This window comes from Cuculus canorus, chromosome 33 (genome assembly GCF_017976375.1).
Source record: "Cuculus canorus isolate bCucCan1 chromosome 33, bCucCan1.pri, whole genome shotgun sequence".
Taxonomy (NCBI): Eukaryota; Metazoa; Chordata; class Aves; order Cuculiformes; family Cuculidae; genus Cuculus; species Cuculus canorus.
The window spans coordinates 912,248-1,026,481 of NC_071433.1; the positions used below are offsets into that span (position 1 = coordinate 912,248).

At 58.0% G+C, this 114,234-nt stretch overlaps 8 protein-coding genes and 10 non-coding genes across 19 annotated transcripts in view; 6 read left to right on the forward strand and 12 right to left on the reverse strand.

Moving 5' to 3' along the window:
• Nucleotides 1–488: 488 nt before the first annotated feature.
• Nucleotides 489–11,668, forward strand: LOC104057647 (long-chain fatty acid transport protein 2-like). The gene is made up of 10 exons (XM_054052318.1): nucleotides 489–1,022; nucleotides 3,337–3,546; nucleotides 4,788–4,946; nucleotides 6,844–6,968; nucleotides 7,053–7,247; nucleotides 8,502–8,592; nucleotides 8,801–8,999; nucleotides 9,079–9,176; nucleotides 10,331–10,461; nucleotides 11,366–11,668. The coding sequence occupies exons 1-10, from the start codon at nucleotides 536–538 to the stop codon at nucleotides 11,540–11,542; spliced, it is 1,872 nt and encodes a 623-aa protein (XP_053908293.1). The 5' UTR covers nucleotides 489–535; the 3' UTR covers nucleotides 11,543–11,668.
• A 1,100-nt stretch (nucleotides 11,669–12,768) lies between these two features.
• Nucleotides 12,769–12,840, reverse strand: TRNAQ-CUG (transfer RNA glutamine (anticodon CUG)). Its single transcript has one exon. It is a non-coding gene; the product is annotated as a tRNA-Gln (tRNA).
• A 159-nt stretch (nucleotides 12,841–12,999) lies between these two features.
• TRNAK-UUU (transfer RNA lysine (anticodon UUU)) lies at nucleotides 13,000–13,072 on the reverse strand. The gene has a single exon. It is a non-coding gene; the product is annotated as a tRNA-Lys (tRNA).
• Nucleotides 13,073–14,390: 1,318 nt separating this feature from the next.
• TRNAM-CAU (transfer RNA methionine (anticodon CAU)) lies at nucleotides 14,391–14,462 on the reverse strand. Its single transcript has one exon. It is a non-coding gene; the product is annotated as a tRNA-Met (tRNA).
• A 709-nt stretch (nucleotides 14,463–15,171) lies between these two features.
• Nucleotides 15,172–15,243, reverse strand: TRNAA-CGC (transfer RNA alanine (anticodon CGC)). Its single transcript has one exon. It is a non-coding gene; the product is annotated as a tRNA-Ala (tRNA).
• Nucleotides 15,244–15,376: 133 nt separating this feature from the next.
• Nucleotides 15,377–15,458, forward strand: TRNAS-GCU (transfer RNA serine (anticodon GCU)). Its single transcript has one exon. It is a non-coding gene; the product is annotated as a tRNA-Ser (tRNA).
• An 877-nt stretch (nucleotides 15,459–16,335) lies between these two features.
• TRNAN-GUU (transfer RNA asparagine (anticodon GUU)) lies at nucleotides 16,336–16,409 on the forward strand. The gene has a single exon. It is a non-coding gene; the product is annotated as a tRNA-Asn (tRNA).
• Nucleotides 16,410–16,593: 184 nt separating this feature from the next.
• TRNAG-GCC (transfer RNA glycine (anticodon GCC)) lies at nucleotides 16,594–16,664 on the reverse strand. The gene has a single exon. It is a non-coding gene; the product is annotated as a tRNA-Gly (tRNA).
• Nucleotides 16,665–17,770: 1,106 nt separating this feature from the next.
• LOC104066913 (histone H2B 5) lies at nucleotides 17,771–18,297 on the forward strand. Its single transcript, XM_009569632.2, has one exon. The coding sequence runs from the start codon at nucleotides 17,825–17,827 to the stop codon at nucleotides 18,203–18,205; it is 381 nt and encodes a 126-aa protein (XP_009567927.1). The 5' UTR covers nucleotides 17,771–17,824; the 3' UTR covers nucleotides 18,206–18,297.
• Nucleotides 18,298–18,775: 478 nt separating this feature from the next.
• On the reverse strand, nucleotides 18,776–20,403 carry LOC104066813 (histone H2A type 2-C). Its single transcript, XM_054052349.1, has one exon. It carries the CDS (start codon nucleotides 20,333–20,335, stop codon nucleotides 19,946–19,948), a length of 390 nt encoding a protein of 129 aa, XP_053908324.1. The 5' UTR covers nucleotides 20,336–20,403; the 3' UTR covers nucleotides 18,776–19,945.
• Nucleotides 20,404–22,232: 1,829 nt separating this feature from the next.
• Nucleotides 22,233–22,304, reverse strand: TRNAD-GUC (transfer RNA aspartic acid (anticodon GUC)). Its single transcript has one exon. It is a non-coding gene; the product is annotated as a tRNA-Asp (tRNA).
• Nucleotides 22,305–22,492: 188 nt separating this feature from the next.
• TRNAT-AGU (transfer RNA threonine (anticodon AGU)) lies at nucleotides 22,493–22,566 on the forward strand. Its single transcript has one exon. It is a non-coding gene; the product is annotated as a tRNA-Thr (tRNA).
• A 197-nt stretch (nucleotides 22,567–22,763) lies between these two features.
• Nucleotides 22,764–22,835, reverse strand: TRNAE-CUC (transfer RNA glutamic acid (anticodon CUC)). Its single transcript has one exon. It is a non-coding gene; the product is annotated as a tRNA-Glu (tRNA).
• Nucleotides 22,836–24,934: 2,099 nt separating this feature from the next.
• On the reverse strand, nucleotides 24,935–30,166 carry JOSD2 (Josephin domain containing 2). Its single transcript, XM_054052347.1, has 5 exons — nucleotides 30,073–30,166; nucleotides 28,856–29,020; nucleotides 28,640–28,765; nucleotides 25,211–25,405; nucleotides 24,935–25,128 (listed from the first exon to the last, which is right to left on the reverse strand). The coding sequence occupies exons 2-5, from the start codon at nucleotides 29,014–29,016 to the stop codon at nucleotides 24,993–24,995; spliced, it is 618 nt and encodes a 205-aa protein (XP_053908322.1). The 5' UTR covers nucleotides 29,017–29,020; nucleotides 30,073–30,166; the 3' UTR covers nucleotides 24,935–24,992.
• Nucleotides 30,167–30,567: 401 nt separating this feature from the next.
• Nucleotides 30,568–44,114, reverse strand: ASPDH (aspartate dehydrogenase domain containing). Its single transcript, XM_054052344.1, is given in 9 exon segments — nucleotides 30,568–30,714; nucleotides 31,458–31,609; nucleotides 33,241–33,473; nucleotides 39,507–39,656; nucleotides 40,775–40,859; nucleotides 42,155–42,198; nucleotides 42,200–42,291; nucleotides 43,256–43,318; nucleotides 44,079–44,114. Coding segments are annotated over 8 exon segments (855 nt in total). The 5' UTR covers nucleotides 43,317–43,318; nucleotides 44,079–44,114; the 3' UTR covers nucleotides 30,568–30,676.
• A 6,073-nt stretch (nucleotides 44,115–50,187) lies between these two features.
• Nucleotides 50,188–61,915, reverse strand: LRRC4B (leucine rich repeat containing 4B). Of its 2 annotated transcripts, none has more exons than XM_054052315.1 (2): nucleotides 61,668–61,915; nucleotides 50,188–52,238 (listed from the first exon to the last, which is right to left on the reverse strand). In XM_054052315.1, exon 2 carries the CDS (start codon nucleotides 52,196–52,198, stop codon nucleotides 50,210–50,212), a length of 1,989 nt encoding a protein of 662 aa, XP_053908290.1. In that variant the 5' UTR covers nucleotides 52,199–52,238; nucleotides 61,668–61,915; the 3' UTR covers nucleotides 50,188–50,209. The 2 variants fall into 2 exon arrangements, with proteins under 2 accessions (XP_053908290.1, XP_053908291.1); XM_054052316.1 differs by lacking the exon at nucleotides 61,668–61,915 and adding an exon at nucleotides 54,643–54,711.
• A 2,600-nt stretch (nucleotides 61,916–64,515) lies between these two features.
• Nucleotides 64,516–91,846, reverse strand: SYT3 (synaptotagmin 3). The gene is made up of 9 exons (XM_054052332.1): nucleotides 91,749–91,846; nucleotides 89,811–89,891; nucleotides 85,177–85,296; nucleotides 83,692–84,199; nucleotides 74,801–74,921; nucleotides 73,379–73,550; nucleotides 67,821–67,950; nucleotides 65,678–65,756; nucleotides 64,516–64,698 (listed from the first exon to the last, which is right to left on the reverse strand). Exons 3-8 carry the CDS (start codon nucleotides 85,197–85,199, stop codon nucleotides 65,679–65,681), a joined length of 1,032 nt encoding a protein of 343 aa, XP_053908307.1. The 5' UTR covers nucleotides 85,200–85,296; nucleotides 89,811–89,891; nucleotides 91,749–91,846; the 3' UTR covers nucleotides 64,516–64,698; nucleotide 65,678.
• Nucleotides 91,847–93,447: 1,601 nt separating this feature from the next.
• Nucleotides 93,448–114,234, forward strand: part of SHANK1 (SH3 and multiple ankyrin repeat domains 1) — a 59,067-nt gene continuing 38,280 nt past the window's right edge. Inside the window, 10 exon segments of the mRNA XM_054052300.1 lie at nucleotides 93,448–93,508; nucleotides 97,055–97,279; nucleotides 100,209–100,412; nucleotides 103,356–103,427; nucleotides 105,294–105,402; nucleotides 106,985–107,142; nucleotides 108,720–108,797; nucleotides 108,799–108,888; nucleotides 110,395–110,511; nucleotides 113,241–113,318. Of these exon segments, the coding sequence (XP_053908275.1) occupies nucleotides 97,073–97,279; nucleotides 100,209–100,412; nucleotides 103,356–103,427; nucleotides 105,294–105,402; nucleotides 106,985–107,142; nucleotides 108,720–108,797; nucleotides 108,799–108,888; nucleotides 110,395–110,511; nucleotides 113,241–113,318 (1,113 nt within the window). The 5' untranslated portion in view covers nucleotides 93,448–93,508; nucleotides 97,055–97,072.

Genomic DNA, 114,234 nt, shown 5'->3' on the forward strand with positions numbered 1-114,234 from the left:
AAGAAGAAGGGGAGAAGAAGAAGAAGGGGAGAAGAAGAAGAAGGGGAGAAGAAGAAGAAGGGGAGAAGAAGAAGAAGGGGAGAAGAAGAAGAAGGGGAGAAGAAGAAGAAGGGGAGAAGAAGAAGAAGGGGAGAAGAAGAAGAAGGGGAGAAGAAGAAGGGGAGAAGAAGAAGGGGAGAAGAAGAAGGGGAGAAGAAGAAGGGGAGATGAAGAAGGGGAGAAGAAGAAGAAAAGGATGGGGATGTTGGAGCGGATGGAGATGTTGGAGTGGACGGAGAGGTGATCGTTGGATGGCGCTCTCGGGTTGGATGGAGACGTTGGGCCACGGGCAGATCCCCGCTGGCGCTCCCGCTTGGCCTCCACCCCCATCCCTTCCCCCGCCCCGAGTGACCGGAAGCTCCAAAGAGCACGAGGACGACGGAGGAGGACCAACCACCATGGACGGCAGCCAAGTAAACAACCCCACCCCTCATCCCCGGGGACGCCGGGGCAAGGTCCGCTTTGGGGTGGACCTTGTCTTGTGGCGGCGGCGGCGATGCCGGGCTGGGGAGCCGTGACGGCGGCCGTGGTGGCCGCTTTGGTCCTCCTGGTGGTCCCGGCCACTCGTTTGGTCCCTTACCTCTGGCCTGACCTCATGGCCTTCGTGGCGTTGACGAGATCTTCGTTGCGGTGTCGTCGTCGGCTCAACCGCCGCCCGCCCGTTACCCTCCTTGAGGTCTTCCGAGGCCACGCGCGGCGCCACCCGCGGCGCCGTTGCCTCCTCTTCCAAGACGAAGTGTGGACCTACGGCGACGTGGAACGGAGGAGCAACCAAGCGGCCAAGGTCTTCCGGGAGCACCTGGGGCTTCGGCCGGGTCAAAGCGTGGCCGTCTTCTTGACCAACGAGCCCGCCTACGTCTGGACCTGGTTGGCCTTGGCCAAGTTGGGCTGCGCCATGGCCTGCGTCAACTGCCACCTGCGGGGACGCGCCCTGCGCCGCGCCGTGGCCACGGCCGGCGCCCGCCTGCTGCTCAGCACGCGCGGTGAGGGGCCTTGCGGGGGGTCCTTGGGGGACTTTTAGGGTCATTATGTCCCTTTTGGGGTTCGTTGGGTCACTTTTGGGGTTCATTATGTCCCTTTTGGGGGTCCTTGGGTGACTTTTAGGGGGTGTTGGGTGACCTTTGGGGTTCGTTGGGTCCCTTTAGGGGGTCCTTGGGTGCCTTTTGGGTTCATAATGTCCCTTTTGGGGTTCATTGGGTCCCTTTTGGGGTGCAATGGGGGCCTTTTGGGGTTCATTGGGGGCCTTTTAGGGGGTGTTGGGTGACCTTTTGGGGTTCGTTGGGTCCCTTTAGGGGGTCCTTGGGTGCCTTTTGGGTTCATAATGTCCCTTTTGGGGTTCATTGGGTCCCTTTTGGGGTGGAATGGGTCCCTTTTAGGGTGCAATGGGTCCCTTTAGGGGTCCTTGGGTGCCTTTTAGGGTCATTATGTCCCTTTTGGGGTGCAATGGGTCCCTTTAGGGGGTCCTTGGGTGCCTTTTGGGGTTCATTATGTCCCTTTTGGGTTCATTATGTCCCTTTTGAGGTGGAATGGGTCCCTTTTGGGGTGCAATGGGTCCCTTTTGGGGTTCATTGGGTCCCTTTAGGGATTCATTATGTCCCTTTTGGGTTCATTATGTCCCTTTTCGGGTGCAATGGGCGCCTTTTGGGGTTCATTGGGGGCCTTTTGGGGTTCATTGGGTGCCTTTTAGGGTGTGTTGGGTGCCCTTTGGGGTTCATTATGTCCCTTTTGGGGTGCAATGGGTCCCTTTAGGGGGTCCTTGGGTGCCTTTTGGGGTTCATCGGGTCCCTTTTGGGGTTCATTATGTCCCTTTTGGGGTGGAATGGGTCCCTTTTGGGGTTCATTGGGGGCCTTTTGGGGTTCCTTGGGGGCCTTTTAGGGTGTGTTGAGTGCCCTTTGGGGTTCATAATGTCCCTTTTGGGGTTCATTATGTCCCTTTTGGGGTTCATTATGTCCCTTTTGGGTTCATTATGTCCCTTTTCGGGTGCAATGGGCGCCTTTTGGGGTTCATTGGGGGCCTTTTGGGGTTCATTGGGTGCCTTTTAGGGTGTGTTGGGTGCCCTTTGGGGTTCATTATGTCCCTTTTGGGGTGCAATGGGTCCCTTTAGGGGTTCATCGGGTCCCTTTTGGGGTTCATTATGTCCCTTTTGGGGTGGAATGGGTCCCTTTTGGGGTTCATTGGGGGCCTTTTGGGGTTCCTTGGGGGCCTTTTAGGGTGTGTTGAGTGCCCTTTGGGGTTCATTATGTCCCTTTTGGGGTTCATTATGTCCCTTTTGGGGTTCATTGGGGCACTTTTGGGGTGCAATGGGTCCCTTTTGGGATCATTATGTCCCTTTCGGGGTGCAATGGGTCCCTTTTGGGGTTCATTGGGGCACTTTTGGGGTGCGTTTGGGTCTCTTTTGGGGTTCTTGGTGCCTCCACCCATGACTTTTGGGGTTCCCATTGGGTTGAGGAGCCCTTTTGGGTCTCTTTTGGGTCTCTTTTGGGGTTCCCATTGGGTTGAGGAGCCCTTTTGGGTCTCTTTTGGGTCTCTTTTGGGGTTCTCATTGGGTTGAGGAGCACTTTTGGGGCTCTTTTGGGTCTCTTTTGGGGTTCCCGTTGGGTTGAGGAGCCCTTTTGGGTCTCTTTTGGGTCTCTTTTGGGGTTCCCGTTGGGTTGAGGAGCACTTTTGGGTCTCTTTGGGTCTCTTTTGGGTCTCTTTTGTGGTTCCCATTGGGTTGAGGAGCACTTTTGGGTCTCTTTTGGGTCTCTTTTGGGGTTCTTGGTGCCTCCACCCATGACTTTTGGGGTTCCCGTTGGGTTGAGGAGCACTTTTGGGTCTCTTTTGGGTCTCTTTTGGGGTTCCCATTGGGTTGAGGAGCACTTTTGGGTCTCTTTTGGGTCTCTTTTGGGGTTCTCATTGGGTTGAGGAGCACTTTTGGGTCTCTTTTGGGTCTCTTTTGGGGTTCTCATTGGCTTGAGGAGCACTTTTGGGTCTCTTTTGGGTCTCTTTTGGGGTTCTCATTGGGTTGAGGAGCACTTTTGGGTCTCTTTTGGGTCTCTTTTGGGGTTCTCATTGGGTTGAGGAGCACTTTTGGGTCTCTTTTGGGTCTCTTTTGGGGTTCCCGTTGGGTTGAGGAGCACTTTTGGGTCTCTTTTGGGTCTCTTTTGGGGTTCCCGTTGTGTTGAGGAGCACTTTTGGGTCTCTTTTGGGTCTCTTTTGGGGTTCCCATTGGGTTGAGGAACCCATTGAGGACCTTTTTGACCCCATTGGGTTCTCCCGGTGGAGAACGATCCATCGGAACGATGCTCTTCTCTCAGAGCTCCACGCGGTGGTGGAGGAGGTTCTCCCGTCCCTCCGGAGCGACGGTGTCCGTGTCTTCTACCTGAGCTCGGAGTCGCCCACTCCGGGCGTGGCGGCGCTTCTTCCCACCATCCAGGTGGCATCTGATGAACCTCCACCTTCCCACCACCGCGACGGCGTCACCGCCGACTCCAAAGCCGTCTACATCTTCACCTCCGGCACTACCGGTGAGAAGGAAGGGGTTGGAGAACGTTCTCTCCGTGGAGAACGGAGACTTTGGAAGAGGGTTTGGGTGGTGACGGAGAAGGAGACAAAGGAGGTTGGAGGTCTTTGTGGAGGTCTTTCTCCAACGGTGATGACTACGGGTCCACCCGGACCACCGTTCTTCCTGGTTGTGTCCATGTTGGGTGTCTCCAAGGATGGAGATCCACCACGGCTTTGGATCTGTCCTTGTTGGAACATCCCTCATCCAACCCTGAAGCCCAAGGAGGTCCCACATGAGTGCATCTGGATGAGGTTCTTCAGGTTCCTCAGACCTGGAGGACTCCAGGGATGGAGACTCATTGAGTCTCTGTGTCCATCCTTGTTGGGATGGGGTGGGACGTCCCTTCTCCAACTCAATGGGGTGGAACCTCCTTCTTCCATCTCAATGGAATGGGACCTCCTTCTTCCAACCCAATGGAGTGGGACCTCCTTCCTCCAACCCTGAACCCAACGGAGGTCCCACACAGCTCCATCTGGATGAGGTTCCTCAGACCTGGAGGACCCCAGGGATGGAGACTCATTGAGCCTCTGGATCCATCCTTGTTGGGATGGGGTGGGACGTCCCTTCTCCAACTCAATGGGGTGGAAACTCCTTCTTCCAACCCAACGGAGTGGGACCTCCTTCGTCCATCTCAATGGAATGGGACCTCCTTCCTCCATCCCAGAACCCAACGGAGGTCCCACACAGCTCCATCTGGATGAGGTTCCTCAGACCTGGAGGACCCCAGGGATGGATCCATTCTTGTTGGGATGGGGTGGGACATCCCTTCTCCAACCCAACGGAGTTGGACCTCCTTCTTCCAACCCTGAACCCAACGGAGGTCCCACACAGCTCCATCTGGATGAGGTTCCTCAGACCTGGAGGACACCAGGGATGGAGACTCATTGAGCCTCTGGGTCCATCCTTGTTGGGATGGGGTGGGACGTCCCTTCTCCAACTCAATGGTGTAGAACCTCCTTCTTCCAACTCAATGGAAACTCCTTCTTCCTCCAACCCAATGGAGTTGGACCTCCTTCTTCCAACCCAGTGGAGTTGGACCTCCTTCTTCCAACCCTGAACCCAACGGAGGTCCCACACAGCTCCATCTGGATGAGGTTCCTCAGACCCGGAGGACCCCAGGGATGGATCCATCCTTGTTGGGATGGGGTTGGAACCTCCTCTTCCGAGGAGGACCTCCAAGGAGAGGACCTTTGGCTCCCGTAGGGCTCCCGAAGGCGGCGCTGATCACGGAGCTGAAGCTGCTCTTGGTGGCCAACATGGGGCGTCTCTGCGGTTTGAGGTCGGACGATGTGGTCTACACGACGCTTCCGCTCTACCACTCGGCCGCTCTCCTCGTTGGCCTCGGAGGGTGTCTGGAGGTCGGTACGTAACCACCGGGAACAGCCCCGGAGGGGACACGGAGGGAGGGGGGGAGGGAGGGAGGGAGATTTTGGGGTTCCCGTTGGGTTGAGGAGACCTTTTGGGGCTCATTTGGTCTCTTTTGGGGTGCATTTGGGTCTCTTTTGGGGTTCTTGGTGCCTCCACCCATGACTTTTGGGGTTCCCGTTGGGTTGAGGAGCACTTTTGGGGCTCGTTGGGTCTCTTTTGGGGTTCCCGTTGGGTTGAGGAGCACTTTTGGGTCTCTTTTGGGTCTCTTTTGGGGTTCCCGTTGGGTTGAGGAGCCCTTTTGGGGCTCATTTGGTCTCTTTTGGGGTGCATTTGGGTCTCTTTTGGGGTTCTTGGTGCCTCCACCCATGGCTTTTGGGGTTCCCGTTGGGTTGAGGAGCCCTTTTGGGGCTCATTTGGTCTCTTTTGGGTCTCTTTGGGGTCTCTTTTGGGGTTCTTGGTGCCTCCACCTATGACTTTTGGGGTTCCCATTGGGTTGAGGAGCACTTTTGGGGTGCATTTGGGTCTCTTTTGGGGTTCCTGGTGCCTCCACCCATGACTTTTGGGGTTCCCGTTGGGTTGAGGAGCACTTTTGGGGCTCATTTGGTCTCTTTTGGTCTCTCCATTTGGGTCTCTTTTGGGGTTCTTGGTGCCTCCACCCATGACTTTTGGGGTTCCCGTTGGGTTGAGGAGACCTTTTGGGGCTCATTTGGTCTCTTTTGGGTCTCTTTTGGGCCTCTTTTGGGGTTCTTGGTGCCTCCACCCATGACTTTTGGGGTTCCCGTTGGGTTGAGGAGCACTTTTGGGTCTCTTTTGGGTCTCTTTTGGGGTTCCCATTGGGTTGAGGAGCACTTTTGGGTCTCTTTTGGGTCTCTTTTGGGGTTCCCATTGGGTTGAGGAGCCCTTTTGGGTCTCTTTTGGGTCTCTTTTGGGTCTCTTTTGGGGTTCTTGGTGCCTCCACCCATGACTTTTGGGGTTCCCGTTGGGTTGAGGAGCACTTTTGGGGCTCGTTGGGTCTCTTTTGGGTCTCTTTTGGGGTTCTTGGTGCCTCCATCCATGACTTTTGGGGTTCCCGTTGGGTTGAGGAGCACTTTTGGGTCTCTTTTGGGTCTCTTTTGGGGTTCCCGTTGGGTTGAGGAGCACTTTTGGGTCTCTTTTGGGTCTCTTTTGGGGTTCCCTTTGGGTTGAGGAGCCCTTTTGGGGCTCGTTGGGTCTCTTTTGGGTCTCTTTTGGGGTTCTTGGTGCCTCCACCCATGACTTTTGGGGTTCCCATTGGGTTGAGGAGCACTTTTAGGGCTCATTTGGTCTCTTTTGGGGTGCATTGGGTCTCTTTTGGGGTGCGTTGGGTTCTCTTTTGGGTCTCTTTTGGGGTTCTTGGTGCCTCCACCCATGACTTTTGGGGTTCCCATTGGGTTGAGGAGCCCTTTTGGGTCTCTTTTGGGTCTCTTTTGGGGTTCTTGGTGCCTCCACCCATGACTTTTGGGGTTCCCGTTGGGTTGAGGAGCACTTTTGGGTCTCTTTTGGGTCTCTTTTGGGGTTCTTGGTGCCTCCACCCATGACTTTTGGTGTTCTCCTTGGGTTGAGGAGCCCTTTTGGGGCTCGTTTGGGTCTTTTTTGGGGTTCTTGGTGGAGATCGATGGAGGAATGGATGGAGGGATGAAGATTGGTGATGGATGGATGGATGGAGAATGGATGGAGATCGATGGAGGGATGGAGGGGTGAAGATTGGTGATGGATGGAGGGATGGAGATCAATGAACAATGGATGGATGGAGGGATGGATGGAGGTTGATGATGGATGGAGGGACGGACGGACGGACAGACAGAGGGCAGGAGAAACAGGAGAAACAGGAGATAGAGGAGAGGTCCCCACCCCCATCTCTTTCCCCCCCCAGGAGCCACCATGGCCCTACGGACCAAGTTCTCGGCTTCTCAATTCTGGGACGACTGTCGCCGCTATGAGGTCACCGTCATCCAATACGTGGGAGAACTGATGAGGTACCTCTGCCACACCCCGAAGGTACGACCCCACCACCCCGAGGACCACCGGAGGGGGCTCAGGTGGGGCCGCGGTGACCCTCCGGACAACCCCAACCCCCAACAGCGCCCCAACGATCGCCACCACGGAGTGAGGATGGCGGTGGGCAATGGGTTACGGGCGGAGGTGTGGAAGGAGTTCCTCCAACGCTTCGGGGCCATCTCCATCTGGGAGTTCTACGGAGCCACCGAGGGCAACGCCGGCTTCATCAACTACACCGGGAAGATCGGAGCGGTGGGGAGGGCCAACGCCTTCCTCAAGGTGGTGGTGGAACCATCAATGGGTTCCTCAAGGGGGTGATGAGGGTGGTGGAACAGCCAATGGGTTCCTCAAGGTGGTGGTGGAACCATCAATGGGTTCCTCAGGGGGTGGTGGAACACTCAATGGGTTCCTCAGGGGGTGGTGGAACCGTCAATGGGTTCCTCAAAGGGTGGTGGAACCATCAATGGGTTCCTCAGGGGGTGGTGGAACACTCAATGGGTTCCTCAGGGGGTGGTGGAACCATCAATGGGTTCCTCAAAGGGTGGTGGAACCGTCAATGGGTTCCTCAGAGGGTGGTGGAACACTCAATGGGTTCCTCAAAGGGTGGTGGAACACTCAATGGGTTCCTCAGAGGGTGGTGGAACGGTCAATGGGTTCCTCAGGGGGTGGTGGAACGGTCAATGGGTTCCTCAGGGGGTGGTGGAACGGTCAATGGGTTCCTCAGGGGGTGGTGGAACCATCAATGGGTTCCTCAGGGGGTGGTGGAACGGTCAATGGGTTCCTCAGGGGGTGGTGGAACAGTCAATGGGTTCCTCAGAGGGTGGTGGAACCATCAATGGGTTCCTCAGGGGGTGGTGGAACGGTCAATGGGTTCCTCAAAGGGGTGATGAGGGTGGTGGAACGGTCAATGGGTTCCTCAGAGGGTGGTGGAATGGTCAATGGGTTCCTCAGAGGGTGGTGGAACGGCCAATGGGTTCCTCAGGGGGTGGTGGAACGGTCAATGGGTTCCTCAAAGGGTGGTGGAACGGTCAATGGGTTCCTCAGGGGGTGGTGGAACGGTCAATGGGTTCCTCAAAGGGTGGTGGAACGGTCAATGGGTTCCTCAAAGGGTGGTGGAACGGTCAATGGGTTCCTCAGGGGGTGGTGGAACGGTCAATGGGTTCCTCAAAGGGTGGTGGAACGGTCAATGGGTTCCTCAGGGGGTGGTGGAACGGTCAATGGGTTCCTCAGAGGGTGGTGGAACGGTCAATGGGTTCCTCAGGGGGTGGTGGAATGGTCAATGGGTTCCTCAGGGGGTGGTGGAACGGTCAATGGGTTCCTCAGAGGGTGGTGGAACGGTCAATGGGTTCCTCAAAGGGTGGTGGAACACTCAATGGGTTCCTCAGAGGGTGGTGGAACGGTCAATGGGTTCCTCAAAGGGTGGTGGAACCATCAACGGATCTCCAGGATCCCCCAAAACAGTCCCTTCTGCTTTGTTGGCCAACGTTGACTCAAGGATGGGTTTGGTTCTTCTGTGGTTCTCCTCTCCTCCAGTTCTTCGTTCCCTTTGAACTGATCAAATACAACGTGGAGGAGGACCGACCCCAACGCGACGAGCGAGGGCTCTGCATCCGCGTCCATCCCGGTACGAAGATCCTTCCCATGACCCTTTTAGGAGGAAAGGGAGGTTGGAGGTCCATCCAAACCACCTCCCGGACCTTCTCCCCAAACTCTCGGTGGAAAGCAAACCCCAGAAATGCCTCAAAGGAACGGGAAAGTCCTCCCTGGTGGGACGTGGAGGTGACGTTCTCCACTCGTTGATGGGCTTCCATCCTTCCTTTCCCACCCGGAAGGGGAGACGGGGCTGTTGGTGGTTAAAATCACCAGGAACGCCCCTTTCCACGGCTACGCCGGCGACGCCCAGAAGACGGAGAAGAAGATCTTGAGGGACGTCTTGGTCAAAGGCGACTCTTATTTCAATAGCGGTGACCTCCTCCGGATGGACCACGAAAGGTTCCTCTACTTCCAAGATCGTGTAGGAGACACTTTCCGGTCAGTGGGTTGTCCACATCCGTAGGGGCGATACCACCTCGGACCTTCTCAAAGCTTCATCCTTTCTTCTTTATCCCAGTTGGAAAGGGGAGAACGTGGCCACGACGGAGGTGGAAGCCACTCTCGCCATGGTCAACTTCATCCAGGAGGTCAACGTCTACGGAGTGGCTGTTCCAGGTGAGTGATGGGGGTGGATCCCACCAAGGAGAAGAAGAACCCGCTCACCTTTCGCCCCAACGTGGTCTGAGGAGCCACCAGGAAGCCCAAAGATACGTCCCTGCGGTGGTCCCGGTGGCCACCGAGAAGCCAAGAATGGAAGACCACCTCCAAACCAACCGTCGATTCCCATCGCTTCTTCTCACCTTGACCCAAAATAAGAGCTCAGGACCATTCTGGGCTCGTGGTTTCCACCACAATGGTCCAAACGGCCACCGGGAAGAGTAAACCAGGACTGGGTTGGCCCAAAGAAGCTTCTAGAGTCACTCCAGGTGAGTATTGTAGTCCACCCAGTGGGACCGTGACCACCCAGAGAAGACTTATTGACCCAAAATGAGCTTCTGGAGTGGCTTTGACCCATGAGGACCTCCTGTGGTGGTCACCAAGAAGGTTAAAAGGGGACTCAGTGGCCCAAATGGAGCGGTTGACGTCGTTTTGGGGGCACCACCGTAGCCCTGCGATGGTCCAAGAGGTCACCAAGAAAAGGCCAACGCGGGAAAGAGGCGTTTGGTGGCCTTTTGGGGCAACCGATAGGTCTTCACGATGGGCCACGTGGCCACCAGGAAGGGCAAAAGGGGACTCGGGTGGCCAAGAGAAGCACTTGGTGGTGTTTCAGGTACACCAAGAGGTCCCATCGTGGTCCAAGTGGCCACAAATGAGGTCAAAATGGACCATATGGGCATCTAACGTTGCTTTGGGTAAAGGATGTGTCTTCATGGTGGTCCCATCATGGTCCAAGTGGCCACAAATGAGGTCAAAATGGACCATATGGGCATCTAACGTTGCTTTGGGTAAAGGATGTGTCTTCATGGTGGTCCCATCATGGTCCACGTGGCCACAAATGAGGTCAAAATGGACCATTTGGGCATCCAACGTTGCTTTGGGCACAGGATGTGTCTTCATGGTGGTCCCATCATGGTCCAAGTGGCCACAAATGAGGCCAAAATGGACCATTGGGGCTTCTAACATTGCTTTGGGTAAAGGATGTGTCTTCATGGTGGTCCCATCGTGGTCCAAGTGGCCACGGAGAGGTCTTCCTGATGGTCCACGTGGCCACCAGGAAGGGCCCGAGAGGATTTGGTTGCCCCAACGGTTCCTTCCGGCGTTGTTGGCAGGGTGTGAGGGCAGGTGTGGGATGGCGGCCATCTGCCTGAAGGATGGGACCTCCTTCGAGGGTGACAACCTCTACGCCTTCACCAGGGACACGTTGCCCACCTACGCCGCCCCCGTCTTCATCCGGATCCAGGTTGGTGGCCCATGGATCCATGTCCTGATCCTTCTGGAGACCCTCAGCCCATGGATCCATGTGCAGATCCTTCTGGAGACCCTCAGCCCATGGATCCATCTCCAGATCCTTCTGGAGACCCTCAGCCCATGGATCCATGTGCAGATCCTTCTGGAGACCCTCAGCCCATGGATCCATGTGCAGATCCTTCTGGAGACCCCCAACCCATGGATCCATCTCCAGATCCTTCCGTAGACCCTCAGCCCATGGATCCATCTCCAGATCCTTCTGTAGACCCTCAGCCCATGGATCCATGTGCAGATCCTTCCGTAGACCCTCAACCCATGGATCCATCTCCAGATCCTTCCGTAGACCCTCAACCCATGGATCCATGTGCAGATCCTTCTGGAGACCCTCAGCCCATGGATCCATGTGCAGATCCTTCTGGAGACCCTCAGCCCATGGATCCATGTGCAGATCCTTCTGGAGACCCTCAACCCATGGATCCATGTGCAGATCCTTCTGGAGACCCTCAGCCCATGGATCCATGTGCAGATCCTTCTGGAGACCCTCAACCCATGGATCCATGTGCAGATCCTTCTGGAGACCCTCAGCCCATGGATCCATCTCCAGATCCTCCTGTAGACCCTCAGCCCATGGATCCATGTGCAGATCCTTCTGGAGACCCTCAACCCATGGATCCATGTGCAGATCCTCCTGTAGACCCTCAACCCATGGATCCATCTCCAGATCCTTCTGGAGACCCTCAGCCCATGGATCCATCTCCAGATCCTTCTGGAGACCCTCAGCCCATGGATCCATGTGCAGATCCTTCCATAGACCCTCAACCTATGGATCCATGTGCAGATCCTTCTGGAGACCCTCAGTTGATGTCCTCCCGATTCCAACCCCTCCATCTCCACAGGACGCTCTGGAGGTCACGGGGACCTTCAAGCAGTGCAAAGGCCAATTGGTCAAGGAAGGCTTTGACCCCACCGTCATCTCCGATCCCTTATTCTTCCGCGATGACCGCCGGAAGTCCTACGTTCCCCTCCACCGCCACCTCTACGAGGCCATCCGGGATATGAAGGTCCACCTGTAGAAGACAAAGCCACCGCCGCGTCCCCTCCTGGAGTGCCCGGAGAGGACCTCTTTGGGGCCAAAGGAGGCGCTTTGGGGGTCGGAGCCGCGCGTGGCTCCGAACCGCCACGGCCGCGGGAATTAAAGGCTTCGTTGGGATGCGTTGAAGTCCGTTTGGTTTCTAAGAAGCGCTTTTTCCGGCGTCGGATCCCAACGGGAAAGAGGGAAAAATGTTCCCGAGAGTCTTCCGGGAAGGGGAAATCTGCTCCGCGTTGGCCTCGCGCTTCCCAGCGTGGAGATGGATGAGGGACTGGGAGGGACTGGGAGGCAACTGGGAGGGATTGAGAGGGACTGGGTGGCAACTGGGAGGGACTGGGTGGCAATTAGGTTGGACTGGGAGGGACTGGGATGGACTGGGACACAACTGGGATGGATTGGGAGGGAACTGGGATGGACCTAGGATGGACTGGGAGGGAACTAGGATGGACTGGGAGGGATTGGAAGGGACTGGGAGGGACTGGGTGGCAACTGGGATGGACTAGGAGGCAACTGGGAGGCAACTAGGACGGACTGGGAGGGAACTGGAAGGTACTGGGAGGCAGCTGGGATGGATAGGGAGGGACTGGGATGGACTGGGATGGACTGGGAGGGACTGGGTGGCAACTGGGAGGGAACTGGGATGGATTGGAAGGGACTGGGACAGAGGGGGAGGGAACTGGGATGGACTGGGAGGCAACTGGGATGGACTGGGAGGCAACTGGGAGGGATTGGAAGGGACTGGGAGGCAACTGGGATGGACAGGGAGGGACTGGGACGCAACTGGAATGGACAGGGAGGGAACTGGGAGGTACTGGGTGGCAATTAGGTTGGACTGGGAGGGAACTGGGAGGGACTGAGAGGCAACTGGGATGGACAGGGAGGGACTTGGAATGGACTGGGACACAACTGGGATGGATTGGGAGGGAACTGGGATGGACTGGAAGGGATTGAGAGGCAACTGGGATGGAGAGGGAGGGACTGGGACGCAACTGAGAGGGATTGGAAGGGAACTGGGATGGACTGGGAGGCAACTGGGATAGACAGGGAGGGACTGGGTGGCAACTGGGAGGGACTGGAACAGATAGGGAGGCAACTGGGATGGACTGGGAGGCAACTGGGAGGGACTGGGACACAACTGGGAGGACACGGGGGGTGACAGAAGGGTGAGAGGATAAAAGGGGTGACGAACACACCACTCCCCCCGTTTTCAGGTCCCACCGAGATTTGAACTCGGATCGCTGGATTCAGAGTCCAGAGTGCTGACCATTACACCATGGGACCGCCGGGGCCCCCCGGGCCTCCACCGCGCCCCAAACCCCCCCCCAACCCCCCTTCAGAACCCCCCCAAAAAAAAAAGAGGGGGTGTGAGGAGGGCAAAAAAAAAAGGCCCTTTTAAATCAGTTTTTGGAAGAGGGGGAAAAGTGGGAATGAAAAGAGTTTCGCCCGAACAGGGACTTGAACCCTGGACCCTCAGATTAAAAGTCTGATGCTCTACCGACTGAGCTATCCGGGCTCTGAGGGGACCCCACTATCCCTTCTCCACATACTTCCAACCTGGAGACACGTAGAGACCACAGAGAAAGAGTTCAACAGAGAGGAGGTTCAACCCAGGCCGAGAGGGACCTGGATGGGATGGAGAAGTGGGGCTGGAGAACATCAGGAGGTTCAACCAGGCCAAGAGGGACCTGGATGGGATGGAGAAATGGGCAGATTTAGACTGGACATTAGGAAGAATTTCTTCCCTATGAGAGCGGGGAGGCACTGGGATAGGTGGTCCAGGGAAATTGTGGCTGTCCCATCCCTGGAGGGGTTCCAGGCCAGGTTGGATGGAGCCTTGAGGAACCCCTGATCCAGCGGGAGGTGTCTCTGCCCACGGCTGAGGGTTGGAAAGAGGTCATCTTTAAGGCCCCTTCCAACACAAACCGTTCTATGAGTCTATGGCGGGAAATGGAGAGCGGAGACTGCGGCGCTGGCGGCCCCCCCCCCCGCGGCGGACCTGAGTGAGAACTGCGCTCACCGCGTCCGCTTCTCCCTCAGGGCCAATGGGAAAGCGCTGCTTCGCGGCCAATCAGAGCTCAGTATCGCTCGGATTCAGCCAATCAGAGCTCAGTGTCGCTCGGATTCAGCCAATCAGAGCTCAGTGTCGCTCGGATTCAGCCAATCAGTGGTCAATGTCGCTCGAATTCAGTTAATAAGTGCTCAACATCGCTCGAATTCAGTTAATTAGAGCTCAATATCGCCTGAATTCAGTTAATCAGCGCTCAATATCGCTTGAATTCAGTTAATCAGAGCTCAATGTCTCTCAAATTCGGTAAATAAGTGCTCAATATCACCTGAATTCAGTTAATCAGAGCTCAATGTCACTCGAATTCAGTTAATAAGGGCTCAATATTGCTCGAATTCAGTTAATCAGAGCTCAGCATCGCTCAAATTCGGTTAATCAGAGCTCAATTTCACTCAAATTCAGTTAATCAGAGCTCAAAGTCGCTCGAATTCAGTTAATAAGCGCTCAACATCCCTCGAATTCAGTTAATAAGTGCTCAAGAAGAGGATATTGTGTGGGACCGCATGAAAGGCTTTTGAGAAGCGTTGGAAGAAATAAAGCCGTATTTCCTGTGGGAAGAGCCGCGCGAGCGGTTCAGACTCTTCCCGACTTCTTAATAATCCCAATTATATTTTGAGGATGTGCTGAGCTGCAAAAGAGATTGGACTGGGGGGGGGGAAGAGAGAGAGAATTTGAGGCTTCTGCGCGTCGGAGGTGTTGAGGATAGAGGAGAAATAGGAAAGAGGTGAAGAAATAAGGGGAAAAATAGTGGGGAGAAAAGTGGAATTAGCAGAGGATGGTTTCGATCCATCGACCTCTGGGTTATGGGCCCAGCACGCTTCCGCTGCGCCACTCTGCTGGTGAGGAAGCCGCCTGTTTCTTTGCTTTTGGCAAGTTATAATCAGACAAAATAGGGTTAAAAGGGTTCCAATTCCCTTCTGGGTGGGAAAAGGAGAGGAGAGGGGTCATGAAATAGGGTTAAAAGGGTTCTTTTTCTCTGCTGGGTGGGAAAAAGAGAGGAGAAGGGTCACGAAATGGGGTTAAAAGGGTTCCAATTCCCTCCTGGGTGGGAAAAAGAAAGGAGAAGGGTCAGGAAATGGGGTTAAAGGGGTTCTTCTTCCCTCCTGGGTGGGAGAAAGAGAGGAGAAGGGTCAGGAAATGGGGTTAAAGGGGTTCTTCTTCCCTCCTGGGTGGGAGAAAGAGAGGAGAAGGGTCAGGAAATGGCGTTAAAGGGGTTCTTCTTCCACACTGGGTGGAAAAAGTAGGGATGGGGAGTCATAAAATAGGGTTAAAGGGGTTCCAATTCCCTCCTGGGTGGGAAAAGGAGAGGAGAAGGGTCATAAAATAGGGTTAAAGGGGTTCTTCTTCCACACTGGGTGGAAAAAGTAGGGATGGGGAGTCATAAAATAGGGTTAAAAGGGTTCCTCTTCCACACTGGGTGGGAAAAAGAGAGGAGAAGGGTCATGAAATGGGGTTAAAAGGGTTCCTTTTCTCTGCTGGGTGGGAAAAAGAGAGGAGAAGGGTCAGGAACTGACCTTAAAAATAGAGTCGAGTCCCGCCCACTCTGGTGGAGATGCCGGGGATTGAACCCGGGACCTCATACATGCGAAGCATGCGCTCTACCGCTGAGCTACATCCCCGTGCGCGCTCTGCGCCGCCGCCAATGCCCTTGGCACCGCCTCCCCGGTAAGCCACGCCCCCTTCCCGTAGCCACGCCCCTTCCCTCGTATTCCCCCTATCCCATAGGTGCCCGGAGAGACTCCGTGGCCGGAAGACGAGGTGGCCGAGTGGTTAAGGCGATGGACTGCTAATCCATTGTGCTCTGCACGCGTGGGTTCGAATCCCATCCTCGTCGGGAAGTTGTAGCTTTTTGCCTCTTTCACTGCTATTCTCCCTTTCAGATTTTTAGGATTTCCCCTCCAACCAACGTTTTAAATTCACATTTTTAGCCTCAGGCCCCTCATTTGGCCTCTTTTAGAGGGTGTTTTAGGGGGTCCCCCCCGAGGGGCGATACCCCCTCCTCTATTTCCACCCCCTCGTGTTTCCGCCCTCCTCCATTTCCACCCCCACTGTCTTTCCCCTTCCTCTATTTCCCCCCTCCTCCATTTCCTTTCTCCCCCCTCGTGTTTCCCCCTTCTCTATTTCCACCCCACCGTCATTCCCCCTCCTCCATTTTCACCCTCCCCGTCTTTCTCCCTCCTCTATTTCCTCTATTTTCCCCCTCTTCTATTTCCTCCCCCTCGTGTTCCCCCTCCTCCATTTCCACCCCCACCGTCTTTCCCCCTCCTCTATTTCCTTCCTCCCCCATCGTGTTTCTCCTCCTCCATTTCCACCCCCACAGTCTTTCCCCCTCCTCTATTTCCCCCTCCTCTATTTCCACCCCCACTGTCTTTCCCCCTCCTCTATTTCCTCTATTTCCCCCTCCTCTATTTACACCCCCCCGTCTTTCCCTCTCCTCTATTTGCCCGTCTATTTCCTCTATTCCCCCTCCTCTATTTCCTTTCTCCCCCCTCGTGTTTCCCCCTCCTCTATTTCCACCCCCCCGTATTTCCCCTCCTCTATTTCCTCTATTTCCCCCTCCTCTATTTCCTCTATCTCCCCCTCCTCTATTTCCTTCCCCCGTCTTTCCCCCTCCTCTATTTCCTCTATTTCCCCCTCCTCTATTTCCACCCCTCCCCTTATTGGGGCCCTGGAGGGGTGGGAGGTGTTGCGGGGGCGGAGCCACCGCCGCGGTCTCTGTGGCGCAATCGGTTAGCGCGTTCGGCTGTTAACCGAAAGGTTGGTGGTTCGAGCCCACCCAGGGACGCTTCAGGCGTGGCTCTTTCTATTTAAGACTTTGACATAAATTTCTTTCTATTTTAAAATTTTTTTTTTTCATATTTTAGAATTTTATATTGAAACGCCTTTCGTCCTTCGCGTTTCTGGGGGGGAAAAAAAAGGTCTGAATATTCATTCAAAATGAAATGGGGGGGGGGAAGTGAGTAAAGAGTTGCATTGGCCGGGAATCGAACCCGGGCCTCCCGCGTGGCAGGCGAGAATTCTACCACTGAACCACCAATGCTCCATATGAAACTAGTACAGACCCAAAACCTGCGAGATTGACCCCAAAATCAGCCCCACTGTGCACAGAGTTTTGTTGTCTGTTCGTGTTAATGAAGATGAGGGTTTAATTAGGGGTAATGGTAATTTAAGACCGAAGAGGCGTTTCCCGCTGGAGGGAGATTTGAATTTGGCGCGCTCGGAGCTGATTGGTCGCTGCTTGGAAGAGGGAGGGGTTGGGAGGTTCTCTTATCTGGGTCCCCCAGTCCCGGTTTCGCTCCCCTTTCCCTCCACACCGGGGCAAAACAGCTCCGATTCCGAGTCTCGGGGAGCCCTTCTGTCTCATTTGGGTCCCCCAGTCCCGGTTTCACTCCCCTTTCCTTCCACACTGGGACAAAACAGCTCCGATTCCGCCTCTCCGGGAACCCCTCCGCCTGATCTGGATCTCCCAGTCCCGGTTTCGCTCCCCTTTCCCTCCACACTGGGACAAAACAGCTCCGATTCCGCCTTTACGGGAACCCCTCTGCCTCATTTGGGTCCCCCAGTCCTGGTTTCACTCCCCTTTCCCTCCACACAGGGGCAAAACAGCTCCGATTCCGAGTCTCGGGCAGCACCTCTGCCTCATCTGGGTCCCCCAGTCCCGGTTTCACTCCCCTTTCCCTCCACACTGGGGCAAAACAGCTCCGATTCCACCTCTCCTGGATCGCCTCTGCCTCCTCTGGGTCCCCCAGTCCCGGTTTCACTCCCCTTTCCCTCCACACTGGGACAAAACAGCTCCGATTCCGCCTCTCCGGGACCTCCTCTGGGTCCCCCAGTCCCGGTTTCACTCCCCTTTCCCTCCACACTGGGACAAAACAGCTCCGATTCCGCCTCTCCGGGACCTCCTCTGGGTCCCCCAGTCCCGGTTTCACTCCCTTTTCCCTCCACACAGGGGCAAAACAGCTCCGATTCCGCCTCTCCGGGACCTCCTCTGGGTCCCCCAACCCATATTTCACCCCCCTACACCGCTGCGCTCAATGGGATCCAAACGGCGCTCTCTGATTGGCTGAACCCGCGGCGCCCCCTCAGCCAATAGAAACGCGCGTCGCTTCAATCCCTCATTTGCATAACGCCGCTATAAAAGCGGCGCCGCCCGCGTTCTCCCTCTCACTCCGCAGCAGCCGTTGCACTCAGCGCATCGCAATGCCCGAACCGGCGAAATCCGCTCCCGCTCCTAAAAAAGGCTCAAAGAAAGCGGTGACCAAAACCCAAAAAAAGGGGGATAAGAAGCGGCGGCGCAGCCGCAAAGAGAGTTATTCCATTTACGTCTACAAAGTGCTGAAACAGGTTCACCCCGACACCGGCATTTCCTCCAAGGCTATGGGCATCATGAATTCCTTTGTCAACGACATCTTCGAGCGCATCGCAGGGGAAGCTTCGCGCTTGGCTCACTACAACAAACGCTCCACCATCACCTCGCGGGAGATCCAAACAGCGGTTCGGCTCCTTTTACCCGGCGAATTAGCCAAGCACGCCGTCTCCGAGGGCACTAAAGCCGTCACTAAATACACCAGCTCCAAATAAACCCGCTCGGCTTCGCTTCAACCCAACGGCTCTTTTCAGAGCCACCTACTTTTTCATTAAAAGAGTTGAGGTTACTGCCGAAATCCCCTTTATTTGGGGCCGCTTTGACGCTCGTTGGTCGCGTGTGGGGTTGGAGGGCTCTAAAATAGACTTTGAAGTTCTTTTGCTGCTTTTATTTTCAGTGGCAAAGCGCGGGGTTTAGACTATTCAGGGTTTTCTTCCTCCTCCTCCTCCTCTTCCAACCGTTTACCGATCCCCAAGGCCGCTCTCGCCTTCAAACCGCCGCTGCGCTCCCATTGGTCGCAGCGGGCGCGGAGCGGCCCCGCGGCGCGGTTTTCCCTCTGGTCCGCTTCGGCGCTAGGGAGAAAGCGCGCCGCGCTGACGTCACCGCCGCGCGGTTTTCCCTCTGGTCCGCTCCGGCGCTATATAAACCCGCGCGAAAGAGCCGCTCCCGCTCAGTGTGAGGCTGAGACTGCGGGGGTGGAGGTTCTTCCGTTCGTTGCCGCTTCCAGAATGAGCGCTTTGTCTTTTAAACGCTGTGTGAGTGGATTTTAGCGTTTAAGACCCTCTTTTAAGGATTAACGTTATTTTCTATTATATTTTTCCTACGTAAATAAGTGATTTTAGATGGTTAAAACGCAGTAACGTTGTGAAACACCTAATATTTAATCTAAGTGGTTCTGTTCGTAAACGCTTGGGCTGCGTTTGGGTGGGGAATGGCACTTCCACTCAACGCAAGAAGGATACAGAGCTGTTTTCCTTCTCTAGAATCTCGCCGTGAAGATGACACGAAGGTTGGAGCGACCAAAATAAAGCCAAAACTGAGGGAGTTGAGGTTGTTCAGCCTGGAAAAGGCTCTGAGGAGATCTTAGAGCACCTTCCAGGGTTGAAAGGGGCTCCCAAGAAAGCTGCAGAGGGGGTTTTTGATCAGGGAGTGCGGGGATAGGATGAGAGGGAAGGGTTTTGAGTTGAAAGAGGAGACATTGAGGTGAGATCTTAGGGAAGGAATGTCCTTATGGGAGGGTGAGGAGGCCCTGGAAGAGGTTTTCCAGAGCAGTGGTGGCTGCTCCATCCCTGGAAAGGTTTAAGGCCAGGTTGGATGGAGCTTAAAGAACAACCTGATCCCAGTGGGAGGTGTCCCTGCTCATGGCAGCCAAAGGTTTGGAACCGGCTGAGCTTTTGAGGTCTCCCTTCCATCCCAAACCATTCCATGATTGCCTTTTTCCACCTTTCCCCCCCCACCCTTCAACGTTTCCCTAACGAACCGCGGGGATTCAAAGGGCCGTTTGGCCATTGGTTGAGGCCATTTCCCCCTATGGACCAATCAGAGGTGATACTTTGGAGCCTCCTGGAGCTCTCAACCCCCCCCTTTCTTCGGAGATGCCTTTAATTACCACTCATTAACGTTGTGCTGTTTAATTAGCGAGGCTCAGGGGGACTCCTGGCAGAGCGCTGCTCAGAGGTCCCTCCTTTTGTTATAACCCATCTTAATTTCAGCCTTTTAATTAGGACTTCGCCTTTTTGGGGGTCTATTTGAGGGCGTCGGTGCTTTTTTTTCCCTGAACTCAATATTCTGGGGGGGGGGATTTAAGACTTAAAAGGCTTCTTAAGCCTCGCTTTGCTCCTCCAGCCCTTTTCTTGAAGCTGTGGGTGGCTCTGAAAAGAGCCTTTTTTTTGTTGGTGTTGCGTTGTTTCGTTTCAGCTTCCAAACAAGGGGGGAAAAAAGGACTTTTGAGGTTTTTACTTCCCTTTCGCTTTATGGCTTTCGCTCTTCTTGGGCAGCAGCACGGCCTGGATGTTCGGAAGGACCCCTCCTTGCGCGATGGTGACTCCCCCGAGGAGTTTATTGAGCTCTTCGTCGTTTCGAACGGCGAGTTGAAGGTGACGGGGGATAATCCGCGTTTTCTTATTGTCCCGAGCGGCGTTCCCGGCTAATTCCAAGATCTCAGCCGTTAAATACTCCATAACGGCTGCCAGGTAAACCGGAGCTCCGGCTCCAACGCGCTCCGCGTAATTCCCTTTACGAAGTAAACGATGAACGCGACCAACGGGGAATTGAAGACCGGCGCGGGAGGAACGGGATTTGGCTTTAGCTCGAGCTTTGCCTCCCTGTTTCCCCCTCCCAGACATGGCTGAAAGGGAAATGGGGGGTTCGCACGGGAGTCGCCGCTCGTTATATACCCACCGGAGGCTCCAAACGGCGCTTTGTCATTGGTCCGAGAGGGAGAACCAATAGAAAAGCGCTGTCCGAGCGCCAATGGCAGCGCGGGGAGGGGGGAGGAGGGGGGGCGTGGCCAAGGGCAGCGCGCGCAGGGGTTAAAGGCGGGGGCGTGGCCAAGGGAAGCGCGCGCGGGGGATTAAAAGCGGGGGCGTGAACGCGGGTCGGAGGGGGGTGTGGCCAAGGCCAGGGCGCGGGGTGGAGAGGGGGCGTGGCTAAGGGTAGAGCGTGGGCGTAGCCAATGGCAGCAAAGAGACTTGAGAACGTTGCCAGTGGTGAGGGGGCGTGGCCGGGGGCGTGGTCAAGGAGAGCCTTGAGCTTTGTCAAAGATGAGTGGGAGTGGCTAAGGGGAGCCTAAAGGGTGGTCAGTAGAGGGGGCGTGGCCAAAGGGACTTGAGGACGTTGTCGGTGGGGAGTGGGCGTGGTCAAGGCGAGCCTTGAGCGTGCTCAATGACGAGTGGGCGTGGCTAAAGGGGAGCCTAAAGGGTGGTCAGTAGAGGGGGCGTGGCCAATGGGACTTGAGAAGGTTGCCAGTGAGGGAGTGGGCGTGGCCAAGAGGGCAGGGGGCGTGGTCAAGGGGTGCCTTGAGGGTGGTCAATGGCGAGCGGGGGAGCCTGAAGGGTGGTCAGCGGAGGGGGGCGTGGCCAATTGAGAAGGGGCGTGGCCATTCAATAAAGGCGTGGTCAAATGGAGGGGGGCGTGGCTTGGTTGAAGGCCCCCGGCCTGTTAACTCCATGCCCCATCTTTTTTTTGCTGCAGAAATGAGTCCTCCTCAGCTTTCCAGGAACCCCTTTCCAGGTTGGAACCTCCTCTAAGGTCTCCTCGGGAGCCTTTTCTCCATGCTGAGCAACTCCAACTCTCCCAGTCTGGTGGTGGGTAACCTTTCGTCCAGGCTAAAACAAGCCCAGGTCCCTCCTAAGCCTTATTTTCCACCTGACGAGGCTGAATGAAGACATTCCCACAACTTACGACTGCCTGGAAGGAGGTTACGGAGAGGTGGGTGGTGGTTTCTTCTCCCAAACAGCCATAGGATGAGAGGAAAAGGTGTCCACAGAAGGACCCGATTGTGGTGGACCTCCTTGAATGGTGAACACCCTTTGAGATGGTGTCATGGGGAATGAGGGCTCATTCTGGGAGTCCACAGAAGGTCCTGATCGTGGTGGACCTCCTTGAATGGTGAACACCCTTTGAGATGGTGGCAATGGGGAACGAGGGCTCATTCTGGGAGTCCACAGAAGGTCCTGATCGTGGTGGACCTCCTTGAATGGTGAACACCCTTTGAGATGGTGTCATGGGGAATGAGGGCTCATTCTGGGAGTCCACAGAAGGACCCAATGGTGGTGGGAATGAGGGCTCATCCTGGGAGTCCACAGAAGGACCCGATGGTGGTGGGAAGGAGGGCTCTTCCTCGGAGTCCACAGAAGGTCCTGATCGTGGTGGACCTCCTTGAATGGTGAACACCCTTTGAGATGGTGCCATGAGGAATGAGGGCTCATTCTGGGAGTCCACAGAAGGACCCAATGGTGGTGGGAATGAGGGCTCATTCTGGGAGTCCACAGAAGGATCCGATCGTGGTGATGGAACTTCTCGGTACTTTCCCACTTGGTCTTTATCAGTTGAGTCCTGTGTTTTCTTAACTCGAGATGGTCCGTTTGCGAGAGGTCTACGTGACCCTTCTCAGCGAATCAGTTCTCTCTCATTCCCCTTTTTTCCTTCTGCTGCCCTGGAAGGGTTTGTAAAGCAAAAAATGAGGGGAAAAAAGGACAAAAAATGAGTGAAAAAAGGAACGGAAAACGTTCTCTTCCCAATCTCCCCGTCGGGGAATCGAACCCCGGTCTCCCGCGTGACAGGCGGGGATACTCACCACTATACTAACGAGGAGGTGGTTAAGAAACAGCCTCTCCAGACGCCTTTTGAACCCTCCAAAAGGCAATTTCATGGCTCGAGTCAGTCCCCTATCGCGATAGACGCGTAGAAAGGCGGAGGGACACGAGGACAAAGCACAAACCACGCGTGGCTGCGGGTTTGAAACCGCAGATGAGAGGAAATAGGGGTCCTTTAAGCCACGAGGCGCCGTGGCTTAGTTGGTTAAAGCGCCTGTCTAGTAAACAGGAGATCCTGGGTTCGAATCCCAGCGGTGCCTTTGTTGTGTTGCGATTTTATCGCGATAGGAAAGCACAGGGGTTATATTTAATTCTTCTTTTTTTTTTTTAACCCACGGCGCTTCTCGTGGAGTCCCCGCGAGTGCTGGAAAGGTGGGGATGGGATTGGGAGATGAGGTTTCCATCAGGGGTGGGGAAAAAAAAAGAGGGAATAAAAGAAGGGAAAATGAGAGGCTTCTTCCCTGACCGGGAATCGAACCCGGGCCGCGGCGGTGAGAGCGCCGAATCCTAACCACTAGACCACCAGGGAGCTCCGAGGGCCTATTTATACATCGTGTCCATCGATCCCCTTTCCCTGGATCTTGGGTTCATTCCCAGGATCCCTCTGTCCTCATCCCAGGATCCCTCAACCACCAATAGATCCCTCTGTCCTCATCCCGGGATGAAGGGATTCTGGAATCCTCAACACAGGAAAGACATGGAATTGTCGGAGCGAGTCCAGACGAGGCCACAGAGATGATCTGAGGGGTCCACCAGGACCCCTCCAGAGCCCAATGGGACCCCTTTAAGGTCTTCCACGACCCCTTGAAGACCCTCCAGAGCCCAATGGGACCTCTTGAAGGTCTTCCATGACCCTTCAAGACCCTCCAGAGCTCAATGGGACCTCTTGAAGGTCTTCCACGACCCCTCCAGAGCCCAATGGGACCTCTTTAAGGTCTTCCATGACCCTTCGAAGACCTCCAGAACCCAATGGAACCCCTTTAAGGTCTTCCATGACCCTCCGAAGACCCTCCAGAGCCCAATGGGACCCCTTTAAGGCCTTCCACGACCCTTCTAAGACCCTCCAGAGCCCAATGGGACCCCTTTAAGGCCTTCCACGACCCTTCCAAGACCCTCCAGAGCCCAATGGGACCCCTTTAAGGTCTTCCACGACCCCTCAAAGACCCTCCAGAGCCCAATGGGACCTCTTTAAGGTCTTCCACGACCCTTCAAAGACCCTCCAGAGCCCAATGGGACCCCTTTAAGGTCTTCCACGACCCCTCGAAGACCCTCCAGAGCCCAATGGGACCTCTTTAAGGTCTTCCACGACCCCTCAAAGACCCTCCAGAGCCCAATGGGACCTCTTTAAGGTCTTCCACGACCCTTCAAAGACCTTCCAGAGCCCAATGGGACCTCTTTAAGGTCTTCCACGACCCCTCAAAGACCTTCCAGAACCCAATGGGACCTCTTTAAGGTCTTCCACGACCCCTCAAAGACCTTCCAGGGCCCAATGGGACCTCTTTAAGGTCTTCCACGACCCTTCAAAGACCCTCCAGAGCCCAATGGGACCCCTTTAAGGTCTTCCATGACCCCTCGAAGACCCCCCAGAGCCCAATGGGACCCCTTTAAGGTCTTCCACGACCCTTCAAAGACCCTCCAGAGCCCAATGGGACCCCTTTAAGGCCTTCCACGACCCTTCAAAGACCCTCCAGAGCCCAATGGGACCACTTTAAGGTCTTCCACGACCCTTCAAAGACCCTCCAGAGCCCAATGGGACCACTTTAAGGTCTTCCACGACCCTTCAAAGACCCTCCAGAGCCCAATGGGACCCCTTTAAGGCCTTCCACGACCCTTCGAAGACCCTCCAGAGCCCAATGGGACCCCTTTAAGGCCTTCCACGACCCTTCTAAGACCCTCCAGAGCCCAATGGGACCCCTTTAAGGTCTTCCACGACCCTTCAAAGACCCCCCAGAGCCCAATGGGACCCCTTTAAGGTCTTCCACGACCCCTTGAAGACCCTCCAGAACCCAATGGGACCCCTTTAAGGTCTTCCACGACCCCTCGAAGACCCTCCAGAGCCCAATGGGACCTCTTTAAGGCCTTCCACGACCCTTCGAAGACCCTCCAGAGCCCAATGGGACCTCTTTAAGGTCTTCCACGACCCCTCAAAGACCCTCCAGAACCCAATGGGACCTCTTTAAGGTCTTCCATGACCCTTCGAAGCCCCTCCAGAACCCAATGGGACCCCTTTAAGGTCTTCCACGACCCCTCAAAGACCCTCCAAAGCCCAATGGGACCTCTTTAAGGTCTTCCACGACCCCTCAAAGACCCTCCAGAGCCCAATGGGACCTCTTTAAGGTCTTCCACAACCCCTCAAAGACCCTCCAGAGCCCAATGGGACCTCTTTAAGGTCTTCCACGACCCCTCGAAGACCCTCCAGAGCCCAATGGGACCCCTTTAAGGTCTTCCACGACCCTTTGAAGCCCCTCCAGAGCCCAATGGGACCTCTTTAAGGCCTTCCACGACCCTTCGAAGCCCCTCCAGAGCCCAATCCAAGAATTTTGGGGATTCTGGGAATCACTCAATCCCCGATTCCCGCCTTGACCCCAACCATTCCGACCGGATGAGCACGAAATGCCGCCAAAGGCGTAAACGGGGTGGGTTTTAATCCGGGAGCGTAACGGATTCATCCGGAAAGGACGCGGCGTCATCCGTTGGCGTCATCGCATCCGTGCGGGATGGGCGATTCCGGGTTCAGCCACGTTCCGGCTTCGCCTACGGCACGCGGCACAACAAGGAAAACCTCACAGAGGCCTTGGGAAAGGAAATCGCGGAGGAATTCCCTACCGGAAGGAAAAAAAAGGAAGCGGAAATGGTATCCCTGTTTTGGCGTCGTCATCCGGTGTTATCCGACGTCACCGTTACCTGAGTTCGGCTTCGCCTCCGATGGCGACGGGCGCTCGGAGTTTGGAATCCAGGTTGTAGTAAATGCCGTGGAATTGCCGGATAGCCACCCAGTGCTTCCGACGGAACGGGAATGTCAGGAATCCCAGCGAGACCTGGGAAGGGACGTTGAGGATGAAGCCCAAGATGTGACCCAACGCCAACCGCTCCAGCGACCTACGGAAAAATAGGGAAAAGGAGGGGGGAAAAGTGGGAAGAGGAGGTGAGGGATTGGTAAGAGGAGGCAGGTTCTGGGATTTTAATGGGAAAAGGGAGGATTGGCTGAATTTGGGGATGCGCCGCGTGGGAATGCTCAGCTGGGAGAAGTATAGGATGGGATAAGCGGAGTCTGGGATGGGATAAATGGAGTATGGGATGGGATAAGTGGAGTCTGGGATGGGATAAGCGGAGTATGGGATGGGATAAGCGGAGTCTGGGATGGGATAAGTGGAGTCTGGGATGGAAAATGTGGAGTCTGGGATGGAACTGGGGGGTCTGGGATGGGATAAACGGAGTCTGGGATGGAAAAAGTGGAGTCTGGGATGGAAAATGCGGAGTCTGGGATGGAACTGGGGGGTCTGGGATGGGATAAACGGAGTCTGGGATGAAAAAGTGGAGTCTGGGATGGGAAAAATGGAGTCTGGGATGGAAAGAGTGGAGTCTGGGACCAAACCAAAGGTCTGGGATGGGATAAACGGAGTCTGGGATCGGATAAATGGAGTCTGGGATGGGACAAACGGAGTCTGGGATGGAAAGAGTGGAGTCTGGGATGGAATAAATGGAGTCTGGGACCAAACCAATGGTGTGGGATGGGATAAACGGAGTCTGGGATGGAAAAAGTGGAGTCTGGGATGGAAAACACGGAGTCTGGGATGGGATAAACGGAGTCTGGGATGGGACAAACGGAGTCTGGGATGGGACAAACGGAGTCTGGGATGGAAAGAGTGGAGTCTGGGATGGGATAAACAGAGTCTGGGACCAAACCAAAGGTCTGGGATGGGATTAACGGAGTCTGGGATGGAAGAAATGGAGTCTGGGACCAAACCAAAGGTCTGGGATGGGATAAACGGAGTCTGGGATCGGATAAATGGAGTCTGGGATGGGACAAACGGAGTCTGGGATGGAAAGAGTGGAGTCTGGGATGGGATAAACAGAGTCTGGGACCAAACCAAAGGTCTGGGATGGGATTAACGGAGTCTGGGATGGGATAAACGGAGTCTGGGATGGGATAAACGGAGTCTGGGATGGAAAAAGCGGAGTCTGGGACCAAACCAAGGGTCTGGGATGAAATAAACGGAGTCTGGGATGGAAAAAGTGGAGTCTGGGATGGGATAAACGGAGTCTGGGATGGAAAAAGTGGAGTCTGGGACCAAATCAAGGGTCTGGGATGGGATAAACGGAGTCTGGGATGGAAAAAGCGGAGTCTGGGACCAAATCAAGGGTCTGGGATGGGATAAACGGAGTCTGGGATGGGATAAATGGAGTCTGGGATGGGAAAAGTGGAGTCTGGGAACAAACCAAAGGTCTGGGATGGGATAAAGGGAGTCTGGGATGGGATAAATGGAGTCTGGGATGGGATAAACGGAGTCTGGGATGGGATAAATGGAATTTGGGATGGAAAGAGTGGAGTCTGGGATGGAAAACATGGAGTCTGGGATGGGATAAACGGAGTCTGGGATGGGATAAATGGAATCTGGGATGGGATAAATGGAGTCTGGGATGGGATAAATGGAATCTGGGATGGGATAAATGGAATCTGGGATGGGATAAATGGAGTCTGGGATGGAAAGAGTGGAGTCTGGGATGGGATAAACCGAGTCTGAGATGGAAAAAGCGGAGTCTGGAACCAAATCAAGGGTCTGGGATGGGATAATCGGAGTCTGGGATGGAAAAAGTGGAGTCTGGGATGGGATAAACGGAGTCTGGGATGGAAAAATCGGAGTCTGGGATGGGAACCAAGGGTCTGGGATGGGATAAATGGAGTCTGGGATGGAAAAAGTGGAGTCTGGATTGGAAAAAGCCGAATCTGGGATGGGATAAACAGAGTCTGGGATGGAAAAAGTGGACTCTGGGATGGAAAAAGCGGAATCTCAGATCAAACCAAGGGTCTGGGATGGAATAAACGGAGTCTGGGATGGAATAAACGGAGTCTGGGATGGAAAAATGGAGTCTGGGATGGAAAGAGTGGAGTCTGGGATGGAAAAAGTGGAGTCTGGGATGGGATAAACAGAGTCTGGGATGAAAAAGTGGAGTCTGGGATGGAAAATGCGGAGTCTGGGATGGAACTGAGGGGTCTGGGATGGGATAAACGGAGTCTGGGATGGAAAGAGTGGAGTCTGGGATGGGATAAACAGAGTCTGGGATGAAAAAGTGGAGTCTGGGATGGAAAAAGCGGAGTCTGGGACCAAATCAAGGGTCTGGGATGGGATAAATGGAGTCTGGGATGGGAAAAGTGGAGTTTGGGATGGGATAAACGGAGTCTGGGATGGAAAAAGTGGAGTCTGGGATGGAAAAAGTGGAGTCTGGGATGGAATAAACAGAGTCTGGGACCAAACCAAAGGTCTGGGATGGGATAAATGGAGTCTGGGATGGAAAAAGTGGAGTCTGGGATGGAAAATGCGGAGTCTGGGATGGGATAAACAGAGTCTGGGACCAAACCAAGGGTCTGGGATGGGATAAAGGGAGTCTGAGATGGAAAAATCAGAGTCTGGGATGGAAAAAGCGGAGTCTGGGATGGAAAAAGCGGAGTCTGGGATGGAAAAAGTGGAGTCTGGGATGGAAAAAGCGGAGTCTGGGACCAAACCAAGGGTCTGGGATGGGATAAACGGAGTCTGGGATGGAAAAAGTGGAGTCTGGGATGGGATAAAAGGAGTCTGGGATGAAAAAGCGGAAACTGGGATGAAAATGTGGAGTCTGGGACGAAAAAAAGCGGAGTCTGGGATGGAAATAGCGGAATCTCGGACCAAACCAAGGGTCTGGGATGGGATAAACGGAGTCTGAGATGGAAAAATCAGAGTCTGGGATGGAAAAAGCGAAGTCTGGGATGGAAAAAGTGGAGTCTGGGACCAAATCAAGGGTCTGGGATGGGATAAATGGAGTCTGGGATGGAAAAGTGGAGTCTGGGATGGAAAACACGGAGTCTGGGATGGGATAAACGGAGTCTGGGATGGAAAAAGTGGAGTCTGGGACCAAACCAAAGGTCTGGGATGGGATAAAGGGAGTCTGGGATGGGATAAAGGGAGTCTGGGATGGGATAAAGGGAGTCTGGGATGGAAAAAGTGGAGTCTGGGACCAAACCAAGGGTCTGGGATGGGATAATCGGAGTCTGGGATGGGAAAAGCGAAGTCTGGGATGGAAAAAGCCGAGCGTGGGATGGGATAACCGGAGCTTGGGATGCTTCCGACCACGCACCGCCGCTTATCCCACCAAAGAGCTTCCAACTCCAAACTCTGCAACGCCGCCAGGATCACGTTAACGTCGTAATTCCCGGTCCCTAAAAAGCTCCGGTGGGGATTAATCCGGACGTTAGGAGCCAACCTGGAAAAGGGAAAAGGGTGGAGTTTCAAAGAAGTTAAAAATCCCTTTAAATTCCAAAGGAAAAAGAGGAAAGAGGAGGAGAAGAAGAACCTTTTGCAGATGTCGTCGGCGGTTTCGGGGGTGAAATACGGCCGCTGGAGGAGGTTGTTGAGGGCGTGGAGGGCGCAGAGCTCGAGGCGCTGTCGTTCGTGGTAAAGAGGGGGTGAAGGGGACCCCAAAATAGGTTTGGGGGGGAAAGGGGACCCCGACATGGCCCTAAAGGGGGGGGGGAAAAGGGAAAGGGAGGGGGTCAGCGCGGGGCACCCCGAGATTCACAGCCACACACACACAAAAATCCATCGGTGTCTTCGAAGAGCCTCGTGAAGCCCCAAAAATCCCCCCAAAAAAAACCCTCCTGGACCCCCAAACTTCTCAGCCCCTCCAAAAAAAACCCTCCTGGACCCCCTCCTGAACCCCCAAACCTCCCAAAAACCCTCCTGAACCCCCAAAGATCCCCCCAAAAAAAACCCTCCTGGACCCCCCTGAACCCCCAAACCTCCCCCAAAAAACCCTCCTGGACCTCCCTGAACCCCCAAACCTCTCAAACCCCCCAAAAAAAACCCCTCCTGGACCTCCCTGAACCCCCAAACTTCCACAAAAAATCCTACTGGACCCCCTCCTGAACCCCCAAACCTCTCAGCCCCCCTCAAAAAAACCCTCCTGGACCCCCTCTTGCACCCCAGGATCTCCAAGACCCCCCAAAAAAAACCCTCCTTGACCCCCCCGAACCCTCAAACCACTCCTAAACCCCTCTGGCCCTCCCCCAAACAGGCCTTGACACCCCAAAACACCTCCTGAACGCCCCCAATATCCCTCTCTGCCCCCACCCCGCACCCCAAAACACCTCCTGCCCCCCCCAAGACCCCTCCCTGCACCCCCAAACCCCTCCTAAACCCCTCTGGGCCCCCACCCAAACAGGCCTTGACACCCCAAAACACCCCCTGACCCCCCCCAACATCCCTCTCTGCCCCCCATTCCGCACCCCAAACCCCCCCTGACACCCCTACTCTCTCTTTAGGCCCCCCCCAGCACCCCAAAACACCTCCTGCCCCCCCCAGACCCCTCCCTGCACTCCCAAACCCCTCCTAAACCCCTCTGCCCCCCCCAAACAGGCCTTGACACCCCAAAACACCCCCTGACCCCCCCCAATATCCCTCTCTGCCCCCCCACCCCGCATCCCAAGCCCCCCCTCAGCCCCCCCCCCCCCAGACCCCCCCCAAAACCCCTCCTCAAACCCCCCCAGGACGCCACCGGTCCCCTCTGCGCACCCCGCGGTTCTTCCGGGTCCCGTCACGAGCTGAACTACAACTCCCGACGTGCACCGCGCGGCCACACACGCTTCCGCTATCCCGGCATGCCTTGCGCCGCAGCGCTATAATCACGCGGCGCGCCGACCTCACTCCCGGCATGCCTTGCGCCGTAGGGCTATAGCCACACAGGGAGCCGACCTCATTCCCGGCATGCCTTGCGCCGCACCGCTATAGACAGATAATGCGCTGACCTCACTCCCGGCATGCCTTGCGCCGCAGCGCTATAGATGCACAGCGCGCTGACCTCACTCCCGGCATGCCTTGCGCCGCAGCGCTATAGATGCACAGCGCGCTGACCTCACTCCCGGCATGCCTTGCGCCGCAGCGCTATAGACTCACAGCGCGCTGCCCTCACTCCCGACATGCCTTGCGGCTCTCCTCATAGACAGCCATAGGCGCGGCCCTTCCTCCCAGCGTGCTTTGCGCCCGCGCGGCTTTTCCCTTCCTCCCATGATGCCCCGCGCCCTCCCGCCGCCATTCCGGCTCTGAGTGACGGTGGTGAAGGCCTTTAATGTCACCCGTTGGGTCCCTTTTGTCCCTTCTTGTCGCCTCTCCGGCGGCTTCAGCAGAGCTGAACGCATCCGCCGTGTCCGTGGCACGCTGGGGGGGGGGAGGGGACAGTGGGTGAGGGGGGACAGAGGGGACAATGGGGGGCAATGGGGGTAATGGGGGACAATGGGGGCAATGGGGGCAATGGGGGACAATGGGGACAATGGGGGTAATGGGGCGATGGGGACAATGGGGGTAATGGGGACAATGGGGGTAATGGGGACAATGGGGGAAATGGGGACAATGGGGACAGAGGGGACAATGGGGGTAATGGGGACAGAGGGGACAATGGGGACAGAGGGGACAATGGGGGTAATGGGGACAGAGGGGACAATGGGGACAGAGGGGACAATGGGGGTAATGGGGGCAATGGGGGACAATGGGGGTAATGGGGACAGAGGGGACAATGGGGGTAATGGGGGACAATGGGGACAGAGGGGACAATGGGGGTAATGGGGACAAAGGGGACAATGGGGGTAATGGGGACAATGGGGACAATGGGGGACAATGGGGGACAATGGGGGTAATGGGGGACAATGGGGGTAATGGGGACAATGGGGGAAATGGGGACAGAGGGGACAATGGGGGTAATGGGGACAGAGGGGACAATGGGGGTAATGGGGGCAATGGGGGCAATGGGGACAATGGGGGACAATGGGGACAATGGGGGACAATGGGGGTAAAGGGGACAATGAGGGCGATGGGGACAATGGGGGCAATGGGGGGCAATGGGGACAATAGGGGCGATGGGGACAGAGGGGACAATGGGGACAGAGGGGACAATGGGGACGCACCCCTGAGGCTGTCCCAGAAGGTGTCGCGTGTGGCAGTGCCGGTGACGGCTCCCGGTGACGCCGGATTGCGTCGAACGGTGGTGACACTCAGCGCCCGTCCCTCGTCCCCAACGGCCGTCACCTCCACCTCCACCACGTGACAGTCGGGGACACTGCGGGGACACAGCGGGGAGGTGGCGTTGAGGGAGTGGTGACATTGGGAGGTGACCCCAGGAGGTCCCAATGGGGCGGTGACACCCAAAGGTGACCCCAGGAGGTCCCAACGGAGTGGTGACACCAAGAGGTGACCCCCAAGAGGTGACCCCAGGAGGTCCCAATGAGGTGGTGACACCCAAAGGTGACCCCAAGAGGTCCCAACAGGGAGGTGACCCCAAGAGGTGACCCCAAGAGGTGACCCCAAGAGGTCCCAATGGGGCGGTGGCACCAAGAGGTGACCCCAGGAGGTCCCAACGGAATGGTGGCACCAAGAGGTGACCCCCAAAGGTGACCCCAGGAGGTCCCAACGAGGCAGTGACCCCTAAAGGTGACCCCAGGAGGTCCCAATGGGGTGGTGGCACCAAGAGGTGACATTGGGAGGTGACCCCAGGAGGTCCCAATGGGGAGGTGACACCAAGAGGTGACACCAAGAGGTCCCAATGAGGCGGTGACACCAAGAGGTGACACCAAGAGGTGACCCCAGGAGGTCCCAACGGAGTGGTGACGCCAAGAGGTGACCCCAAGAGGTCCCAATGGGGCGATGACACCCAAAGGTGACACCAGGAGGTCCCAACAGAGTGGTGACACCAAGAGGTGACCCCCAAGAGGTGACCCCAGGAGGTCCCAATGAGGCGGTGACACCCAAAGGTGACCCCAAGAGGTCCCAACAGGGAGGTGACACCAAGAGGTGACCCCAAGAGGTGACCCCAAGAGGTCCCAACGGAGTGGTGGCGCCAAGAGGTGACCCCAAGAGGTCCCAATGGGGCGATGACACCCAAAGGTGACACCAGGAGGTCCCAACGGAGTGGTGGCACCAAGAGGTGACCCCAAGAGGTGACCCCAGGAGGTCCCAACGAGGTGGTGACCCCTAGAGGTGACCCCAGGAGGTCCCAACGGAGTGGTGGCACCAAGAGGTGACCCCAAGAGGTGACACCAGGAGGTCCCAATGAGGTGGTGACACCAAGAGGTGACACCAGGAGGTCCCAATGAGGCAGTGACACCCAAAGATGACCCCAAGAGGTGACCCCAAGAGGTCCCAATGGGGCAGTGACACCCAAAGGTGACACCAGGAGGTCCCAACGAGGTGGTGGCACCAAGAGGTGACCCCAAGAGGTGACCCCAGGAGGTCCCAACGGAGTGGTGACACCAAGAGGTGACCCCAAGAGGTCCCAACGAGGTGGTGACACCCAGAGGTGACCCCAGAAGGTCCCAACGGAGTGGTGACACCCAAAGGTGACACCAAGAGGTGACCCCAGGAGGTCCCAATGGAGCGGTGGCACCAAGAGGTGACCCCGGGAGGTGACCCCAGGAGGTCCCAATGGGGCGGTGGCACTCAGAGGTGACACCAGAGGTGGTGACAATGAGGGAAGTGACATTGGGAGGTGACTCCAGGAGGTCCCAACGGAGTGGTGACACCAAGAGGTGACCCCAAAGATGACCCCAGGAGTGGTGGCATTGGAGGAGGTGCCACCGGGAGGTCCCAACGAGGCGGTGACCCCCAAAGGTGCCACCAGGAGGTCCCAACAAGGTGGTGACCCCCCCGAGGTGACCCCCAGGAGGTCCCAACGAGGCGGTGGCCACCACCCACCCGGGATCGGCCACCAGGCGAGCGCGGACGCCATCGAAGCCGAGTCGCGGCGCCGCCACCGCCGCCACCGCCATAGTGTTGACGTTGTTGGGCGCGAGGGGACAGAGGGGACGGAGGGGACCATCGTAGAGGACCACGGGTCCCCCCGCGGCCATCGCCGCCTCCAGGAGCTCCCGGAGGTGACCCTCCAGGCGGAAGCTCTGAGGGGACTTTGTCATCGTCACCTTCAGACTCTGCCGAGGGGACACAAAAAAGAGAACCTCCAGAGCTGTGGTGGCCCCAAAAATGGACGTTGTCCCCAACTTTGGATGTTGTCCTCAACCTCAGACGTTGTCCCCAACCTCAGATGTGGTCCCCAACGCCAAAACGATGTCCCCAACCCCATAAAGTCCCATTCTTGATGTCCCCAACCCCACAAAGTCCCATCTTTAGGTGTCCCCAACCTCAGATGTTGTCCCCAACCTCAGATGTGGTCCCCAACCCCATTGTCCCCAACTTTGGACGTTGTCCCCAACCTCAAACATTGTCCCCAACACTCAACGTGGTCCCCGACCCCAAGTTTTGTCCCCAATGTTGGACATTGTCCCCAACTTTAGATGTTGTCCTCAACCTCAGAAGTTGTCCCCAACCTCAGATGTGGTCCCCAACCCCAAAACGATGTCCCCAACCCCATAAAGTCCCATTCTTGATGTCCCCAACCCCACAAAGCCCCATCTCTTGGTGTCCCCAACCCCAAGGTGATGTCCCCAACCCCACAAAGTCCCATCTTTAGGTGTCCCCAACCTCAGATGTTGTCCCCAACCTCAGATGTGGACCCCAACCCCATTGTCCCCAACTTTGGATGTGGTCCTCAACCTCAAACATTGTCCCCAACCCTCAACGTGGTCCCCAACCCCAAGTTTTGTCCCCAACGTTGGACGTTGTCCCCAACTTTAGATGTTGTCCTCAACCTCAGACGTTGTCCCCAACCCCAGATGTGGTCCCCAACCCCAAAACGATGTCCCCAATCCCATAAAGTCCCATTCTTGATGTCCCCAACCCCACAAAGCCCCATCTCTTGGTGTCCCCAACCCCAAGGTGATGTCCCCAACCCCATAAAGTCCCATTCTTGATGTCCCCAACCCCACAAAGTCCCATCCTTTGGTGTCCCCAACCCCAACGTGATGTCCCCAACCCCACAAAGTCCCATTCTTGGTGTCCCCAACCCCAATGTGATGTCCCCAACCCCACAATGTCCCATCTTTAGGTGTCCCCAACCCCACAAAGTCCCATTCTCGGTGTCCCCAACCCCACAATGTCCCATCTTTAGATGTCCCCAACCCCACAAGGTCCCATTCTTGATGTCCCCAACCCCAACGTGATGTCCCCAACCCCACAAGGTCCCATCTTTAGGTGTCCCCAACCCCACAATGTCCCATTCTTGGTGTCCCCAACCCCAACGTGATGTCCCCAACCCCATAAAGTCCCATCCTTTGGTGTCCCCAACCCCAATGTGATGTCCCCAACCCCACAAAGTCCCCTCTCTCGGTGTCCCCAACCCCACAAGGTCCCATTCTTGGTGTCCCCAATCCCAACACGATGTCCCCAACCCCACAAAGTCCCATCTTTAGGTGTCCCCAACCTCAGATGTTGTCCCCAACCTCAGATGTGGACCCCAACCCCATTGTCCCCAACTTTGGATGTTGTCCCCAACCTCAGATGTTGTCCCCAACGCTCAACATGGTCCCCAACCCCAAGTTTTGTCCCCAACTTTGGACGTTGTCCCCAACTTTGGACGTTGTCCCCAACCTCAGACATTGTCCCCAACCTCAGATGTTGTCCCCAACCTCAGATGTGGTCCCCAACCCCAAAACGATGTCCCCAATCCCACAAAGTCCCATTCTTGATGTCCCCAACCCCACAAAGTCCCATCTTTAGGTGTCCCCAACCTCAGATGTGGTCCCCAACCCCATTGTCCCCAACTTTGGATGTGGTCCTCAACCTCAGACATTGTCCCCAACCCTCAACGTGGTCCCCAACCCCAAGTTTTGTCCCCAACGTTGGACGTTGTCCCCAACTTTGGATGTTGTCCTCAACCTCAGACGTTGTCCCCAACCTCAGATGTGGTCCCCAACCCCAAAACGATGTCCCCAACCCCACAAAGTCCCATCTCTCGGTGTCCCCAACCCCAACATGATGTCCCCAACCCCATAAAGTCCCATTCTTGATGTCCCCAACCCCACAAAGTCCCATCTCTCGGTGTCCCCAACCCCAACATGATGTCCCCAACCCCATAAAGTCCCATTCTTGATGTCCCCAACCCCACAAAGTCCCATCTCTCAGTGTCCCCAACCCCAATGTGATGTCCCCACCCCCACAAAGTCCCATCTTTAGATGTCCCCAACCCCACCACGATGTCCCCAACCCCATAAAGTCCCATCCTTTGGTGTCCCCAACCTCAAGGTGATGTCCCCAACCCCACAAAGTCCCATCTTTAGGTGTCCCCAACCCCACAATGTCCCATTCTTGGTGTCCCCAACCCCAATGTGATGTCCCCAACCCCACAAGGTCCCATCTCTTGGTGTCCCCAACCCCAACGTGATGTCCCCAACCCCACAAAGTCCCATCTTTAGGTGTCCCCAACCCCAAGGTGATGTCCCCAACCCCACAAAGTCCCATCCTTTGGTGTCCCCAACCCCAACGTGATGTCCCCAACCCCACAAAGTCCCATCTTTAGGTGTCCCCAACCCCAACGTGATGTCCCCAACCCCACAAAGTCCCATCTTTAGGTGTCCCCAACCTCAGATGTGGTCTCCAACCCCATTGTCCCCAACTTTGGACGTTGTCCCCAACCTCAAACATTGTCCCCAACACTCAACGTGGTCCCCGACCCCAAGTTTTGTCCCCAATGTTGGATGTTGTCCCCAACTTTAGATGTGGTCCTCAACCTCAGACGTTGTCCCCAACCTCAGATGTGGTCCCCAACCCCATTGTCCCCAACTTTGGACGTTGTCCTCAACCTCAGACGTTGTCCCCAACCTCAGATGTGGTCCCCAACGCCAAAACGATGTCCCCAATCCCATAAAGTCCCATTCTTGATGTCCCCAACCCCACAAAGTCCCATCTTTAGGTGTCCCCAACCTCAGATGTGGTCCCCAACCCCATTGTCCCCAACTTTGGATGTGGTCCTCAACCTCAAACATTGTCCCCAACCCTCAACGTGGTCCCCGACCCCAAGTTTTGTCCCCAACGTTGGACGTTGTCCCCAACTTTAGATGTTGTCCTCAACCTCAGATGTGGTCCCCAACCCCAAAACGATGTCCCCAACCCCACAAAGTCCCATCTTTAGGTGTCCCCAACCCCATAAAGTCCCATTCTTGATGTCCCCAACCCCACAAAGTCCCATCTTTAGGTGTCCCCAACCTCAGATGTTGTCCCCAACCTCAGATGTGGACCCCAACCCCATTGTCCCCAACTTTGGACGTTGTCCTCAACCTCAGATGTTGTCCACAACCCTCAACGTGGTCCCCAACCCCACGTTTTGTCCCCAACGTTGGACGTTGTCCCCAATTTTGGGTGTTGTCCCCAACTTTGGACGTTGTCCCCAACCTCAAACATTGTCCCCAACCCTCAACGTGGTCCCCAACCCCAAGTTTTGTCCCCAACTTTGGATGTTGTCCTCAACCTCAGATGTGGTCCCCAACCCCAAAACGATGTCCCCAATCCCATAAAGTCCCATTCTTGATGTCCCCAACCCCACAAAGTCCCATCTCTCGGTGTCCCCAACCCCAACGTGATGTCCCCAACCCCATAAAGTCCCATCTTTAGGTGTCCCCAACCTCAGATGTTGTCCCCAACCCTCAACGTGGTCCCCAACCCCAAGTTTTGTCCCCAACTTTGGACGTTGTCCCCAACTTTGGGTGTTGTCCTCAACCTCAGACGTTGTCCCCAACCTCAGATGTGGTCCCCAACCCCAAAACGATGTCCCCAACCCCACAAAGTCCCATCCTTTGGTGTCCCCAACCCCAAGGTGATGTCCCCAACCTCACAAAGTCCCATCCTTTGGTGTCCCCAACCTCAGATGTTGTCCCCAACCTCAGATATGGACCCCAACCCCATTGTCCCCAACTTTGGACGTTGTCCCCAACCTCAGATGTTGTCCCCAACCCTCAACGTGGTCCCCAACCCCAAGTTTTGTCCCCAACGTTGGACGTTGTCCCCAATTTTGGACGTGGTCCTCAACCTCAGACGTTGTCCCCAACCTCAGATGTGGTCCCCAACCCCAAAACGATGTCCCCAACCCCATAAAGTCCCATTCTTGATGTCCCCAACCCCACAAAGTCCCATCTTTAGGTGTCCTCAACCTCAGATGTTTGTCCCCAACCCCATTGTCCCCAACTTTGGATGTGGTCCTCAACCTCAAACATTGTCCCCAACCCCACGTTTTGTCCCCAATGTTGGACGTTGTCCCCAACTTTGGGTGTTGTCCTCAACCTCAGACGTTGTCCCCAACCTCAGATGTGGTCCCCAACTCCAAAACGATGTCCCCAATCCCACAAAGTCCCATCTTTAGGTGTCCCCAACCCCATAAAGTCCCATTCTTGATGTCCCCAACCCCACAAAGTCCCATCTTTAGGTGTCCCCAACTTTGGACGTTGTCCCCAACCTCAGATGTGGTCCTCAACCCCATTGTCCCCAACTTTGGACGTTGTCCCCAACCTCAGATGTGGTCCTCAACCCCATTGTCCCCAACTTTGGATGTGGTCCTCAACCTCAAACATTGTCCCCAACCCTCAACGTGGTCCCCAACCCCACGTTTTGTCCCCAATGTTGGACGTTGTCCCCAACTTTGGGTGTTGTCCCCAACCTCAGACGTTGTCCCCAACCTCAGATGTGGTCCCCAACTCCAAAATGATGTCCCAAATCCCATAAAGTCCCATTCTTGGTGTCCCCAACCCCACAAAGTCCCATCTTTAGGTGTCCCCAACCCCAAGGTGATGTCCCCAACCCCACAAGGTCCCATCTTTAGGTGTCCCCAACCCCAACATGATGTCCCCAACCCCATAAAGTCCCATCCTTTGGTGTCCCCAACCCCACAAAGTCCCATTCTTGATGTCCCCAACCCCACAAGGTCCCATCCTTTGGTGTCCCCAACCCCAAGGTGATGTCCCCAACCCCACAAGGTCCCATCTCTCGATGTCCCCAACCCCAAGGTGATGTCCCCAACCCCACAAAGTCCCATTCTTGGTGTCCCCAACCCCAACACGATGTCCCCAACCCCACAAAGTCCCATCTTTAGGTGTCCCCAACCCCACAAAGTCCCATTCTTGGTGTCCCCAACCCCAACACGATGTCCCCAACCCCACAAAGTCCCATCTTTAGGTGTCCCCAACCCCACAAAGTCCCATCTTTAGGTGTCCCCAACCCCACAAAGTCCCATTCTTGGTGTCCCCAACCCCAATGTGATGTCCCCAACCCCACAAAGTCCCATCTTTAGGTGTCCCCAACCCCACAAAGTCCCATTCTTGGTGTCCCCAACCCCACAATGTCTCATTCTTGATGTCCCCAACCCCAATGTGATGTCCCCAACCCCACAAAGTCCCATCTTTAGGTGTCCCCAACCCCAACACGATGTCCCCAACCCCACAAAGTCCCATCTTTAGGTGTCCCCAACCCCATAAAGTCCCATTCTTGATGTCCCCAACCCCACAAAGTCCCATCTTTAGGTGTCCCCAACCCCACAAAGTCCCATCTCTTGGTGTCCCCAACCCCAAGGTGATGTCCCCAACCCCACAAAGTCCCATCTTTAGGTGTCCCCAACCCCAACACGATGTCCCCAACCCCACAATATCCCATCTTTAGGTGTCCCCAACCCCACAAGGTCCCATTCTTGGTGTCCCCAACCCCAATGTGATGTCCCCAACCCCATAAAGTCCCATTCTTGATGTCCCCAACCCCAACACAATGTCCCCAACCCCACAAAGTCCCATCTTTAGGTGTCCCCAACCCCACAATGTCCCATTCTTGGTGTCCCCAACCCCAACGTGATGTCCCCAACCCCATAAAGTCCCATTCTTGATGTCCCCAACCCCACCACGGTGTCCCCAACCTCACAAGGTCCCATCTTTAGGTGTCCCCAACCCCACAAAGCCCCATCTCTTGGTGTCCCCAACCCCAAGGTGATGTCCCCAACCCCACAAAGCCCCATCTCTTGGTGTCCCCAACCCCAACGTGATGTCCCCACTCCCAGAAGGTCCCCCCCTTTGGTGTCCCCTTTGGTGGCTCACGGCGAGCGTTCCGGCCTCGTCCATCCTCCGGATGTCCTCACAACCCCAAAGGGCACCGCGGGGGACGTAGAGGGTGTGACCACCACCTTTGGCCGCTTCCCGTAGGCGCCGTTCCACCTCGGGGTCAGCGAGAACCGTCGGAGATCCCACCTGGGGACAACGGACCAGGAGAAACGCGGCCTCAACTTCTCATCGTCCTCCTGTCCACCATCTCCGTTGTCCTCCTGTCCACCACCTCCAATGTCCTCCTGTCCACCATCTCCATTGTCCTCCTGTCCACCACCACCTCATTGTCCTCCTGTCCACCACCTCATTGTCCACCATCCTCATTGTCCTCCTGTCCACCATCTCCATTGTCCTCCTGTCCACCACCTCATTGTCCACCACCTCATTGTCCTCCTGTCCACCACCACCTCATTGTCCTCCTGTCCCACCACCTCCATTGTCCTCCTGTCCACCACCACCTCATTGTCCTCCTGTCCACCACCTCATTGTCCTCCTGTCCACCATCTCCATTGTCCTCCTGTCCACCACCTCATTGTCCTCCTGTCCACCATCTCCATTGTCCTCCTGTCCATCACCACCTCATTGTCCTCCTGACCACCATCTCCATTGTCCTCCTGTCCATCACCACCTCATTGTCCTCCTGTCCACCATCTCCAATGTCCTCCTCTCCACCACCTCATTGTCCACCACCTCATTGTCCTCCTGTCCACCACCTCATTGTCCTCCTGTCCATCACCACCTCATTGTCCACCATCTCCGTCGTCCTCCTGTCCCACCATCTCCATTGTCCTCCTGTCCACCACCTCCATTGTCCTCCTGTCCACCACCTCATTGTCCTCCTGTCCACCACCTCATTGTCCTCCTGTCCACCATCTCCATTGTCCTCCTGTCCACCACCTCATTGTCCTCCTGTCCACCATCTCCATTGTCCTCCTGTCCACCACCTCATTGTCCTCCTGTCCACTACCTCCATTGTCCACCACCTCCGTTGTCCTCCTGTCCACCACCTCCGTTGTCCTCCTGTCCACCACCTCATTGTCCTCCTGTCCCACCATCTCCATCGTCCTCCTGTCCACCACCTCCATTGTCCTCCTGTCCACCATCTCCATTGTCCTCCTGTCCCACCACCTCATTGTCCACCACCTCCATTGTCCTCCTGTCCACCACCTCCATTGTCCTCCTGTCCACCATCTCCATTGTCCTCCTGTCCCCCATTGTCCGTCTGTCCCCCCGTTGTCCCCCCGTTGTCCGTCTGTCCCCACCAGGAGGTCCGCGTGGGCCAAGATCTTCTCGCCGTGTTCTCGGATCACCTCCGGATGCGCCACTTCCACCACCAAATCCACACCGCTGCGGGCAAAGAGGGGACTGGGAGGGACTGGGAGGGTACTGGGAGGGACTGGGAGGCACTGGGCGGGACTGAGGGGACACTGGGGGGGTACTGGGAGGCACTGCGGGGCTACTGGAGGGTACTGGGAGGTACTGGGGGGCACTGGGAGGGACTGAGGGGACACTGGGGGGGACTGGGAGGGAACTGGGAGGCACTGGGGGGCACTGGGGGGGTACTGGGAGGGACTGAGGGGACACTGTGGGGGTACTGGGAGGTACTGGGAGGACACTGGGGGGGTACTGGGAGGTACTGGGGGGCACTGGGGGGCACTGGGGGGGATTGGGGGGCACTGGGAGGCACTGGGGGGGTACTGGGAGGGACTGGGAGGTACTGGGAGGGCACTGGGAGGCGCTGGGGGGGCACTGGGAGGGACTGGGAGGTACTGGGAGGGCACTGGGAAGTACTGGAAGGTCACTGGGGGGGAACTGGGAGGCACTGGGGGGGCACTGGGGGGCACTGGGGAGCACTGGGACGTCACTGGGAGGCACTGGGGGGCACTGGGGGGGGAACTGGGAGGCACTGGGGGATACTGGGAGGCACTGAAGGGACACTGGGAGATACTGGGGGGTACTGGGGGGGCACTGGGAGGCACTGGGAGGTACTGGGAGGGCACTGGGGGGACTGGGAAGTACTGGGAGGCACTGGGAGGGCACTGGGGGGGACTGGGGGGGACTGAGGGGACACTGGGAGGCACTGGGGGGCACTGGGGGGTACTGGGGGGTACTGGGGGGGCACTGGGAGGCACTGGGGGGGACTGGGACATCACTGGGAGGCACTGGGAGGCACTGGGGGGGAACTGGGAGGCACTGGGGGGCACTGGGAGGCACTGGGGGGGTACTGAGGGGCACTGGGGGGCACTGGGGGTTACTGGGAGGGAACTGGGGGTTACTGGGAGGCACTGGGAGGCACTGGGGGAACTGAGGGGACACTGGGGGGCACTGGGAGGCACTGGGGGGGAACTGGGAGGCACTGGGGGATACTGGGAGGCACTGAAGGGACACTGGGAGATACTGGGGAGTACTGGGGGGGCACTGGGAGGGCACTGGGGGGACTGGGAAGTACTGGGAGGAACTGGGAGGGTACTGGGAGGTACTGGGAGGCACTGGGGAGGCACTGGGGAGGCACTGGGGGGGACTGAGGGGACACTGGGAGGCACTGGGGGGCACTGGGGGGGACTGGGAAGGACTGGGGGGGCACTGGGGGGGGAACTGGGAGGTACTGGGGGTTACTGGGGGGGCTCTGGGGGGTCCCTGACGTTTGGGGGAGCAGTCGGAGGTCCCCGAGGCGGAGGGGGGGGGGGCAGTCCCTCCACCCCCCCCCGAGACCACACGAAGGCCAAAGTGAACCCCAAAGGGGGACCCCGAGATTGGAGCTGCAGCGCCAGAAACCGCCCTGAGAGGAGGGGGGGAGGGGGGAGAGAGGGTCACCCCAAAACCCACCGACACCCCAAAAACACCCCCTGACACCCCCAAAACACCCCCTGACAACCCCAAAACCCACCGACACCCCCAAACCCCTCTGACACCCCAAAACCCCCCCTCTGACACCCCAATAACCACCGACACCCCCTCCCAGTTCCTCCCAGTGCCCCCAGTTCCCCCCCAGTTCCCTCCCAGTCCCTCCCAGTGCCTCCCAGTTCCCTCCCAGTCCCCCCAGTCCCCTCCCAGTGCCTCCCAGTCCCCCCAGTTCCCCCTCCCAGTCCCCCCAGTCCCCTCCCAGTGCCTCCCAGTTCCCTCCCAGTCCCCCCAGTTCCTCCCCAATCCCCTCAGTTCCCCCTCGGTGCCTCCCAGTTCCTCCCAGTGCCCCCAGTTCCCCCTCCCAGTTCCCTCCCAGTGCCTCCCAGTTCCCCCCCAGTCCCTCCCAGTCCCCCCAGTTCCCCTCCCAGTTACCTCCCAGTCCCCCCAGTTCCCTCCCAGTCCCACCAGTTCCCTCCCAGTCCCTCCCAGTCCCCCCAGTTCCCCTCCCAGTTACCTCCCAGTCCCCCCAGTTCCCTCCCAGTCCCACCAGTCCCCTCCCAGTGCCTCCCAGTCCCCCCAGTTCCCCCTCCCAGTCCCCCCAGTTCCCTCCCAGTGCCTCCCAGTTCCTCCCCAATCCCCTCAGTTCCCTCCCAGTGCCTCCCAGTCCCCCCCCCAAGTGCCTCCCAGTCCATCCCAGTTCCCCCCCAGTTCCCTCCCGGTCCCCACAGTTCCCTCCCAGTCCCCACAGTTCCCCTCCCAGTGCCCTCAGTTCCCTCCCAGTCCCTCCCAGTTCCCCCCCAAGTGCCTCCCAGTTCCCTCCCAGTTCCTTCCCAGTCCCCCCAGTTCCCCTCCCAGTCCCCTCCCAGTGCCCCCCAGTCCCTCCCAGTCCCTCCCAGTACCCAATTGGCCGTAGCCGAGGATCCCCACACGCCGACACCGCGGGGACTGCGTCTGCGCCATAGCTGGGGGGGGGCACTTGTGGGGCTGCCCCATAACTACCCCAGAACTGCCCCATAACTGCCCCTATGCCCCATAAGTGACCCCTTTGCCCCATAACTGCCCCTTCAGCCCCATAACTGCCCCCCAGAGCCCCCCCCCAGCCCCATAACTGCCCCATAAGTGACCCCTCTGCCCCATAACTGCCCCATAACTGCCCCATAACTGCCCCATAACTGCCCCTCAGCCCCATAACTGCCCCATAACTGCCCCATAACTGCCCCTTCAGCCCCATAACTGCCCCATAACTGCCCCTCAGCCCCATAACTGCCCCATAAGTGACCCCTCTGCCCCATAACTGCCCCATAACTGCCCCATAATTGCCCCATAACTGCCCCATAACTGCCCCTCAGCCCCATAACTGCCCCATAACTGCCCCTTCAGCCCCATAACTGCCCCATAACTGCCCCTTCAGCCCCATAACGGCCCCATAACTGCCCCTTCAGCCCCATAACTGCCCCTTCAGCCCCATAACTGCCCCATAACTGCCCCCCCAGCCCCATAACTGCCCCCCCAGTTCCTCCCCAGCCCCATAACTGCCCCCCCAGCCCCATAACTGCCCCCTCAGCCCCATAGGTGCCCCCCCAGATCCCCCCCAGCCCCATAACTGCCCCCTCAGCCCCATAGGTGCCCCCCCAGCCCCATAACTGCCCCCTCAGCCCCATAGCTGCCCCCCCAGCCCCATAGGTGTCCCCCTCAGCCCCATAAGTACCCCCTCAGCCCCACCTGCCCCCCCCCGGTCCCACAGCCGCGGCCTTTGCCCCCCCCTCCCCTCCCCCCCCGTTAATGCTTAACCCGAAGAGGGGCGGGGCCAAAACGGGGGGCGGGGCCAAACGGGGGGCGGGGCCAAAACCGGGGGAAGGGCACTGAGTCCCTTTTGGGGTTCCCTTTTTGGGGGGGGCCCTTTGGGGGGTCCTTTTTGGGGGGGTCTGAGTCCCTTTTAGGGGTCCCTTTTGGGGGGGTCCTTTTTGGGGGGATCTGAGTCCCTTTTAGGGGTCCCTTTTGGGGGAGGTCCTTTTTTGGGGGGTCCCTTTTTTTGGGGGGGTCCTTTTTGGGGGGGTCCTAAAAGGGGGGGTCTGAATCCCTTTTAGGGGTCCCTTTTTTGGGGGGGTCCCTTTTTGGGGGGTCCTTTGGGGGGGTTCTGTGTCCCTTTTTGGGGTCCCTTTGGGGGGGTTTCTGTGTCCCTTTTTGGGGTCCCTTTGGAGGGGGTTCAGTGTCCCTTTTTGGGGTCCCCTTTGGAGGGGGGGGAATGTCCCCACTCCCTGCTTCCCCTCCCCCTGCTCCGTTGCCATGGCAACAGCGCCCCCCCCGGTTACCATGGCGACCGCTCAGCAGCCCCGTTGCTATGGTAACTCTCTGTGCAGTGTTACCATGGAAACCGCCCCCCCCCCCCCAATAGCCCCAGTGTTGCCATGGCAACCGCACCCCAAGACCCTTTTGGCCACTTTAGGCCCCTTTTTGACCACTTTAGGCCCCTCTTTGGCCACTTTAGGCCCCTTTTGGCCACTTTAGGCTCTTTTTGGCCAATTCAGGCCCCTCTTTGGCCACTTTGGGCTCCTTTTGGCCACTTTAGGCCCCTCTTTGGCCACTTTAGGCGCCTTTTGGCCACTTTAGGCCCCTCTTTGGCCACTTTAGACTCCTTTTGGCCACTTTAGACTCCTTTTGGCCACTTTAGGCCCCTCTTTTGGCCACTTTAGGCCCCTCTTTGGCCACTTTAGGCTCTTTTTGGCCAATTCAGGCCCCTCTTTGGCCACTTTAGGCTCCTTTTGGCCACTTTAGGTCCCTTTTTGACCACTTTAGGCCCCTCTTTGGCCACTTTATGCCCCTCTTTGGCCACTTTATGCCCCTCTTTGGCCACTTTAGGCCCCTCTTTGGCAACTTTAGGCTCCTTTTGACCACTTTAGACTCCTTTTGGCCACTTTAGACTCCTTTTGACCACTTTAGGCCCCTCTTTGGCCACTTTAGGCCCCTCTTTTGGCCACTTTAGACTCTTTTTGGCCCTTCTTTGGCCACTTTAGACTCCTTTTGGCCACTTTAGATCCCTCTTTGGCCACTTTAGGCTCTTTTTAGCCAATTCAGGCCCCTCTTTGGCCACTTTAGACTCCTTTTGGCCACTTTAGGCCTCTCTTTGGCCACTTTAGGTCCCTCTTTGACCACTTTAGGCCCCTCTTTGGCCACTTTAGACTCCTTTTGACCACTTTAGGCCCCTCTTTGGCCACTTTAGGTCCCTCTTTGGCCACTTTAGGCCCCTCTTTGGCCACTTTAGACTCCTTTTGGCCACTTTAGGCCCCTCTTTTGGCCACTTTAGGCCCCTCTTTGGCCACTTTAGGCTCCTTTTGGCCACTTTAGGCCTCTTTTTGGCCAATTCAGGCCCCTCTTTGGCCACTTTAGGTCCCTTTTTGACCACTTTAGCCCCCTCTTTGGCCACTTTAGGCCCCTCTTTGGCCACTTTAGGCCTCTCTTTGGCCACTTTAGACTCCTTTTGTCCACTTTAGGCTCCTTTTGGCCACTTTAGGCCCCTCTTTGGCCACTTTTGATTCCTTTGGCCACTTTAGGCCCCTCTTTGGCCACTTTAGGCCTCTCTTTGGCCACTTTAGACTCCTTTTGTCCACTTTAGGCTCCTTTTGGCCACTTTAGGCCCCTCTTTGGCCACTTTTGATTCCTTTGGCCACTTTAGGCCCCTCTTTGGCCACTTTAGGCCTCTCTTTGGCCACTTTAGACTCCTTTTGTCCACTTTAGGCCCCTCTTTGGCCACTTTAGACTCCTTTTGGCCAATTCAGGCCCCTCTTTGGCCACTTTAGGCTCCTTTTGGCCACTTTAGGTCCCTTTTTGACCACTTTAGGCCCCTCTTTGGCCACTTTAGGCCTCTTTTGGCCACTTTAGGCCCCTCTTTGACCACTTTATGCCCCTCTTTGGCCACTTTATGCCCCTCTTTGGCCACTTTAGGCCCCTCTTTGGCAACTTTAGGCTCCTTTTGACCACTTTAGACTCCTTTTGGCCACTTTAGACTCCTTTTGACCACTTTAGGCCCCTCTTTGGCCACTTTAGGCCCCTCTTTTGGCCACTTTAGGCTCTTTTTGGCCAATTCAGGCCCTCTTTGACCACTTTAGGCCCCTCTTTGGCCACTTTAGGCCCCTTTTGGCCCTTCTTTGGCCACTTTAGACTCCTTTTGGCCACTTTAGATCCCTCTTTGGCCACTTTAGGCTCTTTTTAGCCAATTCAGGCCCCTCTTTGGCCACTTTAGACTCCTTTTGGCCACTTTAGGCCTCTCTTTGGCCACTTTAGGTCCCTCTTTGACCACTTTAGGCCCCTCTTTGGCCACTTTAGACTCCTTTTGACCACTTTAGGCCCCTCTTTGGCCACTTTAGGCCCCTCTTTGGCCACTTTAGGCCCCTCTTTGGCCACTTTAGGCCCCTCTTTGTCCACTTTAGACTCCTTTTGGCCACTTTAGGCCCCTCTTTGACCACTTTAGGCCCCTCTTTGGCCACTTTAGGCCCCTTTTGGCCACTTTAGGCCCCACTTTGGCCACTTTAGGCCCCTCTTTGGCCACTTTAGGCTCCACTTTGGCCACTTTAGGCCCCTTTTGTCCACTTTAGGCTCTTTTTGGCCCCTTTTGGCCCCTCTTTGGCCAACTTTACTCCCTTTTTGGCCACCGTCTGCCCCCTCGCACACGCGTCGCCCCCTCCCCCTCCCCCTTTCGGCGCCGTTGGAAACCGTGAGGGATTTTATTAAAATAGGAAACGCGGCGCCGCCGGCGACTAAAAAACCCCAAACCCCCTCCCCCCCGCGGGGACGAGCACGAGCGGCTGCCTCGCACGAGGACCTCGCACGAGGCCTTTGCACGAGGCCCTATGTCACACGAGGCCTTTGCACGAGGAACTGTGTCGCACGAGGCCCTCGCACGAGGCCCTGTGCCACTCCAGTCTGTTGCACGAGGCCCTGTGGCGCACGAGGCCATTGCACGAGGCCGTTGCACGAGGCCCTGTGTCATAGAAAGCCTTTGCACGAGGCCCTGTGTCACACCAGTCTGTTGCACGAGGCCTTTGCACGAGGCCCTGTGTCACACGAGGCCTTTGCACGAGGCCCTGTGTCACTCCAGTCCGTTGCACGAGGCCGTCGCACGAGTCCGTCACGCCACGCCCCGTGTCCTCCGTGTCCTTTGCACGAGTCCCTCGCACGAGGCTCCGCACGTGTCCCGGTCCCTCGCACGAGGCCTCACCAGTCCGTCCCACGTGGTCCCACGTCACACGAGTCCCTCGCACGAGGCCATCGGGGCTCTGTCTTGCACGAGGGCGGGGGGGGGCTGCGCGGCTGTTGCACGAGGGCGTGCGTTGCACGACTGCTGGGCCTCACACGAGGCTCTCCCCCCCTCCCCCCCATTGCACGAGGCGGCGTGTCGCACGACGAGCTGCTCCTTGCACGAGGGAGGCTGAGGGCGGGCCTTGCACGAGCCCCGTGTGTCGCACAAGTGCTTGGCTGCAACCCCTCTGTCGCACGAGGGGTTTGCACAAGAGGGTTTGTTGCACGAGGGGTTTGTTGCACGACGGGGTTTGTTGCATGAGGCTGTGCGTGCAAACCCCCCCGTGCAATGCACGCCCTCGTGTGAGCCCCAAATCCCTCTTTTCCCCCCTTAATTCGACCCTCAAATCCCCCTTTTCCCCCCTTAATTCGCGCCTCAATTCCCCCTTTTCCCCCCTTAATTCGTGCCCCAAATCCCCCTTTTCACCCCTTAATTCGACCCTCAATTCCCCCTTTTCCCCCCTTAATTCGAGCCCCAAATCCCCCTTTTCACCCCTTAATTCGACCCTCAATTCCCCCTTTTCACCCCTTAATTCGCGCCCCAAATCCCTCTTTTCACCCCTTAATTCGACCCTCAAATCCCTCTTTTCACCCCTTAATTCGCGCCTCAATTCCCCCTTTTCACCCCTTAATTCGACCCTCAAATCCCCCTTTTCACCCCTTAATTCGCGCCCCAAATCCCTCTTTTCACCCCTTAATTCGCGCCTCAATTCCCCCTTTTCACCCCTTAATTCGCGCCTCAATTCCCCCTTTTCCCACCTTAATTCGAGCCCCAAATCCCTCTTTTCACCCCTTAATTCGACCCTCAAATCCCCCTTTTCACCCCTTAATTCGCGCCTCAAATCCCTCTTTTCACCCCTTAATTCGAGCCTCAATTCCCCCTTTTCACCCCTTAATTCGACCCTCAATTCCCCCTTTTCACCCCTTAATTCGAGCCCCAAATCCCCCTTTTCCCCCCTTAATTCGCGCCTCAAATCCCTCTTTTCCCCCCTTAATTCGAGCCTCAAATCCCTCTTTTCCCCCCTTAATTCGAGCCTCAAATCCCTCTTTTCACCCCTTAATTCGCGCCTCAATTTCCCCTTTTCCCCCCTTCCTTCGCGCCTCAATTCCCCCTTTTCCCCCCTTAATTCGTGCCTCAGTTTCCCCTTTTCCCCCCATCCTTCGCCCCTCAATTCCCCCTTTTCACCCCTTCCTTCGCGCCTCAATTCCCCCTTTTCCCCCCTTAATTCGTGCCTCAGTTTCCCCTTTCCCCACCATCCTTCGCCCTTCGAATCCCCCTTTTCCCCCCTTCCTTCGCGCCTCAATTCCCCCTTTTCCCCCCTTAATTCGTGCCTCAATTCCCCCTTTTCCCCCCTTAATTCGTGCCTCAGTTTCCCCTTTCCCCCCCTTCCTTCGCCCTTCGAATCCCCCTTTTCCCCCCTTCCTTCGCGCCTCAATTCCCCCTTTTCCCCCCTTAATTCGTGCCTCAATTCCCCCTTTTCCCCCCTTAATTCGTGCCTCAGTTTCCCCTTTCCCCACCATCCTTCGCCCTTCGAATCCCCCTTTTCCCCCCATCCTTCGTGCCTCAGTTTCCCCTTTTCCCCCCTCAATTCGCGCCTCAATTCCCCCTTTTCACCCCTTAATTCGTGCCTCAGTTTCCCCTTTCCCCACCATCCTTCGCCCTTCGAATCCCCCTTTTCCCCCCATCCTTCGTGCCTCAGTTTCCCCTTTTCCCCCCTCAATTCGCGCCTCAATTCCCCCTTTTCACCCCTTAATTCGACCCTCAAATCCCCCTTTTCCCACCTTCCTTCGCGCCTCAATTCCCCCTTTTCCCCCCTTCCTTCGCCCCTCAATTCCCCCTTTTCCCCCCTTAATTCGTGCCTCAGTTTCCCCTTTCCCCCCCTTCCTTCGCCCTTCGAATCCCCCTTTTCCCCCCTTCCTTCGCGCCTCAATTCCCCCTTTTCACCCCTTAATTCGAGCCCCAAATCCCCCTTTTCCCACCTTAATTCGACCCTCAAATCCCCCTTTTCACCCCTTAATTCGACCCTCAATTCCCCCTTTTCCCCCCTTAATTTGCGCCTCGATTCCCTCTTTTCCCACCATCCTTCGCGCTTCGAATCCCTCTTTTCCCCCCTTAATTCGAGCCTCAATTTCCCCTTTTCCCACCTTCCTTCGCGCCTCAATTCCCCCTTTTCCCCCCTTCCTTCGCGCCTCAATTCCCCCTTTTCCCCCCTTAATTCGTGCCTCAGTTTCCCCTTTCCCCACCATCCTTCGCCCTTCGAATCCCCCTTTTCCCCCCTTCCTTCGCGCCTCAATTCCCCCTTTTCCCCCCTTAATTCGCGCCTCAATTCCCCCTTTTCACCCCTTAATTCGTGCCTCAGTTTCCCCTTTCCCCACCATCCTTCGCCCTTCGAATCCCCCTTTTCCCCCCATCCTTCGTGCCTCAGTTTCCCCTTTTCCCCCCTTCCTTCGCGCCTCAATCCCCCCTTTTTCCCCCCCTTCCTTCCCGCCCCGAACCCCTCTTCCTCTCCCGCCCTCGCGCACCCCCAAACCCCCCTTTTTTTCCGCCGCCGCCGCGCTCAGATCTGCGTCTCCTGAACGTTCTCCTTGGAAGGGCTCTTGAAGAGCAGCGGTTCGTGCACGGAGTTGAGCAGCGGCGTTTTCCCCAACGCCGCCGCCGTCGCGGTGTTACCGTAATGCGCCGCCAACGCCGCGTAACGCTCCAGGTGATCCCTCTCCAACGCCGGTAACGCCAAACGGTTATCACCACCACAACCACCACCACCGGCGGCGGTGGCGGCGGACAACTCATCCTCCACGTTCACGATCTCCACGGCGCGCGCGGCACCGCCGCCGCCGCCGCGGTGATGCTTATGGCGTTGGTGTTGCTTCCGTAACTTATAGAACGCCACCAACATAACGGCGGCCATGAAGGTGATGGCCACGAAGCACCCGATGATGATTTTGGTGGTCTTCAAGACGTCATCCAAATCTTGGAGACCACCGCCGGCGCCGCCGGATGACGCCACCGCCGTTATGGCCACCGTAAAGGGTTTCCCCGTCGCTCGCGTGGACGGAGACGCCGTCGAAACGCCGGATGTATCCCACCCGGCGGTGGGCGCCGATGATGTTTGCGGGGATGGTTCTTCGCCGCCGGCGTCGGTGGTTTCCACGGTGACGGTGGTGAAATAGGTGTATCCCGTAGCGGCGGCGGCGGCGGCAGCGGCGGCGTCGGCGGCCGAAACGTTCAGCGTTGCCGACGCCGTGGTGTTACCGGCGGCGTTGGTCACCATACAGGTATATTGCCCCGTGTCTTGCACGGTGACGTTGGTGAAATTGAGCGTTCCGTCGTGTAAGACGGAAATACGGACGCGGTACGAACCGTGAGTCATTAACGTCCCGTTGGGCGTCAACCAATTCACCGACGTCATAGCGGTTCCGGTACGGCATTTGAGCTCGGCCGCCATTCCTTCGGTGACGTTAAGGTCGGCGGGCGGTTCGACGATAACCGGAGCGTAACAGGTGAAGTGCCCCGGTTCCAACTCGCCTAAATAGCGCCCGCGTAACGGCGGCGGCGCGTGACACCGGGCGCAACAACTGGTGTTACTGGGAACGGTCTCCCTCAACCACCAACTCAACCAAAGGACGTCGCAATCGCACCGCCAAGGGTTATGGTGGAGGTGAACGCGTTCCAAACGGTGCAACGGTGCGAAAAGGTCGTGCGGTAACGACGCCAATTCGTTATGGGCCAAATTGAGCTCTTCCAAAGCTTTGAGGTCATCGAATGCGTTGCGTTCCACCGCCGCCACGCGTGCGTGCATCAACCATAGCTTCCTCAAACTCCCGAGGCCTTGGAAAGATCCCGGTCGGACGCGACCTAAACGGTTACCGGAAAGTTCCAATTCTTCCAATCGGACCAAAGCGGTTAAATTTGGGATCTCCTTGAGGTTACACATCCCTAAATTTAAGTAGCGGAGGTTGACCAACCCTTCGAAAGCGGCTTCGGAGATGTATTCCAAGCGTTTGAGTTCGCCGAGGTCGAGGCGGCGTAAAGAAGGGACGCGGTTGAAGGCGTACGAAGGGATACTCTCGATGGGGTTATTCCGTAACCAAAGCTCGCGGAGTTTGGAGAGGTACTCGAACGCTTGGGTGGGAACGGTGGTCAAACGGTTGTCGAAGAGCTCCAACGTGTTGAGGTTGGGGAGACCGTTAAACGCTCCGACTTCGACTTTGCGGACTAAATTCCGGCTGAGTTGAAGGATTTCCAAGTGGCGAAGGTGTTTGAAGGTATCCGTACGGATGATTTGGATGTGGTTCTCTTGGAGGTTGAGGTATCGGGTGTTGACGGAAATGCTTCCGGGGACTTCCAGGAGGTCGCGGCGGGTGCAGATGACGCGGCTGGCTTGGTTGCTGCAGGAACAGGCGGCCGGGCAGGAGGTGGGAGCGGAAGCCGGGAAAGATGGGGATACCAAGAGGAGGAGGAGAAGGAGGAGAAGGAGAAGGAGAAGGAATGGCGGAGGAGGAGGAGGCGACGGCGGCCGCATCCTAAGGGGCGTGGATGAGGCCATGGTGAAAGGGCATCGTTGGCCCTCAGGGCCCGGCGTGGAGCTGGAAAAGAGGGGAGAGGGTCAGGGGGGAGAGGGGGAGAGGAGGAGGTGGAGATGGAGGACATGGAAGAAGGGATGAGGTGGAGAAGGATGAAGTGGAGAAGGATGAGATGGAGAAGGATGAGATGGAGAGGGATGAGATGGAGAGGGATGAGGGGAGAGGGATGAGGTGGAGAGGGAGAAGGTGGAAGAAGGAATGAGGTGGAGAAGGATGAGATGGAGAGGGAGGAGGTGGAGAACAATGAGGTGGAGAAGGATGGGGGGAGAGGGATGAGGTGGAAAAAGGGATGAGGTGGAGAAGGATGAGGGGAGAGGGATGAGATGGAGAGGGATGAGATGGAAGAAGGATGAGGTGGAGAATGATGAGGTGGAAGAAGGGATGAGGGGAGAGGGATGAGATGGAGAGGGAGGAGATGGAGAAGGAGGAGGTGGAGAGGGATGAGGGGGAGAGGGATGAGATGGAAGAAGGGATGAGATGGAGAGGGAGGAGGTGGAGAGGGAGGAGATGGAGAGGGATGAGATGGAGAGGGAGAAGGTGGAAGAAGGGATGAGGTGGAGAACAATGAGGTGGAGAGGGATGAGGTGGAGAAGGATGAAGTGGAGAAGGATGAGATGGAGAACAATGAGATGGAGAAGGATGAAGTGGAGAAGGATGAAGTGGAGAAGGATGAGATGGAGAGGGAGAAGGTGGAGAGGAATGAGGTGGAGAGGGATGAGGGGGAGAGGGATGAGGGGAGAGGGATGAGATGGAGAAGGATGAGGTGGAAGAAAGGATGAGATGGAGAGGGAGGAGATGGAGAACAATGAGGTGGAGAGGGATGAGGTGAAAGAAGGAATGAGGTGGAGAAGGATGAGATTGAGAGGGATGAGGTGGAGAAGGAGGAGATGGAGAGGGAGGAGATGGAGAGGAATGAGGTGGAAGGAGGGATGAGGTGGAGAACAATGAGGTGGAGAGGGATGAGGTGGAGAGGGATGAGGTGGAGAGGGATGAGATGGAAGAAGGATGAAGTGGAGAAGGATGAAGTGGAGAAGGTTGAGATGGAGAGGAATGAGGTGGAAGAAGGAATGAGGTGGAGAACAATGAGGTGGAGAGGGAGGAGATGGAGAGGAATGAGATGGAAGAAGGATGAAGTGGAGAGGGATGAGGTGGAGAGGGATGAGGGGGAGAGGGATGGGGGGGAGAGGGATGGGGGGGAAGAAGGAATGAGATGGAGAACAATGAGGTGGAGAACAATGAGGTGGAGAACAATGAGGTGGAGAAGGATGAGATGGAGAGGGAGGAGATGGAGAGGGATGAGGTGGAAGAAGGGATGAGGTGGAGAACAATGAGGTGGAGAGGGATGAGATGGAGAGGGATGAGATGGAAGAAGGATGAAGTGGAGAAGGATGAGGTGGAAGAAGGCATAAGGTGGAGAACAATGAGGTGGAGAGGGATGAGATGGAGAGGGATGAGGGGGAGAGGGAGAAGGTGGAGATGGAGATGGAGGACATGGAAGAAGGGATGAGGTGGAGAACGATGAGATGGAGAAGGATGAAGTGGAGAAGGATGAAGTGGAGAAGGATGAGATGGAGAGGGAGGAGGTGGAAGAAGGGATGAGGTGGAGAGGGATGAGGGGAGAGGGATGAGATGAAGACGGATGAGATGGAGAAGGATGAGATGGAGAGGGATGAGATGGAGAACGATGAGATGGAGAACAATGAGGTGGAGAAGGATGAGGTGGAGAAGGATGAAGTGGAGAAGGATGAGGTGGAGAGGGAGAAGGTGGAGAAGGATGAGGGGGAGAAGGATGAGATGGAGAGGGATGAGGGTGAGAGGGATGAGGGGGGGATGGATGCCCCCGTGCAAGCACCCACCCCCCCCCCCGCGGCCTTGCACAAGCGCGTGCAAACCCCGCCCTCCCGCGCGTGCAAACGCCTCCCTCCTCCGTCCCCCTCCCCTCTGTGCGCTCCTGGCGCGCTCCCGCCTTGCACGCGCGCGTGCAACGCCCTCCGTGCACCCTCCCCGCACCCTCCCATGCCATCCCCGCAGCTCCTCCTTTGCACGCTCAGCTCCCCCTTTGCACGCCGAGCTCCCCCTTTGCACGCTCAGCTCCCCTATTTGCACGCTCAGCTCCCCCATTTGCACGCCGAGCCCCCCCTTTTTGCACGCTCAGCTCCCCTTTTTGCACGCTCAGCTCCCCCTTTTGCACCCTCAGCTCCCCCTTTTGCACGCCGAGCTCCCCCTTTTGCACGCTCAGCTCCCCTTTTTGCACGCCGAGCTCCCCCTTTTTGCACGCCGAGCTCCCCCTTTTGCACGCTCAGCTCCCCCTTTTGCACGCTCAGCTCCCCTTTTTGCACGCTCAGCTCCTCCCCCCCCCCCTTTGCACCCCCTTTGCACGCTCGTGTGCCCCCCCCCCAGGCCTTACCCCGCACCCCCGGCCTCGCTCGGCCGCGCCGCCTTCCTCCTCCTCCTCCTCCTCCTCCTCCTTCCTGCCTTCCCCCCCCCACCCCCCCGGCTCCTTCCTGCCCCCCCCCCTTCCTGCGACCCCCCCTTTCCCCTTCCTGCCCCCCCCTCAGCTGCAGCGCAGCCCCCCCCAATCCATCCCCCCCCTCCCCCCCCCCGCTGCAGCCCCCGAAGGCTCCGCCCGCGCCGCTGCTGCTGCTGCTGCTGCTGCAGCCCCTCCCGCCGCCGACCCCCCCATTGCAGCCCATTGCACCCCGATTGCACCCCCATTGCATCCCCATTGCACCCCTATTGCACCCCCATTGCAGCCCTATTGCACCCCGATTGCATCCCCATTGCATCCCTATTGCACCCCTATTGCACCCCCATTGCATCCCTATTGCACCCCTATTGCACCCCCATTCCACCCCCATTGCAGCCCCATTGCACCCCCATTGCACCCCCATTGCACCCCTATTGCAGCCCTATTGCACCCCTATTGCACCCCGATTGCACCCCCATTGCACCCCCATCGCACCCCCATTGCATCCCCATTGCATCCCTATTGCAACCCCCTTACATCCCCATTGCACCCCCATTGCATCCCATTTCATTCCCCATTGCATCCCCATTGCACCCCGATTGCACCCCCATCGCACCCCCATTGCATCCCTATTGCACCCCCATTGCAGCCCATTGCACCCCAATTGCACCCCCATTGCATCCCTATTGCACCCCCATTGCTTCCCATTTCATTCCCCATTGCACCCCCATTGCACCCCCATTCCACCCCCATTGCACCCCCATTGCATCCCCATTGCACCCCCATTGCATCCCGATTGCACCCCCATTGCACCCCCATTGCATCCCCATTGCACCCCCATTGCACCCCCATTTCAATCCCCATTGCACCCCTATTGCATCCCTATTGCACCCCCATTGCATCCCATTTCATTCCCCATTGCACCCCCATTGCACCCCTATTGCACCCCCATTCCACCCCCATTGCAGCCCCATTGCACCCCCATTGCATCCCTATTGCATCCCTATTGCACCCCCATTGCACCCCTATTGCAGCCCCATTGCACCCCCATTGCATCCCTATTGCAACCCCCTTACACCCCCATTGCACCCCCATTCCACCCCCATTCCACCCCCATTGCATCCGTATTGCACCCCCATTGCAGCCCCGTTGCACCCCGATTGCACCCTCATTGCACCCCCATTGCACCCCCATTGCACCTCCATTCCACCCCCTATTGCACCCCCATTGCACCCCCATTGCACCCCATGCACCCCCATTGCATTCCCCATTGCACCCCCCTTACACCCCCATCGCATCCCCATTGCATCCCATGCACCCCCCATTGCACCCCCATTGCACCCCTATTTCAAGCCCCATTCCACCCTCTGCACCCCCACTGCACCCCCTATTGCACCCCCATTCCACCCCCATTGCATCCCGATTCCACCCCCATTGCACCCCCATCGCATCCCCATTGCATCCCATGCACCCCCACTGCACCCCCTATTGCACCCCCATTTCAAGCCCCATTGCACTCCCATTGCACTCGTATTGCACCCCCATTCCACCCCCTATTGCACCCCTATTGCACCCCCTGCATCCCCCATTGCACGCCCATTGCATCCCTATTGCACCCCCATTGCACCCCCATTGCATCCCATGCACCCCCATTGCATTCCCCATTGCACCCCCCCTTACACCCCCCATCGCATCCCCATTGCATCCCATGCACCCCCCATTGCACCCCCATTGCACCCCTATTTCAAGCCCCATTCCACCCTCTGCACCCCAATTGCACCCCTATTGCACCCCCATTCCACCCCATTGCATCCCTATTGCACCCCCATTGCACCCCCATTGCACCTCCTTTGCAGCCCCCATTGCACCCCCCTTACACCCCCATTGCACCCCCATTGCACCCCTATTACACCCATTCCACCCCATTGCACCCCCTGCACCCCTATTTCAAGCCCCATTCCACCCTCTGCACCCCCATCGCACCCATTGCACCCCCCATTGCACCCCTGTAGCACTCCCATTGCACCCCATGCACCCCCATTGCACCCCCATTGCACCCCCTGCACCCCTATTTCAAGCCCCATTGCACCCCCATTGCACCCCTATTGCACCCCTATTTCAAGCCCCATTCCACCCTCTGCACCCCCATCGCACCCATTGCACCCCCATTGCACCCCTGTAGCACTCCCATTGCACCCCATGCACCCCCATTGCACCCATTGCACCCCTATTGTACCACTATTGTACCCCCATTGCATCCCTATTGCACCCCTATTTCAAGCCCCATTCCACCCTCTGCACCCCCATTGCACCCCCGTTTACACCCTGTGCACCCCCATTTCGAGCCCCATTGCACCCCCATTGCACCCCATTGCACTCCCTGCACCCCCATTTCCTCCCTTGCACACTCCTTGCACCCCATTTCACCCCCTTACACACTCATTACACCCCCTTTGCCCCTCATTTCCCCCCTTTGCACCTCCTTTTGCTCACGTGGGCGTGCAAGGGCCAGCCTGGGGGGCGGAGCTTGCACGAGGAGCGTGCGAGGCAGCGGGGGGGGGGAGTGTGCAAAGGGCACGGGGGGGCAGTTTGCACACGTGTGCACACTTGTGCGCACCCCCTATGTACACACACACCCCCCTATAGGGACAGGGGGGGTCTATGGGGGTCCTATAGGTTAAAGGGGGGGTCTATGGGGGCCCTATAGCCCCTATAGGGACAGGAGGGGGTCTATGGGGGCCCTATAGCCCCTATAGGGACAGGGGGGTCTATGGGGGCCCTATAGGTACAGGGGGGGTCTATGGGGGCCCTATAGGTTAAAGGGGGGGTCTATGGGGGTCCTATAGCCCCTATAGGGACAGGGGGGTCTATGGGGGCCCTATAGGTACAGGGGGGTCTATGGGGGCCCTATAGCCCCTATAGGGACAGGGGGGGTCTATGGGGGCCCTATAGGTACAGGGGGGGTCTATGGGGGCCCTATAGCCCCTATAGGTACAGGGGGGTCTATGGGGGCCCTATAGGTACAGGGAGGGTCTATGGGGGCCCTATAGCCCCTATAGGGACAGGGGGGGTCTGTGGGGGCCCTATAGGTACAGGGGGGGTCTATGGGGGCCCTATAGCCCCTATAGGGACAGGGGGGGTCTCTGGGGGCCCTATAGGCACTATAGGGACAGGGGGGGGTCTATGGGGGTCCTATAGTCCCTATAGGGACAGGGGGGGGTCTATGGGGGCCCTATAGCCCCTATAGGGACGGGGGGGGGTCTATGGGGGCCCTATAGGCACTATAGGGACAGAGGGGGTCTATGGGGATCCTATAGGCACTATAGGGACAGGGGGGTCTATGGGGGCCCTATAGCCACTATGGGGACCGAGGGGTCTATGGGGGGTCCTATAGGCACTATAGGGACAGGGGGGTCTATGGGGGCCCTATAGCCCCTATAGGTACAGGGGGGTCTATGGGGGCCCTATAGCCCCTATAGGGACAGAGGGGGTCTATGGGGGTTCCTACAGCCCTATAGGTACAGGGGGGTCTATGGGGGCCCTATAGCCCCTATAGGGACAGGGAGGGGTCTATGGGGGCCCTATAGCCCCTATAGGGACAGGGGGGTCTCTGGGGGCCCTATAGCCCCTATAGGGACAGGGGGGTCTATGGGGGTCCTATAGTCCCTATAGGGACAGGAGGGGTCTATGGGGGCCCTATAGCCCCTATAGGGACAGGGGGGGTCTATAGGGGCCCTATAGCCCCTATAGGTACAGGGGGGTCTATGGGGGCCCTATAGCCGCTATGGGGACCGAGGGGTCTATGGGGGGCCCTACAGCCCCTATAGGTACAGGGGGGTCTATAGGGGCCCTATAGCCACTATGGGGACCGAGGGGTCTATGGGGGGTCCTATAGGCACTATAGGTACAAGGGGGTCTATGGGGGCCCTATAGCCACCATAGGTACAGGGGGGTCTATAGGGGTCCTATAGCCCCTATAGGGACAGGGGGGTCTATAGGGGTCCTATAGCCACTATAGGGACAGGGGGGGTCTATGGGGGCCCTACAGCCCCTATAGGTACAGGGGGGTCTCTGGGGGCCCTATAGCCACTATGGGGACTGAGGGGTCTATGGGGGTCCTATAGCCCCTATAGGTACAGGGGGGGTCTATGGGGGCCCTATAGGCACGATAGGTACAGGGGTATCTATGGAGGCCCTATAGGTACAGGGGGGTCTCTGGGGGCCCTATAGCCACTATGGGGACCGAGGGGTCTATGGGGGGTCCTACAGCCCCTATAGGTACAGGGGGGTCTATAGGGGCCCTATAGCCACTATGGGGACCGAGGGGTCTATGGGGGCCCTATAGCCCCTATAGGTACAGGGGGGTCTATAGGGGCCCTATAGCCACTATGGGGACCGAGGGGTCTATGGGGGGTCCTATAGCCCCTATAGGTACAGGGGGGTCTATAGGGGCCCTATAGCCACTATGGGGACCGAGGGGTCTATGGGGGGTCCTATAGCCCCTATAGGGACAGGGGGGGTCTATGGGGGCCCTATAGGCACGATAGGTACAGGGGTATCTATGGAGGCCCTATAGGTTAAAGGGGGGCCTATGGGGGCCCTATAGCCACTATGGGGACCGAGGGGTCTATCGGGGGTCCTATAGTCCCTATAGGTACAGGGGGGGTCTATGGGGGCCCTATAGGGACAGAGGGGGTCTATGGGGGCCCTGTAGCCCCTATAGGGACAGGGGGGGTCTATAGGGGCCCTATAGCCCCTATAGGGACAGAGGGGGTCTATAGGGGTCCTATAGCCCCTTTGGGGGTCCCTATGGGGCGGGGGGGGGTCCCTATGGCCCATATAGGGGAGCCCCGGCCTTGCCGCAGCCACTCCCCCCCCCATCTCCACAGCTCCCATCACCGCGGCAACCGTCACCATGGCAACGCGCATCCCCCCCCCCCCCCGGCACTGGGGACCCCCCAACCCCCCCAGTGGGGATCCCTGCGGGGACTGGGATGAACTGGGCTGAACTGGGATGAAACTGGGATGAAACTGGGCTGAACTGGGCTGAACTGGGATGAAACTGGGATGAACTGGGATGAAACTGGGATGAACCTGGGATGAACTGGGCTGGAACTGGGCTGAAACTGGGATGAACTGGGATGAAACTGGGCTGGACTGGGCTAAAATGGGCTGAAACTGGGCTGAACTGGGCTGGAATTGGGCTGAACTGGGCTGAACTGGGCTGAACTGGCCTTAAACTGGGCTGAAACTGGGATGAACTGGGCTGGAACTGGACTGAAACTGGGCTGAACTGGGCTGAACGGGGCTGAACTGGGATGAACTGGGATTAACTGGCCTTAAACTGGGATGAAACTGGGATGAAACTGGGATGAACTGGGCTGGAACTGGGATGAACTGGGCTTGAACTGGACTGAACTGGGCTGAAATGGCCTTAAACTGGGCTTAAACTGGGCTGAAACTGGGCTGAACTGGGCTGGAACTGAGCTGAACTGGGCTGAACTGGGCTGAACTGGGCTAAACTGGGCTTAAACTGGGCTGAACTGGGGAGAATTGGAGAGAGACTGGGCCTATGCTGGGAAATAGAGGGGGAACTGGGAGGGACTGGTCTGTACTGGGAGAGATTGGTATGCACTGGGAGGGACTGGTCTCTGCCACGAGGGATGCAAGGGTGTACTGGTCCTTACTGGGAGGCTGCAGGGATGCACTGGTCCTTACTGGGAGGGTGCAGGGATGCTCTGGCCCTTACTGGGAGGCTGCAGGGATGCACTGGTCCTTACTGGGAGGCTGCAGGGATGCTCTGGTCCTAACTGGGAGGCTGCAGGGATGCACTGGTCCTTACTGGGAGGGTGCAGGGATGCTCTGGTCCTTACTGGGAGGCTGCAGGGATGCTCTGGTCCTTACTGGGAGGCTGCAGGGATGCTCTGGTCCTTACTGGGAGGCTGCAGGGATTGTCTGGTCCTTACTGGGAGGCTGCAGGGATGCTCTGGTCCTTACTGGGAGGGTGCAGGGATGCACTGGTCCTTACTGGGAGGCTGCAGGGATGCTCTGGTCCTTACTGGGAGGCTGCAGGGGGGCACTGCTCCATACTGGGAGGCTGCAGGGATGCACTGGTCCTTACTGGGATGCTGCAGGGATGCTCTGGTCCTTACTGGGAGGCTGCAGGGATGCTCTGGTCCTTACTGGGAGGCTGCAGGGGTGCTCTGGTCCCTACTGGGAGGCTGCAGGGATGCTCTGGTCCTTACTGGGAGGCTGCAGGGGTGCACTGGTCCTTACTGGGATGGTGCAGGGATGCTCTGGTCCTTACTGGGAGGCTGCAGGGATGCTCTGGTCCTTACTGGGAGGGTGCAGGGATGCACTGGTCCTTACTGGGAGGGTGCAGGGATGCTCTGGTCCTTACTGGGAGGCTGCAGGGATGCTCTGGTCCTTACTGGGAGGCTGCAGGGGGGCACTGGTCCATACTGGGATGCTGCAGGGGTGCACTGGTCCTTACTGGGAGGCTGCAGGGATGCACTGGTCCTTACTGGGAGGGTGCAGGGATGCTCTGGTCCTTACTGGGAGGGTGCAGGGATGCACTGGTCCTTACTGGGAGGGTGCAGGGATGCTCTGGTCCTTACTGGGAGGGTGCAGGGATGCACTGGTCCTTACTGGGAGGCTGCAGGGATGCTCTGGTCCTTACTGGGAGGCTGCAGGGATGCTCTGGTCCTTACTGGGAGGCTGCAGGGGGGCACTGGTCCTTACTGGGAGGTTGCAGGGATGCTCTGGTCCTTACTGGGAGGCTGCAGGGATGCACTGGTCCTTACTGGGAGGATGCAGGGATGCTCTGGTCCTTACTGGGAGGCTGCAGGGATGCTCTGGTCCATACTGGGAGGGTGCAGGGGGGCACTGGTCCTTACTGGGAGGCATGCAGGGGTCCCTACTGGTCCCTACTGGTCCCTACTGGTCCATACTGGTCCCGCACTCACCGGGCCGGGCCGCAGCATCGCTCCCGCGGCCTCCGGGGGGCCCCGCGCCCCCCCCTCCCCGCTCCGCTTCGGCTCCGCTTCGGTCCCGGTTGGGCTCCGGATGGGTTCGGCTCCGCTTTAGGGTTCGGCTCCGTTCGGGTTCGGCTCCGCTTCGGCTCTTTTCGGCTCCGTTCGGGTTCGGCTCCGTTCGGGTTCGGCTCCGTTCGGGCTCGGTTTCCCCCTTCGGCTTTTTTCGGCTCCGCTCGGGTTCGGGTTCGGCTCCGTTCGGGTTTAGTTCGGCTCTTTCCGGATCCCTTCGGCTCCGACTCCGCTCGGGTTCGGCTTTTTTCGGCTCCTCTCGGTGGAGACGATGGGAGGAGGGGGTGGAGCGGGGGGGGGGGGGAGGGCGCGTAACGGGGACAGGAGGGGACACGGGGGGATATGGGGCGATATGGGGCGATATGGGGCGATATAGGGTGATATGGGGGGATATGGGGGTGTATGGGGGATATGGGGGGATATGGGGGGAGATGGGGGAGATGGGGGGAGATGGGGGGAGATGGGGGGATATGGGGCGATATGGGGGGAGATGGGGGGATATGGGGGGATATGGGGGGATATGGGGATATGGGGGGATATGGGGGGATATGGGGATATGGGGGGATATGGGGGATATGGGGGAGATGGGGATATGGGGGGATATGGGGGGGATATGGGGGATATGGGGGATATGGGGGGATATGGGGATATGGGGGGATATGGGGGAGATGGGGATATGGGGGGATATGGGGATATGGGGATATGGGGGAGATGGGGATATGGGGGGATATGGGGGGATATGGGGATATGGGGGGATATGGGGGAGATATGGGGGATATGGGGGATATGGGGGGATATGGGGGGATATGGGGGATATGGGGGATATGGGGGGATATGGGGGGATATGGGGGATATGGGGGATATGGGGAGATATGGGGGGATATGGGGGGATATGGGGGGATATGGGGAGATATGGGGGATATGGGGGGATATGGGGGATATAGGGGATATGGGGGATATGGGGGATATGGGGGGATATGGGGGGATATGGGGGATATGGGGGGATATGGGGGTGTATGGGGATATGGGGGGATATGGGGGGATATGGGGGTGTATGGGGATATGGGGGGATATGGGGGGATATGGGGGATATGGGGGGATATGGGGGTGTATGGGGATATGGGGCGATATGGGGGAGATGGGGACCCCATGTCCCCTTGTCCCATCCCATTGTCCCCCCATGTCCCATCTGGGTGTCCCCCCATATCCTCATGTCCCCCCCATATCGCCCCATATCCCCCCCCATTCCCCCCATTTCCCCCCCATATTCCCCCATTTACCCTCCATGTCCCCCCATACACCCCCATATCCCCCATATCCCCCCATATCCCCCATATCCCCCATATCCCCCCATATCCCCCCATATCGCCCCATATCCCCCCATATCCCCCCCATATCCCCCCATATCCCCCCATATCCCCCCCATATCCCCCCATACCCCCCCATATCCCCCCATATCGCCCCATATCGCCCCATATCGCCCCCCCCATATCCCGATATCCCCCCAAACAAAGGCTCAATGACTCGAGTCGTGGGGGGGGGGGGGGAGGCGCTTTATTGGGGGGTTTATGGCTTTGGGGGGACCCCAAAGGTGACACACACAGTGTGGGGAGGAGGGGGTTAAATTGGGGGGGGGGGGGGGTTGGGTTTTGGGGGGACACACAGAGACACTGCCCCCCCCCCCATACATATATACACAGACATTGGGGGGGGGTCCCCCCTTTTACGAACACATTGGGGGGGGGAGAAGAGGTTTGGGGGGACCCATACACAGACACGGGGAGGGGGGGTCCCTTTTTGGGGGGGGCCCTTTAGGAGGGGGGGTCTCTTTTGGGGGGGCCCTATTGGGGGGTCCCTTTTGGGGGGGCCCTTTTGGGGAAGGTCCCTTTTTGGAGGGGTCCCTGTTTTTGGGGGGTCTCTTTTGGGGGGGCCCTTTTTGGGGGGGGCCCTTTTTGGGGGGGTCCTTTTGGGGGGGGTCCCTTTTGGGAGTTCCCTTTTGGGGGTCCCTTTTTGTTGGGTCCCTTTTGGGGGATCCCTTTTTTAGGGGTGTTCCCTTTTTTGGGGGTCCCCTTTTGGAGGGGTCTCTTTTGGGGGTCCCTATTTTGGAGGGGTCCCTTTTTTGTGGGGATCCCTTTTTTGTGGGGGTCCCCTTTTGTGGGGGTCCCTTTTGGGGGTTCCCTTTTGGGGGGTCCCTTTTCTTGGGTCCCTTTTTGGGGGGTCCCTTTTTTTGGGGATCCCTTTTTTGTGGGGTCCCCTTTAGTGGGGGTCCCTTTTGGGGGTCTCTTTTTTTGGGGATCCCTTTTGGGGGGTCCCTTTTGGAGGGGTCTCTTTTGGGGGTCCCTATTTTGGGGGGGTCCCTTTTTTGGGGGGGTCCCTTTTTGTTGGGTCCCTTTTTGGGGGTCCCTTTTTTTGGGGATCCCTTTTTTGTGGGGGTCCCTTTTGGGGGGTTCCCTTTTTTGGAGGGGTCCCTTTTGGGGGGTCCCTTTTTTAGGGGTGTTCCCTTTTTTGCGGGTCCCGTTTTGGGGGGGTCCCTTTTGGGGGTTCCCTTTTGGGGGGGTCTCTTTTGGGGGGGCCCTTTTTTGAGGGATCCCTTTTTTGTGGGGGTCCCCTTTAGTGGGGGTCCCTTTTGGGGGTTCCCTTTTGAGGGGTCCCTTTTGGAGGGGTTTCTTTTGGGGGGTCCCTTTTTTGGGGGGGTCCTTTTGGGGGAGGTCCCTTTTGGGGGTCCCCTTTTGGGGGGTCCCTTTTGGGGGGGGTCCCTTTTTGTGGGTTCCCTTTTTTGGGGGGGTCCCTTTTTTGGGGGGTCCCTACTTTTGGGGGTCCCTATTTCTGGGGGGGCCCTATTTTTTGGGGGGGTCTCTTTTTGGGGGGGCCCCCCCAACCTCATTGGGGGTTCACAGTGGGGGGGGGGCCCCTATGGCTTCGATGTTGGGGTCCCCCCCGGCCTGGGCAGAGCCTGTGGGAGAGAGGGGTGAGCGTCCCAGTATGGCCCAGTGCCTCCCAGTATAGACCAGTAACCCCCCCCATAGAGCCCAGTGCCTCCCAGTATGGCCCAGTGCCTCCCAGTATAGACCAGTAACCCCCCCCCATAGAGCCCAGTGCCTCCCAGTATGGCCCAGTGCCTCCCAGTATAGACCAGTAACCCCCCCATAGAGCCCAGTGCCCCCCCAATAGACCCCAGTGCCCTCCCAGTATGGACCAGTGACTCCCAGTATAGACCAGTAACCCCCCCATAGAGCCCAGTCCCCTCCCAGTATGGCCCAGTGACTCCCAGTATGGCGCAGTGCCCTCCCAGTATGGCCCAGTGGAGTCCCGGTGAAGCCTGAGTCCCTTCCCAGTTCCTCCCAGTTCCTCCCAGTCCCTCCCAGTCCCCTCCCAGTCCCCCCTAATCCCCTCCCAGTCCCTCCCAGTCCATCCCAGTGCCCTCCCAATCCCTCCCAGTCCCTTCCCAGTCCCTCCCAATCCCCTCCCAGTCCCTCCCAGTCCCTTCCCAGTCCCTCCCAGTGCCATCCCAGTCCCTTCCCAGTTCCTCCCAGTCCCTCCCAATCCCCTCCCAATCCCCTCCCAGTCCCTTCCAGTCCCTCCCAGTGCCATCCCAGTCCCTCCCAGTTCCTTCCCAGTCCCTCCCCAGTGCCTCCCAGTCCCTCCCAGTGCCATCCCAGTCCCTCCCAGTCCATCCCAGTGCCCTCCCAATCCCTCCCAGTCCCTTCCCAGTCCCTCCCAATCCCCTTCCAGCTCCCTCCCAGTCCCTCTCAGCCCCCTCCCAGTCCCTCCCAGTCCCTCCCAGTGCCATCCCAGTCCCTCCCAGTCCCTCTCAGCCCCCTCCCAGTCCCTCCCAGTCCCCTCCCAGTCCCTCCCAGTGGCTCCCAGTCCCTCCCAGTCCCTCCCAGTGGCTCCCAGTGGCTCCCAGTGCCTCCCAGTGCTCCCAGTCCCACCTCACTGGTCGGTCGCTCCCAGTGGTTCCAGTACAGCCGTGGGTTTCTCTCGCGCCCCTTTGGGCACCAACGCCTTCTCCTGCGCACCAGGGTTCGCACCGATAGGGGACTGGGAGGGACTGGGAGGGCACTGGGAGGGACTGGGATGGCACTGGGAGGGACTGGGAGGGGACTGGGAGGGACTGGGAGGGACTGGGATGGCACTGGGAGGGACTGGGAGGGGACTGGGAGGGACTGGGAGCACTGGGAGGGACTGGGGGGAACTGGGAGGGACTGGGAGGGACTGGGAGGGGACTGGGAGGGACTGGGGGGGAACTGGGAGGGACTGGGAGGGGATTGTGGGGAACTGGGAGGGACTGGAATGGCACTGGGAGCACTGGGAAAGGCTCCAGTAGGGCCTGAGGGGGCACTGGGAGGGACTGGGAGGGAATGGGGGGAACTGGGAGGGACTGGAATGGCACTGGGAGGGACTGGGAGCACTGGGAGAGGCTCCAGTAGGGCCTGGGGGGGCACTGGGAGGGACTGGGGGGCACTGGGAGGCAATGGGGGGCACTGGGAGGGACTGGAATGGAACTGGGAGGGAATGGGGGGGCACTGGGAGGGACTGGGAGGGACTGGGAGGGACTGGGGGGAACTGGGAGGGACTGGAATGGAACTGGGAGGGACTGGGGGGCACTGGGAGGGACTGGAATGGAACTGGGAGGGACTGGGGGGGCACTGGGAGGGACTGGGATGCACTGGGAGGGACTGGGGGGGCACTGGGAGGGACTGGGATGGCACTGGGAGGGACTGGGAGCACTGGGAGAGGCTCCAGTAGGGCCTAGGGGGGCACTGGGAGGGACTGGGGGGCACTGGGAGGCAATGGGGGGCACTGGGAGGGACTGGGGAGGAACTGGGAGGGAATGGGGGGGCACTGGGAGGGACTGGGAGGGACTGGGAGGGACTGGGGAGGAACTGGGAGGGAATGGGGGGCACTGGGAGGGACTGGGGGGAACTGGGAGGGAATGGGGGGCACTGGGAGGGACTGGAATGGAACTGGGAGGGACTGGGGGGAACTGAGAGGGACTGGGGGGAACTGGGAGGGAATGGGGGGCACTGGGAGGGACTGGAATGGAACTGGGAGGGACTGGGGGGAACTGGTAGGGAATGGGGGGCACTGGGAGGGACTGGAATGGAACTGGGAGGGACTGGGAGGGCACTGGGAGGGACTGGGATGCACTGGGAGGGACTGGGGGGGCACTGGGAGGGACTGGGATGGCACTGGAAGGGACTGGGAGCACTGGGAGAGGCTCCAGTAGGGCCTGGGGGGGCACTGGGAGGGACTGGGGGGCACTGGGAGGCAATGGGGGGCACTGGGAGGGACTGGGGGGGCACTGGGAGGGAATGGGGGGGCACTGGGAGGGACTGGGGGGCACCTATGGATTCTGGGGGGCACCTATGGGTGGGGAGGCCTTTAGGGGGCACCTATGGATATTGGGGTGCACCCATGGGTGGGAGGGGTTCTGGGGGTCCCCCCTGGGTGTTGGGGGGCACCTATGGGTGGGGAGGGCTTTAGGGGGCACCTATGGATTCTGGGGGGCACCTATGGGCGGGAGGGGGTTCTGGGGGGTCCCCCCGGGTTTTGGGGTGCACCCCTGGATGTTGGGGTGCACCTACAGGTGGAGGGTGTCCCATAGATTCCAGTGGGCACCTATGGGTGGGGAGGGCTTTAGGGGACACCTATGGATTCTGGGGGGCACCTATGGGTGGGAGGGGGTTCTGGGGTCCCCCCTGGGTTTTGGGGTGCCCCCCTGGATGTTGGGGTGCACCTACAGATGTTGGGTGTCCCATAGATTCCAGTGGACACCCATGGGTGGGGAGGGCTTTAGGGGGCACCTATGGATTCTGGGGGTCACCTATGGGCGGGAGGGGGTTCTGGGGGTCCCCCTGGGTTTTGGGGTGCCCCCTCGGTTTTGGGGTGCCCCCCTGGATGTTGGGGGGCACCCATGAGTGTTGGGTGTCCCATAGATTCCAGTGCACCCCTATGGGTGGGGAGGGCTTTAGGGGGCACCTATGGATTCTGGGGGGCTCCTATGGGCGGGAGGGGGTTCTGGGGGTCCCCCCCGGGTTTTGGGGTCCCCCCTGGGTTTTGGGGTGCTCTGACCTCGACGAGGGTGTGCCAGTGCTCGATGGGTTTGCGCGGGTTGGCCAACATCTGCGCCCAATGCTCGCGGCCGCGGCCGTCGGCGTCGCTGCCCACGCGGCAAAGGCCGATGACCTCGTTGTGCCCAATGCTGCCGGGAACGGCACCCATGGCACCCACGGGGCACCCACGGCACCCATGGGACCCATAGGGCACCCATGGGACCCATAGAGCACCCATAGAACCCATGGGAACCATAGAACCCATAGGGGACCCTATAGCACCCATGCGAACCATAGAACCCATTGGGACTCATAGGGGACCCATAGCACCCATGGGACCCATAGAGCACCCATGGGACCCATAGGGCACCCATGGGAACCATAGAACCCATAGGGGACCCAGAGCACCCATGGGACTCATAGAGCACCCATAGAACCCATAGGAACCATAGAGCACCCATGGGAACCATAGAACCCATGGGACTCATAGGGGACCCATAGCACCCATGGGATCTATAGAGCACCCATGGGAACCATAGAACCCATAGGGGTCCCATAGCACCCATGGGATCTATAGAGCACCCATGGGAACCACAGAGCACCCATGCAACCCATGGGACCCATAGAGCACCCATAGCACCCATGGGACTCATAGGGGACCCATAGCACCCATGGGAACCATAGAACCCATTGGGGACCCAGAGCACCCATGGGAACCATAGAGCACCCATGGGATCCATAGAGCACCCATGGGAACCATAGAACCCATAGGGGACCCTATAGCACCCATGGGATCCACAGGGCACCCACAGCACCCATGGGAACCATAGAACCCATAGGGGACCCATAGCACCCATGGGACTCATAGAGCACCCACAGAACCCATGGGAACCATAGAGCACCCATGGGACTCATAGGGGACCCATAGCACCCATGGGAACCATAGAGCACCCATGGGATCCACAGGGCACCCATAGAACCCATGGGAACCATAGAACCCATAGCACCCATGGGAACCAGAGGGCACCCATGGGAACCATAGAACCCATAGGGGACCCAGAGCACCCATGGGATCCAGAGGGCACCCATGGGAACCATAGAGCCCATAGGGGACCCACAGCACCCATGGGAACCATAGAACCCATTGGGACTCATAGGGGACCCAGAGCACCCATGGGACCCATAGAGCACCCATGGGAACCATAGAACCCATTGGGACTCATAGGGGACCCATAGCACCCATGGGAACCAGAGGGCATCCATTGCACCCATAGGGGACCCAGAGCATCCATGGGACCCATAGGGCACCCATGGGACCCACAGGGCACCCACGGCACCCATGGGACCCATAGAGCACCCATGGGAACCATAGAACCCATTGGGACTCATAGGGGACCCATAGCACCCATGGGAACCATAGAACCCATAGGGCACCCACAGCACCCATGGGACTCATAGAGCACCCATAGAACCCATGGGAACCATAGCAGACCCATAGCACCCATAGCACCCATGGGACCCATAGAGCACCCACGGCACCCACAGGGCATCCATGGGACCCACAGGGCACCCACAGCACCAATGGGACCCATAGAGCACCCATAGAACCCATGGGAATCATAGAACCCATAGGGGACCCACAGCACCCATGGGACCCATGGGATCCATAGAGCACCCATGGGAACCATAGAACCCATAGGGGACCCTATAGCACCCATGGGAACCATAGAACCCATTGGGACTCATAGGGGACCCATAGCACCCATGGGAACCATAGAGCACCCATGGGAACCATAGAACCCATTGAGACTCATAAGGGACCCATAGCACCCATGGGATCCATAGAGCACCCACAGCACCCATGGGATCCATAGAGCACCCATAGAACCCATGGGAACCATAGAGCACCCATGGGAACCATAGAACCCATGGGACTCATAGGGGACCCATAGCACCCATGGGAACCATAGAGCACCCATGGGATCCACAGGGCATCCACAGCACCCATGGGATCCACAGAGCACCCATAGCACCCATGGGATCCATAGAGCACCCATGGGAACCATAGAACCCATAGGGGACCCTATAGCACCCATGCGAACCATAGAACCCATTGGGACTCATAGGGGACCCATAGCACCCATGGGACCCATAGAGCACCCATGGGAACCATAGAACCCATTGGGACTCATAGGGGACCCATAGCACCCATGGGATCCATAGAGCACCCACAGCACCCATGGGATCCATAGAGCACCCATAGAACCCATGGGAACCATAGAGCACCCATGGGAACCATAGAACCCATGGGACTCATAGGGGACCCATAGCACCCATGGGAACCATAGAGCACCCATGGGATCCACAGGGCATCCACAACACCCATGGGATCCACAGAGCACCCATAGCACCCATGGGATCCATAGAGCACCCATGGGAACCATAGAACCCATAGGGGACCCTATAGCACCCATGGGAACCATAGAACCCATTGGGACTCATAGGGGACCCATAGCACCCATGGGACTCATAGAGCACCCATGGGAACCATAGAACCCATTGGGACTCATAGGGGACCCATAGCACCCATGGGATCCATAGAGCACCCATGGGATCCACAGGGCATCCACAGCACCCATGGGACCCATAGAGCACCCATAGAACCCACAGGGGACCCATAGCACCCATGGGAACCATAGAACCCATAGGGGACCTATAGCACCCATGGGACTCATAGGGGACCCAGAGCACCCATGGGATCTATAGAGCACCCATGGGAACCAGAGGGCACCCACAGCACCCATGGGACCCATAGAGCACCCATGGGAATCATAGAACCCATGGGACTCATAGGGGACCCATAGCACCCATGGGATCCATAGAGCACCCATAGAACCCATGGGACCCATAGAGCACCCATAGAACCCATGGGACTCATAGGGGACCCATAGCACCCATGGGATCTATAGAGCACCCATGGGATCCATAGAGCACCCATGGGACCCATAGAACCCATAGGGGACCCTATAGCACCCATGGGAACCATAGAACCCATAGGGGACCCACAGCACCCATGGGACCCATGGGATCCATAGAGCACCCATGGGAACCATAGAACCCATAGGGGACCCTATAGCACCCATGGGAACCATAGAACCCATTGGGACTCATAGGGGACCCATAGCACCCATGGGAACCATAGAGCACCCATGGGAACCATAGAACCCATTGAGACTCATAAGGGACCCATAGCACCCATGGGATCCATAGAGCACCCACAGCACCCATGGGATCCATAGAGCACCCATAGAACCCATGGGAACCATAGAGCACCCATGGGAACCATAGAACCCATGGGACTCATAGGGGACCCATAGCACCCATGGGAACCATAGAGCACCCATGGGATCCACAGGGCATCCACAGCACCCATGGGATCCACAGAGCACCCATAGCACCCATGGGATCCATAGAGCACCCATGGGAACCATAGAACCCATAGGGGACCCTATAGCACCCATGGGAACCATAGAACCCATTGGGACTCATAGGGGACCCATAGCACCCATGGGACCCATAGAGCACCCATGGGAACCATAGAACCCATTGGGACTCATAGGGGACCCATAGCACCCATGGGACTCATAGAGCACCCATGGGAACCATAGAACCCATTGGGACTCATAGGGGACCCATAGCACCCATGGGATCCACAGGGCATCCACAGCACCCATGGGACCCATAGAGCACCCATAGAACCCACAGGGGACCCATAGCACCCATGGGAACCATAGAACCCATAGGGGACCTATAGCACCCATGGGACTCATAGGGGACCCAGAGCACCCATGGGATCTATAGAGCACCCATGGGAACCAGAGGGCACCCATAGGACCCATAGAACCCATAGGGGACCCAGAGCTCCCATGGGACCCACAGAGCACCCATGGGAACCAGAGGGCACCCATGGGACCCATAGAACCCATTGGGACTCATAGGGGACCCAGAGCACCCATAGGATCCATAGAGCACCCATGGGACCCATAGAACCCATAGGGAACCCAGAGCACCCATGGGATCTATAGAGCACCCATGGGAACCAGAGGGCACCCATGGGACCCATAGAACCCATAGGGGACCCAGAGCACCCATGGGACTCATAGGGGACCCAGAGCACCCATGGGATCCAGAGGGCACCCATGGGACCCATAGAGCACCCATGGGATCCATAGAAGCCATGGGACTCATAGGGGACCCATAGGGGACCCAGAGCACCCATGGGAACCATAGCAGTCCCATAGCACCCATGGGACCCAGAGGGCACCCAGAGCACCCATGGGATCCATAGGGCACCCATAGCACTCATAGGGGACCCATAGCACCCATAGCACCCATGGGATCCAGAGGGCACCCAGAGCACCTATGGGACCCATAGAGCACCCATAGCACTCATAGGGGACCCAGAGCACCCATGGGACCCATAGGGGACCCATAGCACCCATGGGACCCATAGGGCACCCATGGGACCCATAGAGCGACCCATAAGTGGTCTCTCAGCCCCATAAATAGTTGACGCCGGCGATGGTGGTTCCCACTCTCGTGCAACGCCCTTCGCATGAGGGCTCCTCCACTGCCCCCCAAGTGCCCCCTCAGCCCCATAACTGATCTCTCCGCCCCATAAGTGATCTCTCAGCCCCACAAGTGGCTTCTCAGCCCCATAACTCACCATTTGTAGTCAATGACGGTGATGGTGGTTCCCACTCGCGTGCAACGCCCTTCGCACGAGGGCTCTCCCACTGCCCCCCAAGTGCCCCCTTTGCCCCATAACTGATCTCTCAGCCCCATAAGTGATCTCTCAGCCCCACAAGTGGCCTCTCAGCCCCATAAATAGTTGATGTGGGCGATGGTGGTTCCCACTCTCGTGCAACGCCCTTCGCACGAGGGCTCCCCCACTGCCCCCCAAGTGCCCCCTTTGCCCCTCTCAGCCCCACAAGTGATCTCTCAGCCCCATAAGCGGTCTCTCAGCCCCACAAGTGGCTTCTCAGCCCCATAAATAGTTGACGCCGGCGATGGTGGTTCCCACTCTCGTGCAACGCCCTTCGCACGAGGGCTCCTCCACTGCCCCCCAAGTGCCCCCTCAGCCCCATAACTGATCTCTCAGCCCCATAAGTGATCTCTCAGCCCCATAAGTGGTCTCTCAGCCCCATAACTGATCTCTCAGCCCCACAAGTGGCCTCTCAGCCCCATAAATAGTTGACGCCGGCGATGGTGGTTCCCACTCTCGTGCAACGCCCTTCGCACGAGGGCTCTCCCACTGCCCCCCAAGTGCCCCCTCAGCCCCATAACTGATCTCTCAGCCCCATAAGCGGTCTCTCAGCCCCATAAGTGATCTCTCAGCCCCACAAGTGGTCTCTCAGCCCCATAAATAGTTGATGCGGGCGATGGTGGTTCCCACTCTCGTGCAACGCCCTTCGCACGAGGGCTCTCCCACTGCCCCCCAAGTGCCCCCTTTGCCCCTCTCAGCCCCACAAGTGGGTTCTGAGCCCCACAAGTGTGGGTCGGCGCCCCCCAACTCACCAGTCGTAGTCGACGACGGCGATGGTGATGCTGACGTGGTTCACGCTCTCGTGCGGAACGTCGAACACGAGGGCTTCGTTGTAGCTCGGGTTCAGAGTGTTCTTCTTGATGGAGGTTTTGCGCTTCTTCAGGCGCCGCCCGTCGGCCATGAGGGACGCCTTCACGTAGGGGTCTGCGGGCGACCCACAGCGACCCATAGCGACCCATAGCGACCCATAGAGAACCCATAGAGACCAATAGAGAACACATAGAGACCCATAGAGACCCATAGAGACCCCATAGAGACCCATAGAGACCCATAGAGAGCCATAGAGAACCCACAGAGACCCATAGGGACCCATAGGGACCCATAGAGACCCATAGGGACCCATAGAGACCCCATAGAGACCCATAGAGACCCCATAGAGACCATAGAGACCCATAGAGAGCCATAGAGACCCATAGAGACCTATAGAGACCCATAGAGAGCCATAGAGAGCCATAGGGACCCATAGAGACCCATAGAGACCCATAGGGACCCATAGAGAGCCATAGAGAGCCATAGAGAGCCATAGAGACCCATAGAGACCCATAGAGAGCCCATAGAGACCCATAGAGACCCATAGGGACCCATAGAGAACCATAGAGACCCACAGAGACCCATAGAGACCCATAGAGACCCATAGAGAGCCCATAGAGACCCATAGCGACCCATAGAGACCCATAGAGAGCCATAGAGACCCATAACCCCCCAAGTCCCCCCCAATCCACCATTGAGGTCAACGATGACCACGTCGGAGATGTTGATGGTGGTCACCATGAGGTCCATGGCCCCATAACCCCATGTCCTCCTGTCCCCCCATGTCCCCCCATGTCCCCATGTCCCCCCATGTCCCCCCATGTCCCCCACATCCCCCCATGTCCTCCTGTCCCCCCATAACCCCCCAAGTCCCCCCCAATCCACCACTGAGGTCAACGATGCCCAAGTTGGAGATGTTGATGGTGGTCACCACCACCTTCATGGCCCCATAACCCCATGTCCTCCTGTCCCCCCATGTCCCCCCATGTCCCCCCATGTCCCCCCATAACCCCCCATCTCCTCCTGTCCCCCCATAACCCCCCAAGTCCCCTCCAATCAACCATTGAGGTCAACGATGCCCAAGTCGGAGATGTTGATGATGGTCACCATGAGGTTCATGGCCCCATAACCCCATGTCCTCCTGTCCCCCCATGTCCCCACGTCCCCCCATGTCCCCCCACACCCCCCCATGTCCCTCCTGTCCCCCCATAACCCCCCAAGTCCCCCCCAATCCACCATTGAGGTCAACGATGCCCAAGTTGGAGATGTTGATGATGGCCACCATGAGGTTTGTGGCCCCATAACCCCATGTCCTCCTGTCCCCCCCATGTCCCCCCGTGTCCCCACGTCCCCCCATGTCCCACCCGAGTAGCCGGTGAGGTCCATGGCGCGTAGGTTGGAGGCGCGGATGACGGTGACCGTCAGGCGTCCGGCGGTCGGCAGATAACACAGCGAGAAGTTCACCTCTCCCAGATCGGCCTTCTCCTGCCCAGAGGGGACAATGTCACCACCGGAGGGGACAACGCTCCCTCCACACCTCCACGGACCTCAGGTGACCCCTCAAGCCAAGATGGCCCCGCGTTGTCCCTCCTGAGGTCCCTCAACCTCCATAATGTCATCCATGGACGTTCCTCAACCTCCATAATGTCATCCATTGACGTTCCTCAACCTCCATAATGTCATCCATTGATGTCCCTCAACCTCCATAATGTCATCCATGGACATTCCTCAACCTCCATAATGTCATTGATGTCCCTCAACCTCCATAATGTCATCCATTGACGTTCCTCAACCTCCATAATGTCATCCATTGATGTCCCTCAACCTCCATAATGTCATCCATTGACGTCCCTCAACCTCCATAATGTCATCCATTGACGTTCCTCAACCTCCATAATGTCATCCATTGACGTTCCTCAACCTCCATAATGTCATCCATGGATGTCCCTCAACCTCCATAATGTCATCCATTGACGTTCCTCAACCTCCACAACGTCATTGATGTCCCTCAACCTCCATAATGTCATCCATTGATGTCCCTCAACCTCCATAATGTCATCCATTGATGTCCCTCAACCTCCATAATGTCATCCATTGACGTTCCTCAACCTCCATAATGTCATCCATTGACGTCCCTCAACCTCCATAATGTCATCCATTGATGTCCCTCAACCTCCATAATGTCATCCATGGACGTCCCTCAACCTCCATAATGTCATCCATAGACGTCCCTCAACCTCCATAATGTCATCCATGGACGTCCCTCAACCTCCACAATGTCATCCATTGACGTTCCTCAACCTCCATAATGTCATTGATGTCCCTCAACCTCCATAATGTCATCCATTGACGTCCCTCAACCTCCATAATGTCATCCATGGACGCCCCTCAACCTCCATAATGTCATCCATTGACGCCCCTCAACCTCCATAATGTCATCCATTGACGTTCCTCAACCTCCATAATGTCATCCATTGATGTTCCTCAACCTCCATAATGTCATCCATGGACGTCCCTCAACCTCCATAATGTCATCCATTGTCGTCCCTCAACCTCCATAATGTCATCCATTGATGTCCCTCAACCTCCATAATGTCATCCATTGAGTCCCTCAACCTCCATAATGTCATCCATTGACGCCCCTCAACCTCCATAATGTCATCCATTGATGTCCCTCAACCTCCATAATGTCATCCATGGACGTTCCTCAACCTCCACAACGTCATTGATGTCCCTCAACCTCCATAATGTCATCCATTGACGTTCCTCAACCTCCACAACGTCATTGATGTCCCTCAACCTCCATAATATCATCCATTGACGTCCCTCAACCTCCATAATGTCATCCATTGGCGCCCCTCAACCTCCATAATGTCATCCATTGACGTCCCTCAACCTCCATAATGTCATCCATTGAGTTCCTCAACCTCCATAATGTCATCCATTGACGTCCCTCAACCTCCACAACGTCATTGATGTCCCTCAACCTCCATAATGTCATCCATTGACGTCCCTCAACCTCCATAATGTCATCCATTGACGCCCCTCAACCTCCATAATGTCATCCATTGACGTCCCTCAACCTCCACAACGTCATTGATGTCCCTCAACCTCCATAATGTCATCCATGGACGTTCCTCAACCTCCACAACGTCATTGATGTCCCTCAACCTCCATAATGTCATCCATTGAGTCCCTCAACCTCCATAATGTCATCCATTGATGTTCCTCAACCTCCATAATGTCATCCATTGACGTTCCTCAACCTCCATAATGTCATCCATTGACGTCCCTCAACCTCCATAATGTCATCCATTGACGTTCCTCAACCTCCATAATGTCATCCATGGACGTTCCTCAACCTCCATAATGTCATCCATTGACGTCCCTCAACCTCCACAATGTCATTGATGTCCCTCAACCTCCATAATGTCATCCATGGACGTCCCTCAACCTCCATAATGTCATCCATTGAGTCCCTCAACCTCCATAATGTCATCCATTGAGTCCCTCAACCTCCATAATGTCATCCATTGACGCCCCTCAACCTCCATAATGTCATCCATTGATGTCCCTCAACCTCCATAATGTCATCCATGGACGTCCCTCAACCTCCATAATGTCATCCATTGACGTTCCTCAACCTCCATAATGTCATCCATTGACGCCCCTCAACCTCCATAATGTCATCCATTGATGTCCCTCAACCTCCACAACGTCATTAATGTCCCTCAACCTCCATAATGTCATCCATTGACGTCCCTCAACCTCCATAATGTCATCCATTGACGTTCCTCAACCCCCATAATGTCATCCATGGACGTCCCTCAACCTCCATAATGTCATTGACGTCCCTCAACCTCCATAATGTCATCCATTGGCGCCCCTCAACCTCCATAATGTCATCCATTGATGTCCCTCAACCTCCATAATGTCATCCATTGACGTCCCTCAACCTCCATAATGTCATCCATTGACGTCCCTCAACCTCCATAATGTCATCCATTGATGTCCCTCAACCTCCATAATGTCATCCATTGATGTCCCTCAACCTCCATAATGTCATCCATTGACGTCCCTCAACCTCCATAATGTCATCCATTGACGTTCCTCAACCTCCATAATGTCATCCATTGATGTCCCTCAACCTCCATAATGTCATCCATTGAGTCCCTCAACCTCCATAATGTCATCCATTGACGTCCCTCAACCTCCATAATGTCATCCATTGAGTCCCTCAACCTCCATAATGTCATCCATTGACGTCCCTCAACCTCCATAATGTCATCCATTGACGTCCCTCAACCTCCATAATGTCATCCATTGAGTCCCTCAACCTCCATAATGTCATCCATTGACGTCCCTCAACCTCCATAATGTCATCCATGGATGTTCCTCAACCTCCATAATGTCATCCATTGACGTTCCTCAACCTCCATAATGTCATCCATTGACGTCCCTCAACCTCCATAATGTCATCCATTGACGTCCCTCAACCTCCATAATGTCATCCATTGACGTTCCTCAGCCTCCATAATGTCATCCATTGACGTTCCTCAACCTCCACAACGTCATTGATGTCCCTCAACCTCCATAATGTCATCCATTGACGTTCCTCAACCTCCATAATGTCATTGATGTCCCTCAACCTCCATAATGTCATCCATTGACGTTCCTCAACCTCCATAATGTCATTGATGTCCCTCAACCTCCACAATGTCATCCATTGACGTCCCTCAACCTCCATAATGTCATCCATGGACGTTCCTCAACCTCCATAATGTCATCCATTGACGTCCCTCAACCTCCATAATGTCATCCATTGACGTCCCTCAACCTCCATAATGTCATCCATTGACGTTCTTCAACCTCCATAATGTCATCCATGGACGTCCCTCAACCTCCACAACGTCATTGATGTCCCTCAACCTCCATAATGTCATCCATTGACGTTCCTCAACCTCCATAATGTCATCCATGGACGTCCCTCAACCTCCACAACGTCATTGATGTCCCTCAACCTCCATAATGTCATCCATTGACGTCCCTCAACCTCCATAATGTCATCCATGGACGTCCCTCAACCTCCATAATGTCATCCATGGACGTCCCTCAACCTCCACAACGTCATTGATGCCCCTCAACCTCCATAATGTCATCCATGGACGTCCCTCAACCTCCATAATGTCATCCATGGACGTCCCTCAACCTCCATAATGTCATCCATTGACGTTCCTCAACCTCCACAACGTCATTGATGTCCCTCAACCTCCATAATGTCATCCATTGACGTTCCTCAACCTCCATAATGTCATCCATTGATGTCCCTCAACCTCCATAATGTCATCCATTGATGTCCCTCAACCTCCATAATGTCATCCATTGACGTTCCTCAACCTCCATAATGTCATCCATTGATGTCCCTCAACCTCCATAATGTCATCCATTGATGTCCCTCAACCTCCACAACGTCATTGATGTCCCTCAACCTCCATAATGTCATCCATTGACGTCCCTCAACCTCCATAATGTCATCCATTGACGTTCTTCAACCTCCATAATGTCATCCATTGACGTCCCTCAACCTCCATAATGTCATCCATTGACGTTCTTCAACCTCCATAATGTCATCCATTGACGTCCCTCAACCTCCATAATGTCATCCATTGACGTTCCTCAACCTCCATAATGTCATCCATGGACGTCCCTCAACCTCCATAATGTCATCCATGGACGTCCCTCAACCTCCACAACGTCATTGATGTCCCTCAACCTCCATAATGTCATCCATTGACGTCCCTCAACCTCCATAATGTCATCCATGGACGTCCCTCAACCTCCATAATGTCATCCATTGAGTTCCTCAACCTCCATAATGTCATCCATTGACGTCCCTCAACCTCCATAATGTCATCCATTGATGTCCCTCAACCTCCATAATGTCATCCATTGATGTCCCTCAACCTCCATAATGTCATCCATTGACGTCCCTCAACCTCCACAACGTCATTGATGTCCCTCAACCTCCATAATGTCATCCATGGACGTCCCTCAACCTCCATAATGTCATCCATTGACGTCCCTCAACCTCCATAATGTCATCCATTGACGTTCCTCAACCTCCATAATGTCATCCATTGATGTCCCTCAACCTCCATAATGTCATCCATTGATGTCCCTCAACCTCTATAATGTCATCCATTGACGTCCCTCAACCTCCATAATGTCATCCATGGACGTCCCTCAACCTCCATAATGTCATCCATTGACGTCCCTCAACCTCCATAATGTCATCCATTGACGCCCCTCAACCTCCATAATGTCATCCATTGACGCCCCTCAACCTCCATAATGTCATCCGTTGACGTTCCTCAACCTCCATAATGTCATCCATTGATGTCCCTCAACCTCCATAATGTCATCCATTGACGTCCCTCAACCTCCATAATGTCATCCATTGACGTTCCTCAACCTCCATAATGTCATCCATTGACGTTCCTCAACCTCCATAATGTCATCCATTGATGTCCCTCAACCTCCATAATGTCATCCATTGACGTCCCTCAACCTCCATAATGTCATCCATTGACGTTCCTCAACCTCCATAATGTCATCCATTGACGTCCCTCAACCTCCATAATGTCATCCATGGACGTTCCTCAACCTCCACAACGTCATTGACGTACCTCAACCTCCATAATGTCATCCATTGAGTCCCTCAACCTCCATAATGTCATCCATGGACGTTCCTCAACCTCCACAACGTCATTGATGTCCCTCAACCTCCATAATGTCATCCATTGACGTTCCTCAACCTCCATAATGTCATCCATTGACGTCCCTCAACCTCCATAATGTCATCCATTGATGTCCCTCAACCTCCATAATGTCATCCATTGACGTTCCTCAACCTCCATAATGTCATTAATTGACGTTCCTCAACCTCCACAATGTCATTGATGTCCCTCAACCTCCATAATGTCATCCATTGACGTTCCTCAACCTCCATAATGTCATCCATTGACGTCCCTCAACCTCCATAATGTCATCCATTGACGTTCCTCAACCTCCATAATGTCATCCATTGACGTTCCTCAACCTCCATAATGTCATCCATTGACGTCCCTCAACCTCCATAATGTCATCCATTGATGTCCCTCAACCTCCATAATGTCATCCATTGACGTCCCTCAACCTCCATAATGTCATCCATTGACGTTCCTCAACCTCCATAATGTCATCCATGGACGTTCCTCAACCTCCATAATGTCATCCATTGACGTCCCTCAACCTCCATAATGTCATCCATTGACGTTCCTCAACCTCCATAATGTCATCCATTGATGTCCCTCAACCTCCATAATGTCATCCATGGACGTCCCTCAACCTCCATAATGTCATCCATTGATGTCCCTCAACCTCCATAATGTCATCCATTGACGTTCCTCAACCTCCACAACGTCATTGATGTCCCTCAACCTCCATAATGTCATCCATTGATGTCCCTCAACCTCCACAACGTCATTGATGTCCCTCAACCTCCATAATGTCATCCATTGACGTTCCTCAACCTCCATAATGTCATCCATTGACGTTCCTCAACCTCCACAACGTCATTGATGTCCCTCAACCTCCACAACGTCATTGATGTCCCTCAACCTCCATAATGTCATCCATTGACGTCCCTCAACCTCCATAATGTCATTGATGTCCCTCAACCTCCATAATGTCATCCATTGACGTCCCTCAACCTCCATAATGTCATCCATTGACGTTCCTCAACCTCCACAACGTCATTGATGTCCCTCAACCTCCATAATGTCATCCATTGACGTTCCTCAACCTCCATAATGTCATCCATGGACGTCCCTCAACCTCCATAATGTCATCCATTGATGTCCCTCAACCTCCATAATGTCATCCATTGATGTCCCTCAACCTCCATAATGTCATCCATTGATGTCCCTCAACCTCCATAATGTCATCCATTGACGTTCCTCAACCTCCATAATGTCATCCATGGACGTTCCTCAATCTCCATAATGTCATCCATTGATGTCCCTCAACCTCCATAATGTCATTGATGTCCCTCAACCTCCATAATGTCATTGATGTCCCTCAACCTCCATAATGTCATCCATTGACGTTCCTCAACCTCCATAATGTCATCCATTGATGTCCCTCAACCTCCATAATGTCATTGATGTCCCTCAACCTCCATAATGTCATCCATGGACGTCCCTCAACCTCCATAATGTCATCCATGGACGTCCCTCAACCTCCATAATGTCATCCATTGATGTCCCTCAACCTCCATAATGTCATACATTGATGTCCCTCAACCTCCATAATGTCATCCATTGAGTCCCTCAACCTCCATAATGTCATCCATGGACATTCCTCAACCTCCATAATGTCATCCATGGACATTCCTCAACCTCCATAATGTCATCCATTGACGTTCCTCAACCTCCACAACGTCATTGACGTTCCTCAACCTCCATAATGTCATCCATTGACGTTCCTCAACCTCCATAATGTCATTGATGTCCCTCAACCTCCATAATGTCATCCATTGACGTTCCTCAACCTCCACAACATCACTGACGTCCCTCAACCTCCATAATGTCATCCATTGACGTCCCTCAACCTCCATAATGTCATCCATTGACGTCCCTCAACCTCCATAATGTCATCCATTGACGTCCCTCAACCTCCATAATGTCATCCATTGACGTCCCTCAACCTCCATAATGTCATCCATTGACGTTCCTCAACCTCCATAATGTCATCCATTGATGTCCCTCAACCTCCATAATGTCATCCATTGACGTTCCTCAACCTCCATAATGTCATCCATTGATGTCCCTCAACCTCCATAATGTCATCCATTGACGTTCCTCAACCTCCATAATGTCATCCATTGACGTTCCTCAACCTCCATAATGTCATCCATTGACGTTCCTCAACCTCCATAATGTCATCCATGGATGTCCCTCAACCTCCATAATGTCATCCATTGACGTTCCTCAACCTCCATAATGTCATCCATTGATGTCCCTCAACCTCCATAATGTCATCCATTGACGTTCCTCAACCTCCATAATGTCATCCATTGACGTTCCTCAACCTCCATAATGTCATCCATGGACGTCCCTCAACCTCCATAATGTCATCCATTGACGTCCCTCAACCTCCATAATGTCATCCATTGATGTCCCTCAACCTCCATAATGTCATCCATGGACGTCCCTCAACCTCCATAATGTCATCCATTGATGTCCCTCAACCTCCATAATGTCATCCATTGACGTTCCTCAACCTCCACAACGTCATTGATGTCCCTCAACCTCCATAATGTCATCCATTGATGTCCCTCAACCTCCACAACGTCATTGATGTCCCTCAACCTCCATAATGTCATCCATTGACGTTCCTCAACCTCCATAATGTCATCCATTGATGTCCCTCAACCTCCATAATGTCATCCATTGAGTCCCTCAACCTCCATAATGTCATCCATTGACGTTCCTCAACCTCCATAATGTCATCCATTGACGTTCCTCAACCTCCACAACGTCATTGATGTCCCTCAACCTCCATAATGTCATCCATTGATGTTCCTCAACCTCCATAATGTCATCCATTGACGTTCCTCAACCTCCACAACGTCATTGATGTCCCTCAACCTCCATAATGTCATCCATTGAAGTCCCTCAACCTCCACAACGTCATTGATGTCCCTCAACCTCCATAATGTCATCCATTGACGTCCCTCAACCTCCATAATGTCATCCATTGACGTCCCTCAACCTCCATAATGTCATCCATGGACGTCCCTCAACCTCCATAATGTCATCCATTGACGTTCCTCAACCTCCATAATGTCATTGATGTCCCTCAACCTCCATAATGTCATCCATTGACGTCCCTCAACCTCCATAATGTCATCCATTGAAGTCCCTCAACCTCCACAACGTCATTGATGTCCCTCAACCTCCATAATGTCATCCATTGACGCCCCTCAACCTCCATAATGTCATCCATTGAGTCCCTCAACCTCCATAATGTCATCCATTGACGTCCCTCAACCTCCATAATGTCATCCATTGACGTTCCTCAACCTCCATAATGTCATCCATTGACGTTCCTCAACCTCCATAATGTCATCCATTGACGTTCCTCAACCTCCATAATGTCATCCACGGACGTCCCTCAACCCCCACCCCCGATGTCCCTCTCGCCGCCCCCTCACCCCTCCTCCCTCCAGGATATCCCTCCAGATGGGGACATCGGGACCGCGCTCGGCCGCTTCCAGAAGGTTCTCCAGGATGACATTCCCGATGAGGTCATGACGGGAGAAGCGATCGAAGTCGTAGATGGAAAACTGAAGGCGTCGGAGCGGAAGTTCACCGAAAGGGACCCCAAAACTGAAGGTCTCATCAAAGATGGGGTTCAACGTCTTCCGGTGGACCTTCGTCTGGAATTTCTTCTTCCGGTCGGGTAAGAGGTAGATTTTCACGTAAGGATCGGAAAAACCATTGGAATCTTTGGCCGGAAGATCGATGGCGCGAAGGACGCGGACCACCAACTGTTGCGAAGCGTAGGAGTAACGTAAGGAGAAACTGAGGCGACCGCAGGAGGTGGGGAGAGGACCTCCTCGAGCGCCTCCGAGGTCTTCGGAGCCGTAAAGTTCCGGTTGGATTTGACCCAAGAGGGTGGGGTTCTGCTCGGCTTTGTCCTCCGGGAGGGGAAGGGCGGAACTGAGGGAGGGGGAGGAAAAGGGGGGGGGTGGTGAGCATGGAGATGTGGTGGTATCCATTGTGGTGTCTCCATCGTGGTGGCAACCATCCCTGTGTCCCCCAATACCCCCAATGTCCCCCCATATCCCCTCTATATCCCCCCATATCCCCAATGTCCCCCCAATGTCCCCTCTATATCCCCCCAATATCCCCCCAATACCCCCCATTGCCCCCCCATATCCCCTCTATGCCCCCCCAATACCTCCAATGTCCCCCCAATACCCCCCATATCCCCCCAATATCCCCCCATATCCCCTCTATATCCTCCCAATGTCCCCCCAATGTTCCCCAATATCCCCCAAATCCCCCCAATACCCCCCAAAACCCCTCTATATCCCCCAATACCCCCCATATCCCCCCGATGTCCCCCCATATCCGCCCATATCCCCCCCATATCCCCTCTATATCCTCCCAATATCCCCCCAATGTCCCCCCAAATCCCCTCTACATCCCCCCAATGTCCCCCATATCCCCCCAATATCCCCCATATCCCCTCTATATCCCCCCATATCCCCCCAATACCCCCCAAATCCCCCCAATATCCCCCCAATACCCCCCCAATATCCCCCCCCCAATACCCCCCCCCCCCCCTTTCCTTACCTGCCCCCCCCCAGCAGTTGGGAGGTGGCCCTGGTGAGGCTCCCCCCCCCCCCCGCCGCCCCCCCCCCCCCCCCCCCCCCCCATTTCGGGGGGGGTCCCCTGTTGAAGGGGGAGGGGTTGGGCTGTAGTTTGAGGGGTATGGGGGGGGGGACCCCCCAACATTCTCATCGTCGTTCCCCCTTCCGGACACGGTCCCATATCCAAATAAGACCTTTCAAGAGGTGGTTCGGGTCCAGGTTCGGGTAAAGGGTCCCCAAAAAGTACCCCAACTCCTAAACCACCCCCCCCACCCCCCCCACTACTTTGGGGGGGTTCTTTACGGGGGGGGGGAAGGGTACCGCTCCCCCCTTTGTGCCTCCATGGGACCCAACAGAGCTTCCAAGAGACGAAGAGCGACACCCCCAAAAGGACGATCCCGCAGAAGGTGACGATGACGGAGAGGAGACTGACGGAGACCTCTGGGGAGGAGAAAGAAAAGGGGGGGGGGGGGAAAGACACCCCAAAAGTTAAAAGGATAGGGGGGGGACCCCAAAAAGTTTAAGGGGAGGGGGAGAAAAAGGTACCCAAAGAGAACATCATTGTCTTTCGGTGCCATCATCGTCATTTGGTGCCATCACCCTCTTGGGGTACCATCACCTTTTTGGGGTTCCATCACTTTTTTGGGGTTCTATCATCTTTTTTGGGGTCTCATCACCTTTTTTGGGGTCTCAGCACCTTTTTGGGGGTCCCCAAAACTTGGAGGGCCCCAAAACTCGAGGTGGAGGGAGAGAAAAAGGTACCCAAGGAGAACATCATCGTCATTTGGTGCCATCGCCCTCTTGGGGTACCATCACCTTATTGGGGTTCCATCATCTTTTTTGGGGTCTCATCACCTTTTTGGGGTCTCATCACCTTATTGGGGTCTCATCACCTTTTTGGGGGTCCCCAAAACTTGGAGGGCCCCAAAACTTGAGGTGGAGGGAGAGAAAAAGGTACCCAAGGAGAACATCATTGTCCTTTGGTGCCATCACCTTATTGGGGTTCCATCACCCTCTTGGGGTTCCATCACCTTATTGGGGTCTCATCACCTTATTGGGGGTCCCCCAAACTTATTGGGGGGTTGAAAGATGAGGGGGACCCCAAAACTCGAAGGAGGGGGAGATAAAAAGGTACCCAAGGAGAACATCATTGTCCTTTGGTGCCATCACCCTCTTGGGGTACCATCACCTTATTGGGGTTCCATCATCTTTTTTGGGGTTCCATCATCTTTTTGGGGGTCTCATCACCTTTTTTGGGGTCTCAGCACCTTTTTGGGGGTCCCCAAAAGTTGGAGGACCCCAAAACTTGAGGTGGAGGGAGAGAAAAAGGTACCCAAAGAGAACATCATTGTCCTTTGGTGCCATCACTGTCATTTGGTGCCATCACCCTCTTGGGGTTCCATCACCTTTTTGGGGTTCCATCATCTTTTTGGGGTCTCATCACCCTATTGGGGGTCCCCCAAACTTATTGGGGGGCTGAAAGATGAGGGGGACCCCAAAACTCGAAGGAGGATTGAGATAAAAGGTACCCAAAGAGAACATCATCGTCCTTTGGTGCCATCACTCTCTTGGGGTTCCATCACCTCCCACTCCAGATTCACTCCGGTTTGACTCCAGATCCACTCCCACTCCCCATTTCCCCCCTCTCCTGCTCCAGATTGAATCCGGATTCACTCCAGATTGACTTCAGATCCACATTCCCCCCCTCTCCCACTCCAGATTCACTCCGGATCCACTCCCGATCCCCATTCTCCCCCTCTCTCACTCCGATTTGACTCTGGTTTGACTCCGGTTTGACTCCAGATCCACTCCGGATCCCCATTTTCCCCCTCTCCCGCTCCAGATTGACTCCAGATCCCCATTCTCCCTCTCTCCCACTCCAGATTCACTCCGGATCGACTCCAGATTCACTCCAGATCCCCATTTCCCCCCTCTCCCACTCCAGATTCACTCCGGATCGACTCCGGATCGACTCCAGATCCCCATTTCCCCCCTCTCCCACTCCAGATTGACTCCAGATTGACTCCAGTTTGACTCCAGATCCACTCCAGATCCCCATTCTCCCCCTCTCCCACTCCGGATTCACTCCAGATCCACTCCCTCTCCATATTTCCCCCCTCTCTCACTCCTGTTTGACTCCGGATTCACTCCAGATTGACTTCAGATCCACATTTTCCCCCCTCTCCCACTCCGGATTGACTCCAGATCCACTCCCGATCCCCATTCTCCCCCTCTCCCACTCCAGATTGACTCCGGATCCACTCCAGATTCACTCCGGATCCACTCCAGATCCCCATTCTCCCCCTCTCCCACTCCGGTTTGACTCCAGATCCACTCCAGATCCCCATTTCCCCCCTCTCCCACTCCAGATTCACTCCGGATTGACTCCAGATCCACTCTGGATCCCCATTCCCCCCCTCTCCCGCTTTGGATTGACTCCGGATCCACTCCAGATCCCCATTTCCCCCCTCTCCCGCTCCCTCGTGCCCCCCGGTGCCCCCTCACCGCCGTCGTGCGAGCGGGGGTGGCCGCGGTGCCGCAGGAGGTCGGTGAACTCGAGGCACTTTGGGTGTGGGGCGCGGGGGGCGAAGCAGAGCTCCTGCACGAGGCGCAGCGCCCCCCGGCACACGTCCTCCTCGTAGTCCCCCGACATCGCCGCTCCGCGCACGGCCCTCGGGCAAAGCGGTCCACACCCTCGTGCAAAACCCTCGTGCCACGCACGGTTCCCCCCCCCCGTGACCCCCCCGTGCGACGCTTTTGACCCCCTCGTGCAAACCCCTCGTGCGAAGCGTTTGACCCCCTCGTGCGAAACCCTCGTGCGACGCACATCCCCCCTCGTGTGACGCTTTTGACCCCTCTTGTGTCCCCTCGTGCAAAGCGTTTGACCCCCTCTTGTGTCCCCTCGTGCAAACCCTCGTGTGACCCCCCATGTGATGCTTTTGACCCCCTCGTGTGACCCCTCGTGCAAAGCGTTTGACCCCCTCGTGCAACACATGTCCCCCTTCGTGTGACCCCTCGTGCGACACTTGTGACCCCCTCTTGTGTCCCCTCGTGCAAACCCTCATGTGATGCTTTTGACCCCCTCGTGTGACCCCTCGTGCAAACCTTTGTGCAAACCCTCATGTGACCCCTTGTGTGACCCTCGTGCAACACTTGTGACCCCCTCTTGTGACCCCTCGTGCAAAGCGTTTGACCCCCTCATGCAAAACCCTCGTGCGACGCACGGCCCCCCTTATGTGACCCCTTGTGCAAACCCTCGTGTGACACATATGACCCCCTCTTGTGACCCCTCGTGCAACACACATCCCTCTCATGTGACCCCTTGTGCAAACCCTCGTGCAAACCCTCATGTGACCCCTCGTGTGATGCTTTTGACCCCCTCTTGTGACCCCTCGTGCAAACCCTCGTGTGACCCCTTGTGTAACCCCTCGTGCAAAGCGTTTGACCCCCTCGTGCCAAACCCTCGTGCGATGCACGGTTCCCCTCCGTGACCCCCTCGTGCGATGCTTTTGACCCCCTCGTGCAAACCCTCGTGTGACCCCTCATGCAAAGCGTTTGACCCCCTCGTGCGAAACCCTCGTGCGACGCATGGCCCCCCTCATGTGACCCCTTATGTGATGCTTTTGACCCCTCTTGTGTCCCCTCGTGCAAAACCCTCGTGCGACGCACGGCCCCCCCTCATGTGACCCCTCGTGTGATGCTTTTGACCCCTCTTGTGACCCCTCGTGCAAACCCCTCATGTGACCCCTCGTGCAAAGCGTTTGACCCCCTCGTGCGAAACCCTCGTGCAACACATGTCCCCCCTCGTGTGACCCCTTGTGCGACACTTTTGACCCCCTCTTGTGACCTCCTCTTGTGACCCCCTCGTGTGACCCCTCGTGCAAACCCTCATGTGACACATATGACCCCCTCTTGTGACCCCTCGTGCAACACACATCCCCCTCATGTGACCCCTCGTGACTCCTCGTGCAAACCCTCGTGTGACCCCTCATGTGACCCCTTGTGCAAACCCTCGTGCAAACCCTCGTGCAAACCCTCATGTGATGCTTTTGACCCCCTCTTGTGACCCCTCGTGCAAACCCTCGTGTGACACACATCCCCCCTCATGTGACCCCTCGTGCAACACTTGTGACCCCCTCTTGTGACTCCTCGTGCAAACCCTCGTGCGACCCCTCATGCAACACTTGTGACCCCTCTTGTGACCCCTCGTGCAAACCCTTGTGAGACCCCTCACGTGACCCGTCATGACTCCTCATGCAAACCCTCGTGCAACACATATTCCCCCTCGTGCAACCCCTCATGTGACCCCTTGTGTGACCCCTCGTGCAACACTTGTGACCCCTCTTGTGTCCTCTCGTGCAAACCCTTGTGTGACCCCTCGTGCAACACATGACCCCCTCTTGTGACCCCTCTTGTGACCCCTTGTGCAAACCCTCATGTGAACCCTCGTGTGACGCTTTTGACCCCTCGTGTGACCCCTCGTGCAAACCCTCGTGCGACACATATGACCCTCTTGTGTGTCCCCTCGTGTGACCCCTCGTGCAACACATATTCCCCCTCGTGCGACCCCTCATGTGACCCCTTGTGTGACCCCCTCGTGCAACACTTGTGACCCCCTCTTGTGACCCCTCGTGTGAACCCCCGTGCAACACACATCCCCCCTCGTGCGACCCCTCACGTAACCCCTCGTGCAAACCCTCGTGCGACACATATGACCCCCTTGTGTGACCCCTCGTGCAACACTTGTGACCCCCTCTTGTGACCCCTCACGTGACCACTCGTGTAACCCCTCGTGCGACCCCTCGTGCAACACATGTGACCCCCTCTTGTGACCCCTCGTGTAACCCCTTGTGCAAACCCTCGTGCAAAGCGTTTGACCCCTCGTGTGACCCCTCATGACCCCTCGTGCAAACCCTCGTGCAAACCCTCGTGCAAACCCTGGTGCGAGCGCTCACCTCTGCTCAGCGCTGCCTTCGGGGCCGTTGTGCGCGGTGGGGGGGGGGAGGGGCCATGGGGGGCACCGGGAGGGGGAGGGGCTGCGGGGGGAGGGGGAGGGGAGGGGACAACTGTGACATCTGCCCCACAAGTGACCCATAAGTGACCCACAAGTGACCCCTCTGCCCCATAACTGCCCCATAACTGCCCCATAAGTGCTCCCTCTGAGCCCCATAACTGCCCCTCCAGACCCATAATTGCCCCTTCTGCCCCATAAGTGACCCATAAGTGACCCATAACTGCCCCATAAGTGACCCAGAAATGACCCATAAGTGACCCATAACTGCCCCCTCAGCCCCATAACTGCCCCATAACTGCCCCTCCAGACCCATAACTGCCCCATAACTGCTCCCTCAGCCCCATAACTGCCCCATAAGTGCTCCCTCTGAGCCCCATAACTGCCCCTCTGCCCCATAACTGCCCCATAACTGCCCCATAACTGCCCCTCCAGACCCATAACTGCCCCATCTGAGCCCCATAACTGCCCCTCAGCCCCATAACTGCCCCATAAGTGACCCATAACTGCCCCTCAGACCCATAAGTGACCCATAACTGCCCCCTCTGCCCCATAAATGCCCCATAAGTGCTCCCTCTGAGCCCCATAACTGCCCCTCCAGACCCATAATTGCCCCCTCTGCCCCATAACTGCCCCATAAGTGACCCATAACTGCCCCTCAGCCCCATAACTGACCCATAAGTGCTCCCTCTAAGCCCCATAACTGCCCCCTCTGAGCCCCATAACTGCCCCTCCAGACCCATAATTGCCCCCTCTGCCCCATAACTGCTCCCTCAGACCCATAACTGCCCCATAAGTGCTCCCTCTGAGCCCCATAACTGCCCCTCTGCCCCATAACTACCCCATAACTGCCCCCTCAGCCCCATAACTGCCCCATAACTGCCCCTCCAGACGCATAACTACCCCATAACTGCCCCTCCAGACCCATAACTGCCCCCTCTGCCCCATAACTGCCCCCTCAGCCCCATAACAGCCCCATAAGTGACCCATAACTGCCCCTCAGCCCCATAACTGCCCCATAACTGCCCCTCCAGACCCACAAGTGCTCCCTCAGACCCACAAGTGCCCCCTCAGCCCCATCACTGCCCCATAGATCTGAACCCCCATTCCTCTCCCCCCATCTCTGCCCCATAGATCTGAACCCCCATCTCTGCCCCATAGATCTGAACCCCCATTCCTCTCCCCCATCTCTGCCCCATAGATCTGAACCCCCATTCCTCTCCCCCCATCTCTGCCCCATAGATCTGAACCCCCATCTCTGCCCCATAGATCTGAACCCCCATTCCTCTCCCCCCATCTCTGCCCCATAGATCTGAACCCCCATTCCTCTCCCCCATCTCTGCCCCATAGATCTGAACCCCCATTCCTCTCCCCCCATCTCTGCCCCATAGATCTGAACCCCCATTCCTCTCCCCCCATCACTGCCCCATAGATCTGAACCCCCATTCCTCTCCCCCATCTCTGCCCCATAGATCTGAACCCCCATTCCTCTCCCCCCATCTCTGCCCCATAGATCTGAACCCCCATCTCTGCCCCATAGATCTGAACCCCCATTCCTCTCCCCCCATCTCTGCCCCATAGATCTGAACCCCCATTCCTCTCCCCCATCTCTGCCCCACAGATCTGAACCCCCATTCCTCTCCCCCATCTCTGCCCCACAGATCTGAACCCCCATTCCTCTCCCCCATCTCTGCCCCATAGATCTGAACCCCCATTCCTCTCCCCCCATCTCTGCCCCATAGATCTGAACCCCCATTCCTGACCCCCCATCACTGCCCCATAGATCTGAACCCCCATTCCTCTCCCCCCATCTCTGCCCCATAGATCTGAACCCCCAAACCCGACCCCCCCCCCCCCCGGTCCAGGCCGGGCCCGTTCTCACCTGCCGGTTCGGGCCGAGCCGAGCGGAGCCGAACGCGACCCGAACGTCTCCGAGCGGAGCCGAACGTCTCCGAGCGGAGCCGAACCCGAGACGAACGTCCCCGAGCGCTTCCGACTTGGCCCGAGGGGAGACGAACCCGCCCGAACCCGCCCGAGCGGAGCCGAACCCTCCCGAGTGGAGCCGAACCCTCCCGAGTAGAGCCGAACCCGCCCGAGCGGAGCCGAAAGGAGCCGAAAGGAGCCGAATGGAGCCGAATGGAGCCGAACGGAGCCGAATGGAGCCGAGTGACTGCGGCATCGCCCGAGGCCAACAGGGGGCGCGCGAGGGGGGTGGGAGTGGAGTTAAAGGGGGTCCCTATGGGGAGGGGATCCCTATAGGGGGTCCTAAGGGGGGGGTATACATATAGGGGGGTCCTAAGGGGGGGGAAATGGGGGGGACACAGCTATAGGGGGTCCCTATGGGGGGGTTATACCTATAAGGGGGTCCCTATGGGGGGAGTGTCTCTATAGGGGTCCCTATAGGGGGAGGGGCTTATGGGTGGGCGGAGCTATAGGGGGTCCCTATGGAGGGGGAGTGTCTCTATAGGGGTCCCTATGGGGGGGTCACAGCTATAGGGGTTTCCCGGGTGGGGCTTTGAGGCGGGGCTTGAGAGGGGCGTGGCTTTCTGGAGGGGGCGTGGCTACGAAGGGGGCGTGGCCTGGTAGCTACTTGCGGGGGCATGGCTTAAGGGGCGTGGCTTGGTAGATAAGGTGGGCGTGGCTTTTGGGGGCGTGGCTTAGATGACTGACACTTGTCAGCTACTCGTGGTGGGCGGGGCTTTTAGAGGGGGCGTGGTTTAGAAGGGGCGTGGCTTTGCGTAGGTGTTGTGGGGCGTGGCTTGAACGGGCGTGGCTTGTGTGGGGTTGATGGGGCGTGGCTTGGAGGGGGCGTGGCTTGAGAGTGGGCGTGGCTTCTTTCTGGGCTATTCAGTGGGCGTGGCCAGGAGGGGAGAAGCGATGGGTGTGGCTTTCCGTGGGCGTGGCTCGCGATCCGTGGGCGGGGCTCTGAGTGGGCGGGGCTCTACGTGGAGGCAGAGGGAGTGCGGGGCCAGGCGGGGGCGGGGTCTCACTTCATGTGGGCGGGGCCTGGAGGAGAAGAGGGCGGGGCTTTACCAGTGGGCGTGGCTCTGGCCGAGGGCCAGAAGGGGGCGTGTCTCGGGCGGTGGGCGTGGCCTGACAGACGCAGCGGTGGGCGGAGCCTACAGAGCAGCGGCTTTCATCACGCGATAGAGTGGGCGGGGCTCGGAGTGGGCGGGGCTTGCCCGTAGGAGGCGTGGCTCTGGCTTGTGGGCGGTACCTGGTGTGGGCGCGGCCTCTGTCGAGGTGGGAGTGGCCTCACCCTCTGGTGGGCGGGGCCTCACTTCCCGGTGGGCGGGGCTTCGCGCGGGCGCTGTTCACCGTTCCCATAGAGAGGCGCGCGCGGGGGGGGGGACTGGAGGGGCGGCGTGGGCGTGGTTACGCGGTGGGCGTGGTCATCGCGCGTGGGCGTGGCCTCATCTTCCTTCCCCTCCCACCCACCGCGCGTGGGCGTGGCCTCTCTTCCCCCCCCCTTCCCTTAACAGCGGTGGGCGCGGTCACGTGACGTGCCGCGGGCGTGGCGCCGAGTGGGCGTGGCCTCGCCGGCCGGTGGGCGTGGCCATAGTGGGCGGGGGGGAGAGAAAGGGGAGGGGCGGGGCCGCTCCGCAGCATCGGGGGCTCCGCTGCAACCGCTGCTCCGGGCAGGTACGGGGGGGGGGGGTGGTGAGTGTGCAAAGAGGAGGGGGGGAGTGTGCAAATGGGGGGGGGGAGTGTGCAAAGGGGAGGGGGGGAAGCATTGAACCGAGCTCGGGGGGGGCGGGAAATGGGGGGGGAGGGGGGAAATGGGGGCTCCGTGCAATGGGGAGGGGGGGGGTGGGTGTGCAAATAGGGGGGTGCAAATGGGGGGGTGGAAATGGGGGGGTGGAAATGGGGGGGTGCAAATAGGGGGGGTGCAAATAGGGGGGTGCAAATGGGGGTGTGGAAATGGGGGTGCAAATGGGGGCTCGGTGCAATGAGGAGCGTGCAAAGGGGGGGCTTTGTGCAAAGGGGGGTGTGCAAATGTGGGTGTGCAAATGGGGGGGTGGTGCAAATGGGGGCGGTGGTGCAAGAGGGGGGTGCAAATAGGGGCTCGGTGCAATGAGGAGCGTGCAAAGAGAAGGGGGGGTTGTGCAAAAGGGGGGGTGCAAATGGGGGCAATGGGGGGGGAATGGGGGGTCAGTGCAATGAGGAGTGTGCAAAGAGGGGGGTGGGTGTGCAAAAGGGGGGGTGGAAATAGGGGTGTGCAAAGGGGGGAGTGTGCAAATAGGAGCTCAGTGCAACGAGGAGCGTGCAAAGAGGAGGGGGTGTGCAAAGGGGGGGGGAATTGAGCCCAATGGGGGCGTGAAAATGGGGGGGGGGAAGTGTGCAAAGGAGCCGTGCAATGCACGAGGAGGGGAGGGGGGGGGCGGTGGGATGAGGAGGGGGGGGCGGAGCTCAGCGTGGGCGTGCAAAGAGTGGGGGGGGGGCACTTGTGCAAGAGGAGAGGGGCTCCGAGGGAGGGGGGAAGCGGCAGAATAGGGCCAAAGGGGTGTGCAAAGGGGTGAGTGTGCAAGAGAGGGGGAGGGGGTGGAAATGGGGGGGGGGGGAAGGAAGGGGAGCGGCGCTTGTGCAAAAGAGGGGTGTGCAAAAAGGAGGGGGGGGGGGCGGTGGTGCAAAGCCGCTGTGGGGGAGGAAGGGGCGTGCAAGGCGGAGGGGGGGTGAGTGTGCAAGGAAGGGGTGTGCAAAGGGGGGGGTGAAAGCAACGCGCGTGCAAAGGTGATGGTGCAAATGGAGGGGGGTGGAGGTGCAAATATGAGGCTCTGGGAGGGGGGGTGAGTGTGCAAGGGAGCGCGTGTGGGTAGTGTGAGTGTGCAAGAGCGGCGCACGTGTGCTACACCCCCCCCCGCACACCACGTGTGTCACACGTGCGGCTCCTTTGGGCCACGTGTGTCACACGTGAGTCCCCGACAGCCGCCCCGGAGAGACACACAGGTGTTGCACACGCGTGTGCAAAGCGCTAAGCTCCACCCCTATGGGCGGAAAGGCGCTGAGGACCCCCCCGAGTGTGCAAGAGGCGCCTCTCGGCCTCTCTTTGCACGCTCGCCGGCCTCGCATAGACGTGTAGGTGTGTTTGCACACGCGTGTGCACGCGCTTGGGGATCTCCTCCCCTCTCTCCCCCCCTCCCCTCGGGCAGCGGCTGCCGTTGCCATGGCAACAGCGCGGCGAGCCGCCGGCGCACGAGGAACACACGCGTGTGCAAAGGGGGAGTGCGTGTGTGCCCAGGCCCTCGTGCAACAGGGATGGCTTCCTGGTGGCCTTCCTTGCACACGCGTGTGCTCCCACCTCCCCCTCTCTTTGCACGCTCGTGCGCCGAATTCCCCCCCTTTGCACACTTGTGCGCTCACAAGCGCTCTCAGCTCCCCCTCTTTGCACACTCGCGGCCCCCATTTGCACGCTCACATCCTCTCAGCCCCGTCCTTTGCACGCTCGCACCCTCCCCGCTCCCCCCATTTGCACACTCGTGCCCCCAATTCGCTCCCTATTTGCACGCTCGTGCTCTCAGCGCCCCCCCTTTGCACACTCGCGTGCTCTCAGCCCCCTCCTTGCACACTCCCCCCCCCCCCCCCGCAGGCCCCATCTGGTTCAAGGTGACGTCCTCGTGTCCTCGCACCGTCGGTGCCCCCCCGGGACGCGCCCCAATTCCCGCTATAAATAACCCGACCCGGCACACGCGTGTGCGAGCACGAGGGGAGGGGGGGGGACGGGGAAAGAGGGGGGTTTGGGGGGGTCTGGGGGGGTCATTGACCCCTATATCCCCCCCTAAAGGGGTTCCATAGGGGTAGTGACCCCCATTCTGAGCACATGGGTGCACACGCGTGTGCAAGAGGGGGGGTGGGGGTGTAAAAGGGGGGATTTGGGGGGGAAAGAGGGGGGTTTGGGGGGGTCTGGGGGGGTCATTGCCCCCTATATCCCCCCCTAAAGGGGTTCCAGAGGGGCAGTGACCCCCACTGTGAGCACATGGGTGCACACGCGTGTGCAAGAGGTGGGGTGTGGGGGTGTAAAAGGGGGGATTTTGGGGGGGTTGAGGGGTTCTGGGGGGGTCACTGCCCCCTATATCCCCCCCTAAAGGGGTTCCAGAGGGGCAGTGACCCCCAAATTGAGCACATGGGTGCACACGCGTGTGCAAGGGGGGGGGTGGGGGGGTAAAAGGGGGGATTTTGGGGGGGTTGAGGGGTTCTGTGGGGGTCATTGCCCCCCAAGTCCCCCCCTAAAGGGGTCCCAGAGGGGCAGTGACCCCCAATGTGAGCACAGGGGTGCACACGCGTGTGCAAGAGGGGGGGTGGGGGTGTAAAAGGGGGGATTTGGGGGGGAAAGAGGGGGGTTTGGGGGGGTCTGGGGGGGTCATTGACCCCTATATCCCCCCCTAAAGGGGTTCCAGAGGGGCAGTGACCCCCAAATTGAGCACATGGGTGCACACGCGTGTGCAAGAGAGGGGGTGGGGGTGTAAAAAGGGGGATTTGGGGGGGGTTGAGGGGTTCTGGGGGGGTCATTGCCCCCTATATCCCCCCCTAAAGGGATTCCATAGGGGCAGTGACCCCCAAACTGAGCACATGGGTGCACACGCGTGTGCAAGAGGGGGTGTGGGGGTGTAAAAGGGGGGATTTTGGGGGGGTTGAGGGGTTCTGGGGGGGTCACTGACCCCCAAGTCCCCCCCTAAAGGGGTTCCATAGGGGCAGTGACCCCCACTGTGAGCACATGGGTGCACACGCGTGTGCAAGGGGGGGGGGTGGGGGTGTAAAAGGGGGGATTTGGGGGGGATTTTGGGGGTATTTTGGGGTTCAGGGGGGATTTTGGGGTTCAGGGGTGATTTTGGGGTTCGGGGGGGTCACTGCCCCCCTTTTTCCCCCCCCTTTGTGCTGTGATAGTGATGCGATCCCATGAAAACCCCATCTATGGGGTCATTTTGGGGGTGTTTTGGGGGGGATTTTGGGGTTCAGGAGGGATTTTGGGGTTCAGAGGTGATTTTGGGGTTCAGGGGGGTCACTGCCCCCCTTTTTCCCCCCCCTTTGTGCTGTGATAGTGATGCGATACCATGAAAACCCCATCTATGGGGTCATTTTGGGGGTGTTTTGGAGGGGATTTTGGGGGGTTTTGGGGGTTCAGGGGGGATTTTGGGGTTCAGGGGGAATTTTGGGGTTCGGGGGGGGTCACCCCTTTTTCCCCCCCCCCAGGCCTGTGATGCTGAGGCGATGCCGCGCACTCCGGCCTCCAGCGAGGAGGAAGAGGGGGGTCGGGGTTCAGAGTACCCCGAAGGTGATTCCGATTCGGGGAGCGAAGGACCCCCAAATCCTGGACCCCCCCGTTCCAGGGGTCCCCCAAGACCCCCCCCGACCCCCGACGATACCCACTTCAGCCGAATGGTATTCCGCATCGGGATCCCCGACTTGCACCAAACGGTAAGGGGGGGGGGACCCCAAAATATGAGGGGGGGGAGAACCCCAAAATAGGAGGGGGAGAACCCCAAAATATAATGGGGAAGAACCTCATAATAGGATTAAATGGGGGGGGGCAGAAATGTGGGGGGACCCCAATATATAGGGGGGGTATCAATATATGGGGGGGGTCAAAAAGATGGGGGGGACCCCAAAAATATGGGGGGGAGCCCAAAAAATATAGGGGGACCCCAAAAATATAGGGGACCCCAATATATGGGGGATCCCCAATATATGGGGAGGAGATAAAAGTATTGGGGGGACTCCAATCTATGGGGGAGATAAAAAATATGGGGGGGGGACCCCAATATATAGGGGGGAGGGAAGAATATGGGGGGACCCCAAAAATATGGAGGGATCCCCAATATAGGGGGGGAGGTAAAAATATGGGAGGAGGACCCCAATATATGTGAGGGAGCCCCAAAATAGGGGGGGATTTAGGGGGTCTCTGACCCCTATGGGTGCTGAGGGTCCTATTTGGGGGTCCCTTTTAGGGGTCCCCGTTATGGGGGTCCCCTTTGGGGGTGCTGGGGGTCCCCTTTGGGGGTCCCTGTTATGGGGGTCCCCTTTGGGGGTGCTGGAGGTCCCCTTTGGGGGTCCCCATTCTGGGGGTCTCTGACCCTATTGGTGCTGTGGGGGTCCCCTTTTGGGGTGCTGGGGGTCCCTTTTAGGGGTCCCTATTATGGGGGTCCCCTTTGGGGGTACTGGGGGTCCCTTATAGGGGTCCCTATTATGGGGGTCCCCTTTTGGGGTGCTGGGAGGTCCCTTTTGGGGGGTGCTGGGGGTCCTTTTGGGGGGTGCTGGGGGTCCTATTTGGGGGTGCTGGGGGTCCCCGTTCTGGGGGTCCCCTTTTGGGGTGCTGAGGGTCCCCATTATAGGGGTTTCTGACCCTATGGGTACTGGGGGACCCCTTTGGGGGTCCCCATTCTGGGGGTTCCTGACCCCTATGGGTGCTGTGAGGTCCCTTTTGGGGGGTGCTGGGGGTCCTATTTGGGGGTGCTGGGGGCCCCTTTTAGGGGTCCCTATTATGGGGGTCCCCTTTGGGGGTGTTGGGGGTCCCCTTTATGGGGGTCCCTGACCCTATGGGTGCTGGAGGTCCCCTTTAGAGGTCCCCATTCTGGAGGTCCCTGACCCTATGGGTGCTGTGGGGTCCCTTTTGGGGGTTGTTGGGGGTCCTATTTGGGGGTGCTGAGGGTCCCCATTCTCGGGGTCCCCTTTTGGGGTGCTGGGGGTCCCCTTTATGGGGGTCTCTGACCCTATGGGTACTGGGGGTCCCCTTTAGGGGTCCCCATTCTGGGGGTTTCTGACCCTATGCGTGCTGGGGGTCCCCTTTCGGGGTGCTGGGGGTCCCTTTTAGGGGTCCCTATTCTGGGGGTCCCCTTTTGGAGTGCTGGGGGTCCCCTTTAGGGATCCCTATTATGAGGGTCCCTGACCCCTATGGGTGCTGGGGGGTCCCCATTATGGGGGTTCCTGACCGTATGGGTGCTGTGGGGGTCCCCTTTTGGGGTGCTGGGGGTCCCTTTTAGGGGTCCCTATTATGGAGGTCCCCTTTTGGGGTGCTGAGGGTCCCCTTTATGGGGGTCCCTGACCCTATGGATGCTGTGAGGTCCCTTTTGGGGGGTGCTGGGGGTCCTTTTTGGGGGTACTGGGGGTCCTATTTGGGGGTGCTGAGGGTCCCCATTCTTGGGGTCCCCTTTTGGGGTGTTGGGGGTCCCCTTTATGGGGGTCCATCACTCTATGGGTGCTGAGGGTCCCCCTTAGAGGTCCCCATTCTGGGGGTCCCTGACCCTATGGATGCTGGGAGGTCCCTTTTCGGGGTGCTGGGGGTCCCTTTTAGGGGTCCCTATTATGGGGGTCCCCTTTTGGGGTGCTGAGGGTCCCCTTTACGGGGGTCCCTGACCCTATGGGTGCTGGGGATCCCCCTTAGAGGTCCCCATTCTGGGGGTCCCTGACCCTATGGATGCTGGGAGGTCCCTTTTCGGGGTGCTGGGGGTCCCTTTTAGGGGTCCCTATTATGGGGGTCCCCTTTGGGGGTACTGGGGGTCCCCATTATAGGGGTTTCTGACCCTATGGGTACTGGGGATCCCCTTCAGAGGTCCCCATTCTGGAGGTCTCTGACCCTATGGATGCTGTGAGGTCCCTTTTGGGGGCTGTTGGGGGTCCCTTTAAGGGGTCCCTATTATGGGGGTCCCCTTTTGGGGTGCTTGGGGTCCCCTTTATGGGGGTCCCTGACCCTATGGGTGCTGGGGATCCCCTTTAGAGGTCCCCATTCTGGGGGTCCCTGACCCTATGGATGCTGGGAGGTCCCTTTTCGGAGTGCTGGGGGTCCCTTTTAGGGGTCCCTATTATGGGGGTCCCCTTTTGGGGTGCTGAGGGTCCCCTTTATGAGGGTCCCTGACCCTATGGGTGCTGAGGATCCCCTTTAGAGGTCCCCATTCTGGGGGTCCCTAACCCTATGGGTGCTGGGAGGTCCCTTTTCGGGGTGCTGGGGGTCCCTTTTAGGGGTCCCTATTATGGGGGTCCCCTTTTGGGGTGCTGGGAGTCCCCTTTATGGGGGTCCATCACTCTATGGGTGCTGGAGGTCCCCTTTAGAGGTCCCCATTCTGGAGGTTCCTGACCCTATGGGTGCTGTGAGGTCCCTTTTCGGGGTGCTGGGGGTCCCTTTTAGGGGTCCCTATTATGGGGGTCCCCTTTTGGGGTACTGGGGGTCCCCATTATAGGGGTTTCTGACCCTATGGGTGCTGGGGATCCCCTTAGAGGTCCCCATTCTGGAGGTCTCTGACCCTATGGATGCCGTGAGGTCCCTTTTGGCCGTTGTTGGAGATCCCCTTTTTGGGGTGTCGGGGTTCCCCACTCTCCTGACCCCCCCACTTTTCCTGTACCCCCCCTTTAGAAGTGCCTGCGCTTCGACCCGGGGGCGGCCGTGTGGGCGGCCAAACAGCAGCTCCTCTGCGCTCTGACCGAGGGCCTCCACGACGGCCTCAACTATGGCCTCTTCCAACCGGCGGCCGCCGGGCGCGACGCCAAATTCCTCGACGAAGAGCGTCCGCTACGCGATTACCCCCAGAGCTTCGACCAGGGCGTCCCCTACCTCGAGGTGAGGGAACCCAACGGGGTCAACCGGAGGGGGTTTCGGGGTCCTCTATGGGTCGTAGGGTCTCCTTGGGGTCTTCGTGAGGGTTGATGGAACCCAATGGGGTCAACCAGAGGGGGTTTGGGGGTCCTTCTATGGGTCGTAGGGTCTCCATGGGGGTCATGGGGTCTCCATGGGGGTCGATGGCGCCCAATGGGGTCAACCAGAGGGGGTTTGGGGGTTCTCTATGGGTCGCAGGGTCTCCATGGGGGTCATGGAGTCTCCATGGGGGTTGATGGAACCCAATGGGGTCAACCAGAGGGGGTTTGGGGGTTCTCTATGGGTCGTAGGGTCTTCGTGGGGTCTTCATGGGGGTTGATGGCCCTCAACGGGGTCAACCAGAGGGGGTTTGGGGGTCCTCTATGGGTCGTAGGGTCTCCATGGGGGTCATGGAGTCTCCATGGGGGTCGATGGCGCCCAACGGGGTCAACCAGAGGGGGTTTGGGGGTTCTCTATGGGTTGTGGGGTCTCTATGGGGTCTTCATGAGGGTTGATGGCGCCCAATGGGGTCAACCAAAGGGGGTTTGGGGGTTCTCTATGGGTCGTAGGGTCTCTATGGGGTCTTCGTGAGGGTTGATGGCGCCCAATGGGGTCAACCAGAGGGGGTTTGGGGGTTCTCTATGGGTTGTGGGGTCTCTATGGGGTCTTCGTGAGGGTTGATGGCGCCCAATGGGGTCAACCAAAGGGGGTTTGGGGGTCCTCTATGGGTCGTGGGGTCTCCATGGGGGTCGATGGCGCCCAATGGGGTCAACCAGAGAGGGTTTGGGGGTTCTCTATGGGTCGTAGGGTCTCCATGGGGGTTGTGGGGTCTCCATGGGGGTTGATGGCGCTCAACGGGGTCAACCAGAGGGGGTTTGGGGGTTCTCTATGGGTCGTAGGGTCTCCATGGGGGTCTTCGTGAGGGTTGATGGCGCTCAATGGGGTCAACCAGAGGGGGTTTGGGGGTCCTTCTATGGGTCGTAGGGTCTCTATGGGGTCTTCGTGAGGGTTGATGGGGCCCAATGGGGTCAACCAGAGGGGGTTTGGGGGTTCTCTATGGGTCGTAGGGTCTCCATGGGGTCTCCATGGGGGTCGATGGAACCCAATGGGGTCAACCAGAGGGGGTTTGGGGGTCCTCTATGGGTCATGGGGTCTCCTTGGGGTCTTCGTGAGGGTTGATGGCGCTCAACGGGGTCAACCAGAGCGGGTTTGGGGGTCCTTCTATGGGTCGTGGGGTCTCCATGGGGGTCATGGAGTCTCCATGGGGGTTGATGGCACCCAATGGGGTCAACCAGAGGGGGTTTGGGGGTCCTCTATGGGTCGTAGGGTCTCCTTGGGGTCTTCGTGAGGGTTGATGGCGCCCAATGGGGTCAACCAGAGGGGGTTTGGGGGTCCTTCTATGGGTCGTGGGGTCTCCATGGGGGTTGATGGCACCCAATGGGGTCAACCAGAGGGGGTTTGGGGGTTCTCTATGGGTCGTGGGGTCTCCATGGGGGTCGATGGCACCCAATGGGGTCAACCAGAGGCGGTTTCGGGGTCCTCTATGGGTCGTGAGGTCTTCGTGGGGTCTTCGTGAGGGTTGATGGCGCTCAACGGGGTCAACCAGAGGGGGTTTGGGGGTCCTCTATGGGTCGTAGGGTCTCCATGGGGGTCATGGGGTCTACATGGGGGTCGATGGCGCCCAATGGGGTCAACCAGAGGGGGTTTGGGGGTCCTCTATGGGTCATAGGGTCTCTACGGGGTCTCCATGGGGGTTGATGGCACTCAATGGGGTCAACCAGAGGGGGTTTGGGGGTCCTTCTATGGGTCGTGGGGTCTCCATGGGGGTTGATGGCGCTCAATGGGGTCAACCAGAGGGGGTTTGGGGGTTCTCTATGGGTCATAGGGTCTCCATGGGGGTCATGGGGTCTCCATGGGGGTTGATGGTGCCCAATGGGGTCAACCAGAGGGGGTTTGGGGGTTCTCTATGGGTCGTAGGGTCTCCATGGGGGTCATGGGGGTCTCCATGGGGGTTGATGGAACCCAATGGGGTCAACCAGAGGGGGTTTAGGGGTCCTCTATGGGTCGTAGGGTCTCCATGGGGTCTCATGGGGTCCTCATGGGGTCTTCGTGAGGGTTGATGGTGCCCAATGGGGTCAACCAGAGGGGGTTTGGGGGTTCTCTATGGGTCGTAGGGTCTCCATGGGGGTCATGGGGTCTCCATGGGGGTCGATGGTGCCCAATGGGGTCAACCAGAGGGGGTTTGGGGGTTCTCTATGGGTCGTGGGGTCTCCTTGGGGTCTTCGTGAGGGTCGATGGCGCTCAACGGGGTCAACCAGAGGGGGTTTGGGGGTTCTCTATGGGTCGTGGGGTCTCCTTGGGGTCTTCGTGAGGGTTGATGGCGCTCAACGGGGTCAACCAGAGGGGGTTTGGGGGTTCTCTATGGGTCGTGGGGTCTCCATGGGGGTTGATGGAACCCAATGGGGTCAACCAGAGGGGGTTTGGGGGTCCTCTATGGGTCGTAGGGTCTCCATGGGGTCTCATGGGGTCTTCATGGGGTCATCCGTGGGGGTCGATGGCGCCCAATGGGGTCAACCAGAGGGGGTTTGGGGGTTCTCTATGGGTCGTGGGGTCTCCATGGGGGTCATGGGGTCTCCATGGGGGTCGATGGTGCCCAATGGGGTCAACCAGACGGGGTTTGGGGGTCCTCTATGGGCCGTGGGGTCTTCGTGGGGGTCATGGGGGTCCCCATGGGGGTCAATGGCGCCCAATGGGGTCAACCAGAGGGGGTTTGGGGGTTCTCTGTGGGTCATGGGGTCTCCATGGGGGTTGATGGCTCCCAATGGGGTTTTGGGGTCCCCGTGTGGGTTTGGGGGTTCTCCCGGGGGGGGAGAGAAGGAAGGAAGGGGGCGGGGCTTCAGCCCTGACCCCATTTGACCCCTCCCCAAGTTCCGGTATAAGACGCGCGTCTATAAGCAAACGAACCTGGACGAGAAGCAGCTCGCCAAGCTGCATACCAAGGTGTGAAGGCCACGCCCCCCAGCCCAGAGACACGCCCATCTCCGCCCCAAGCCACGCCCCTCCAAGCCACGCCCCTCCATTGGCCACGCCCCCTATTGTAAAGCCCCATCCATTGACTCTGCACCCTTCCCGTAGGCGCCTCTTTGGCCATTGGCCACGCCCCCAGCGTCTAAGCCACGCCCCTGCTCAAAAGCCACGCCCCCAGAGTCTAAGTCACGCCCCCAGCTCAAAGCCACGCCTTCCACTGGCCACACCCCCCATTCTAAAGCGTCATCCATTGACTGTGCGCCCTTCCCATAGGCGCCTCTTTAGCCATTGACCACGCCCCCAGCGTCTAAGCCACGCCCCCTAGCCCACGCCCCCACTGGCCACGCCCCCATTCTAAAGCGTCATCCATTGACTGCGTGCCCTTCCCATAGGCGCCTCTTTGGCCATTGGCCACGCCCCCAGCCCCAAAGCCACGCCCCCTCATCTCATGGCTACGCCCCCCTCGGCTGACCACGCCCCTCCCACGCACCACTCCTTCTCCGACCACACCCCCCTGCTCCAAAGCCACGCCCTCTCCACGCATGACCATGCCTCCAGCGTTGGCCACGCCCCCACCCGCAGGCCACGCCCCCACCCGCAGGCCACGCCCCTCCCTCTTAAAGCCCCGCCCGCGGGCGCTCCCCCCATTGCTGCTTAGTGTCCCTCACCTGTCTGTCTGTCCGTGTCCCCAATGTGTCCGTCCTCATATCCATGTCCCCGTGTCCATCCCCATATCTGTGTCCCCGTGTCCCCATGTCCATCCGTGGGACATCCCTGTGTCCCTGACGTGTCCGTCCCCATATCCATGTCCCCGTGTCCCCGTGTCCATCCCCATGTCCGTCCCCATAACCATGTCCCCATGTCCCTGTGTCCCCATGTCCGTCCCCATGTCTGTCCCCATATCCATGTCCCCATGTCCCTGTGTCCGTCCCCATGTCCATCCCCATATCCATGTCCCTATGTCCCTGTGTCCGTCCCAATATCCGTGTCCCCATGTCCGTCCCCATATCCATGTCCCCGTGTCCCTGTGTCCGTCCCCATGTCCGTCCCCATATCCATGTCCCCGTGTCCCTGTGTCCGTCCCCATGTCTGTCCCCATATCTGTGTCCCCATGTCCCCATGTCCGTCTCCGTGTCCATCCCCATATCCATGTCCCCATGTATGTCCCCGTATCCGTGTCCCCGTGTCCATGTCCCCATATCCGTGTCCCCATATCCGTGTCCCCATGTCCATCCCCGTGTCCGTCCCCATATCCGTGTCCCCATGTCCGTCCCCGTATCCGTCCCCATATCTGTGTCCCTGTGTCCCCGTGTCCGTCCCCTTGTCCCCATGTCCATGTCCCCATATCCATGTCCCTGTGTCCCCATGTCCGTCCCTGTGTCCATCCCCATATCCGTGTCCCCATGTCCGTCCCCATATCTGTGTCCCCGTGTCCCCGTGTCCATCCCCATGTCCGTCCCCATGTCTGTCCCCGTGTCCGTCCCCATATCCATATCCCCATGTCCCCGTGTCCCTGTGTCCATCCCCATGTCCCCATGTCTGTCCCCATGTCCATCCCCATATCCATGTCCCCACGTCCCCGTGTCCATCCCTGTGTCCATCCCCGTGTCCGTCCCCGTGTCCATCCCCATATCTGTGTCCCCGTATCCCCGTGTCCGTCTCCATATCCATGTCCCCACGTCCCCGTGTCCCTGTGTCCATCCTCGTGTCCATCCCCGTATCCATGTCCCCGTATCTATGTCCCCGTATCTATGTCCCCATGTCCCCGTGTCCGTCCCCATGTCTGTCCCCGTGTCCGTCCCCGTGTCCGTCCCCGTGTCCGTCCCCCCGTGGCGGCAGACGGGGCTCCGTAAGTTCCTGGATTACGTCCAACACGGATCGGCCGAGAAGGTGGCGCGACTGCTCGACCGCGGCCTCGACCCCAACTACCACGACTCCGACTCGGGGGGTGAGACCCGAACCCCCAAATCCCGGGAACCCCCAAATCCCCACCCCCACCCCAACCCCGAGACCCCCAAATCCCGGGAACCCCCAAATCCCAACCTCCACCCCAACCCCGGGACCCCCCAAATCCCGGGAACCCCCAAATCCCAACCTCCACCCCAACCCCGGGACCCCCCAAATCCCGGGAACCCCCAAATCCCGACCCCAACCCCAACCCCGGGACCCCCCAAACCCCGGGAACCCCCAAATCCTGGGATCCCAAAACCTTGTGACCCCCCCAAATCCTGATTTTCTGGATTTGGGGCCAATTCTTCAGGATTTGGGGGTGATTCCTTGGGATTTTGGGCCGATTCTCCATGATTTTGGGCTGATTCCCTGGATTTTGGGCTGTTTCTCCGGGATTTGGGGCTGATTTCTCCAGATTTGGGGCCGATTCTCCATGATTTGGGGCTGATTCCCGGGATTTTGTGCTGATTCCCGGGATTTTGGGCCGATTCTCCAGGACTTTGGGGCTGATTCTCCATATTTGGGGCCAATTCCTTGGGATTTTGGGCCAATTCCTCAGGATTTTGGGCTGATTTTCAGGATTTTGGGCTGATTCCTTGGGATTTTAGGCCGAATTTTGGGATTTTGGGCCAATTCCTCGTGATTTTGGGCCGAATTTTGGGATTTTGGGCCAATTCCTCAGGATTTAGGGCCGAATTTTGGGATTTTGGGCCAATTCCTCGTGATTTTGGGCCGAATTTTGGGATTTTGGGCCAATTCCTCGGGATTTAGGGCCGAATTTTGGGATTTGGGGCCGATTTTTGGGATTTTGGGCCAATTCCTCATGATTTTGGGCTGATTTTCAGGATTTGGGGCCGATTCCTCAGGATTTTGGGCCAATTTTGGGCCAATTCTCCGTATTTTGGGCCGATTCCTCGGGATTTTGGGCCGATTTGGGGGATTTTAGGCCGATTCCTCCAGATTTGGGGCTGATTCTCCATATTTTGGGCCAATTCCTCGGGATTTAGGGCCGTTTTTCGGGATTTAGGGCCGACTTTTCGGGATTTTGGGCCGATTTTTCAGGATTTAGGGCCGATTTTTGGGATTTAGGGCCGATTTTTGGGATTTTGGGCCGATTTTTCAGGATTTAGGGCTGAATTTTGGGATTTTGGGCTGATTTTTCAGGATTTAGGGCCGATTTTTGGGATTTTGGGCCAATTCCTCAGGATTTAGGGCCAATTCTGCAGGATTTAGGGCCGATTATTGGGATTTTGGGCCAATTCCTCGTGATTTAGGGCCGATTTTGGGGATTTTGGGCCCATTTTTGAGCATTTAGGGCTGATTTTCAGGATTTTGGGCCGATTTTTCAGGATTTAGGGTCAATTCCTTGGGATTTGGGGCCGATTTTTTGGAATTTTGGGCCGATTTTTGGGATTTTGGGGCCGATTTTCGGGATTTGGGGCCGATTTTCGGGATTTTGGGGCCTGTTCCCGGGATTTGGGGCCTGTTCCCGGGATTCGGGGCCTGTTCCCGGGTTCCTCGGTGCCCCCCCCGGTGACCCCGTGTTTCCCCCCCCCTCCCCGCCCCGTTCCCCGCTCCAGAGACCCCTCTGACGGTGGCGGCTCAGCGGGAGGGTCCGGCCGAGGTGGAGATCATCCGCCTCCTCTGCCTCGGCGGAGCGCACCTCGACTTCCGCGCCCGCGACGGAGCCACCGCGCTGCACCGCGCCGTCTGCACCAGGCGCTACCCGGCGCTGCTGGTGAGGGGCGGGGCTTCCGGAGGGGGCGGGGCTTCCGGAGGGGGCGGGGCTTCCGGAGGGGGCGGGGTAATGGGGCGGGGGGCGGGGCCTCCGCTCCTCTCCCCCCGCGCTGAGGGTGAGGAGAGGGGCTAAGGGGGGGCGGGGCCACGGCGCGGCCCCCGCGCTGTAGGTGAGGGGCGGGGCTAAGGGTGGGCGGGGACAAGGCACCGCTACCCCCGCGCTGTGGGTGAGGGGCGGGGCCAATGAGGAGATGAGGGGGTGGGGCCTCGCCGCTGCTCCCCCTGCGCTGCGGGTGAGGGGCGGGGCTAAGAGGCGGGGGGCGGGGCCACGGGACGGAGGGCGGGGCCAAGGCGCCACTACCCCGCGCTGCTGGGGAGGGGCGGGGCCTCAGTGCCTCTACCCCGCGGTGCTGGTGAGGGGCGGGGCTAAGGGACGGGGGCGGGGCCAAGGGTAGCCCATGAGGGCACCCATGGGTGAGGGGGTGTTCCCATGGGCACCCATAGGTGGGCACAGGCACCCATGTGTGGGAGGGGCTAAAGTGGGTGAGAGGGGCTAAAGTAGGTGGGAGGGGCTCAATTGGGTGGGAGGGGCTCCCATGGGTGCCGTGGGGTGCTATGGGGCGCTCTGGGTGCTATGGGGCGCTCTGGGGTGCTATAGATGCCATGGGGTTCTGTGGGTGCTATGGGATGCTATGAGGTGCCATGGGGCGCTATGGGTGCTATGGGTGCCATGAGGTTCTGTGGGTGTTATGGGATGCTATGAGGCACTATGGGTGCTATGGGTGCTATGGGTGCTATGGGGCGCTATGGGATGCTATGGATGCCATGGGGTTCTGTGGGTGCTGTGGGATGCTATGGGGTGCTATGGATGCCATGGGGCGCTATGGGTGCTATGGGGTTCTATGGGATGCTATGGGTGCCATGGGTGTTATAGGGTGCTATGGGTGCTATGGGATGCCATGGGGCACTATGGGGCGCTATTGGCGCTATGGATGCCATGGGGCGCTATGGGGCGCTATGGGTGCCATGGGGTTCTATGGGTGCTATAGGGCACTATGGGGCGCTATTGGTGCTATGGATGCTATAGGGCACTATGGGGCGCTATGGGGCGCTATGGGTGCCATGGGGTTCTATGGGTGCTATAGGGCACTATGGGGCACTATTGGCGCTATGGATGCCATGGGGTGCTATGGGTGCTATGGGTCGCTATGGGTCGCTCTGGGTCGCTATGGGTCTCTGCTATGGGTCGCTGTGGGATGCTATGGGTGCCATGGAATGCTATGGGTGCTATGGGTGTTATAGGGCGCTATGGATGCTATAGGGCACTATGGGGCGCTATGGGTGCCATGGGGTTCTATGGATGCTATGGGTGCTATGGGTGTTATAGGGTGCTATGGATGCTATAGGGCACTATAGGACACTATGGGGCGCTATTGGTGCTATGGGTGCTATAGGACACTATGGGGCGCTATGGATGCTATAGGGCACTATGGGGCGCTATTGGCGCTATGGGTGCCATGGGTCGCTCTGGGTCGCTGTGGGTCTCTGCTATGGGTCGCTATGGGGTGTGCCGCGCAGGCCCTGCTGGACTTGGGGGGTTCCCCCAACTATAAGGACCGCCGGGGTCTGACGCCGCTGTACCACACGGCCATGGTGGGGGGGGGACCCGCGGTGCTGCGAACTTCTGCTCTACAACCGCGCCCACATCGGCACCGCCGACGAGAACGGATGGCAGGAGATCCACCAGGTGACCCCCGACCCATAGAGAGCCCCCCGGACCCATAGAGAGCCCTCGGACCCATAGAGAGCCCCCCCAGACCCATAGAGACCCTCCAGACCCATAGAGACCCCCCAGACCCATAGAGACCCCCTCGGACCCATAGAGAGCCCCCCGGACCCATAGAGAGCCCCCCAGACCCATAGAGACCCCCTCGGACCCATAGAGACCCCCCAGACCCATAGAGACCCCCCCGGACCCATAGAGACCCCCCCGGACCCATAGAGAGCCCCCAGACCCATAGAGACCCCTCAGACCCATAGAGACCCCCAAGACCCATAAAGACCCCCCCGGACCCATAGAGACCCCCCGGACCCATAGAGACCCCTCCGACCCATAGAGACCCCCTCGGACCCATAGAGACCCCCCCGGACCCATAGAGACCCCCCGGACCCATAGAGAGCCCCCAGACCCATAGAGACCCCCCAGACCCATAGAGACCCCCCCGGACCCATAGAGACCCCCCAGACCCATAGAGAGCCCCCAGACCCATAGAGACCCATAGGGACCCATAGAGACCCCCCCAGACCCATAGAGAGCCCCCGGACCCATAGAGACCCCCCAGACCCATAGAGAGCCCCCGGACCCATAGAGAGCCCCCCAGACCCATAGAGAGCCCCCGGACCCATAGAGACCCCCCAAACCCACAGATCCCCCCTGGATGCACATCTGCCCCCCCAGACCCATAGATCCACCAGGTGACCCCCAGACCCATAGAGAGCCCCCCGACCCATAGAGAGCCCCTCGGACCCATAGAGACCACCCAGACCCATAGAGACCCCCCAGACCCATAGAGCCCCCCGGACCCATAGAGAGCCCCCCCAACCCATAGAGACCCCCCCAGACCCATAGAGAGACCCCAGACCCATAGAGACCCCCCCAGACCCATAGAGACCCCCCCGGACCCATAGAGACCCCCCCGACCCATAGAGACCACCCAGACCCATAGAGACCCATAGAGACCCCCCAAACCCACAGATCCCCCCTGGATGCACATCTGCCCCCCCAGACCCATAGATCCACCAGGTGAGACCCCAGACCCATAGAGACCCCCCCGGACCCATAGAGACCCCCCAGACCCATAGAGACCACCCCGGACCTATAGAGACCCCCCAGACCCATAGAGACCCCCCCGGACCTATAGAGACCCCCCAGACCCATAGAGACCCATAGGGACCCATAGAGACCCCCTCGGACCCATAGAGAGCCCCCAGACCCATAGAGACCCCCCCAGACCCATAGAGACCCCCCCGACCCATAGAGAGCCCCCCGGACCCATATCTGCCCCCCAACCCACAGTACCCCACAGCTCCTGTCCCCATGTCCCCATCCCTATGTCCCCCTCTCCCCATGTCCCCATGTCCCCATCTCCCCATCCCTATGTCTCCATCTCACGTCCCTATGTCCCCCTCATCACATCCCCCCGGTGATGTCCCCCCGCTGATGTCCCCCCGGTGTCCCCCCTGTCCCCCCCAGGCGTGCCAGCACGGTCACTCACAGCATTTGGAGCATTTGCTCTTCTACGGCGCTGAGGCCGCGGCCCAAAACGCCTCCGGGAACACCGCCCTCCACATCTGTGCCCTCTACAACAAGGTGGGGACATTGGGGACATTGGGGACATTGGGGGCATTGGGGGCATTGGGGTCAATGGGGACATTGGGGTCAATGGGGTCAATGGGGACATTGGGGACAATGGGGACATTGGGGGCATTGGGGACATTGGGGTCAATGGGGGCATTGGGGGCATTGGGGACATTGGGGACATTGGGGGAATTGGGGTCAATGAGGGCATTGGGGGCAATGGGGGCATTGGGGACATTGGGGTCAATGGGGGCATTGGGGGGACATTGGCGGCATTGGGGACATTGGGGGCATTGGGGGCAATGGGGGCATTGGGGGCATTGGGGACAATGGGGGCATTGGGGGGACATTGGGGTCAATGGGGACATTGGGGTCAATGGGGTCATTGGGGTCAATGGAGACATTGGGGACATTGGGGACATTGGGGGCATTGGGGTCAATGGGGACATTGGGGTCAATGGGGACATTGGGGACATTGGGGTCAATGGGGGCATTGGGGACATTGGGGGCATTGGGGGCATTGGGGTCAATGGGGGCATTGGGGACATTGGGGGCATTGGGGGTATTGGGGTCAATGGGGGCATTGGGGACATTGGGGACATTGGGGACATTGGGGTCAATGGGGGCATTGGGGACATTGGGAACATTGGGGTCAATGGGGGCATTGGGGACACTGGGGGCATTGGGGACATTGGGGACATTGGGGGCATTGGGGACATTGGGGGCATTGGGGGCATTGGGGACATTGGGGTCAATGGGGGCATTGGGGACATTGGGGTCATTGGGGACATTGGGGTCAATGGGGGCATTGGGGACATTGGGGACATTGGGGACATTGGGGGCATTGGGGTCAATGGGGACATTGGGGTCAATGGGGACATTGGGGACATTGGGGTCAATGGGGGCATTGGGGACATTGGGGGCATTGGGGGCATTGGGGTCAATGGGGGCATTGGGGACATTGGGGGCATTGGGGGTATTGGGGTCAATGGGGGCATTGGGGACATTGGGGACATTGGGGACATTGGGGTCAATGGGGGCATTGGGGACATTGGGAACATTGGGGTCAATGGGGGCATTGGGGACACTGGGGGCATTGGGGACATTGGGGACATTGGGGGCATTGGGGACATTGGGGGCAATGGGGGCATTGGGGACATTGGGGGCATTGGGGGCATTGGGGGCATTGGGGTCAATTGGGGCATTGGGGGCATTGGGGACATTGGGGTCAATGGGGGCATTGGGGACATTGGGGTCAATGGGGACATTAGGGTCAATGGGGGCATTGGGGACATTGGGGACATTGGGGTCAATGGGGGCATTGGGGGCATTGGGGACATTGGGGTCAATGGGGGCATTGGGGGACATTGGGGGCATTGGGGTCAATGGGGGCATTGGGGGCATTGGGGACATTGGGGGCATTGGGGACATTGGGGGACATTGGGGGCATTGGGGTCAATGGGGACATTGGGGGCATTGGGGACATTGGGGGACATTGGGGGCATTGGGGACATTGGGGGCATTGGGGTCAATGGGGACATTGGGGACATTGGGGACATTGGGGGACATTGGGGGCATTGGGGACATTGGGGGCATTGGGGTCAATGGGGACATTGGGGTCAATGGGGACATTGGGGGCATTGGGGTCAATGGGGACATTGGGGACATTGGGGTCAATGGGGGGGCTCTGGGGTGGGCACTATGGGGGGGCTGTGGGGCTCTGGGGGGGCTCTTGGGGGGCTATGGGCCTATGGGGAGGCTATGGGGGGGCTGCGGGGCTATGGGGGGCTCTGGGGGGTCTATGCGGGTGCTGTGGGGCTATGGAGGGGTTATGAGGGGGCTATGGGGGGGCTGTGGGGCTATGTGGGGGCCCTGGGGGGGCTCTGGGGGAGCTGTGGGGCTATGGGGGGCTATGGATTGGGGGGGCTGTGGGGTGGGGATATGGGGCTATGGGGGGGCTATGGGGATCTATGGGGGGCTATGGGGGGGCTATGGGGTGGGGGGGCTCTGGGGCTCTGGGGGGCTCTGGGGGGTGCTGTGGGGCTCTGGGGGGCTGTGGGGTGGCTCTGGGGGGGCTGTGGTGGGCTCGGGGGGGTCTATGGGGGGCTGTGGTGGTCTGTGGGGCTATGGGGGGGCTATGGGGTTATGGGGGTCTGTGGGGGGGCTCTGGGGGGGCTGTGGGGCTCTGGGGGGTCTATGGGGGGGCTGTGGGGGTCTGTGGGGCTATGGGGGGGCTATGGGGGGGCTGTGGGGCTATGGGGGGGCTATGGGGGCTCTATGGGGGGGCTGGGGGGGGCTATAGGGGTCTATGGGGGGGCTATAGGGGGGCTATGGGGTTATGGGGGGCTCTGGGGGTCTGTGGGGCTATGGGGGGCTATGGGGGAGGCTATGGGGGGGCTGTGGGGCTATGGGGGGGCTATGGGGGCTCTGGGGGGTCTGTGGGGGGGCTATGGGGTAATGGGGGGCTCTGGGGGGTCTGTGGGGCTCTGGGGGGCTGTGGGGGGTCTATGGGGGTCTATGGGGGGGCTATGGGGTTATGGGGGGCTCTGGGGGGTCTGTGGGGCTATGGGGGTTCTATGGAGGCTCTGGGGGGTCTGTGGGGGTGCTGTGGGGTTATGGGGGGCTCTGGGGGGGCTACGGGGTTCTATGGGGTTATGGGGGGCTGTGGGGGTGCTGTGGGGCTCTGGGGGGGCTCTGGGGGGTTCTGGGGGGGTCTGTGGGTGAGAGCCGCCCCCCCCCAGGAGAGCTGCGCCCGCATTCTGCTCTATCGGGGGGCGAATAAAGAGGTGAAGAACAACAGCGGACAAACACCGTTCCAGGTGGGGGGAACTGGGGGGGACTGGGAGGGACTGGGAGGGACTGGGAGGGGAATGGAGGGGACTGGGAGGGAACTGGGGGGGACTGGGAGGGACTGGGAGGGGAATGGGGGGGAATGGGGGGGACTGGGAGGGACTGGGAGGGGAATGGGGGGGACTGGGGGGGACTGGGAGGGGCTGGGAGGGGAATGGGGGGGACTGGGGGGAACTGGGAGGGGCTGGGAGGGGAATGGGGGGGACTGGGGGGAACTGGGAGGGGCTGGGAGGGGAATGGGGGGGACTGGGGGGAACTGGGGGGGACTGGGGGGCACTGGAGGGGACTGGGGGGGGGACTGGGGGGGGACTGGGAGGGACTGGAAGGGGAATGGGGGAGACTGGGGGGGGACTGGGGGGGACTGGGAGGGACTGGGAGGGAAATGAGGGGGAACTGGGGGGGACTGGGAGGGACTGGAAGGGGAATGGGGGGGAATGGGGGGGACTGGGAGGGACTGGGAGGGAACTGGGACGAGAATGGGGGGGAACTGGAGGGGACTGGGAGGGGAATGGGGGCAACTGGGAGGGAACTGGGGAGGCACTGGGTGGTACTGGGAGTGGACTGGGGGGAACTGGGGGGTTCTGAGAGGCACTGGGGGGGCACTGGGCGTACTGGGGGTTACTGGGATGTACTGGGTGAGCACTGGGGGAGCACTGGAGGGTACTGGGAGGCACTGGGGCAGCACTGGGGGTTACTGGGATGTACTGGGGGAGCACTGGGGGAGCACTGGGGGTTACTGGGATGTGCTGGGGGAGCACTGGGGGAGCACTGGGGGTTACTGGGATGTACTGGGGGAGCACTTGGGGAACACTGGGGGTTACTGGGATGTACTGGGGGAGCACTGGGGGGCACTGGGGGTTACTGGAGGCACTGGGGAAGCACTGG

What these genes read in the sequence shown, in the direction of transcription:
- LOC104057647 (XM_054052318.1), top strand. Translation starts at nt 536, where the DNA reads ATGCCGGGCTGGGGAGCCGTGACGGCGGCCGTGGTGGCCGCTTTGGTC. An exon ending in CCTGCTGCTCAGCACGCGCG is followed by an intron (nt 1,023 to 3,336) that starts GTGAGGGGCCTT and finishes CTCTTCTCTCAG; the next exon opens with AGCTCCACGCGGTGGTGGAG. An exon ending in ACCTCTGCCACACCCCGAAG is followed by an intron (nt 6,969 to 7,052) that starts GTACGACCCCAC and finishes AACCCCCAACAG; the next exon opens with CGCCCCAACGATCGCCACCA.
- LOC104066913 (XM_009569632.2), top strand. Translation starts at nt 17,825, where the DNA reads ATGCCCGAACCGGCGAAATCCGCTCCCGCTCCTAAAAAAGGCTCAAAG.
- LOC104066813 (XM_054052349.1), bottom strand. Translation starts at nt 20,335, where the DNA reads ATGTCTGGGAGGGGGAAACAGGGAGGCAAAGCTCGAGCTAAAGCCAAA.
- JOSD2 (XM_054052347.1), bottom strand. Translation starts at nt 29,016, where the DNA reads ATGTCGGGGTCCCCTTTCCCCCCCAAACCTATTTTGGGGTCCCCTTCA. An exon ending in CTTTGGTGGGATAAGCGGCG is followed by an intron (nt 25,406 to 28,639) that starts GTGCGTGGTCGG and finishes ATTTTTCCGTAG; the next exon opens with GTCGCTGGAGCGGTTGGCGT. An exon ending in GGAGGCGAAGCCGAACTCAG is followed by an intron (nt 25,129 to 25,210) that starts GTAACGGTGACG and finishes TCCTTCCGGTAG; the next exon opens with GGAATTCCTCCGCGATTTCC.
- LRRC4B (XM_054052315.1), bottom strand. Translation starts at nt 52,198, where the DNA reads ATGGCCTCATCCACGCCCCTTAGGATGCGGCCGCCGTCGCCTCCTCCT.
- SYT3 (XM_054052332.1), bottom strand. Translation starts at nt 85,199, where the DNA reads ATGGAGGCACAAAGGGGGGAGCG. An exon ending in GAGGCACAAAGGGGGGAGCG is followed by an intron (nt 84,200 to 85,176) that starts GTACCCTTCCCC and finishes CCCCTCCCTCAG; the next exon opens with TTCCGCCCTTCCCCTCCCGG. An exon ending in GCCGTCGTCGACTACGACTG is followed by an intron (nt 67,951 to 73,378) that starts GTGAGTTGGGGG and finishes CGTTCCCGGCAG; the next exon opens with CATTGGGCACAACGAGGTCA.